General features: G+C 37.4%; 1 protein-coding gene across 2 annotated transcripts; it reads right to left on the reverse strand.

The window, feature by feature from the left end:
- Nucleotides 1-5,685: 5,685 nt before the first annotated feature.
- Nucleotides 5,686-104,261, reverse strand: galnt18b (UDP-N-acetyl-alpha-D-galactosamine:polypeptide N-acetylgalactosaminyltransferase 18b). 2 transcript variants are annotated; one of them, XM_008405288.3, is made up of 11 exons: nt 103,581-104,261; nt 60,339-60,534; nt 53,840-54,006; nt 40,929-41,112; nt 38,147-38,344; nt 37,868-37,982; nt 23,147-23,332; nt 18,553-18,690; nt 15,084-15,179; nt 11,639-11,803; nt 5,686-6,437 (listed from the first exon to the last, which is right to left on the reverse strand). In XM_008405288.3, the coding sequence occupies exons 1-11, from the start codon at nt 103,816-103,818 to the stop codon at nt 6,291-6,293; spliced, it is 1,830 nt and encodes a 609-aa protein (XP_008403510.1). In that variant the 5' UTR covers nt 103,819-104,261; the 3' UTR covers nt 5,686-6,290. The 2 variants fall into 2 exon arrangements, with proteins under 2 accessions (XP_008403510.1, XP_008403512.1); XM_008405290.3 differs by lacking the exons at nt 60,339-60,534; nt 103,581-104,261 and adding an exon at nt 56,429-56,586.
- Between the last annotated feature and the right edge of the window lie 39,918 nt (nt 104,262-144,179).

The raw sequence follows: 144,179 nt of genomic DNA on the forward strand, positions 1-144,179 counted from the left end.
ACATATTTCTCCAAAACTGCATGATTTAAAATGAAAAACAAGATGGTGAAGATTTTTTTTTTGCAATATTTAATGTGAGAATTAAATGATGAGAAGTTGTTTTCTTATTACAGCTGTTTGCTGTTTAGGCAACATGTGAGCAGAAGAGAGTACTGATGGATTAACAGCAGCCAACACCTGGTTTTGTGTTTCTTCGTTATGTTTTAATTTTTGTGAATGCTATCAAGAATTATTTTTGGAGACTATACACAGTCATCTTTATGTTCATAATAATACTTTTCACAAGTGTTCTTATTTCAAAGCAGTTTAGTGTTTATTACTGAATTGTTTTGTCTAGTTTGTTTTGCTTAATTTATTTAAAATGTCTCCCAGAATCAGATCAAAAAGGTAATTCATAATTAATTTTTTTTCTACTTGTTTATGGATTTTTTCCCCACTTTTATTTTCCTGAATTGCATGATTTTTATGTAAGCATATTCTAAACACCTAAAGAGAAATGTGTCAAATATCAACAGTTTAGAAGAAAAGCAACCCAAATATAATGCAATTAAATTAGATTTTTTTTTTCATATGAATGTATTTTTTGAGGTTCTTTAAACCCAAACTGTTTTTTATACTTCTGTTTTGTAAAAGAACAATATGAATCTTTTCAAACACCTGAAAACTTAGAGTTCATCACTATTACATCTGTTTTTTGCTCTGCTGGCTTGTTTGCTTTTTGAGAGTGATTGATATTTTATCCCCAGAGGAATTTCTGCTGAGCAGCCTTTTATAGACCAACATGAGGTTAACTGGGCTTATAAAGCTGTAATAACTTTCTAACAACATCAGAGAGCCATACAGTTTTAGCATTTATTTCCAGAGGAATTCATTGGTATTTTCTGCTGGTATCATATATTTCTGGGCAATCGAGCAAACTGCAAAAACATAAAAAGATTTGAGTTTTTCACAATCCTTAGTGCCCAAGCAATATGTTTTGAATTCAGAGAGCAGCAGCAACTATAAGGTCCCTTTCACTGTGAACATCACGGCAAACAGATTGTTGGGAAAACCTTCACAGTCCGTGTAATAAAGTGGATTATACTGTAATTGTTTTATTTTATTTTCACTATTACATAGATGTTTCTCAAGTTGACGAAATGAAAAAAGGACATACATAAATGCCAACAGGCCTCAAAGCAAAACTGTTTCTGCATAGCAACTGATCTTGGGTGGAATAAAAGTTTGTTTTGAGAGGAACCCCATGAGGTTACCTGCATCAACAAAAAAAAAATCCCATGTGCTTTCATGCACCACAATTATATAAAAAGTCATTAAACATTACAAATATTTCTCACATATATTGTGGGTTTGTAGATAAGTTGGAGAGAAATGAGGATGTAGGCACTTCTTGGAGGAGTTTATTTTTATTTTGTCATAAGATTCAAATAGAAATACCACTAAGGTATTTTATCCAGTACTGTTTTCAACCTCAAACTAAGTGCTGACGGAGCATTGAGTAGCTATGAAATGTGATCTTGCATTAGAAGCTCTGTTTTAATAGGAGTGAATATATTTCCACAAATCTAGGAGTATTTGTGGATTTTGCAGGTTACATTGTGAATTTAATGGAAGATTGAATTGGACCATTGGGACAGAACCAGATGCAGCCCAACACTGCCCTGTTAGTAACCAGCCCATGAATATATTTTCCTGTTTAAGTACTGGTACCTCTAACATCTGCAATAAGAGAAACAGAAGTTGTTTCTATTTATTATTATTTTTTGGACATTTTCATTTTCATTACTGCAAATTTCACAATGTTCCTCTACTTAAAACACAGACTGAAATGCATAGAAATAAACCAATCAGTCAATTCATACATTTTAATAGCTCAAAACACTTGAGTGTAAAAAGTAAAGGGCAAAGATTAAACTGCATGTGAAGGCGATTACCTCCTGTCACATCTTTTCAGCTGATTTGTTCAGCTATACGTTGAGGCCTGGTGTTATCTCTCAAAATTATTTTTGCTCATTTGAACCATGCTAACAACTAAAACTTTATCTTTCAGAAAAAAAAAAAAAAAAAAAAAAAAAAAATATATATATATATATATATATATATATATATATATATATATATATATATATATATATATATATATATATATATATATATATATATATATACCCATGTGTACCTCCTTACAGGGACAAACATAACACCCACGACTGTTCTGGGAAATCTGCTTTTCTCTGCTGGGGAGCCATAGTTTTTAAATGACAAGTCATTTCATCTTTTCAAGGCTTTATGTTTATTTTCAATAGAGAAGCACTAGCTAAAACAATTCCCAGTTTCTGCATCTGTTTTTGATGTCCCATATGCCCTGCAGTACTGACAGCTTCCCCTCAGCTGTCTGTGGCTCTCCTTCATGAGAGACGGCAGAGGAAATTTCCTTCCTGCATCCTAGGAGGGAAACAGATACTCTCGCTTCTGACAGGCTACTTCCCTTTTCCATGTACTATTTAAAACTCAGGTGATTCCCCTGATCACATCACGACTTCTGCCAACGTATTCCTTCATGTTTTATGTTTCTGCGCATCTCGTGCAGAAAATAATGACGAGATGTGGTAGGTTGCCTTTCAGAGTCTGCTTGCTCCCCGAAGAGGCTTAAAGATGAATTATAAATGGAACACAATAAGATATGGGAGACGACTTGTGTTTTATTTTTAAAGGAAAAGGGAATGGTGTGACATATTGGGAAATAAAGTTGTCTTAAAAAAAAAACTAAAATAAATGTCATACCAGTGCTATAGAAAAAGTTTGAAAATTACCACAGAGCTAATACCATTCTAAGTGGTGTGTAATAAGCACTGCAAGCTTTAAAACCAAAATATTTTTATAATGATATGACCTATTGATTTTGGAGGCCATATAATAATTTCCCACCTCACTTCTGTACTATTTTGTATATGAGTTAAATTGTGAATTTAATGGGAGATTGAATTTGGGACAGCATCAGAAGTGATCCTGCACTATTAGTTAATTATAATTTAATTTAGACAATGACTTCACTGCTTTCTCAGTTGCTCTTTTTGACATCTACTGCACTACACCTTCTCAGCTACAGAGAGAGCAAAAGTGTCAGGACAACCCTTATTTTAAATTTAAAATGTGCATATGTTACTCTATGATCACTCTGTGCTCCTTTGGTTCATGCCATGAGTTTTTGCAATCTTTTAAACAAAGTATAATTCTGCAAAAACATAAACGGGTGTAAAACAACTTCTGTCAAAATTTAATTCCACTTTAGATAAGCTAAACATCAGTACTTCTCCACTGAGACAGGCCAAAGACAGTCATTTGGCAAAAATGAGTTCTTAGGGGAGGACAGAGATATTATAACCCTGTTTTGATCAAAATTGGGGCAGCACTTTTCTAAGATATTAGATGTGACTCGTGGGCATGCAGAGACATCTCCACAGCTCCCTAACAGCACGAGCCAGTCGGCTGCAGCCATTTCTTCACATTTCTAGGAACGGCATTATCTTCGGTGGCAGACAATAAGTAAAGAGAAGCACATTTTTAGATCCAGCCTCAGCATTTATCATTTTTAGTACAAGATAACGTGCTGAAGCAGCCAGGGTGAAAAATATGCATTCTATAATGACAATATCAGCGGCACGTATTCCCTGTGCAGCATAGTTCAAAGCTAAAAAGTGCTGTTTGGAAAGCACACCAGCAGGCGAGCGATCAGCCACATGAAGATGTAAGTAAAGTGCATGGGCGTACGCTTTTCTTTCGCTCACAAATTTGCACGTGCAGAGCTGCTCTTATTGCATACGTTAGAACGCATTAGCAGGGTGGTCCTTTTGATGAAAGTGGGTTTCCATGTAAATTTAATACTATGGTTTGCCAAGCTCTACTTGAATGTGGAAGGTAATTAGGACCGGCATGTTGAAAACATGCTGTGCTGCTCGTCTCCACCCCAGGTGCACCAGCAGTTGCAGCAGAAAGCTGTTCCAGTTCGCAGCTTCTCTCCTCTGCGTTTGTCATTAAAAAGAGACATCACCTTCATGACTCCCGCCGAAGGCTGCCTCTGAATGTGTACAAGTTAGCAGTCTGTATATGTTTGATTTGTTAAGCAAAAATAAAGTTACAATCTAGAGAAATTTTCAAGTTCAACATATCTGGAATAAAAGAGATACTCAAGCACATGCAGAGATGACTGTAAAATAATTTATAAATGACAAAATGTTAACGTTTTCAAAGCAACTGAAGAATTACAAAGTCTAATAATGAAACGTCAAGCTCTTAAGACAATGACTTCAATTGTTTTCTGTTTCTTGGATAAGCAGAGGAAGACTATCCCCAAATCGGTGTGCAACAAGTGAGACAAGCAAAGATATGAGACAACACAACTATGTATTTTCAAGTCTTAGAATTACTCCTTAACGTAATATGTACTTTTCTAGACTGTAGGAGGTAATCAAAGTACTTCTAACAAGCCTGGGCATGGACAGAAAGAACACACAGACTACACAGAAAAGCTAGGGCTTAGTGAAATTTGAAACAAAGACCTCACCTTCAGGTGACGGCCGTGAAGAACAGTGTCGAAAGACGACGCAGCCAAGGCTGCAACAAAACATTATGTTGACAATGGCTCTGCTGGTGTTTCAGACGAAGTGGAAACTTGGAGGAGGGCAAAAATAAAACCCAGTTTAAATGGACTTTCCATTTGTTCCATCCATCCACTTTTGGCTCTGTGCAGCGTAACAGAAAGCAGGTGCAGCTCATACACTATTGCATCGCAAACATGCCTCATTTTAACCTGTTAGGTGAGTAGTGTTCATCAGAATAGTTGTATCTAATAAAAAAATAAACATTGTGGAGGCCATGTCAGTCAGTGTTAGAGCAGGTGAGACTATATTATTATGCACTAATAACAAGTTTGATTCCGGGCCCCAAGTTTATTTCCTGCATGCCTTCTCCTTCTTTCTCTGCCCTTCTTCATGTCAAGGTATGAATAATGTCCACTAGTGCCACAAAACCATGAATAATTTCTTGCATACACTCAGTGTTGTAGATATACCCTGACATTTACTTGTAAACACAATTCAGCAAATTACAAATTCAACTCATTGCATTTGGTTGTCTAGACATGGCAAACACAACATGCTGAAGAAGTTCAAACTGAGAAAGATTGAGCACTGTTAAGGAGCCACAGGCAACCTGAAGATTGTTATTGAACATCTCTATCCCTTTAGGACCACATTATGCCCATATGCTGTCAGATGCTTCCAGCAAGATAATGCATCATGTCACAAAGCTCAAAACATCTTAAACAGGCAACGAGTTCATTGTACTCCAGGGGCCTCTGCAATCACCAGATTTCAATCTAATAGAGGATTCTCCTCAAGTGCAGCTGACAAATCTGCAGCAACCGTCAATATAAACCAAAATCTCTGAGGAAGGATGTTTACCACAGCTTGCCGAATCTAAAACGGTGAAGAAGGAAGGCATGTCTGAAGGCAAAAATGGATCCAACCCGCTATTCCACCAAGACTTACCTGAAAAAGTAGCTAGTGAGTATTATCTTAAAGAGAAACATTAAGCTGTACACACATTTTGAAATATGTCACTAGGTAAGTAGGTTAATATACGTAAACAAATGTAATAAATAAAAGGAACAGCAAACTATAGAGATGAATTGTAATTTTGAATACTTTTAATTTCAATAATGGTATCACACACCTTTGGGCAACGAATATAAAAGGCACTTTTACTCAGTAGTTCTCATCATTTTTTTGTTTTTACTGATATACATATAAGAAAACTTTTAACATTTATAAAATATCATGTCCCAATTTATTCCAACATTTCTCACAACTGTACAGCTTCATTGAGTAGTAAATCTACAGACCTGAGACACTAAAATAAAAATAATTACAAAATAATTACAGGTTTCGAAAGCTTGCTACACAGTAGCAAATTTAAACAAAACAAAACAAAAAAGCAGGTCAACAGAAATCTGACTAAAATACATTTACCATAAAATATACTAAATATACCATCTTGTCAAGTATGCAAAATATCTGCAACCTATGGCTGATCTCGTTGGTGAAATAAAATGTTTAACATTTAGGATGAAATGATGGCCGCTCATCAGAGGACATCATGGCTCAAAATGAACTTATCCAACCATGCAGCGCTTTCCTGCTTCTTATCCTTTTCACACAGCGCTGATATGCAGCCAGATACACACAAAACGTGCTCTGAAAAAGACTCCAGTGTTTTCCTTCGGCACACGATCATAGCAAGTTGCTAAACAGCACATTTGTGATGAACCATTTCTGTCCGGAGCATTTCTGCAGAGCCAGTTGGTAGCCAAACTCATTGTCGCTGTTCACCGCAAGCTCTAGGCATCTCTTTGATTTTCTGTTCTGAATAGATCCTCCCTGAAAAAAGATAAAAGCAGGCTAGTTAGAATTGTGCTGGACTCGGGAAGAGCAATTTGAGCAGAACGCAACTTCCCCTCTCTAAACCCACATCGCTGTTAAGGAATATCAATGTAATCTGCAGAAGTGCCTTCCTCGTCGGGCCCAACAGATAATGTCAACATAGTTAAAGGCAAAGAATCAGAAAGAACAGAAAACACACTTTCTCAGATTATTGACAAAATGAAAATATGTAGTAAAGGAAGGAACTGACTTCATGTTTACGTTCAAGGCCAAAATTTCAATATTAGGATCTAACGTATAATACAAAAAATGCTAAAGAAAGATGCAGAATAAAACAGTCTATAAGCTATATGATGGCCAGAGTCTGAACAGAAAGAGCCCATCAGATGGCTAAAAGCCCAACACTGAGTTCTGATAGAATGAAGCAGTAGTTACTCATTACAGTGTCAGGGTTGACCAAAGAGGAGGCCTTTAGCAGTCAATACAGTGTTAAGAGAGTTGTATAGAGAGAGCTCTGCTCTTCACTGAAGGGGATCTGAAAGGTGTGGGAGGAAAAATGCACAAGAATGTGACAGCTTATAAAGACTGTGATATAAATTATTCTTGGTGTTTTTCTACACAAGTTTGGCTTTTCTGTGAAAGCACCAACAATATTTATAATACGTAACAGATTCATAGCAAATGCTGCAATCCTTTATTTATGGACTGTTAAGTGCGGACGGCTTGTGCCAAATCATGAATCATTGCATCCAGAAAACCACAATCTAAGACCTGGACCTGTGGCCATCCTACAAGAGCAGAATACAGACTAACACATTGCACCAATCAATCATAGCGTTTTGGACTCTGACAGGTAAAGTCAATCATGATTATCACTTAAACCTGTCACCTGTTAGGCAGGCTACGTTCACACTGCAGCCTGAAGTGACTCAATTCAGATTTTTGTCAAATTGGACTTTTGGCGAGGTCGTTCCAAATATATGCGACTTGTATGTGATTTCCAGTGTGAACTGTAAACGACCTGAAAGTGTCCTGCATGAGCAGAAGAGGGTGCAATAATGTCACAGATAGAGAGCGTGTTCAGTGTTTGCGGAAGTAAACGTGGATGCTATCGATGGAGCATAGCTTATAATTTTGAAGTTGTTGTCCGGAGCCAAGAAATTAACAGCTTAATCCTTATTATTGTCTGTCATTGTTGCTGTTTTCCTTCTGGCTTGCTTGTATCAGAATGCAGAATAATAACGTTTGTCGAGTATCAATGATGTTCAGGTCAGATGGCCGTTCAGATTCAGGTCATGTTTGAAAAGATCGGATATGTCTCGGCTATCCGAGTGGCCAGAGTTGCATTTGAAAAAATTCCGACCTGTGTTGTTCAGACTGTCATGAAGCGATCAGATACAGGTCGCACTATGGCACAAAAAAATCTGAATTGGGTCACTTTGGGCTGCAGTGTGAACACAGTCTTATTAATGATGTATTAGGCAGTAAGTACTCATTTGGTCTTTAAAGTGGATGCATCAGCAAGTCATGAGAGGGTGTTTTCTGTCTGCAGTGGTCAGAATCTATCAAATGTGCTGCAAGGGAAGGAAGCGAAAGTTGTGAACTGGCAACAGTGTGGGTGGCCAAAGCTCTCTGATGGATGTGGGGAGAAACGTTAAGCCTGAGTGAACAATCGATGGTGGCATATGACTGCTTGTACTGAGCCAGGTTCTGCTGGAGGTTTCTTACTGTTAAAGAGTTTTTCCTCTCCACTATCGCTACATGCATGCTTGGTATGAGGGTTTACTTTAAAGTCAACAACACAACATGACAGTGTTCTGTCATCACAAAATGTTTGTCCAGGAGGAATGAATGCTGAAAGTCAATGACTTGATGTGATCTGTTGGGTTTCCTTAGATGAAAACGTTTTAAACTACTTCAAATAATTAACTGAGTTTAATGTACTGTTTGATAACTAGGAACAACTGGAATTTATGTGACAAAACTGAAATGATTTTTTTTTTGTTAAGTGCCCCAACATTATATTTAATATGAATTGATGCCATATAAATAAACTTATTGAATTGAACTGAATATGAAATACAGTAACTGAAACTACTAAATAAGTTAATCCTGTTTGATATCAGAATACACAGTCCCTCACAGATTGTTGAGTATTGCACTGCATAGGCGTAGATGAATAAAGGTGTCCATAGTGGTTATAATGATGTGCTTTATTGGTGTATCACCACAAAGTTTAAAGGAAGCTTGCTCAGATTTTTATTATACACCTTTATCATACACAAAGAAACTCATCACTTATGCCTACACGCAACCACGACTCACTGACACTCAGCTGCACTCTTTCCTAGTGTCCGTCTGTCCTCCCACTCAACCCACCCACTATACCCCCTACTTCTTGCAGGGTCGACCCTGATAGGACAAAGAGGTATATAAAGGAACAGGCAGTGTTCACCCAAGACAGGTGTCCAGAATTTGAGTTAACAAAAATAACATAAAAACATAAACATGAAATTAGCTTGAATTCTGCTTGGGCTGTAGCTTCTTGAATATTGGCTACATTCACTAACTGATACCCATAAGTTCGTCCAGCAATGACTCATGCTGATGGAGTTGGTGGGAAGGAAAGGTTACGAAAGCTGAAGCAATGACTGTCTGCTTGACACATATGCATAGAAAATATTGTTTTCTGTTTACCGCAGACATCAGCCCTGAATCTGATTATGAAAAGTTGCAAAGATATTTTTGCACGCTTCTTTAAAATATGTTTCTTTTGTTGTAACACACTTTGTTCTCAGTTCTTTGTTACAGACTTTACTTGGCCCTGACAGATGTAACACTGTCTCAGTCAATAATAAAAGCAGAAAATTACCTTTACTGGTTGTTGTGCCTCTTGTGATGTCATCGACAAAATTTACAAAAAACAAAGCTATTTTTTTCTCGATAATGTTTTTTGTCAGGTTATATTTTGCTAAATCATGCAGTGAAATGACACACTTCGTCACTTAGCAGTTTTATTATTATTGTACATCTGTTACTGAAAAAATACACTGCAGTAGTAGTTTCTTTCAGAAAATATTTTTAAAAGTTTATTTTAATTTGTCTTCAGCAACGTATTAGAAACTAAGAAGAGTAAATGCAAAAGTTGCCAAGTGGAAAGTATAATTTTGTTGCACTATGCGGATCACATTTTGAAAGGATGATGATAGCAGGACAGTTGAGTTTTACTTAACATTGACAATGTCATTATTTACAGAAAGATATCAAGTAATGGAAAAAAAAGTAATTCAGAAGGATTTCATTGCACAATTTTCCTATTGTTCACAAATTTAACTTGTCAGCTCTTATTTCAAGAATTGAGAAATAATAAATTTTTCAAACGTGAGGTGCAAGTCCAAAATGAAACTCTGAATGACTCTAAGTCTGTACAATGAAATGCTGAGTTGCAGCTTTGCTCCTTTGTTCGTACAATACAAATCTCCAAATATTTGCTGATCAGTGAACGTGAGAAGATCTAATTTATGCCACAGTCTGTGGGGTTTAAGCTGGATTTTCTGTCTTCCTGGTAGAACAATGGGTATTTATATGTAATGAATAAAAAGGCATTCCTGCAATTCGAACAAGTCTGACTAATCTGTGTGCACATCTATACACATTACATTCATTCTGCAAAGCACAACTTAAAGTCAATCACAATAAGTGGATTTTGTGGTGACTAAAAGAAGTGAAACAATCTTGCAGCTTTAATGGAAAAAGATTAAAATATCTTGAGTCATGAAGGTCTCCTGCAGATTGGTGTGTTATTTGTAGCGAGATCAAATAAACCCTCTTTTATTTGCAGATCCTTCAGTTTCGTAAAGTTGCTTTGGCTGCATCAAAGTGATCTATTTCCGTTTCAGTTCAACACTTTGCACATGTGCAGTCACAACCATGTCAATAATTGATGCCACATTTCGGAGACATGATAAGCTTCAGCCTCGCTGACACGCTCCCACAGCGCTTACTGCATTATGCAGCGTTAACTAAAATAAAGATCAGTGTGAAGATCTGTGACATCCGAGCTCGAGCATGAAAAACCTTTTTGCCGATGATGGTGTAAAACCAGGCAGACAAATGAGCGGTGGCAGTGCAGCGTCGAGAAGGTCAGAAGGATGATGTTTTTGTTCTAAAACAGGCCTAATTTCAGAGCACTTACATGGAATAAGTCACATCTTACTGCTAGAGAAACGGAAGCCTGTGATTACTGCGGCAATGACAGCCCTCAGAGGCCACAAAATGTATGTACCAGCTTAATTGCTATTATCGGGTACGCAGTGAGATGTCCGCTGGTTCTGTTAAAATAGCTTATATTTCCAAAGCTTGAAATATCAAATGTATAGTTTCAGTGATTCACAAAATAAACAGCTCCTTAAAATGCATCCAATATTTTCAAGCACCTGCCACGAAAAAAAAAAAAAGAATACAAAAAACTTTAACCATAGGTGTTTTTAGAGTAAACAGTTTTAAGGATTCTGTGTAGGCCAGGAGAACTGTTGTAGTTCCTAGCAAACCTTTTAAAATCACTAAGTTCTTCTCTTACTACTCTATATTATAGGCAAGTGTCCTTCTGTGTCGAGGCACGGTTACAAAGTAGCATTAGCCCATTCACTTTGCAGTCATCTGTCCTCTCAGTTTTCACTTTCCCTTTTGATCCAGACATAGTATCACAAATGATAATTTAGATCATACCCAATGTCATGGCACTATATTCACTTCACCCGTTTTACATGCACTGTCTGCTTGGTGGCGCAGTAGCCCAAATGAAGCATTATGCAGCTTCTGCTCATGAATGGAGCAATTGGATGGAAAGCTGAAGGGCTTCATGAAGCTTCGTCTTGCAATCACTGCTATGTTGTTTGTTGTATGCCAGCGTACTGCTAATAAGTTTGGTTGTTGCAATGTGAGTGCGCCCTCTTTGGCAGCCATCTTGTGTTGTAGCTAAAAATTATGTCTGCTTCAAAAGAACATGCTTTATAAGGAAGTTTGATTGGTCAACATAAATTATGTATGTGGATATGCATGACAAATGTTGACATCATATTTGTCTAAGTTAACCTTGTTTTTCTTTTTTCTTCTCTGGAAGCCTGACGTGATTGGCCAATTTGAACTGAGGAGGCGAAAGAGTAGCAAAGTTGACAGCATGTTTTAGGAATCGTCACCTGAGTAAAGAGCCAGTGGAGCTTCATACGCTTGGCTGCGGCGTAGCTACACTCAATGAGGCGTGGCCTGCCGTTTACATCCACCAGGCACTTGTTGTCGTCGTCGTCTACGGTGGGACTGAGCAGTCCGACAAGGAACTGCTGGTTACTGGTGTAGTACACATTCTGAAAGAGAGACCACATGCTAAAGTGAAAAAGTGTTTGCTCACCGTTGACATTTAGCTGCTCCCTCACCCAGAGCTCCACATGCCCATAAAGGTGCTTAACTGTGCAGTAAATGAGGCTAGGTCATTAAGGATGAAACAGACATCTAAGGCTAAAAATACCCCGCTCCTGGGTGAATAGAACATAAGAAAGGACCAGGTGATGCAAACAGGCTCTTTATTTATTCAGGATAGGAGAGAAAAATAAGTAATTGCACGCGCTCTGTTGGAATTTTGTTATGATAAGCTGGAAAAAAGCCATAAATTATTTGCAAGAATAATGCAAAACCGTGTAACGTATTTACAAAACCTGCCGTAGTCTGACTTTGTGCTTCAGAGCAATTAACAATAAATTTAGTGCTAAATGAGTCTTTTAATTCGCTCTTGTGTGGAAATTTAAGATCCAGAAGGTCAGTAAAAAAAGAACAGAAAGAGAGTTTGATTTTAAAAAGTCTGGGGTTCATTTTTGTGGTTTAACAAAAAATGTAAAATCAGTCAGTAAAAAGAGAAAATACTCATGGAAGCTTAAAGCAAAAAGTAGTAATTTATGTGGCAGAACTTTATCTTCTTTTTCTCTCTCCCACTCATCATCCAACGACCCCACATATTTAGCAGATGACCTGCTAGAAGGGTGTACCACGCCTACGATGACTGGACCACTGTGTCTAACTGTGCACTGCTGAGAGCCGGTAAAATTAGCTGCCCGCCTCCACCTCAACCAGCAAGAACAGTCAAAGAAAATTAATAATAATGTCACAGGGAACTTTTTCATGCATACTGTGTGCTTCTAATTTACTGTATATTATTGCTCTGCATTGCTCTGAATATCCTAAATATGTCTTTGCTTTTTTTTTGTAAAAAGAGAGATGAAAGCGATGGAAACATTAACATATCGACTGGTTAGTAAATTAAGCATGATATGGAAAATAAGATACTATAGTAAATGTATCATTCACAATATACCCTAAACAATTTAGAGGAGTATTTGCTTATTTTCTTTGGCAGCAAAAAATATGTAGATATTCTTTCACTCTAATCTTATTTATCATTCTTTGCCAAAAGAGCCTCCTTCACACCAGACTTTTGTTTTTAAGAGGCAGCAATGAGCAAGCTGTCTTTCTTGTGGCTTTTGTCTTATGCTGCTCATTTTTGGAGTAGCTCAGGCTGTCGGGCCGAGTATCACGTTTTTGTCTATTGTTTTTGGCTTTAAGACCATGTTTTTTTTTTTTGGTCATACGTCTGCTGACAATCTGCAAGCTTGGCAATACTTTTCCTTCCATGTGTGGCGTTTCTTTCAGAATAATTATCTCCTTTGTTTGCAACCACTACTGAAACACAATATCTGAGGTGTTCTCGAAGCTTGCTCAAGAAATAGCTACTTATAGTGACACATTTATGACATACTACAAAAAAATATCGCAGTCAACAGTGGAGCAAGTGAAATCAATATGGAATCTAATACTTTTTGGTGATGCAACATTAAAACTCAAAGATGATCCAAAGCAGTTCATGGTCTCCTTGTCTCTCTAAAAGAGTTTTTTAAACCAAACTAGCAGCATTGCTACATCAGGACAAGTGTTTTCTTGGAAACAGTCGAATCCCCAGCCGACGACAGGAGGTCCTTTCTGATCCTGAGGTTTGAGAAAATGCAGTGAGTCCCAGTCAAAGCATGAAGCCAAATCTCCCTATTCTCAGTGCAAACTCCCATTGATAGCAGATGCCAAAAAGAGAAAGCAATAGAAAACTTGTTCTTGGTGCAACTTACATTGTTTTGCCTTGGGCAACTCCCTACATGACCCACAGCAAAAGCCTCCACTGGTGGGAGCCGACTGTAGCATGAGCCACTTGGAGCAGAAAACATGTTCAAAGAACCAAGAACCAGCATAAACCTGGCATTTGGCCGTGGTTCGAACTTCTGTTTTGGTTCTCAGTCTAAATTAGTGAGACTTTTTGTCAATGGAACCCAGTATAGGATATAAAAATAAACCAAGACAAGAAAAACATATTCAACATTCAGATAAAGTCAGATTGTCATTGAAATAATAAGGGGTCTCTCTAATCGTCTTTTGTTTGTTGAAATGTTGCCCATCATGCTGAACCCCAATCAGAGAAACTAATAGTGTGTCCGTTAAAATGATAGTTTCAAATTGAATTTATAAACGCAGATTGTGATACTGTTCACACTGTAACTGAAGCTGTTGTTGGTAAACCCTTAAAAATCCAGATCACAAGTTAGATGTAGCGGTTAGCTTTGCAGAAGAAGGTTCACAAATACTGTTACATTTTCATATGCAAATCCTTCATTGTCAGAAATAACCAGATACATTTTGACTACATAGATGAACTGTGAAGCTCCACAGAAACTCAGAATACAACAGAGGGAGGATGAAACATCTACTGGCAAAGATACGTCTTTGTGATATGACATCCGCTGGCAAACCAGCGTTAATCTGTTTTTATTTAAGTGAGGAATCATGTGTAGCAGCACATATAACTCCAAAGATATCTCTCTTTTGTTTCTGATGTGTTCATTTTTAGAACACAACAGAGAAAAGTTTTGTAATCATCAAACGAGGCTGTAAGTTTGAATCAGGTTTTAAATCTGCACCGCTGTGATGTCATCAACACAGGTGCAATAAGTCTGAAAATGTGTCCTGCAGATTCCTCCGACTGAGCAGAACAATGGGAGATCTCTGTCTCTAGGAAAGTTTAACAATGTCTGAGAGCAATCTGTTCAGATGTAATGGGATGGAACAATCAATATGAGCTGGAAGAGGCAGGAGAAAATAAATGATTATCATGCTTTGCTAACACTTAAACTCCTGGTTATTTAGCTGAAATATATCCTGAACAAGCGGTTCAGAGAGTTTAGGACATTGAGTAATGAGAACTGAGAAAAAACCCGCCTCTTATAAACAAGCTGTTATGATCTTCAAAACTATGGGGCTGAAATTTAGTCTAAATGTTTTTACTCTCTTATAATGCTCTACTAAAAAGACATCTTCTGACAGAAAAACTGAAAACAACACAATAATGTTTATAGTAAGTTTTGTTGGGGGGAAAAAAAATGCAATTTCTATTCAGCAAGTCCTGAGAAGTTGATTATAATATTTTGTTAAAAGTTACTGAAAAGCAAGGGAGTGCTTTTTATGAGAGTCTACCGATAGAGGCAGATGAAAAAACAAAAGATGTACCACAGAGGAACAGAGAGAAAGAAAAGGATATGAAGAGAGGGCTCCAACCTGTGGTGTCATCCCATGACACAGATACAGGATGGGGACGTTGTCATTGTCGGGTCCCTGGTCCAAACACAGATCATTCTTCAGAGAGTTTCTCAGCTGACAAAAAAGAAATGTACATAAAAAAAGAACATTGTTTTACAGAGGGATAAAACTGTGACATTGTTTGACCAGATATTTGTAACAAATATTGTAACAAGTAACACATCCACTTCTGACACACTGTCTAATTTTTTGCTCTACATACTGGGTGAAAAGCAGATAAATAGATGTTTATCTTCATAAATCCACCCCTCTCAAGCAAACTGGTTTTTATTTGTGACCTGAAACAACCAATAAAGTCTGACAACAAATAAAGCTATCTAATGGAACACAGTACAAAAAAAGAAATTAACTAACTAGTAAAATACTCTTTTCAGGCAGTAAAACACTTGTTACTTTATTATAAGATATATTTAGAATATAGAAGTTTAAAATAAATAAATAAATAAATAGTTAATTCAACCCTTACGGACCCCAGAATCTGGTAAAACCAGCATAAACAATAATTTGGCCTTAAAATCCTGTGTAAATAAGATATCATCCAACAAACAGGCCCCAGTCCATCTGTTTTATTAAATAAGTCTGAAAAGTCACAATATAATTATTTATTACGTTGTCATCCATAAGTCTGTCAACAAATCACTGAAATGAATAACATAAAAAGAGAAAGAAGTGTCGACCCAGGAAGTTTATTATAGCATGGAGGCTTGGAGATGAAAAAAAAATATGAGTTTGTAACATGTTACTTCAGATCCTGGGTGGGATTTACTTTGTAAATTATCAATGCAACACATGCAGACAGAAGTCGCTTCATCCATAAATTCTCCTAATTCCTGCAGAGCATTATTCCCCATCTGAATTGGAGGGATCGTTAAGTTTTCAGCAGTTTACTTTAGTAATGAAAATGTTTCCAAGAATGTAAAAATGTTTGCAACCACAGAGGGAATGAAAGCTGTTCATGCCTCCCACCTTTACTGTGATTCACATAATATAAAAACCGAATCAAAATTCAAAAGTACAGCAGAAGCTTGAGTGGGTTAGAACATCCAAAATGAGAAACGTTTTCAGAATCTGCTTAAAGTCAATTTTGCGTTATAAAAATGCAAATCAAATGAGATACGCTTCGTGAACATGACTCAGTCTTCCAGACCCAAAGGAAAATTATTCATGCTCGTCATGACAAAGGTCTCCCTGATTGCAAGGTACAAAGTGCACAGTGGGAAGCTGCAGGGATAGTGGTTTTAGAGGAGAGAAAAATAGGCAAACACGGGTGATAATAAAAACACATCTGGGAATGATTTCAGCTCCCAGCTTGCATTGGAGATAAATACTTCTATCTGATAATCAGCAAACCCACAGGTACCTTCACTGTTAGGTAAACAACACAAGACCAGACATTTTGAATGCAGGGGGAAAAAAAAACAGCAAACAAACAGAACTGATTGACACCTGTGAATGCATAGCCACATTTAAAACCCATTTGAGCTCCTGTAATGAATGTTGTATTTCAAAGAAAGGTTTGAATGATGCCTGGTGATAAAAGAGGTTTAAAACAAACCTTCAGATTCAACTTAACTGCTCTGACATCATCAATGCAAAAAAACAAAAAAACAAAAACATGATTGAGCTAAAATGACAACTCATATATTCACCTTCCTGGGACAAGGATTGAGGGTCGGGGTAACCGAAGCCTGGAGATGCACGACTACATGTCAGGTTAATAAAACCCCACAAAACATTATGACTAGAGAGGGTTAAAGTAACTGCTATGGTTGTTCTGGACAATTTGTGTCCTGGGATTCACGTGACCTCTAATCTCCCTGGGAACTCCTGTATTTGCAGGAAAGGCATAATCCATAAAGATGCAACACGATGCATAGGGATCTAAAGATTTATTAATGGCACCCCGTCATTAATTGCTTGAGCTCTTTTGGGAGCAAAAGAAGGTAAATGAGTTGTCATTTGTGGTGGCTGATTGGTTTAGCAATAAAAGACTCAATCCTCAAAACCGAAACAGAAAATAAACGGATTTGTTTATCATTAATAGCTGACATTGTAGGATTTGGAGAAAGTAAAAACTAAATTACTTGTAGGGGGACTTGATTAAAAATTTCAATTGAGTTTATTGCTTGGCCTGTAATGAAGTAATCAGTTATATGGAAAACCACATATCGACAAAATACAATTTTCAATTCAAAAACCCTTTGTGCTGCTAAACTATTGAGCTCAACAATAAAAGTATTTGTTGTTTTATTTTGTTTTTTAAGTTATCCAAACATCGGATTGGAACAAAATACAATAGCGCCTATTCAGCCTCAACTGTTTCAGAAATCCTTTATCATTCATGTAGCTTCATGTAATTTCTCTTGAAAAAAAAAATCCTACCAGATTGTTTTTTTCAAGCAAAACTATTTTTAAAAGTATTTCATTATACGCTTTTTTAAGATATAAATGCAAAATACTTTTAAATAATTTTATGACATCTATTTAACCACATTAACCAAACTAACAATTTACAAAACTGCTTGCATGGTCTTAAATGTTAACCTAGAATAAGGTTAACATTTAAGAGGAGAATGTGTTTCCTTAAACTGGTACTTTTATTTCATTTTGTTTATAGTGCTTCATTTAAAGCTGCAAAATATCCAGAAGAAAAAAAAAACAATGCCTGGCAAAAAGAAAAAAAAAAGTCACATCAAATTAAAATCACAAGACTTTACTTCTGCGGAAATCTTAAATAACAAAACGTCATCATAGATTATAGAAAAAAAAAACAAACAAAAAAACCCTGTTCTCTCTTGCATTAAATGAGGTCAACATTCAGCAGCATGTAACAAATCCTCAAGCCATCCGGACCGACTGCCCATCAAATGCCTGTGACAAATGTAGAATAATGAAGTAAACTCAACTGAACAAATTATTCTAAAGACGCCAGTTTATTCTTCCTCTGTGTAAGTCCACTGCATGTCAGTTTCTAAAATATACAAAAATATCCATAGGACACAAAAAAATCTCTGCTTTAACAGTGCAGTTTGTGTGCCAGTCTGTGTTAGGATGCGTCGTATTGATGCAAGGTGGGAGGACTGTGGAAATAAAGCTATTTGAGAACAACTAGAAATGGGTAAATAGAAGCGCAGCCAGCTTGTCCTGCTGGCTGTCAGTACTTCTGTCAAACGTGGCTGCAAAGCCCTTCAAGGGAATGTATTTCACGTATAAAGCTAGATTTAGTTAATTTATCTCTTTATCAATGCAAAGAACAAAAAAAAAGTCTAATGAAAACAAGCGAGCAAAGCAACATAAAATGTGCAGTAAATTTATGCATCATCAAAGCAGCATGGTGGATTTAAAGGATTTGCTTGGGCACAGCTATAGGCATGTTCTGGTTTATTTTAGACACGGGATTAAAGCTGTGAAGGAAAGGAAAGCTTACAACTCCATATGCGATGGTGTCGCTGTACATCCTCATCTCGGGGTAGATGTTGACCAGGTACCAGCGGAACGTTTTGCACTGCAGTCTCTTCCTCAATGCTTTTCTCTCTGAGATGTTTCCGATATCAATCCCTGAGTCCTGGATTAAAAGAAAAACATTCATACACAAAGACATGGATATACATGTAAAGACAAAACAAAAAACTTCAAAAGGTTTGCCAACAGGTAAATCATGTAACATATTAGTAACAGATATTTTCTACTAACTAAGTTTGTGTTTCTTAAAACCAAAAGCACTTAATTTTTTTTTCTTTTCCTGACATGAAAACAATCTGTTATCCAGCTGCTGAGTCAAATAACCCCAGTCTGATCGCAACATCATGAAAGGAAGTGAGATCATTTGCTTTGGGTGAATATAGATCCCTTCATAGGCTTTAGAGGCAAAATTACCTCTTACTTTCCAGTATTTCTTTCCGGTTAGCTCACACTTTCATTGTCACAAAGAGAAAATGGATGGTTCTGAATGTACAACACATTTGTACTTGTTTGAGCAAGATTTTTTCTGTGTGCGTGTCATTTTTGTTAAAATGATTTATGGAAGGCTGGAGATGTGCTCAGTTAATTTTATGTCCATCCAGCAATGAGAAAAAACAATATGACTCTCTTCCTTGATTGGCTCATGATTTACGCCACTGCAAACTACAAACAGCATCTGAACCACCAAATGGACCGGAGAACATGCACAGTATGGAGGACCGTAATTATGAGTTTAATTGTGAACAACGCCAGGATCATATGTGTCAACCTTTGGAGCACAATGAACTTGATTTCGCAGTCCTGTGAGCACATCTCTCAGATGAATTTGCATGCAATAAAGAAGTAAGAAACTGTGCCGCTCTGGTCAGAGTTTTTTCGGACACCGGAACTACATATTAGTTACGGTGTGACCTGCATTTTGTTCTTTGTTTCCACGAACGTGGATATAGGTGTGCATCTTTTGACACCTAAATCCAAAAGGTTGCCTGTTTAAGAAAGTAAGAATAAAATGCCTCACCAATTATCTACCATTTATCTAAATGATAAATAGATGTGTATGAATAGCCCAATAATCGACTAAACTTTTGTGTTTCAGTATGTTTTTTTTATTCCATTTTCATTTTAAAAAATCTGGGTTTATTTGAGTCCGTTAATATGGGGACAGGATCCTGTCCATATTATTGACTCTAGTGAGGGACAGACAGTAATGGAGATGTTCCAATGTCCTTTGAAATTTTTTGTTTTACAAGTAGGTGCTATGTCAGAGAAACTTTGCTATTTTGCTCATCCTGCAGAAATTACCTACTCCTCACTGAATATAACAATTGATGACTCTTTCAAGGCTCTGTAATTGGAATGAGAACACTTTAATTAGGCTTAGCATATAATTGCCATGTGCTTTTAGTTGAAAGTGGATTTAGCTGTGGCTTTTACTCTTTCTCCTTTTTATTAAAGGATTCATTTTTTATTCTGCAATCGGTTGTTGTTCTGTGTTGAGTCAAACTAAAGTGGGTGTAAATGTTGCTGACAAAGATTTTTGATGCTCTGAGCTGTTCAAATGTTACCTAAGATGGGTGCAAACTTCAGATGAACACCGCAGATATTTGTGCTCTCAATTAACACAGACGAGTTTTGTATGTAGTTAGTCCATGGGACCGTAGCCGGGGCTAAATTTTATGCTTCTTGAGTGGAGCCTCTGTTAAATGCCTTGTTATTGACTGAATGAATTGCCTGCAGATGTTCAATTCGTCTATTTATAAAATAGATTTACATAATCAAACAAATTAGAAAAAAAAGACTCATCCAGCAAACATTTAACTTCCCCTTGAGGGCATACGATATTCAAAACATCGGGAGAATTTTTGCTATGACTAAATCCAGCTTATTATAAAAAAAAACCCCCACTACCTATATATTCTAAAAACATAATAAATAAATAAATATCAAGATGTTGAGCACAACTAAAGCTGGGATAACAAGAATTGTTTTTAAATATGGATTGCTATTGCCACATACAATCTTAAATATTCACTAAATTAAACTTTATGTGATTAAATTAAATTAGGAATATCTCGGTTTATTAAATTAACTTTAGCTTTTGGAAAAATATGAATTAGTTTTCAACTAAGTCACAGCTTTAATCCAGTTTCCTTCCCTTGTTCATCTGTCTACGTTTTATTATCAGCCTCCAGCATAATAATTGATTATTATAATTGACTTGGGCAATGATTTCTTTATTGCCCAAGTTTAGAACATTTCACTGCATCATATTAAGAATCTATCTATTCTGTAGCACAAATCTAATTCAGAGCACTCTGGAAGCGACAGAGAAATCATTTCATGAGGGTCTTTAAGAGGTGTCAGGGGTCTTTTTTAAGAAAACATCTGAAATTGGAAAAGAACTGATAGCTCTCAACCTGTGACCCTCAGAGGATGTGGCAGCAGAAAAGAGTTTGTAACTTATTGCTCCAGTTTAATTGAGCTGTTTTTGGTATTTTACTCAGTATATTCATACATGCGGGTCTATCTTTTAAAATCAAGACTAATTGTTTAAGGTTACAGAAACATAAAATCCAAAAAAGATCAGTAGTTTACAAACTAAACAAGAGCTGTGGCAATATTATTCAATGATGTTTTGTTTTCTGACATTACAGCTCGCACTATAGCCTAGCCACACAATTTGTTGAAGTATTTGACTTTTCAAACCTTTTAGCCAGTTTAGATTTGACGTTTGGAAAAAAAAAAAAGGAATGCATGCACTGGATGATTATGCTGCCCATAAAAACTGTGGAAAGTCATAACAGATGGCTCACAAAGGACATGTGATGAATGCAAAATCTAACACATTCAGGGTTGTTGCTTCTGGTTTTCACAGAAGATAACATTTCTAGCTGAATTTAATAAAATAAACTGATGTAATCCATGTTTTGTCTTTACTGGTGTACTGCCACATTACCACTGCTTTGCATTTATTACCTTGGAGAAATGATAGTTCTGCCTGTGGGGTTTGGGGATGATATTAAAGGCTATATTTAATCTTAAACTTTATATCCTTGTGTGATTGAATTACTTTGTGTGTTTTCTGCAACAGGAACATCACATAATAATACAGGAAATAAGGTAGCCTGCAGTTTTTAAAGAGATAAATCCTACAGTGGCAAAGAGAATCTTACTTAATCATATATATATATATGCGTGTTTGGATGGGTGGGTGAGAATATGGGTTGTGCTTAATTTTTAATTTTGTTTTTCACTTTGACTACATCTTTGTTTAGTAAATAATGACATGATGGAATCTGTGGTGTTTTGTTTAGAAAAGTCATTTCATATATTATAATATTCCTTTAAACAATATAATTGCAGAAAATAATCTTGTGATAATAAAGTTAATCTGGTGGAAACTAGTTTACAAATTTAAACATGCAAATTATTTCAAATAGTACATCCAGATAAATAGGATCAACTAACAAAAAGATTATCACAGGAAGAAAACTTTTGAATTTCAAAACTGAAAATGCATTATGTGTTATTATCCTATTGAAGAGCTAGATGGAGGAAATTTTTTCATCTCGTACCTAAGGTCAAACGTTTGCTTTCTTCTTTAGTTCTTCAGAACACTGGAACCAAATAATTTCTACTCATTTCCAAAATTTCAAAACGAAATCCTTCCAGATTTCCTCATATTTAATCACTTGAAAGTGCAGATAGCTTTGCCCATACCGATGTCAGAGCTTGTCAGTAAGAAACAAACTGTTACTTGGTATATATTCCACTTACATATTTTATTTGTACAAAGTTCACAAGCATCACTTTTCGCCTGCAGATAATTCAAGACAGTTTTGTAAAACATTAGGTTCATCACATTCTTACCCTCATTATGATCTCAAAACTTTTATGTTACACAACCTTGTGAGGTCTCACTCATCTGAATGTTGTACAATGTAACCTTGGAAGGCCGTATATAAAAGTTTTTAAATAGGACTGAGCCTAAATATTTTCATTAATTGGTGATCTCATTTTGTTAAATTTTAAATTCCAATAAAATTTGAAGTAATTCACAATTATTTGTGGATTTAGAGAATTACTTTATTTACTCCCCCAGTAATAAATATTGACTGCTCCAGGTTGAATCCCACCTCCCCAACCAACAAGATGTGGCATTAGAGTAAAATCATTTTATTACTATTCGCATCCAATTTTAGCTGGGAAAATTCACCCAGATTGAGCTGCAGCTACTATTTTGTTTTCACCTTTGCTTGTTTTCTGTTCAACATCTCTTCTTTCTTAGCATTTAATAGACAACACAAACATCCACAGTTCTGATGCAAAGATGGCCATCATTTTAGTAATTTGCAATCTTTTTAGTTTGCAATTTTTCTCGCTATACAATTCAAATATGACTTTTAGTCTTAATTAATGGGAATGAAAACAGTAAAAAATATTTTCTCGCGGAAGGCTCCATGTTCCTGAGGCACTCCTACAATCTGTAGGGACCACAGCTCATATGTTGAAATATCAATAAAATGAAAAATGAAAACTAGGTTAACACAATCACTCACCTCAATGGGGACATTCCAAGCCATGTAGACGTGACTTTTGAACTCATCCATCCAGACCTCGGCTACCCTGAGGGCGTTTCGCCGAACGTGAGACGTCAGATCCTCTGTGTACGGCTTATGAGCGCGTTCGATGTGGGCAATACGAGCACAAGGCAGGACCTCCACACTGCCACCACATTGCCACACCTGGTATGGAAAGATCATATAAAGAAAAGTCAGTGCAGGGAACTTCAGGGTGTTTTTATTTAACCCTAATAAAAACTGAAAATCACTAAGTTTATGCAAGAAAGTTTTAGATTTACTGTTGTTTGTAGAAATATATATACATGTATATATTCAGGAACTAACATCAGACTCAAAACCTGATTGTTGCTGTGATGTAAATGCACTTTAGGGATGTCCTATAACTCCGTATGCCACTCAGTGTCAACAGTGGAAGCATGCCTGGACTGCTTAAAGCACGCACTGGTTGACAAGCAGCTGCCCTTCATCACCTCGGACTCCCGCCACGGCCCTGCCTGTGAAGAGGGAGGCTTTGTGCTGGAGAATGTAAATAATCCCAGTGCAGACGAGGAAAAGCCAATACCACTAACTCTTTACATAATAAATCTCTCTGGGACGTTCAGGAAAAACAGGGAAGAAATCTCTGCAACTTTACACACCTGTGGTGTCTTCAACTAACATTTCTTCCAAAAAGATTTTAAGAAGGTTTTTTTTTTTTTTGCATATTATGTGAATTAATATGCATTTTATTATGCATTCCTATTGTGTGAAAAATGCTCCAAGCACTTTCAATTAATATGCAATCAGACAACAGTTTGGTTGGTTACCTCTTTACAAAAACCCACTTGAAATAGTTACATTCTCTTTGCTTTTTACTACATTGTTACATACTTCAGCAACCCAGTCAAATGCATTTAATCCCTTTCTAGTAAACATTAGAAAACCTTCTTCAAAATATAAATATTATAATTTGGAGGGAGCCAAGTCAGATAATTAATCAGGAGGATCACAAAGCTCTTGATTAGTATTTAAAGAATCTAAATGGTCACTTTAAACGGTTCACAAAGAGCTATGAAGAAGCTTTTAACCCCTTTGATCAGCTCTATCCGGGCTCATCAAGGATGATTTTACTTGTAGAGACGGTAAAGAGTACTCGGAAATCACTTGTGTGTGCTGAGCTCAGCACTCCCCAACGCGACCTCCTATGTTTTAGATGAATACGGTTAATATCATCACTGAGGCTTTTCTGTGTGCAGAAAATTCCTTCCTCTCATTACCATCCAAAACAAAGTAACAAACAGCATTTAGTGCAAATCAGCATCATCAGAGACAAAGAACAAACATCACATGTGAGGTAAACTGTTGGTTTGATTTGGGGATTATTCACGAGACACTGGAAAGCCTTTCAACAGTAAAAATAGTCATGAAAGCCGGTTAAGTAACCAAGATTACTTCTCACACTACCAAGATGATTAATGTGTATTTATGTGTGTACTTGTATTTGTTGGATTAAAGTATAATATCTACCAGCAAGGACAAAAAATACTTTTTTGTTAATATTAGTGTTACTGTATTTTTCATACCTTCTTGAAACAAATAAAACTTAATCACCAAACACAATAAATAAAAATCAAATGATTAGAAATGGGTATTTTTTTTTCAGTTTTCTGAGCGGTTTTAGGTATAAACCAGTGGTAGAACCAAATACAGTATTCATAAAGAAAGAGTATATCTGTTTTTACAGATATTTTAATTACATCTGTTTTAATGAAGCAAACACATTTCTTGATGTTCATGCAACACAGAAGGTTGTGCTGATGTCCGAGTAAATAAAGGCAGAAAATAAAAAGGGAAGCAGCACAGTCTGATCTAATACTGGAGGTAGGAGGCAGTCTCTCTTTGTATATTTGTCCTTTGCTATTTATTTTTTAGTCTATGAATGATTCAGATGGAAAATTTCTGTTTAGAAAGGTATTCATGCAATGCATTATTTTTTTCTCAGGTTGTAGTTTATACACGGCTATGCGGCTGTAGCATTAGGGTTACAAGATTGACTACAACAAAAATGAGTCAAACATTAATAAAAAAAAGGAAAATCTCAAGTGAATGACATGGACGCTGTCTTAAGTCAAAAAGCCTTTGGATAAGACACATTTTAAAACTATGAAAGTCAGATTTATTGGTATTACCAGTATTAGGAATCAGCAACAGATTTCATAACGTTGCATAAGAACATTTTTGAGACGTTCAGTTCAAAAGCTTTATCTAAATAGTTCATTGGCTGATGAATATTACACTGAGCTACCAGAGGTACAAAAATATTGGATTTGAAAAAATCTCAAGAAATCAAATTGCTTGAAAGGCTTATGCGATCTTTCGCCTAGTTTTAATGCAACGTTTTCATATTGAAGTTGGTCATTTGTATCTTTAATGCAATGGTGCAAAAATGATCCTTCTATTGTTCTGAGTCACATTTCATGTCTGCCTAAGAGCTTTTGCTTGACGGATATCCGTAAACTGCCTTCAGTTTTTGTTCCCTAAATTCATTACAATAAACCATTGCTGTCAAGACAGCAAATCTGAGTCTGTCATAATTTTCACTGGCTGCAGTCAAAGCATAGCAGCCTTATATCACCATTCCCAACAGTTGCATTTGAACAATCAAACACACCATCTAATTTGCATCTTGACTCATGCAATCTGTTTTCCTATGTGCTAGTGAGCGAAAAACAATGCTGCAGCAAAACAATTATAGGACACTTTGCCCATACGCAGTCTTCAGTGTGACAATTTTCTCAATTTCCATGCTGTCAAATAGCCGACAAGATGTGTAAACACAATTACAGACACTTGCTTCGTGTCATTTAGGGATGGAAGCATATTTCAGCCGCACTGTGTTCAATGGAACCACCGCTTTCCCTCCTCCAGCGGATGTTTGGGTCTGTTTTGTTTCATTAGGAGTCAGGTCCGTCCTCCGAGTCTCTCCGACTCCACCGCAATTAACCAATCTCAATCACAAGAGCAAAAGCACTTCTTTGTAAAAATGTACATAAAACATGGAGAGACACCGCACCTTCTGTTCCATCTTCAAGCCATTCTCTCACATCCCCTTAAACAAAATGTTTTCCCAAATGTATTTTGGGAAAACATTTCTTCTTTCTTTGCAATGAAAGAAGCAAAACCAGGTGGAGCTGATTCACAAAAATTGACTGTTGGCTCCAATTTTTGCTCATTTTTAGTGCTTGGTATCTGCTCTCCCAAATACTAAGGTAGTCATCTTTTTTTCAGCTAATGTAAATTAGCATTCAGCGACAAGTAAAATGGGCAGAAAAGTTAGAACGAATGAAAAACATTTTCTTGGAAGTTAGCTTAATGTTCCAGTTTAGAGGTTCTTTTATAAACTGGAAAGATAACTTAAATGTGTGATATTACAAGCAATTATAAGTGTACTATCAATCCTAATCAGTTACCTATAGTCCTAGGCTGAGAAATCTCTGGTCATAAAGCAGATCACAAGTCCCTAATATGTCCTTTTAAAAGTCTGTTTATTGCAGTCCTAAACCAGAGAGGAAAAAAGAAAAAGACAACAGACAGCATACAGAATGCAAAGTGCTGGATTTGTCTCCTTTGTTAAAAGGAGTAACAGGGTTTGAATTACAAGACGTGATCCCAAAATACCCCTCCCTTCTCCAGGAGCCGTCTCTAGGATCGGTTACCAATCTGAAGCCCCAAAGCAACAATCTTATCTGTTGAGCAACAGAGTCAGAGACAGTGTGTCATAAACTCTATGTTGTAAATCACTCTCCAGTGACCAAATCACTGGAGAGTGTGAGGTGGGAGATTGTGTTAATCAAACCGATCTAAGTCATTCTGTGACAGGAACAGCATGGTGTGCTAAACAGATTTGTCTAAGCAGCATGATACATAGAGAACATCTGCACTCTTATCACTGAAAAGCAGTTCTTGCTTTTCCCCCCAGCATTTCCTGCACCAACAAATAAAAATTGAACAAGAATGAAATAAAATATTTCCTAATGTTCCAATGTGAATGTCTGTAAAGCAGAGCTGCTGACTGTAAATGATACTGCAATGGTTCCTTCAAAGGGCGTTAACTTTTAATAAACATGTACCAGATTTTTCAATTATTGCATGTAGTTTCCAGGAATATGAGCTGCGCTAATCTGTAAACTGTCAAACCACTTCTTTTTCTTGGCCATCATTGCTTAGTATTGCACTCACTCCATGCTCTTTCCACAGGATAGGGTCTTTCCTTCTCCCCGAAAGCAAAAACTATGCTCAGCACAAGTTCTTATTCAGTGTTAGTTTGGTTATCTTAAATTATTCTGGAGGTCACACACTATCTATTGGCATGTACTATAATTATAAAGTTTGTGCTAAAACAATATTTTAACAATTTGTAGATTTGCAAAATATTGTGCAACAACTCGGGCATCGGTAGAAAGGGTAAACTTTATACTCTGTGACATCCATGTAAAGTTAGCAGTGCAGGTTGCTTTATTAAAACTTGCTGTTTACACTCATGAATTATGAACAACTTTCTGGAGAACAGCCTGCTTGGTGCAAACAGCACAAGCCTTTTGAGAATCGGACACTTATACCCTAGATGATACAAAATATGAACAGATAAATAAAGAGAGATACTCCTATAAAATTATGCCTGATACTTAATTTAAAAATAGCCAAACCATGTTTGCACATACAGAGGCTGATTGCCTAGAAACTTCCAGTGAAGGATTTGTGAATGAAGCTAATGCTGAAGGTTTTTCTTTCTGGTTCTATAGTGAATCCCAAGTGAGCATTGGTTAAATGGCACAAAATAGTAGAAACTTCTGTGCAACACTTACTAAACCCTATTCTTTTTATTTATTTATTTATTAAGAAGAGATCCATCATAAAGCACTGCTCTCACATTTAAAGGACAGCACTATGTATTTTCCAGGCATATGGCGCTGTTTTATACCATGATTAAGTAAATATGTAAATATATAGCATAGAAATGCTATATATATATACAAACCACAATCTAGAGGAAATTTGACTTCGAATTATAGCCATAAGCCTTGAAACTAGTCTCTGTCTCTTTAAGAAGCTTCTATCCTTTCTGTCATTCCCCCTTCAGGATGTCATCACAACAATGGTTCTCCATGCTGCTGCTTACAACCATTCTTAGAAGTGTTTTACTTTTTTTCTGCAGTCTTTTAGCAAATAATTTTCTGCCCCCCGAGAAACTCAAATGTCTTGTGAAAACATCCTAATATTTCTTAATTCACTTGACTTTAAAGTTCTTCAGTAGTAAAATATTTCATTTCAAAGCTAATGTTAGCATTAAAGTCAAAACACTGAATAATATTTTGCTGCCTGATGCACAACTCAAAGCAGTGCAGGCAGCCAGTACTGCCTCAGTCTGACTACACCATCCTTTATCTGAACCAGATAATCATAATTTTCATTATCTGAAGGGAAATTTAATGCCTTTTCCCAGCTAACTCAATTTTGTGAAAGTAAATAGGAAAACATTATCTCCACCATGCATGTATTTCTGTGCCATGATCTATGACGAAATCTCACAAAGCCTTTCATGGGAACAACAGTTTTGTTTAGCTTTATTCAGAAATGCTAACAGGAAAAATAAGCTACTTAAAACATAAGAATGAGGACTTTATTGCATTTAAAGAAAGCTGTTGAATTGTTTCTTATTTGACTATAAACTACTATCACCCATAGAGAGAAGAAAACACTGAGAGCAGTCTGAGAGCACTTGGTTCTCAGACTGTCAGTTCCTACAGTTTCTAAAAGTGGAAGATCTTTTATTCATTCATTCTCATTCACACAGAAAAAAAAATAAAACTAAGCCTAACCCCTAACCCTAAAATGTCAAGACAGCAAATAAACAATAAAGAAATGATAAAGCAGAAACATAAAGGAAAACAAAAGTAGTAAGTCAGGATCATAACACAGAGAAGTAGCAGTCATATAGTTAAGACAAGGCTAAAAAAACATTCCTCTGTGGCTTATGTCATCCTGACTAGTGCAGTTATGTTGCTTTAGGCTGTTGGAGGACAAAACTGACCGTTCCTCACTCTGCCCAACCATTTATTTTATGTTTTCCTTTTTGTTTTCTCTTCATAAAAGCTACATCTGGCCTGGCATGCTGTTCAGCTGTGACATCTTCCTGGAGGGGATCAGGAGGAGCTATTCTGCTAAAAGCCCCATGACCATTACTTTCATCTCACAGTGACAGCCTCCTGTATTACAGTGAGAATATATTGACAATTTAAAGAAATTTGTGAAGTTACACTGTCAAGTTCTCCTCTAAGCAATTATGAAGTACTTTGAAGTCAAATCGAATCTTACTTTATACTTCATAAAAAATCTCTACGGCAGCCAACCCACTACGGCACGCTTCTATCATCGTTTGTCCTCAGAATTTATTGTTTTCGTACAAGTATGTAAAGACTTGATTATGTCAAGACTTGGAAATATCTGCTGGATATTTTGTAAATTGTTCTGCATACCTGATTATCATAATTTCAGGATATTTAAGTATTTAAAAAACCCACTATGTACAACATTCTCCGTAAAAGAACTGGGGTTCCGTTTTCCTAGTATTGATTTGTTAATAATGTAAAACTTTTCAAGACTTCTTATCTAATAAATGAAGACACTAATGAGAAAATGATGAGTGATTCTCAAGTTTCAATAAAGGTTTAGGGAATATAGGTTATCATCCCTCTTACTCGCTTGGGTCCTTAATTAACATAAAAAGATTACCCAAACTTTAAATGGCTTAAAGTTTTCAAAATCCACTTAGTCACAGCACATACTAACCAGGCATCTCCTCTGTAGAGGCTGTCCTTAGTTTCTAAAGTCTTATTTATGTAATAATGGTAATAAAATTCCAACTGAAGTATCTATTTACATATTTATTTGAAAAGTACATTAAAATATTTGCTATGTCAGAATTTGTCAATGTTTGTATAACGTTTCTAGTTTTAATGGTTTCTAGCTTCCACTGAGTCTGTTTTTTACTGAAAATTGTTTAAAGCCGAAATTGTTGCTTTTGATATATAAAAGTAAAGACAAACACAACAAAAATCTAAAATTTGATTCTGGTCCAAATCTTTTGAAATACTTATAACTCCTCTTCACTATTTCATCTCAAACTATAAAGCAGCAGATCAGTAGATGGTAGACAGAAAATAAAGAATTTATAATGTTCAGATTTTTATCAGCTCATATGAAATTTGGGTTAATATGCACCAATAAATCCCAAAAGAGCTTCATTACATGCAGCTAAAGTCACAGAAAACTAACTTCAGAGTCCTACAGCAGATGGTACGGACACTTCTTGGATGACATGGGGAGAAAGTACAGTCTAAATTCACAAGGGTTGTGTGGTAAGATGCTGCCAAGTGTCTTGAAAACTCAATGTGTAAGTGTACTTAGAAAGGCTGCTGCTGTGTGAAAGGCAGGAGGGAAAAACTGCAGCAGAGAAACTGATGTAAAAAACTGAATTAGGCTGGTACAGAATGTGGATCTTATTTTAAATGCCAAACCATGTCTGCATCTTTTTGGGGGTTTTCTTTTTTTCTTGATCCCCACTGGATTTTGAATGCCACCCTTGAAAATAAATAAATTAGAAGAACAAATGAATAAATAAACAAATGTAAATCATGGAAGACAAGGCTGCAGTATTCCATAGGGACAGCAGAGAGAAAATTCACACAGAATTGTTGAATTATGAATAGATCTGTAAATATTGCATTTATCTATCCACATTTTAGAGTACTTTGGAAAAATTTTCTTGATTGGTTTATTTAACATAGTTATTTGGGTTGTGGTAATTATTTTCCAACAACCTTTTTTAGTGTCCAAACACAGGGTTACTGATAATTAAATGCCCCAGAAAACTTTCATGAAGGTATTCAAAACAAAGGTGGTCTAGATCAGACTAAAACACCCTGTTATGATTTGTGTAGAAGGATTTAAACTCCGGAGGGAAATTACTCAATTTATATTCAGATATTGTGAATATTTCTGAGTATGGGAAAATCCCAGGAGATGCTTGGTAAGGTGCATCTTCCAAAAAAAAAAAAAAAAAAAACTTCAAACTGAAATCACGTCTTGCTCAGTTTTGCTGGAAAGAAGCGGCAGAAAAAAAAAATCCCATTTCTGTTTAAATCTTTACTCATTGTTGTACACAAGAATCCTTTAAAGTGAAAAGTTTCACACATTTTACTAGCCTGTCTTCTATTTACATGCTAATCCAGTGACAAACCATCAGGGGCTTCAAAGAATTCAGAGAAGCCCTAGACTGATGCTCGCCTATAATTTAAGAAAATAAAACCTCTTTAAGCATTTCTTCAATGCACATCAGTTTTGAGTCGGAAAATAAATGAATTGATAAAACGAACAAAACCACAGCCAAGCAATTTTTAAATGTGCCGTCTGTAAGTGTTTGAGACAGTGCTGCGTTAGGTGTTTGAGAGACAGTATTCTGGATCGCAGTTAAAATACAATGACCAATTAAACAAAGTGATTGAAAAACATCAGGTGGACAATCTCATCAGCAAACAATATTTTGATTTGTAGCCAGTCTTGAAGATTTGTAGCTGATCATTTGATGGATTCTGTAGGAAATGGTACTACAGAGACCTGCAGCACTAAAAACAGCATTGATATTGCTGTGGATTAACTAAACTATAACCGTACAAATGAAAAAGTCTCCCTAAAAATGCTATGTATTATCAACTCCCTTTTAAACTCAGATTTGTTATCTGTTTGAGGTTACACTGGAGGAACTGAAGGTGTATTTCAGACAAAGCAGGGGAACCAAAGTCACACAAAAATAAGTCTGCTCCTTGTCTTTAGATTTGTGGATTTTCAGAGATTAACATTTGCAGATTGTTTGTTAGTATAAATTAAAACATTTCTGGGTTTATTTTATGTCACATTCTATGAAGCAGTACCTAGAGCTCTTTGCAAAGTCAAATTAAATTTGAAACACTATAAGAAATGTAGAGATGTGGCTTTTTATATTTTATATCTCTTGGTTTCATAAATAAATTCAATAATATAGAAGGTATTATAGCCTATGAAAAAGTCAGTTATGCGAGTTTTGGAGCTGCACCATGTAATCCTTTGAAGGTAATAAAAAAAATTCATAAATCCATTTCGAAACTGAGTAATGGGGCCTATCGAATCCAAGTAGACTGCTGCTTGTTAAAATGTAGATTGCCTGTCAATATTGCAGCAAAAAATAACATTTTAAAATGTCACATAGATAAAAAGGAAACCATAAAAATGAGTATCTTGCTGGCTACTGTGAACTATTTTTATTTCCCAGTACTGAATTATATTTGACTAGTATATTACCAGCAGGAGGCACCTCATGATAGTTTTCATTCTGTACCAGAGTCCCATCACTATTCACATCACCTGTTAGACAAAAGACTTTCTTATTGATTGAGCTGTTGGTCTGAGATTACATAGTGGGAGACGATGGATTTTCTGCAGTCCAGGGGTCATGAAACTCCATCAGTGCTGTTCTACAATTATAGCCTGAGTCTGTGGTCTAACACTTAGTTATTCACCTTTAATGATAACCTAAAGCCTTCTTTCTGTGCTCAAAGGAGAAAGTCAAAACATCAATGCAGAGAAAGGTAAAGATGCCCAGGTTGTTTACTTGAAACTGATTTTCAGTGACAGTAATTATATTTAGGATACTGTAGATGTTAGGTCTGAGTTTTCTATTATGAATACTGAAGTTGAAAACTTGAGACTTAGACATAAGTGGAAATTGCTGTGGTAAAGTGACACTTATTGTATTAACACTGACCAAACTCTGTTTGGTTTTTGTATGAACGATATATTATTTACTACAATTTTTGGAACATGCTTGATTTAGAGCTAATACTAATTGATTGATGAGTTTTCATCAGAAACCTTCAGTGTAAATCATTATGATGATGACAGTTATGGTGTTTTGTTTCCATTTCCATAAGTAATGTTCATAAAGCCTGCTAGATAATAGTTGTTCATAGCTCTCAATGATCCTCATTTTTCAAGAAAACCTCAGAGGGAGATTTGCTTTGCTCTTGTTTTGATGCATTGTCCCAGGCTGTCTTCAAAAGTGCAACATTCAGGATTCACGGGTGTTTGGGGAAATTTCTTTAATTATAATTTCGTTTCGAGGTCCTGAGGTAATTTTAGATGTATTCTCTACAGACTATGTTGCAGGACCACCTCAGATGATCTTGCATGTTTGGTTTGAGGTATGATTACGTTAGGCTTTCAAAGAAAAATTTCAACACATACAGACAGGCAGAACTCAAAGAGACATTTCAGATTTATGTTGTAACCGAAGCACTGCGGTGTGATTCATCCTGGACACCGGTTACATTTACCAGGACTCTATTTCAGGCTATTGTAGCAGGAAGCTATCATCACAATTTTGCTGCATCCACTGGATCAATATGGGTACATATAAGATGTCCATGTCTTTAGTGGAAATGGACATCACCACGCTTCCATTGCCACTGGGTTTCCTGAAAACAGATAATAGCTGAGAGACTTTATTGCTGTGGTCACCTCTAAAAGTCTGAAAGATGCTAAAGGCTACAGTTTTGTGAGTGTATTCGGTTTTGTGCATTTTATCTTAGCTTATTTGTGAGACTCCACATGATGAAAGACAAAGAAAAATTCTTCATTCTAATGTTTGCTTCGTCCATAAATCAACCAACCATTAGCATTCTACAACAAATAAATTATATTTCTGAAAAATACTCTTATATTTGTGAAAAGAATGGTAAGAATAACAAAGTTTAGTTGTTTTGGTCTTACCATGTCTGTATGTGCAGTTTTGTACTAGTTTGTGTATTTGTCAAATGTGTTTTTTTTTCTTTTTCTTTTTGTATTTTTGTCAATAATTGCACAAACATAACAGTTTCCAGTTTCTGCAAATTACCTTTTTCATGGACATGCTGCAGAATGTTTGTCACAAGAATGATTTTAAAACATTTACTTGCTCCATAGAAGAGACTCGTGGGATCAGGGTAACATCAAGCAAACTTCTGTTTTCTGTTAGCATTTTTAAATTACACATCAAAAGTCAACAAAGTGGAACAAAAACCTGCCATGAGCAAGAACCGCAGCTGTGCATTTGCACAGCAATATAAATACACAATATCCAGATGTATGCATGTGTAATCTCAGGAAGTATCAGAAATCTAAATCCCAGGGATGCATAAGTTGGAAGCTTTAAATAAACTCTGACATGGCTGTGAACCCAATCACTGACACTAACTTTCAGTTGTTAATGACACCATTGTTTTGGTTAAATGTGCTGACATGAAGACTTAGTCATGAGAGGCATATTTTTTCTGTTTAAGAAAACTAAACAGACTGCGGATCATAATGGAAAACTAAATGTTCTTAACGGTGAGTGACTGCTGAAAACTGGAAAATTCCTTACAAACATTCACTATTTCTGGCAGAATAAAACTGGCCTTATATTTCCCTTAAACTGAATATAGTTGTAAGCTGTCCAATTGTGCATGCATGTCCACGTTACCATGCACCCTTTGGAAGCTTTAAATCTCAAAGTCCATACAGATCCAGCCTTTGAGGAGGCAGAGGAATGGAGAGAATTGCATATTGCCTCAGAATGATGCTGAAAATCTAGTTCATACCTTTGTTACCTCGAGGCTTGATTAATACAATGCATTATTACCTGGATGTCCCAAAATCTCTCAAAGAAATCTTCAGCTCATCCAAATTGCAGCAGCTGAAATATTGGCAAAAATGAAAAAAAGAGGCAATATTTCTGTGACTCACTGTACAATACAGAAGTAATTTAAAATTCTTCTTCGTACCTAAAAAGCGTACAATAACCAGGCTCCATCTCATCATGAAGATCTTATGATTCCCTTCCATCCAATCAGAGCACTGTGCTCTAAGGCTAAAGGACTACTTGTGGGTCATAGAGTTTCCGCACAGGGCCTGTGGCCGTCAGGAGCCTGCCTGATTCAACAGTCAGATGAGGTCTCTATTTTCAAGGTTTTTCTTTTTCTTTTTAACCACACAAAGCAGTTTGTATGGCTTTTGGTTAGACAAATAATGTCCAGATAAACAAGGACATTGTTTATCTGGTGAAACTATAACTCTACAACTAGATTTATCTCGTCTAGCACGTAAAAGCACCATGAAAGAATCCACAGTATTTCACTAAATACCCCAGAGAATCCAATAAAACTAACAGATAGTGGTGTCACAATATAATGTTTCCACAAAGCAAAAAACATAAAAAGAAAACCATCGCTTATTTTAACCGTTTTACCACTGAACCTCATAAAGTTGTGGCCAAGGACTGTAGCTGCTGGCCTTGTTCAAATGTATCTCTGAGGACACGAAGAGAGCCAGCCCTTTGTTGGCAGCCGGTCTGGGGGCCATGACCAGTATGCTGCAGGCGGGCAAACTCTGCTGGTGCTCCATCGCAGTGGTTCCCAACCCTGAACCTCAGAGCATTTTATCCTGAATGATTTAGATACTGCTCCTCTTTAGTATGCCTGATTAATATAAATATTTATATAACAACCTATTTCAGAACCTTTAGGAGGTAAATCTGTAATTTCACTGTGATATGTGAAATTGCAACACAGAATAGCAGGTGCAAGGTTGTGGACTACTCTTTCTGGGATTTCAAATCTTGGGTCTAAAATATATAGGCCTAACTTTAAATCCATATTTTCCTTAAAGTATGCCTGCTTTTTAACCATTTTTTTTTTTACTGTGACCAATTTTGCAGTGTCTTGTAGTCAGACATGCTGTCGACAAAATGTCATTGCAATGTTAGACAAAGACAATAATTCTACGTACCTACCTAAATAGCAACTCAGTAAAGCAGTTGGGTTAATTATAGTTTGTAAATGTCAGCACAAAATTAATCCTAACAACGGTTTTGAACTAAAGTGATGTTAACACAACATTTGACGAATGTGTTCTGTTTTAAAGCTGTGAACAAAAATCCAAATATGGCAGCTAAATGATTTCTGGGATTAGTCTTCCTTCTGTTCTGCTAATTGGATCTCTGTTATTAGCTAGGATGGATAAATCTACATTTGGCATCCTGCTCTGAAATTCCTTTCCACAGTAGACTTCAGTACGAACAGAAAAAGGCACTCCTCTCTTGCTTTTATTGAAAAGGCTGTTAGCTCATATAATGGTCTTTGTAACTTTGCTGTGAGCTACTATTACCAATCCTTGAGAAGGACAGCTCCTGCTCTGACACTTCTGTGTGTCATACAGCTATAATAAACACACACCGTGTATTTTTGTGGTTCACAGGCAGAGCTGATGGTGTATAACATAATGATATGGTGGAAATTATAGAGAGGGTACATCTGTCTGCTCTGTCCAGCATTATAAAAAGTAACACAGACTTTAATGCTGAAAAGTCTCTACAGACGGATCATCGGGGGGGGGGAGGGGAGGTGATTGTTCAGACTCGGAATCAATCAGTATTGACTTTTTTGTTCTTGCTAAAACTACACAAGTAAGAAGGTATGGGGGCCATACACATGCACAGTAGCTAAAGGATTATTTCTTCTGCTGTGTTGACTATTTTAGAAGTGTTGGGTCAAGTCGTTAAAAAAATGTGATCTGCAAAGTCAAGGTGACTATTTCACTGGTTTCTAACAATCTCCCTGAAGAATCATGAATTACCTTTTAAATAATACCTGGGATGACGTTTACCTTGTTACATTTTACAGGCTGGGGTTTTCTGAAACTGCCCAACCAGCTTTTCTTCTGCAGTAAATATCTATATATGCTAAAATAGATAATAACTAACATAACTCCCCAGCTACATGTGGATAAACTGTTGGAATATTACAGACATGCATAAGCCTGCATGTGTTCATAGCATTTTGAGATCAATTGGAAGGATTCATTCATGGGCTTGCGGTTGCCATGACAGCACTGTAGGCGGAAATAATAGAGCAGTATATTGGGAAAAAAAAGTTTTTTTTGAGTGATATCTGACCATAGATTTGGGAAAGCTTTTTAATTCCTGATGTTCAAAAGTGATAAATGATCAAAAATGTGTATTTCTTTTAAATCTGGTGTTTTTTTAAAAAGAAGTGTGCTACTGCAAATTTGATTCCTTGTCTGTTGTGTCCTTTTTATCACCTTCGCAATGGGGTTTTTATTGTCATTGTTGTGCAGACTCAGCATTGTCACTAAAATCGGGGCTGCATTCAGTTGCAACACAAAGAGGCCTAAAGGATTCTTGCAGGCACGAACAGACGCTGAAATTTATGTCACAGGAGCTTTGCGGATAAGCCAAAGATCAAGCCAGCTGTGGTGTGAATCCCTGCTAAAATTGATTCAGACTCAAAGGCAGACATTTTTTGTGACAAACTAAAGTGCTTTCAACTAGTTTTGGAATTTAGAAATGCCCAGCAATTACAGCACCACTCTGAAAAAAGCACAAATTTCTTTAACATACTGCAACACCACCAAAATACTGCTTTGAATACACATGCCACACACTTAAATCAAATACCATGTATCCAGTACTTCTATGGTTTTATGGAAAAAGGTGAAGCCTGGAGCTTTCCACTTTTACAGCCACTGTAATATTTTCCCCTCACATTTCCTGAATAAACAATGGACTTCATGGCCAGAGGCATTACTCACCCTGATGCCCAGCTCCACATTTTCTCCCCCGTACACCTCCATGCCTTCATCCAGCAGACCAATCTCCTCAAAGTACAGTCTGTCCACCACAAAGCAGCCAATCAGAGCCGGGCTCCTGAAACATTTAGAATGAAGATCAGTTTTGTTCCATGACAGTAAGGACCCCCAATATATATATATGTAATAATGTTAAAGATCACAATCTAGTATTTTTAGATTACTGACATTTACTAATTTAATGTCAAACATATAACTGTGCAGCTGGATTATTTTACTTACTGGATTGGGTCACTTTTGTTGCCCCTGTGCCACCAGGTCTTGGGTGGATTAAGGTAGCGGCACCAGAGTTCCCAGTCAAAGCCCTGGGCGGACAGTGGATACTCTTCAATCTCAAACGTGTCATACTTGATGTTGTCAAACGACGGCGAGATTATGCGTGTTCTGTCCTCTTTAATTCTCAGCAGTATTGGTTCAGCCCTGACAACATGACGAAATATTTTAATGTCATCATTTGCATTTAGTTTGACAACTTTACTCTCCATTGAACATGTTTCAAAAATGATTTCCAATAAAATCTGAAAAAAAAAGATATCTACTTATAAACAAGATAACTTCTGTATGAAAACAAGGGTCACTCTCAGGAGCTACATGAATTCCACTGTCGAACGAGGACAGGATCCCATCTGTGCAAGTTCAATCAAGAAATCTCTTCACAACTAGATAATGTAGCTATGCTAGTATTATAACAAAGAAGATACACTTGGGAATGAAAGCAACACAAAGTGGAGAGACAGAGGGGTCAGCAGATGCAGAGGTAAATAGTGCACAGAGGCCATCAGCTGTCTGCAGAGTCAATAGCTTCAGATTAGTACAGGAACAGTACATGTGTTTCCATGACTGAGCACTTGTATCCAAGTCTTTCATCAACAAGTGCAAGGCAAAGGGTCAGCTGAAGGTATAAAGCGTGCCACCACAGGACTCTATAGCCAGTGAAAACACCAGCTCTGTCTTGCAATTGAATTACAAAGAGGATGGCCTGACCGCATGTTGTAAAAGTGTGAAGTTAGGTGCAGAGCAGACTGTAGTGTGGGACGGTTTTTCCAAGAGTTGAGCTTTTGAATGAGTCGTGAACCATTACCAAGACATTTTGGGTAATTTATGTTATAATTGGTAACGCTGAAATTACCAATTGTAAATTTACAATTGGTAAATTTACAATTTACCAATTGTAAATTGGAACAGTAGATCACTGTAGAAATCCTTTGCCATCCCTTTGCAGTTGAATCTGTTGCAACTGCAAACGGTGGGGAAATGTCATGTTAAAGCCTTTGTACTAAAACTGGGATGTCATTAAAGTTAATGTGAGCGTAAAAGCAAGTCATCCAATACATTTGGCATTATACTATACATTATTCATTTACGGATTGTTATAGTTTGTAGATTTGAAAGAGAAAACAATACGACAGAAAAACATTAGAGAAAATTACAAAATTTGTATTAGTGTGAACAATTTATTTATTAGCCATGCAACACACACAAAGCTAACAACTTTTACAGTGAGCCATTAGTATTAAAGCACTTGAGAAAACAAGCTACCTTTGTCTGCTAATTGTATCGCAGCATAAAGAACTTAAAATAATATTAATGTTGTTCAAAGAATATTATCAATAGATTGACATTTTAGGTAAAATGATTGATTTCTGCCACAGTAATGGGTATAAATCACATTGTGCTGAGTAACATCTTGTTTAAGCAACACTTGTAGGAATTTAGGAACTGTCCAAACCATTTGCAATTTCTCTGATGGTAAAATGTTTTTCTTCTAATTCCCTAATGTCAGATTTCAGCTCCTGAGTAGTTAGGGGTCTCCTATATCTATTAATCACACAAACATTCTCTACGGACGCCACTGTTATAACAGGGTGTTTTTTTTTCAAAGAAATGCAAATGTATTTGATATTGTTATTGTAAATCAAGTAAAACCTCTCCTAAATAAATGTAAAAAAACAAAAAAACAAAACAGGTTCAAAGTAACTTCTGCATATTATAATAGAAGAAACCGAGTTTCGCTTTTCAGAGGAAATGTTCCAGTGCTTTATGAGAAACACTTGAATAACAAATGAGAGGCAGAAAAGTGTATCAGTTCAAACAAGTACAACATCAGGCTGAAACCCATGTTTGTTTTGTGATGGATAAACACGTTGCCTGTATAACAGGTCACACACCTTTGTGTTGTAATGATCAGAAAAAACAGAGTTGGACAGTTTAAATGTGGTTTCAGTTTCCCCGTGTTTGTCTTGAGAAAATGTTATCTGTATGCCAGAATTTTAAAACAGTTTCCACAAATCCAATTCCTTGTCTCAAGCTGACATACAACTTTGAACAAAAATAGTATACATGCATTTTATACATAGCTAAGACCATTGTTTTAAACGCATGTTTACATAGTAAGAACCCATAACTAACAGTGACACTGACCCATAACTGTCAGTGTCATAATCCCTTTTTTATTCAGATTGCTTTAAAAACATGCATATAAATGCAAAGTATGAAGAGTGGATTAACTGCATGGAACTTCACAGCAAACCTATTCTTGATAATTACCAGCTCAAGGGATTCACCTGAATTTTGTTTTATTTTTATAGTTTATGCATCTGGTTGAAGGTTTCAGCATTGCACAAATTGCTTAAGTGTGTGTGTGTGTCATAATAGTGCAAAGTAAACATACATATTTAGAACATTATGGATACTAAGAATTATAGCTAATAGCATACACAGTAATGTAACGAATACAATGTACATACAGACACATTTGAGTTATTGGGTTGCTTGAGAAATTAAAAAGGAGAAATTAAATTTCTCAGTCGTACAATTACTTATCAATTACATTTTATATGCAATGCTAACTTTTTAGCATTACATTAATCTACTCAAGATTTAATGAAACATGATGCATTATTCTAAATTTCCAGAATAAACTGACTTTAAATGACTGAAGAACTTGTGCCAATCTGTTAAACCTAGCTAATATCACTTCACGCTGCACTTGTGAGTGACTCACCAGCCGACATTGAACTCAACGTGGGCATCAAATAGGGCAACAACTGGGGCAGTGGCAGCCCTCCATCCACTCACTCTGGACCGGATCAGCCCCTCCTGCCTTGTGTGCCGCACTATCTTTATAAATCCTGGACGCTGACCGTTTGTTTCTGACACAAAGTCCTGCAGTTTTTCCTTGAGCTCATCTGCAAACAAAGCAAACAGACAGAATGCATTTTGCATCAATATCAGCAGAGCTTTTGAATATTCCCTTCAGGATTAGGTGAGTAAAGTGAGAATTGCCTCAAGCAAACCACCCACAAGACATCATCATGTTCTCCTCCAGTGGGCAGTTTTTCAATGGGCAGAGGCCAAAGGCACTCATGCTTCATTGCTTTGATCAGTGGACCAAATAGGGAGCAGCTTGAGCAGACTGCTGACTTCCATGGGGTTTAACAGCCGTAACAGGGTCTCTGCAATATTGAGTGTCAGCCTGCAATCCTTTTCAACACATGGCAGATGTCCATATTAAAAGTTGATCTTCATTATTACTTGACTCATACACAGTTTGATGAATCATACCCTGCAAGATGAGGTCAGACTGAGTGTTAGTGGAGCAAAATCATAATTTGTGGGTTTTTTCTCTTTTTTTCTTGGAAATGTAATGAACTACAATAGTCGATTAAACTTTCTATTTTATTTGGTATTAATACATATCAGGATTTTTTAAGATATACCATTAGCTGAACATTTGTAGATAATTGAAGGCTGTTTTGATTGAGAGCACAAGCTTTAAAGTGGATCACTAGCACTATTGTATCACATCTGGAAGGTCTTTACATCTATGGATGGTCTTTAAAGGTGGACTTTGCATATGCTCCTCTTGTAACTATGAATTTTCAGCAGTTAATTTTCAGCTTTCCTTCCAGAAACATTTATGTTAGTTGAACTTTAACCCAAAGTTGACTGGATGTTGTTACCATCAAGCTGTTTACTATTGTGCCTATAATGCAAAAAGTATTGAAAATGGCAATTTTGCGTGGCTCTAAATGTTCAGAACAAAGTCAAGTTTGTGGGACATCAACTCCTGTTTCTTCATGTTTTCTGTCTTGGCATTTCAGGCATACCTTATAGAGCAGCTTGCTGCCTTACATAAAACCAATGTCTTAAGACAAATTTTTAATTGAATGATTGACATATTGGTATAACCTACAACTAGTTAGCTTATTTGCATGGATTTGTGGGTGTGTGGATGCATGTTTGTGCCAGTGGAGGGGATGTGTATATGAACTTGTCACCTGAAGTCGCAAAGTTAAGAGTGGTGAGAAGGGCAGGAAGCCTGCAGCACTCATTACCCAAGAGCAGCAAAGAGCAAGTAGCCTTCAGTCATAAATGCGACAGCAGCCCCAGTCAGACACACACCAGGCACCCCCACAGCCTTAAATAGTGATACGTTGGCAGTAAAGCACAGCAATAGCAGCCCTCAGGCAGAAAGAGGCACTGTGAGTGAAGCAGGTCACCGAACTTCCCGACCTAGTCCCCTATGCAAATAAAGCCCGGACCCAGTCATCCGGGTAGCCAGGCATCTGCACAAACCCCCGGCAGCAAGACTGCCCATCACCCACCAAAGAGGAAAGAGACCATCACACTGCAGCTGTGGTAGTGAAGAGAAGGACGTCACAAAGCCATACCTACTTCCTGAGTTAGAACCCAGAGAGGAAGGAGGAGTATGTGCTGCTTTTAATGCCATCCATCCATCCATCCATCCATCCATCCATCCATCCATCCATCCATCCATCCATCCATCCATCCATCCATCCATCCAGCCATCCAGCCAGCCAGCCAGCCGGCCAGCCTGCCAGCCAGCCAGCCAGCCAGCCAGCCAGCCAGCCAGCCAGCCAGCCAGCCAGCTCTCACTGGAACTGCTCCAGTGAGAGCTGCAGATCACGGTCTGATGAAGCCAACAGGACCACATCATCGACAAAAAGCAGAGATGCGATCCTAAGGCCACCAAAACGGATCCCCTCAACACCTCGGACCAGACTCTGACACCGGTCATACAGGGACCTGACAGCCCGTATCAAAGGGCCCCAGTACCCCATCCTTCCGGAGTACCCCCCACAAGGCCTCCCGAGGGACACGGTCGAACGCCTTCTCCAAGTCCATAAAACACATGTAGACTGGTTGGGGTGTAGAGCTGGTCCAGTGTTCCATGACCAGGACGAAAACCACACTGCTCTTCCTGAATCCGAGGTTCAACTATCCGACGGACCCTCCTCTCCAGGACCCTTGAATAGACCTTACCAGGGAGGCTTAAGAGTGTGACCCCCCTGTAATTGGAGCACAACCTCCGGTCCCCCTTTTTAAATAGGGGGACCACCACCCCAGTCTGCCAATCCAGGAGAACTGCCCCCGATGTCCATGCAATATTGCAGAGTCGCGTGAGCCAACACAACCCTGCAACATCTAGAGCCTTAAGGAACTCCGGGTGGATCTTATCCACCCCCGGGGCCTGCCACCGAGGAGCTTTTTGACCACCTCGGCGACCTCGTCCCCAGAGATTGGAGAGCCCAACCCAGAATCCCCCAGGCTCAGCTTCCTCAACAGAAGGCAATGTCCCGAGTTGAGGTCAGCAGCACGCCATCCCCACTATAAACAGTGTTGGTGCTGCACTGCTTTCCCCTCCTGAGACGCCGGATGGTGGGCCAGAATCGCCTCGAAGCCGTATGGAAGTCTTTCTCCATGGCCTCTCCAAACTCCTCCCACGCCCAAGTTTTTGCCTCAGCGACAACCCGAGCTGCATGCCGTTTCGCCCGCCGGTACCCATCAGCTGCTTCTGGAGTCCCACAGGCCAAAAAGGCCCGATAGGACTCCTTCTTCAGCTTGACAGCATTCCTCACCGAAGGTGTCCACCAATGGGTTCGAGGGTTGCCGCCACAACAGGCACCAACAACCTTGCGGCCACTGCTCCGATAGGCCTCCTCGGCAATGGAGGTACGGAACATGGTCCACTCAGACTCAATGTCCCCCACCTCACCCGGGAATAGTATGTGCATATTAGGATCAAGGGTGTAGGATTTAGTGTTCTCCTGTGTACCGCCATAACAAAATTAATTTCTTTTTCAATATTTGAGCATGAACAGACCATCTTAAAATTAATATTTCAATGTTTTATGAATGATTCCACATCATTTGCTCTATTCATAAAAAAGTATGGCACAACTTCGGTTTCATTATCATTTTTTAGGATCCGGCACCCCAAGATGAGACATCTTCATCTCACAATGCACATAATGAAATTACTTTAGTGTTATTCTAGAGTCTCTGCTATGATATTTAAGTTTTACTTGTGTTGATTCTGAAGCACTGATGCATGGATGCCATGCATAAAGGGCAGTAAGTATTCTGCATTACTTTTTTTGTTCTTTAGCAAAGCGCAAAAACATCAATAACAACCAGGCTTATCTGGTGACCTGACTGTATGCTTCAGTGTCAAATAAGTAAGTGTTTCTCAATAGCATCATGTCATCCTGTGCCATTAAAAGAAAGGAATATAGTGTGAGTGCAAGGTTCTCTGATGGTCCTAGTATATTGTCTTCTAATAACTAATGGGATAGACTCTACAGGTGTTGCATTACAATTTTACAAGTTAGAAAACCGATTATGCCTGTGTCTAGACTTAGCTGGGTAAATTAATAAACATGTTTACTGATTTTAAGAAGGAATGATTCATGGATAAATAGCAGAGACATTAGGTTGTTTTTCTCTTTTCTGTGCCTGCTGGTTCTCAGCAGGGGTAGGTATTTTCTCCAACAGACAAAAAGTAACTTGCAGCAGCATATTTTTTACCCTTTCTGTTTTTCTAATGTGCACAGCATGAAACAGGTAGCTATCGTATTTGTTCATTATGGGGTGGTCAGGTCTGTGTTCTCATAGACTTAATCAACCAGCGGTACGCTGTACCAACTCATGTTTTACAACACTTATCAGAAAAATTAGCTTCTGAAGTCATTTACCTTGGTCTTCTAAAATTAGCTGAAGGACGCTGCAGAGACTTGCGTGAAAAGACTGCTGCAACAGATTTAATAACTTTTATTTCATCAATAATTAAGATATCCTAATGCGTTGGGAATTGAAAAAGAAGAGTGATGTGGCGTTATGCCTCATAACAAATCACAATAAAGCACACACCATTACGCCAGCAATGGCTGATGGCTACCGCTCATCAATCTTTCAGGATTGATATCCTGCTGAAGCTCCGCCGGAGTTACACTGAAGTTGCACAAAAAGCAAGCGAGTTTTCAAGCATAGCTGTGCAGTCATGAAATAAATCCAGCAGCTTATGATTGTAAATCTAGCTGAAATGTCATCTCAGAAAATAATGAGCAAAGTTAATGGTGAGTGAAAAAAATGAACATGTTATTTTGGTCAGATTGGTCTAGCCTTAAGTCATACATATCAGAGTAACAAACCACATCAATACTGATTTAGATTCTTGCAAAATATAGAAAGATGGGGATATTTTAATTATAATATCCATGTTTTGTAATATAATTTACAACCATTTTATAATTGTACGATGATGCTCATGGAAGTCTAACCTGAAACATGATTTTTATTTTCATAAAATGAACACTGCATTCATGCATGTTCCTCTGCAAGCATCATCTATCACCATTAGAGCATTTCTTCTCGCACAGCAGATGGCAGATCGGCATGGTTACAGGTCTCACACTTGCTTTTTAGTTTGAGCTGGAACACTTGCTTGGCAGCTTCTCAGTACCTAAGTCCACCACAGCAAAATTTGTGTCTGAAACATCCAGCAGGTACTGGCTCTTCCTCGGCAATCAAACCCACGGCCCACTGGCAGTTTGTTAAAAAACAGCGTGAGTGAAGCTCCAGCCTGAAGATTGGCTTTGCTAGTTTTGGCTGATATCACCCCAGCTTTTTGAACCCTCCAGCTTTCATTAGCTGGTTTGGGAACAACATCGTGTAAGATATCCAACAGTGACTGGAACTTCTCTGCACACCTTAGGCTGCTGAATAAATCCACATTAGATTACTGCTCTCACAGCAAAGCACAATGCTGAAACGGAAAGCGAGTTTCAGGTTCTTCCTGGCAGACAAAACAATGCATTAAGGAAACAAAAAATTTTAACATTTTGAACAGGACTAACATAAAATTAATATTATCACCTATTTCATCACAGATCAGTCTATTTTTAAGTGTGATAAATTGACAAAGTGAAAGTGTTAATTAAGTGCCATCAATCTCACTGTCTCCTTTTTAATTTCTCAAAAAAAAAAAGGCTGATTAAAAAAGCTGAAATAACTTAAAACATGCATTGGAAGCAGTGGCTGCCTTTCAATCTGCTCTGGTCTCTGATCTACCTTATCTGGTGCAGAAACATGGCACTGAAGCAAACAGGAGCCACACCATCTGGAGGTATAAAATTTTAATTCCAATATGATGCAACATGTACTAGTCCTTAAACCTGGTGTGATTCCATTCATATTTTATTGTAATATAAAATAACAATTGAACCTCAATGCTTCAATGAAAGGTGTGAAGTCAGTTACTTGATGCAGTATAGCAAAATTCTAATCTTTAAAAAAAAAACTGATTTTAAACAGTTTAAGTAAAAAAAAATATCCTCAAAAGCATACTTAGAACAATTTAAATATCATAGCACTACATATGGATGTCACATAATGTTTTACTGAGGTTATTCAGTGTGAAAACAAAAATTTAAGTTACTGTTATTATTCAACTTTTTCAACCAATTTCAACCTGATGGCTTGTGAAACAAAATACTACAAAATCTGCTGGTAGTTTTGGTAAGTCAGCATCACATTACATGAAAAGTTCAAGAAAAATTGATAAATCTTTATTTAAAAAAAAAACAAAAAAAACTTTAGGATTTAAAATTAAAAAATTATAATAAATTTAATAATATTTGACAGAAACTGGGTGTAAATCAGAAATTGTTCCCACTATTCAATAAACCTCTGTGGTGTTCCGTCCTGCAACTGTTTCTTCTCTATTAGGGGTCAGGGAAGAACAAATCTCCTGGAGCTGTGAGGATCGCTCACAGCTGAGTCACCAACACTGGCAAGAAACTAAGACATCACTGACTGATCAGAGTGTCTATCCTCATTTACACTCTCAATGTGTACAAAGGTCTTGGTAAATTATAAGATATAAAGTAATTTCACCTCCAACAGTTGATATGTTTATTTTTATTATTTACTCTATATCAGTGTTTCTGAACCTTTTTTGGCCCAGCGCCCCCCTAGCCCTTATTCAGGTCCCTCACCGCCCCCCACCAAAGAATTTGCAGGCTACTTTGCACTGACCATTATTTTATCATTAATATTACTATCACTATTGTAGATGTTTTGATTTGTATGCTTTGTATTTATTATCAAAAATAATTTCCCAGAGAACAAAAAAGTCATGGGAATAGAAATTATTTTCACAGGTGTCTACAAAAAATGCAATGCACATTCAACTTAAAATTGGTAGGCCTAAGCAGCCAATAAGAGTGGAAAACATATTCTTATTCTGTGCCATTTCATAGTTGTTAAATATTCCACAAAATGACCAGATAAAAGATGTTCAACATGCCCGTTTAAACTTTAAACTATTTGCAAAACGACTGAGCTCTGCAACATTAAAACATGGATAGAACTGTAACTACATTAATCATAGCTCTTCTTCTCGTAAGTGTTTGTCAGTTTCTGGTGGTGCAACTCTGTGCTGCCTTCAGGAGAATGGGACATCAGAGTATCATCCATAAAACTTCACCCACTTGGCATTTATTGTGAAAACCAGAGCTTTCAGTGGAAAAACAAAAGTTCCAGGTTCTTTTAATGCCATACAAATATGAGACAGAAACATGGATTATATCTTTATATATACCTGTCTATTGATTCATAGATTAATAGTTTTACTGGACAGAAATTACAAAGAACAAATCTTTCTTTGGGAAGAAAGCATGATGATGAGGCATCATCATGCTTTGGGAAGCATGATGCCATGATGCTTCCCAAAGCATCATGGCTTCCCATGGCTCATGATGAGCCAACATGAATAACACTCATGATGAGCCATGGGAAGCCATGATGCTTTGGGAAGCATCATGGCTCCCCATGATGAGGCATCATGACGATGAGGCATCCCATGATGAGGGAAGCCTCATGACATTAATACTGACATGAAAAATAATATTGAAGAAATAAATATATCAAATCTAATTAAAAACATAAATAAGTGATCAGTTCTTTACTGTTATGTAAGATATATTTATTCTCAGTACTAGATATGGTTTCAACAAACCCATGACATTTCAACAATATTATTTTACCTTTTATCTGGAAATAGTGTCTGTTTATTCTTGCCATACAGTCTCTGTATTAAGTATTGCTCGAAAGGTCTTGCCATACCAGTTTATTCCTCTGTATTTACTTTAGTTTCTTAGTTTATTCTTGCATTTTCTTCTTCATTCATTTCCATTTAGTTTCATTTGATTAGTATTATCCTCTCTTGGTTTATTGCTACATCCACTTAAGTTTCTTTCCTGTTGCTAGATTTATTTTATCGTTTATTGACCATCAGTAATCTACTCATCACCTGCTGCGCCGCCTAATCGTCATGTGTTTCACATCATGTGTTGATTTTTTCACTGTTCAGCGTCGGATTCTCTGTTTTTATGCCATAATTCACATCTAGTTCGTCGCTCCGTTTTATGTCCCGCTTCTCCTCTTTCAGAATTTTGCGGAATGTGCGCGTCTTTTTTGTTTTTAAGCCCCTATGGTGCAGGGTGGTCGGGAAACGTATCGATGGGGAAAAGGCAGACTGACATAAACCTTTTAAAACAACGGAAACAATTTCTGCATTCTGATTATTGAAATTTAAAAGTGCTGTGTTGTTCTATCACCCCCGTTTCATCCCGGACCACTTACAGCACCGATGTTAATGCTATAAAATGAACGCTCTCTATCGTGGTATCACCCGTGGAGGGATTTCTTTTGGGTTCATTTTTCAGAGGGATACACAGTGAGGGTATCGTGATTTTAGCTACCAGTAGCAGGAGAAAGGAGCTGCGCCAAGAAGCTAACAGAAGCTAACAAACACTGAATAGAAGAAGAGCTGCCATCGATACAGTTGCAGCCAAGCATGGTTTAATGTTACACAATACAGTTTTACCAAGTTGCTCAAAGTCTAAACTGGCATTGTTGTGCATTTAAGGTGTAAAGTTTACCTTCGACTATCACCCCCCAAAAGGCATCCCAGCGCCCCCCTTTTGTAAAAATGTCCGCCAGCGCCCCCTGCCGTCCTCTGAACGCCCCCTGGGGGGCGGTACCGCCCACGTTGAGAACCGTTACTCTATATGGTGTAAACATTTAACTCTAAAATTTTCTTTACTCTACTATAGAGCTTACTACTATACTACTACTATACTACTTACTATAAGCCGCACCTAAAAAGGTTAAAAAACACGTACACATATAAGCCGCACCACGCTATAAGCCGCTGGTATCTCCACTGTTCTCAGTTTTTCAATCTACTATTAAGGATGCAGCCCTGCATCTCCAACGCCGAACCATGGATTCGTTCATGCCGAGTTTACCTGCAGTGGCTCTATTTCCCTCCTGTACTGCCAGATCGATAGCCCTCAACTTAAAAGCTGCATCATATTAACTTTTTCGTGTGGTTTCCATGATGAGGGAAAACATTTCTCCGTTGTGCCTGCTGCTAAAATGTGCTTGTTCCAAATAAAAATTAGCACTTTCTTCTTTGATTTCCAATTTTGACTTCCAATGATTCACTTCCTGCTAAAGCGCCCCCTGGTGGTTGAAGAAAAATCCACCAGAAAAGCCGCACCGGGTTACATGGTTCAAAGCGTGGGGAAAAAGTAGCGGCTTATAGTCCAAAAAATACGGTAGTTGACCACTTGAAAGACAACTTGGTAATAAATGTAACAAGCTCAGGTTGTTCTGCATCGCTACAGATTCTGCAGAAACATTTTTCATATTTTTCATTTATTTGAGGAGATTTTCTCTGAGTCTTTTACATGTAACTTTAAAGATGGAATCATTGTCTTCTGTACAAATCATTTAATAGGTGAGCCCCCTTCTTCAGTTTCTTCCAAATTTGACAGGGAGTTCACCAGTCGGGAGTTTTCAAGTCACAGCTTGGGACACTATCCAATTACAAAAGAATCAGCTGGGTCAATTTGCCATTTTCTCCCTTGATGGCTATGTATGTTCTCCTGCATGCTAATGTCTTCTGGAATTGAACTGTGACAACGCCAGGTGACTAATGTGAACAAGCAGGTGGCTGAGAGGTTAGGTGTGAACCCCTTCAAGAATCTCAGCAGAGTCAGGGGTCAACAGCCTGACGACATTTAAAGCTCAGTCTTGGTTGAAATGATAGCACCAGGCCTATCGGACGCAGTGTGACAGAGTGCTCAAACAAACAGAGTGAAATGCCATCAGCAAAATGTCGCAGTGTCACTTGGGACTCTGAAGAAGCTGAAGACGACAACTCTCCAGCTCGCGGTTATGTAATGAAATATGAATGTTCATTGCTCGTGATGTGGTAATCTGTCTGTGCCGGAAACTTTTAGGTTTTCACATTTACATTTTTTAATAGACATCTTAAACTTTCTGGTCAATAATAGCCTGAGGGAGCATGACCATACTTATTCCAGAGTGTTAAATTAACAAAATTGATTTAAATTCAGTTTCAGGAGCCTCCAGGACATGCCACATTTTGGTCGATTGACTTTGGCAAACAGTTTTTCCCACGTTGATAATCTAATTCCTTGTTGAAAGCAGCAGAGCCAATTAAAAGGCATAAAACTTATAAATGACTTTGGCACTCAGTCATTACCGTTTTTAAGATTGGCTTTTTGCCGTTATAATATAGTCCTGTAGAGCAAACTACCAGCTCCACCATCCATATATAACTACAGGTTGATTTTTTTCCCCTATCCATAGTACACCTATAACCTGTCTTCTCAGGATACACTGAGTATGTTTCTAAGTCAACAATCCTTACAAGACATGCAGTGAATGCAGATGAAAGAATTAGGCTTAGAAATGAAGACAAGGCTCATTGCAAACACCTCATCACCTTGCTGGATTGTTGCGTGCCCCTGGGCAAATTTCCTGGCTGTGCAGCTAATTAGTGTTATTCATCCATCGGCTCAACCCAGCGAACACGGCCCCCTAATTAACATTAAGAGAGCCTGGAGACCATCAGAGGAGCAAGGGACATCATAGATTTCTCTAAACATGTAAATGCTGATTTCTGAATTACCAAGGTGTTCCTGAATTTGCATTCTCCCCTCTGGATATTTTACATACATGAATGGTTAATATCAAGTGATTTCAACAGGAAATTTCATTTTTAGATGACAAAATGTATTTTGACTTTGAATATGAGGCTAGTGTCATCTCTTGGGAGACATTCGGACCATCAGCTGCTTGAGAAGTTTTTCCAACTAGAAGCTATCACTTGAGACAATTGAGTCAATGGAAGTACTCCTGCACAAAACTTTTCAGTTATTTATTTTTATATAAAAATGTTTAGTGTATTGAACAAAGGTATTTCATTATGAAAAATAAATCCAAAATATTTGGAGCTGTAATTGCAGCAAAAGTTAGTTCAAACTACCAAAACAGAGGGCAGAATACATTTTAGATTTTTATTGGGTAAACAAAAAGTTGACTACCATTAATCTTTTTTTTTTACAGTTTGAGCTGGACTATCTAAAAAAACACAAATATAAAGTGACGTTTTTAGGTGGAAAGTGACAAAAGTTCAAGGATTCTCTCAATACATTCACAAGATTTTGCATACCTGGTTCAGAGCAGATTTATTGTTTAATGGACATTTGTGCTAAAACATGCCAGTATTTTGACAGAGTGTCACAGGAAGTTCGAGAAAAGTTGGCAAAGAGCACTGCACTATTTTGTTGCCACAATCAAAAATGTGCAAACACAAACTTTTTTTGGTTTAAACTTTGAGACAGCAAGTTGCTCTTTATGTGCTTCAACTTTATAAAGTTTTTTCCAAACTTCTGTGGAGAGCTCACTAGTGTCAGTCATCATAACACCACTGTCATCCTTCAACAGCTCATCTCCTGGGAGATTTCAGAGCGAGACATCAATTACATGTGAGACACATGCTTGTCTTTGTTGGCATCAGGGATTATTGTGAGGAGGGAAGGACTAAGGTGCAGACCCACATCAGAAATTGACAGACTAAACCTAAAAGAACTTCAATGTTGACTTACTCTGCACAACCAGCCAATATCCTCGTAAAAAAACCATAAGCAAGGTAAAAAGAAAATCACCAAATACAAAAAAATATATAATAAACAACACAACCTTACTGTTGCCACTAAATGTTTGTTAATTACTGATTTGACTGTAGATCCTAGTTCAAATATTGTTAACTAAAATCAAAACAAGCAAGCACACACTAAAATACATATCAATTCATGTGTTTCCATCTTGTTTTAACTTAATAATAAAATACAGAAAACGCACTGACCATAAAAAATGTGTTGCAGGTTTCTTTCAAAGTAGCAGAAGATGAGGAATTACAAGAATATTGTCATATATGCATCAAAGTACAGGTCATGAACATGTTTTGATTCTTGTTGAACTCAAATGAAGAGTCACATCCAAACATGTGCTGTTTGTTGATGTGTTTTGCAGACTGAAAAAATAATTTATGACACATTTAAGGATTAGAAACCCAGCCTCATCAGAATTTCCCATCTTTGACGTACTGTTAACCAAACACATTCAGGGAATAGCTGAACTATTTCAATCACTCACCAATTAATCAGTGATTTCTAATCATGTGACAAAGCCAGACATGCACAATATATTGAATCATAATCATCATAGCAAAATCAATATCACCAAGATCAAAAAACTAATGTGCTTTGAATTTCCACACTACATTCCAATATTACATCTGTCAGATTGGGTGCTCTAAAACATCTTTGATTTTCACCATATGAATAGTTTTGAGGTTGAAAGGCAAAATTGTAAATATTAACTATGGAACGGAGACAAAGAAAAAATGTGGAATAGTCATAATTGATATCATCACAAAATTCAGCAACAGTCTCATAACTTCATGTTTTTCTAATACTGTAAAAACTAGCCCAAGATGTCCTTAGTTCCTGTTGTCAAACATTAATCATAGGTACATTTATGATTCAGGTTCTGTTAAGGTCTGTACCATTTTATGTGGTTTATCTTTGTTAAAACTTTTTATGAAAGGTAATAACATGTAACTTTAACAGTAAAGTAAATTAACAATATTTTATTATATCTAATAAAAAAAATTATGGTTCTGAGAGAGATTCTTAGTGTATTGTTAAAGATTTATTGTATTTAAAACAAAACAGTTTTCTTAGCTTAGACTTGCCTATATTTTACTTATTTAAAAAAAAAAGCATTTTAGTCCTTTAAAATGTGTGGCAAACCACTATAATACATTTTTGTGTAGAGTGTATTGGCTTCTTATCACTAAACCCACAGAACTCAAAAGCTTTGAGTCCGAGTGCACAGTGTAAACTTACACAACAGTGAATGCACTGATATGTATGCTATTTATCAGATGTTAATCTCAGTTGCTTTGGAAGTATGTGCAGGTTTAGTAACTGTGTATAAACAGGTTGTTATCATACAGCAGCGTCTAAAAAAACAAGTACTGAAGAATTCAGAGTATCTTCTCTATGACAGAATGGTGCACACTGCTTCCACGTGCTGATAAAGCCGAAGCTGCAAAGTGTCTGTCACACCTGCATTTTCAACTCAGCGAAAGCTTTAAAAAATAACTTTAAAGACGGGGCTTTGCTGTCAGCTGTGAGGTGTTTGGTGGAGTGAGATTTTTTTCTTTACCGTTATTGCTGTTGTCGTCCACTAGGATAATCTCTTTAAGAAGGTGGGAGGGTGTCCTGTTGATGGCAGAGTGGATGGATCGCAGGATGACTGACAAGGCTTCATTCACAAATATGAACACAATGCTCACTTGAGGAAGGTTCAGAGGATAAGTGATGTTTCTGCACCTAAGGAAGACAGATAAAAGTCCTGGTAAGTGAAGCCACAGATACTCAAAGAAACAAAAAAAAAACCCACTTTGTAAATAAAATTATATTATCATGATTTATATCACAGTAAACAAGTTCATTTGGTTAAGGAATTATATTTATTATTTTCTATACAACACAGAATTTGCTAGTAGGAAGCAGTATTTAAAAAAAAAAAATGTCTACGCATATAGTATCATTTTATAGCAAATGTGTGACAGAGGAGCGTGTCACGAGCTGGGACGTAGCCCCACAGTAAAGTCCGTGCCAACATGCAACTACGCGCACACAAATATGCGCACCCGACAGAACTTACTTTTTGGCGTGGTTCGTCGTGGGGGCACACGCTGTGTTCCTGCCACAGTTGCCATACCCACCCTAGCTTGTAATTTTCAGTGTCAAACATTTTACCGGTTCCAATATAAAAGCAAAGCTATTCCGGATTACTGCGCGCCAGGGGAGGGAGTCGCGTGATGACGTAATGGCGTCATCAGGATGTTGTATGCATTGAGTATTGCTGTTGAAGACACGTGGCCCGAATGAGACGCGAAATTCAGATGGAGGTCTGGAAGTGGGTTTTTCCGGTTCAAAACAAAGCAGAATGGATCACAACCAGACCGCTAATGCCATAAATAGGTTGAAACAAACGAGGCATCTCAAAAAAATACGTGTATATTTAGGATATAATCCGTATTATCTCGGTAAAAAATTCTTATCATATAATCTTGAGGATTTACCTGGCATCGAAGTGATCCACATAACTAACAAGATACATCTGGAGCTGCAAAGTTTATATTATACGACGAGCCAGAAGAAAGTTTTCATTAGCCTGGGGAATACAATTATTTAGTTTCAGGTTGGGTGAAATATTTAGGATCAAAAGAAGCATTAAATGGCTGTGGACTTGTTTCTGCTGGGTGAGTAGTGAGTAGTGAGTTGTGCTATTTTAAGTAATTGATCTACAATAACAATGCTAACAACGAACTAACCCATGTTATTTAATGAGCTTGGATCTCCTGGTAAATAATTGATTTATCTTCTGTAAACCCAAATTCATGCTGGACTTGTATGTTAATGTTGAGTCGTCATATGATGCTGGATTCAGGTCCAATGTAGGTCAACCATTCAGCAGCGATCTACAGAAACCCCAAGTTCATGTCTGGTCAATGAGACTCTCAAAGTCAATGATTGAGTCAATGATTTCTCAAACAGGCCTGAAAGAATCAAGGTAACATTCCAGGTATGTTTGTGATGAAGGAATAACATTATTATATCTCAAAGCTCAAAAAATATATTTTGCATAACGCCTCTCCCCTTTAAGCTATTATCATATAACTAATTTAGAATTATGTTAAATAAATGGATCTGTATGGGTAGAAACAAATATTTATACTGAGGTCTGGAGTGAAATCAGCTCTCTTATAAAAATGTATGACAAAGTGTTCATATTTTTTATGTTTTCCATCCATCCATCAATACACTTTTTCATTTTTAATTGGAAATATATACATAATATTTGTGCAAAAACCTTCCTTATAGCTGTAAGCGACAGGAGTAGTAGTATGTTTAAATCCTGTAACAATGTCTTGGGATGAGCTTTTCGTTTAAATGTAGAGAATGAATTGTGTAATTGGGATATCTAATTCATTGCCATCTAGTGTGTTAAATGTCACACTGCTGTTCATGAATCTCCTCTGCTCCCTGTTGGATTCACAGTGTTATGACTGGGGCACTTAAAATGTGAAACAAGGATTCAAACTATGTATGATTAACGTCTCCACCTGCAACAGTTTTGTATGTGCAGAGACAGTATTAATGGGGATAAATGGTCTATGGGGAGTTCAGCACAGTGACGACAATGCCCTGAAGATCCTTGAGCCATGTAAACATCCATATGAGGACATAATGTAACCTGCTCCTGTAAGAGTTGTGGCGAAAACTGGGTCACAGTCACTATGTTGCGGTATCAACAGTTTTTACTTCGTATAAACGTGATGCTTTAAGCCTAGTATTAAATCAAAAGTAAAATTTCAACTGTAGGGACGTTCTTCAGGGATAAGGGAATTCTGCAGAGTCTATTTAATAAAAAACCTTAATTTCCACCAAAGGATAGGGTCTAAACGAAACACCAGGGACTTTAATCCTTTTATAGCTAGAAGCTCCAATAGCTTTTTGTTTTTCTTATTATGGCTGTACTTAAGCCTCCTGTTATATCTCAGGTCAATTTGTAACCATAATGAGCATTAAAATGAGTTATTTTACATAGTTGCAATCCTCCATACATCTATTTAGTACAGAGATGCTGTTTGGGTCAATTTGACCTGGCAGTCAAATTAATGTATAAAAAGGGTCATAAGTGCTTAATACACACAAATGCACACCTTTTCCCTTGTCTCTTTACCTCACTAGTAAATTGCGAGAAGGCAGGTGTTGTGAAGGTTTCTGGTCCCATGGGCAAACTTGATCCATGTTACGTGGAATCTCAGCAGAGGAAAGGGTAAGCACATAAATATTCTCTGCATGCTAGTCCTGCAACATTACACACTGCATGATATAGTAGTTTTCATACTTTCAAGAAAGAACCAGCAGAAATAAAAAGGTGACAGCCCTAGAGGTGCTGGGACTTATCTTCACTCTCATGGCAGTGAGATGCAGAAGGATGTGTCTGAAGTGTGAGCAGCCATCAGCATTGAGGTCAACTCTAAGTCTGATTATTCTGATTATGAAACAAATGATGAAAATATTAGTCATGTTCCTCCAAGCAAAATATCTGTCAAATGGTGAAATGCAGTGGTTTTGACCTCCAAGAGAACTGCAGAAAATATAATAGACAGTATCACTAGTATGGCAGTAACTGTCATGAGGCGGTGGTTTACGGTGAGTGAGATGACGCTTAGGCCCAGGTTGTGATGGAAAATGATGAATTTAATGACAAGGATCAACAACAAGGAACAACGGGGAAACAGCACGAGGAAAACTGGCAGCACGGAGACAGGTGACATCAATGAGCATTCAATTGACAAGGACCCGACGAAGAACACAGACAACAGGGGAGACTAAATACACACGGGGCAATCACGGGAACGAGACACACCTGGGAGACAATCAACGGGGAAAGACGCAGAGACAGGACTAACAGGGAACAGGATCACACAGAAACTCAAAAATAAACACATAGAAACACGGATCATGACAGTACCCCCTCCTCAAGGGGCGACTACCAGGCGCCCAACAAGAAAAGTCCAAAAAACAAAAAACAACCCAACAGGGTGGGCGGAGGAGCGACGGCAGGAGGGCCAGAGTCCAGAAAACCAAACCCAGATCCCAACAGGGTGGGCGGAGGGGCGACGGCAGGAGGGCCAGAGTCCAGAAAACAAAAACCAGATCCAAAACCAAACTAACCCCGCAAAACCCTCCGGGGGCCGACCACGGCACAGGAGGTAGACCTCTCGTGGGAGGTCCGGCGGGTGGCGACGCAGGAGGCGGAGCTTGAGCCGCGGCGGGCGGCGACGCAGGAGGCGGAGCTTGAGCCGCGGCGGGCGGCGACGCAGGAGGCGGAGCTTGAGCCGCGGCGGGCGGCGACGCAGGAGGCGGAGCTTGAGCCGCGGCGGGCGGCGACGCTGGAGGCGGAGCTTGAGCCGCGGCGGGCGGCGACGCTGGAGGCGGAGCTTGAGCCGCGGCGGGCGGCGACGCTGGAGGCGGAGCTTGAGCCGCGGTGGGCCGGTCGGAGCGCCGGCTACTGCAGGCGCTGGAGACTGGGGTTCGGGCGAAGCAGAGGCCGGGGAACCGGCAGGACGGCCGGGCGGAGTCTCGGGCGGAGCAGAGGCTGGGGGACCGGCAGGACGGCCGGGCGGAGTCTCGGGCGGAGCGCCGGCTGCTGCGGGAGCTGGGAGCTCGGGCGGAGCGCCGGCTGCTGCGGGAGCTGGGAGCTCGGGCGGAGCAGAGGCCGGGGAACCGGCAGGACGGCCGGCTGGAGTCTCGGGAGGAGCACCGGGGAGCTGCGCACCGGCAGCGGACTCTGGCGGAGCGCCGGCTGCTGCGGGCGCTGGGAGCTCGGAACGAGCGCCGGCTGCTGCGGGCGCTGGGAGCTCGGAACGAGCGCCGGCTGCTGCGGGCGCTGGGAGCTCGGAACGAGCGCCGGCTGCTGCGGGCGCTGGGGACTCTGGAGGGACACTAGGGGACTCTGGAGGGACACTAGGGGACTCTGGAGGGACACTAGGGGACTCTGGAGGGACACTAGGGGACTCTGGAGGGACACTAGGGGACTCTGGAGGGACACTAGGGGACTCTGGAGGGACACTAGGGGACTCTGGAGGGACACTAGGGGACTCTGGAGGGACACTAGGGGACTCTGGAAGGACACTAGGGGACTCTGGAAGGACACTAGGGGACTCTGGAAGGACACTAGGGGACTCTGGAAGGACACTAGGGGACTCTGGAAGGACACTAGGGGACTCTGGAAGCCGCACGCCGGCAGCGGGCGCAGGAAGCTCGGGGAGCCGCACGCCGGCAGCGGGCGCAGGAAGCTCGGGGAGCCGCACGCCGGCAGCGGGCGCAGGAAGCTCGGGGAGCCGCACGCCGGCAGCGGGCGCAGGAAGCTCGGGGAGCCGGGCTGTGGCGGCCGGAGACGGGCAGGCTGCGGTAATAGGTGGAGCTGGCTTAGGTCTCGCAGCCAGCACAGCCTTTACCGTCTTCAGCTCCAATTCTACCTCCTGGTAAAATTCCACCAAGCCCAACCGAGGAAGGAGCTGGATCCACCTGTCCAGCTGGATCGCCATACGTGTGGCGGCGTTGAGGCGGCTGAACGGTGAATATGGTTTACTTATTTCCTCGTCGTATCTCCTGATCTCCCTCCACAGGGAACGACGGTCTGCTGGGTCCATGATGCGATGCGTTTCTCACCGGTCGTGGTCGGGTCCTTCTGTCATGAGGCGGTGGTTTACGGTGAGTGAGATGACGCTTAGGCCCAGGTTGTGATGGAAAATGATGAATTTAATGACAAGGATCAACAACAAGGAACAACGGGGAAACAGCACGAGGAAAACTGGCAGCACGGAGACAGGTGACATCAATGAGCATTCAATTGACAAGGACCCGACGAAGAACACAGACAACAGGGGAGACTAAATACACACGGGGCAATCACGGGAACGAGACACACCTGGGAGACAATCAACGGGGAAAGACGCAGAGACAGGACTAACAGGGAACAGGATCACACAGAAACTCAAAAATAAACACATAGAAACACGGATCATGACAGTAACTTGCGTTAAAAACATCAACTTTTGAGCTACACTTCCCCAATTCAATGCAAAAAAGTATTTCTTGAAATGACTAAACTTAAAAAAAGGTATGTTTTAAGGAAGAAGTAGAAAAATCTGGATAAAAAGCATCTTGATACATATTTTTGTGGCGGTCCTCATTCTGGCAATATACTCTATGCCTTTCAAACAGCTAAATGTGGCATAAGAATCTGTGCAGCATGTGTTGCAAAGACCAGCTATGAATAGAAAATCTACCTTACAAAGCCAACTTTAGGAGATGCAGAGAAGTATCAATGTACAAGAGTTGCAATTGATATGGCAAATGGTCTCTCACTGGGGGTCCAACATAACATGTGACAATTTCTTCACATTGCCCTAAAAGTGGAAAAAATGTTGCCCTCGTGAGCACTTTGCATTAAAGTCATGAAATCAGTACTTGAAAGGTCCAGAAAGCAAGTATGTACCTTTAGTACTATGGTACCAAAGGGGGGAGTAGTTAGCTTGGACAAGTCATACAGCATCATGTGAATGACTGCACACTCGCAGCAAAAAGATAAAAATATAATTTTCATGTAAAATCTCTGACTTTTCTGTGTAAGTTTTCCTAGTGGACATTAAAAAATTAAAATAGTTGCATTTTTGTGAAAAATTTGTGAATTATCCTCATCCTTTCTTTATATCTTAGAACATTATCGCACTAAATATTGGTTGCAATTGTTAGTAATGAATGTAATGACCAAATACACAAATGTTTCGGGGGAAATTTTTGAATTCTGATCCTACTGCATTTTTTTTTTAAATCCCAGGGTCAAATTGACCCGGTAACATTATTGCTGCACCTCAGAAATTAACATAATAGGAGGATTAACAATCCGTTTCTCTTTTGCACTGTTACAATGGCTAAATATCCAGAGGAAATTTAATGAGTATGAACAACATATGCAAAAAGGATGAGTACAATAGGATCGCTGGTAATAAAGAAAAATGCAACATAATAAACATTGTAGCATCTGTGCGCTACGTAGGAAAAGTACTTAGTTTTACCCATCGGGTCTCAGGTCAGGAATTGGCCTGCTTAAGGACAGACGATCACTGAGGTAGGCGTTATATCCGTAGTACTGGAACATCTTCAGAGCCACCCTCCGGTTGTCCGGACTGAGCTCCTGGCCCCAGTGAGCGAACAGGGATGAGTCAGAGAATGAGGTGTCCTGTAGCCCATCTTCTCCCTTCCCTGGTGTTTCTGGGAGGCAAAAACAGATAAATAGCATGAATATCTGTCTGGCTCACAAGGCGAGGTTGATTTAGCACAAAATGACCTTTAAGCTGGTTGAATAAATAAGTGCTTATAAAAACTGTGATGAATGCTTTAATGCTTGAGCTGTAATCTATGCTGTCAGGTGAAAGGTGGTGTATTATTTAAATATGTAGACTGCTTGTCCTTCAGCATAAATGTGATCTTCTCTTAAGACCAATGAGGATGGGGAGAATTATTTATCTTCTTGAGCAAAGGATATGTTCACTGTCAGCTGTGATTAACTGTACTGAAGATGGCTTTAGGAAACCAACTTCTAAAAATATCTCCACTAAAACACTCTAGTAAAGAACTAGGGTAGTATTAACTAATTTCTGCTCCTCACAGGATTGTAGGAAGTCTTTTTGTTAAAATAAAACCTAAAAATAGACTGAATCAAAACTAACATGAGAAGGAGAGAAATTTGTCAGTTTCCTAAGCTAAACACTATTCATGATCCAAAACTTTGTGGATATCCAGACATTTTAAAACACTGATGACGTCCATTAAATGATCGGTATGGCTTCTAGGTCGCTGATCTAAACCTCCAGAAGAATGCCTGCTCTTAGATGGCAGCTTTAAAAAAAATCAACACATAACGTGAATGAAATCTGAGCAAGAAATAAGAGTAAAAAGTGTGTTTGCATAATTTAAATGTTTATAAAACCTACAAGTAGGCTGAATTTCTTGCAGTTTTGCCATTTATCACATTAATGTGGTTGATTCAATGAGTTGGTGTTCCTGCAGAAAGTAATTATGAGTAAGGTCTGGGGAATAAATAAGTTACTTGCATCTAATTCTGTAAGAGTCTTAGGTCTTTAATAAACTGCCTCAAAAGAGATGCCACAAAACGTGCAGCAATTATTTTTCAATTATTTATATCATTACCACTGCCAAGAGGTCATCCCTAAGAGGAATTACATAAATGTTTGGGAAAAGAGTTTATTTCCTGATGATCTACTTCTGAGTCACAGATAACAATTCCAGAGTTTTAATTCAAATGTCCAAATCATACATAAATTAAATCTAATAAAAAGTAACTCCTGAATCATGCATAAACATTTCATTAAAAGCAGCACATGCAGGCACTATAACAACAAAATTAATGCACATTTCATTGGGGATTTTTAGCATTTCATGTTGTTACTGACAGATTCAGGTTATCAACTAGTATTCGCATTTTATAGCTTTGTTTTCTTTTTTCAGTGAAATGTACCAGAGGAAGAATAAGGATGGTTTCTGTTTATTTTGGCAACATGATAAGGATGAATTAAGAGCTTAGGGTAGTAAATGAGGCTCGAGAGCCATTTTAAAGAGCTGCAGAATAAAAGAAAGAATAATGACAGGACAAAAGCAGGGGGAAAAAAATAGGCTTTAGTTTTTTTTGTGACTGCCTGTAAAACACAAGGTTACCTCAGTGTGTGTGTGTGTGTGTGTGCGTGTGTTTGTATGCAGTGTATGAAGCAGATTGTACTTTAAGCAGATTGGGAGTAGTTAATATTTATGAGCAGACTGTTTTTTATGCAGGACTTACATTTTGTGTCGGCATAGTAAAAAATTAAACAACAAAGAGGAGGCAAGTGTGAAAGGATTACGTTAAGAAGCATGCTTCTTAACGTAAAGACAAAACACGAAGAATTTTCTCCAAAATGGCAGCAGATAACATTAAGAAGCTATACAAGTAACTTTGTTTAAACTCTTAAGTCCATTGAAAATAGAAACGCCCATGTTTGTCTTACTCTGTCGCTTAATGCTGACTTTGTTCAAATGTAATCCAATCCAATTATGCGTTACAGCATGTTGCAGGCCTCTAATGTTGTCCATGCTGACACCTACCTACAATCAGAGCATATGCACTAAAAACGAATGATGCCAGGCCTGATTAATATCGTTTTTAATCTCATGAATGGATGGGTAGGTGATTAATCATTGAAAAAGCCTCTGGGGAAGAATGTAAGCCAGCAGAGGTAGCATGATGCTCACAATACTCAGCCTGGAAACACTGGGTTTCAGCATTTGTGTGAATGTTTTATTTTTGACATATACCACCTACTTAAACAACAACACCTTTGTGACAGCCATGTCTCCTGGCCGGAGTGACTTGAGGAAAGTACCACACTTCAGAACAATATTTGAGAATTCTTCTATGAACTTTTCAAACAGTTCAAAGCATTAATTTGGCTTCCAAATAACCGATATCATAATCTGATGAAACCAGGGGACTTCAAAGCCTTCAAGTTTCTGATGCAAACATATTGGTGCTCAGTAGCAAAGGACACCTTCAGAAGTTTCTGCCTCTATAGACTTTGGGCTAATTTGTTGGGCTAAAACAGAACTTCACAGCATTAGGGAGTTTGAAAGTTATCGTTACCCACTGATCTCTCTATTTGATTGATGAATCACAGTTGGGGTATGCATACCCTGAATCCACCATGTCAAAGTAAAGGTTAACGATATGTAAATTATGCAACCCTCGGGGAACTAAAAGTTCTTATACAGATTCATGGAAAGACTTTAGGTAAAGTGTTTAATTTTATGGTATTAAATGTGTGATGACAGCGAGGGGACTTATTATATTAATTCAACAGTAGAAACTGTAAGGTCACAAAATGCTACTAGCAGCAAGTGTTAAGTTATTTGTTTACCACGCATTAATTCAAGATCATTTTGTAAAGTATTTTGTTTGAGATTAACAGTGTAAAGTTTAAAATTAGATATGTAAAGAAAAAAAAGTTTAATGTTTCTATGTCATTATTTTCATTTTCCCCATGAAAACAATTGCCAAACCATGTAGGGAAAGTTCAGTTTTCCATCTCAGTGTTTAGTGTTGTACACGGCATGTGTAACAGTCACTGATATGATACTGTGTGTAACCACATGGTGGCACCACTTGTCTATTATGATCAGTAGGCTACCCTTTTTACTTTTTTTCGCGTATTCCTTCTGTAACGGACTACTCCTCTGTGTGCACACAGGCTGGTGTGCTCCTGCAGTAACATGTAGTAAAACTGGCACTATACATTTTATATTTGAAATACATGAGTACTTGTGGGAAAGTTACAAGTCGTTGCTCATTCGCTATCCACTTACACACCTTCGCAGCTGGCTTCACATGCGCCTCATGTTACATATGACTATCCTCAAGTCCTGATAAATTATTAAGTAAATTAAACAGGAATAATTTCCTTGCTATACTGAATACTTCAAACATTCAGCATGCTGTAGTGAGGGAATTTTCCTCAGCGCAAACAGAGATCCTACACACTATAGCATAGCACAATATCACATTTGAGTGTTACTGTGACATCTGCATCACACCCGCATACATAGTGCATAGTGCCCATCTGACAAAATTATTTGGCATGTTCAAAATTGTTGGTGGTAACCTAGCTTAGCTGGTTCACATTACATCCGTTTCAGGATCAGATCTGTAGAAAGGTGATGCTGGGACATTACTTAACTTTGTATCTTCATATGTCATAAAAATTCAAGGTAGTTATTCAGTGGTGTAATTGACTAGATGACTATTAGTATCTATCTATCTATCTATCTATCTATCTATCTATCTATCTATCTATCTATCTATCTATCTATCTATCTATCTATCTATCTATCTATCTATCTATCTATCTATCTATCTATCTATCTATCTATCTATCTATCTATCTATCTATCTATCTAATTTTAATTATAATAACTTATCCTAAATCATTTGATCCCAATGCAAAAGTTTGCATTAAAGGGACAATGTTGAAGCTGTGAGTAAATTCCTTGTGTTATTCATCCAGCTCTATGCCATGTTTGGATGTGCGTCTCTATGAGGTACAGGAGTATTTGCAGAAACGTTTTCTCACTGACAAAGCATGTGTTTTAAAAAAAACAACAACACAGTGACACCTCAACAATCAAAAATAAAGAAGAAAGTCAAGTCAACATCCAAGTTGAGTGAACACAGCGAACATATTAGCCTGAGGCAGGATAACTTCTCACATCCAACATGGTTGTTGAAATTTCACAACTGTGAAACAGATGGGAAGACTCCTAGCCCTTGATAAGACAACCCTGTGATTAGACAGGATGAAAGTTCTGCAGGTCTTTCAATCTGGACAAGTATGCCTGAAGACCCACTCGTTAGAATGTTCATGCTGTGATTAATTAGGCCTACTGAGACGGTTCCCTCAACAGAGAATCCCTTAAGCATCAGTGAGAGCACATTGGTGTTGTTTGAACATGGTAAGTTGGCCTTAGTCTTTTCAGATTATGTTCAGAAAGATGGTGTTAGCAATAACAACACATCCTTACAGTAGAAGAGCAATTAAACTACATCAAACAGCAAAGCACACTCTACATTACACGACATGTTTCTATATATGTACTTAAACCTTTCGTTTAAGGGATAGTTTTTTCTAGAAAATCCATTCAGAGAATTAACACTGATGCTTAGAAATGAACTGCAGCTGTTTACCAAACAGACGGATTCATATGCAGAGTCTGAGCTCATAGACAGTAGCACTCCTGGCAGCTGAAGTAAGACATTTGTCAGCATTTGTTGTCTTTACAGCAGAGACACTAAGCCACAGCTGTCTGCTTTCAATGTTCCAGAGAGGGAAAATACATGTAAACATACAAGAGAAAGACTTTGATGGTCATCACCCTAACTGTAAGGAAACAACAGAAAACAGGGAAAACATCTAACAGAGCCAAGAAAATCAGCCGACATAAACACATTATGCTGTGAATATGATCCCACAAAAAATCCCAGACAATGCATTAAGATTTTATCACATCATCTTGTCTCTTTCTTTTCCTGTGCAGCGAGAAGGTTTTAAGTTTCAAAAGATGATGCTGGTTTTTTGTAATGTGAACAGAAAACTTATGCTGCATAGACTCCTGGTAAAAAGTTACTACAGGCCAAAAAAAACGTATTGTGATAACATATTTTCAAGCCTCATTATCTCTTATTTTAAAGGCAATTTTAACTATTACACATACAACAAATTATAGGAAAAACAGACACGTATATAATTAAAGTTGGGAATATTTGATGCCATTCAATAAACACAAGCATATCCTTAATTATGCATGCTATCTGTATAAAAGATGAGCCTTCCTGGTAAGGAGTGTCCCAATGTGGCTTTACTGGCTCACTAATGGATAATTTAAAATTAAACACATGAAGTTGCCAGGTGAAAATTATATACTTAAATTAAAGCTTTAAGACATATAGGAACCTGAGATTTCTCACACCAGGGCTGGTGTTTTTAATTACAAAACTTGATAAAAGAGATGCAGATGCTATTTTGTTTTTCTTTTTACTTATTTCACTGCAGTAATAAATATGAGGTGGACTTAGAGTTTCACAGCATTTATTCAGACTCCTTGCTGTTTAAAACAAATTGTGGTCACTGGCTTTATAGTTATAGGCATGCAGTTCAGTTCTTTTGCAGATTTATTTTCCTTTTGAAGAACTTTTGGATGGTGCATCATTGTACATTTACAACTTATATCCCTGTAAGACATTGCCAGTTACTGTTTATTAATATTCTGAAAACAAATTGTAAATAAAAAATATAAAACCAAATGTTCTTATTGCCAATTTGCTTAACTATCTTAGCATGCCTCAGTTTGACTTGGACCAGAAAAAATTGTGGAAGTAAAATATGGCCGCATTATTAAACTTGCTTGATCTCATGCAACTCTTTGAAAATCCTCTCGAAGATGAAGATTTTAACCCACAGTTTTTTGATTGCAAGACGACTGTTCTCTCCAACGAACCACAATCCCCTATAGTTCCTACTCTTACATGGAGACATTTCCTATTAACACGTTCTATATAACTCATGGGGTTTTATCCATATTGTAAAGTGAAAGCAAGTGATTTTGTCAAAAGGTGACTTTCCCCTTTTTGTTGCTCGTGGACAAGCATTTCAGAATGACTTTCTTTGTTGTTATGATTTTGCTGTGTTTAAGAAACCTCCAATTAAAACAGAGTTTATTCTCTAACTGGGTTGCTTAACAAACAGAATAATGAGCATTGGGTAAGAAGCCAAAACATCAAATGCTTTGTCACTGTCAAAACAAGGACATTAATTGTGACACTGAGAATGAGGAAATAACCTTCAGGAAGTCTGCTAACTGCATGTCTCGTCATTCATTTGAAGGACGCAGAATTTGTTGACAATTTAAAAACACAATCAACTTTAAACTCACTGCATACAACTTTAAGAAGAAAATAAGTGTGTCTGGAGCTCTTAGTTCTAGCTGTATAATTTGGTAAATAAACATTTTATATGCTGTAACATTAAACTTATTGTTCTTATTCAGATTTTAACTGATACATACACACACAGTAGAGCACAATTTAGGACAATTCAAATTTTAAAGGAAAACAATACACTGTTTTAAAGATTTTGGTATGGTGTTCATTTGTATCCAATCCTCTGTGTTAATATATTGCTGAACATTTTGCTACAATTACTGCTGCATGTTTGGACAACTGGAGAAATTTGTGCCCATGTTTCTGTACAGAGTAGTTCCAGCTCAGTGTTCAAAGAGCATCTCAGTATATACATTTTTAAGACTTGCCATATATTCTCGTTTGGTTTTAAAGTCTGTCCTGGTAGAAAATGAATCTTCACTCGTCTGAAATCCTCAGCAGGCTCTCATAGGTTCTTTATCAAGGATTGCCAGGTGTTGGCTGTTCTCGTCAATACTTACCAACTTCTCTGTCAGGGCTGAAGAAAAGCATCTCCACTGGATGATGATGCTTCCACAATTCAATATGGTAATCACATAAACTGTGATTACCACAGTTTAATTAAATGTGGTAATCACGTGTTAAAAACTGTTTTGTTTAGATGGATATTAAGGTGTTAATAATTTTGCAGTGTAGTATCTTTTTGGACAAGTGAAAATTTGGGTTTTCAAACAGTAGAGCAAAGCTTGTAATATTGTTTTACAACCTGACCATGCTATAAACTTCTCCACAACCTTGTCCTTGACATTTCCAGTGTATTTCTGGGCTTTCTCTAATAAACATCGGAGGCCTTCAAATAACAGCCTCCAATATAAAGTACACTGTGATTACTTTATATAAGGTGGACATTATTTTATTATTAGGAGATGTCTGAAGGCAATTGGTTGCATTTGATTTGTTTAGGGCTATCACAATGAGGCTATGAGGCTGGGTTCATACAAATTCACTCCACACTATTCAGATCTTTGTAAAAAAAACAAAAACAAAAATAACTGAATTTTGCAAACCATGTATCATTTTGTTTCTACTCCAGTATTTTAAAGTATGTGTTGCTCTATCAGATCAAATCCCAATGAAGTACATTAAAGTTTGTGACTTCTACAGATATTTGGTATGTTAACTAAAGAGTTTTCATTTCAACACGCAAATATATTTCTAAAGGGATATTTATAGATATTTCTAAAGGGTGCTAGTGTTAAACAATACGTATGACTGAATACCAGTCAAATTATTTCCTACTGATTTTTTTATGACATATCTCAGCAACATTTGTCAGGTGAAAGATTATGATAGCTAAACCTGAGTGACACTGCTCAAAATATGTAGACACTCTAAAAAAATGTTTGTGCTTATGTAAAATTATATTTCCTTTCCATACCTTTTTACTGATGCTGATTATTCTTCCTGAAGTTTTTGGGATGAATGCATATACACGCACACACACACACACACACACACACACACACACACACACACACACACACACACACACACACGCACACACACACACACACACGCACACACGCACGCACGCACACACACACACACACACACACAAAACATCTCTCACTCCAGCAGCTGAGATGCAATGTCTCAGTCAGACGTATCCATCTGATTGCCCGTTTTGGCATGTAAGTGATCACTGTTCAGGTATGCTTGGGTCAATGACACTATATAATATTCCGACGGACACATTTTACGTGACTACTTTATGTTGTTTGCTCAGTGAGAGAGTTGAAGAAATCTGGGGTAGAAAATGATTTTTTTTTTTTATCTGTGCTGACTGTCTTATCTTCATCCTTGTTCTGTTTCCAACAGAAACCCAAATCGTTTCAATATCTAAGAGCCATGATGAAAAGGTTTAGAAAGCAGCACACTTGTTTTCTTGCAACAGCTTGACTTCTTTCACACCTCTTTCCAACGGTTTGGTCTAAATCTGTATTAGCTGAGAATGTCTCGATATTTTCAGGGTAACTTGACACATGAGAAGACGAAGAGACACGTTCAGCCATTTCAGTTCATACTTACTTTAAAGACCGCTCTGCTCTAACAACAAATTAGAGGTCAGTCGTGCCTTCATCTCCTTATAAATTACCTTCTCTGTTCCTGCTGCTGCTGCCAGCTGGAGGTTTTACAAATCAAAGCTGATAGTCATTTAGTAGAGGCTAAATGACACAATAACATCACTTCACTTTTATTACCTTTGGACCCTCTCTCTCTCTCTCTAAGGTTTAAAATGAGTTTAAAGGTTTAATTGATTTTGGCAATGCTTGGTTTAAAACCATTTCAGAAGGCCCAACATGGGTCTTACATCATATAAAATGAACATTATGCTTCCAGTAGTGTAGGTTAATGATGGTCTTGGCTTTTACTGAAATAATTTTAATGCACTAAAATATAAAAGAATGCTTTTAATCGATATTTATATTTTAAAAATGTGGTATTTTAAAGATAACATTCACCGAATTAAGAAAATATTTTTTAAAATCAGATAAAATAGACAGAAAAATGACATTCAATGTGATTATTTTTAACTAAAATAAAGCAAATCAAGTCTCCCTGAAACATGTCAAATTAAATATGCCTTAATAAAAAATGGCGGGATTGCAAAATACAAAACAGGGCAAGCAGTCACATTGATTATGCTTGATAAATCTTGCCAGATAATGTTTAAATTACTTTAAGGTTAATTAAAGAGGCAGGTCCCATGATTTTAGCTGTACATTTCAGCTTTAATGCAATACATTACACTTTGTGTTGAATTGTAACAAAACAAGCTTAAATTAAGCTACAATTACTTCACAGCTTTCCTAAAAATATACAAATTATATGCATTACCCAGAAAAAAGTAACAACATGTGTGAAGATAAATGATAGTCAAAATGTGCCTTGCTTTTAAGTTTTGTTGTCAAGTTTGTTAGACTTGACAACAATAATTTTAAGTAAATGTTTTCTTAATATTCTCTCAAACGAACAAGGAAACAAATCATTAACAGTTAAATATTTTGAATTGTGATTTTGTTTTAAATTGTAATTTATGTTTTGTGTTTTTTAGTAATCTGGTTGCTCGTGCACATTTGTTTCTTTTAGCATTCAGCTCGTTGTCTGTAGAAGATCTGTTTTTTTTTGTCATTTAGTACATACTGCATATCTGTGAAATATTTTTAATTTGGTCCTAAGTCATTTTTGGCTTCTTTTACCTGGTTTACTTGTCATTTCTGTGTTTTACTCTCAGCCACATCAGTCTGTGCTCTCCCAAAACTCCTCCAGGTTCAGTTAATCAGTCTCCCTTGATCCCAATCAACCTCTCAGTATTTATGTTCACTGTTTACATTCACCTCTTGCTGGACTTTCCTGTGTGCTTCCATTTGGGGTTTCTCTGCTAATTTGATTTTGTCAGCTTGCTTCTCATTAAATCATTTATAAAATGATACTGCCTACCCCCTGCCAGCTTGCTTTTGAACCACAAAACATCACAGAATTAGTATGCTCTGACATTTTTATCTAGTCTGAAAACCCCAATAATTAGCTTTGGACATTAGGAACAGTGTAGTAAGACTGTCAGCATGTCAGTGTACATTTTTGTTACCAATCTCTTTGAAAAGGATCAGCTGGGTCTTGGCTGTTTAGTCAACAGTGTCGGGTTTTAAAAGGGCAAAGCTGTCGACAGTCCCACGCAAAAATCTACATAAAAAATTAAAATATAATGCATCTTATAAGTTATTACAATGAAGCAATCAATAGTTACACTGGTTAGTGTTTTGGCAACATCTTAATCTACTTCAACAAAAGGTAACAGCCATAGTGATTTAAAATAAAAAATATTGTATTAAGAAGGAACAGTGAGTAAACAGAAGAGGGAGCATTAAACAGTCACTTTATGCAGGGAAGAAGTTCTTGTCTTCAGCGTGTGCAGTGGCTCTCATACATTACGACCCGCTTTGCAGACGGTTTCACCCTTGCTGCTACAGCTGTACTAACTAGAGATCCTATTTTTTTATCCCTGCAATACAGACACCAAGCATGGTGTCCACTTACTGGGAGGAAGGCTGTGTTCACCACTGTTTGGGTCTCTGTGACTCTCTCATTAGGAGGCATCAGTAGCCGGCACATCACACTGACATTTTCCCCATGAACGAGGAGAAGGGTGTGTGGGTTTTCTTCCCCCTTGTTTATTCCCAAGAGACGATATGCAGCGGCAGAATTTAGGGGGACGGTCGTGTTTATTTGGTGCAGCTTTTGTCATCTCCTACCCTCTTTTGTTCCTTTCTCCTCATTAAAGCGCTGAAATCACTCATGCCCTTCAGAAGGATAGAAAGGCTTTCTTTGTGCTTTTCCATTCTGTAGGAGAAGGGTTCCCCTCCAGAAATTTAATGCCATTAGTGCCTAAAAGTCTGAGCAACTGGCTCCAGTGCGTTCTCTTAATTTGAAGAGCAGCCATTATCATGAAACAATGACACAGAACCCTGGATATTTCTTCAAAGCACACTGCTATGATTGTTTCACAAACAACAAGGTAAGAGTGATGTATTTCTAATACATTCAGTCATCTGAGATGATAACCTGTCAAACCTAGCAGCCCGTGTAAAAAAACCAAACTGATTATACAGTTTATCATCTTTACCTTCCAACTATCATCTGAGCTCTGACTTTAACAGTATTTGACTTTTAAGGAGGTCCTTCCTTGGAGAAGCAATATATAAATCAAAAATATTTTGCAGCATTTTTTATGGCAGAAAAATATACCTGTGTGGCTGTGGGCATGAAAAACACACAGTGAAGAATTCCATTAATCTCTTACATGAGACACCCATCAGTCTGATTCAATCTCAATAATTTACCTGTGATGAAGTTTAAAGTATGACCCAAGACCCACTTTTCCTATACTTTTTCCCCACAAACTGACTTACTGCTTCTCAGTGTGGATTTGATTTTCAAGATGCATTATAACACAATGGGACAAGAACAGAGCTGAGAATGAAGAAAATGAGAAAGTGTTGAAAGGACAAGGGATGTTCAGGATGTCTGGTAGATAAGAGTATCACCATATGGGTTTTTAAATCTAAAAGAGCACCCTGAAAATGATGGGATTATTGAAAATGTCAGCATCCACTGGAACAATAGACTCAGAAGTCAGAATATCAATGGAAACATGTAATGCAGCTGCAGAAAGAAACGTTTTCTGGGGGTTCTGTAGAGGAATGTTCCACTATGCATTTCTGCTATTTGTTTTGCATTGGCTGCATAGCTGTACACCTGGTATTTTCTGATTTCTGTGGTCCCTTTAAGTCAGTTAGTGCTCACTGCCACAAAGCAAAGTGGTCCAGGAATAGCTTAGGTAGCACAACACTAAGTTTAAGGTCTTTTGGACTCAATTTTTGTAATATTTCCATCTGACTGAGCATCTTTGTGATTTGCTTGATGAACAAGTGAACAAGTGTGATCCTTGGAGGTCCTGTCCTCCAACCTACAGGACTGAAAGGTGCTACAGCCAACATTTTGGTGCCATATACCAAGGCATACCTTCTGATGATTACTGGGGCTCAGGTTGTAATGGGTCAAGATTGAGATTGCACAACAAGTGAACGTAAGTGCAAAAATGTTTTAGCTTCACTTAAATTGAGCCAAAAATCTCACAGTGAATAACCAGCCATATATATGAGCTGAAATCTAGTGGAGAAAACTTTTTGAGCAATACTGGTATTTATGGGACAATACAAGATGTATTATTAGAGTGAGACAAAGTAACTACATGAAAAATAGCAAAGGATATGCAGAACATGTTAATCTTGTAATGTGTTTCAGAATGACACCAACCTGTAAAACATAACAGACCTATGCACTCTTTAATGCAAATAACCTCAAAGTTAGCATATGAGAATTTAATAGAAAATTGAAGGCTGTCAAAAAGCTTTTAAACCCAAACTTTCATTCTATTCACCATCAACTTCTCCACATAACATTGCTTAAAAATCCAAACTATCTCATTAAAGCAAACATACGATGCTTGTTCTGCTTATTAAGTTTAAAACATTTTAACCCTCTTATGATTTTTATATATTCCATATAATCTTGCATTCATATTTCTTTACTCACCTAAGTAAGTTAAACCATGGAAAACGTGTCAATATTGCCTATTTTTTCAACCACATCCACCACAAATGTCAATGATATAAACACCTGTATTTATCTTTTCTTGCATTCGAATGTCTCAACCCGAATCAATTTCCCATGTCTTCCCAGGTTGACAACGTCCACATTTAGACTTTTACATGATATTAAAGGCAATAGGCTGTGTAAGTAAATTTCTCATAATTTTCTATGACCCAGTTCGAATTCTTACAGGCTCACGGGAGCCGTTTCTTGCCGTGAACAGATGCAACCATGACTAGTCTGCTCCCAGACAATCTGTGATAAATTTTGAGATCTGATCCAATTTTAAGCCAGGATGATGATTTTCATTAATTTTTATGTGAAATGTAATTCTCCTTTAAAACTGGTTTACTTAGGAAATTAAATAAACCAACTTCCTCTAGGACTTTATGTTCTCACAAGGGAGAACATACAGGACCAGTCACACCAAATATATATATATATATATATATATATATATATATATATATATATATATATATTTTTTTTTAGCAAATAATGACTCCTTACCTGAAGCTACATTCAAGTTTTGGCAGTCAACAATTGCAACTCATTTTTCCATTGGTTGGAGTTTACTTGTTATGGCGGGACAGATGGTTAATTTAATGACCTGCTAAGTATTTCTTTGAAAGTGCCTGCATTTTTCCAAACAGCTTTGGCAGAGGACTTTACAGATTGATTGTTGTGTATAATTACCCATCTGGCACATTGGTTTATGATCCACTCAAACTACACACTGTGGACTTCACAGCAAATGTCCCAGAATTTGGTGAGATATTTTAGCCTGAATGACCCTTAATCAACATCCCTGGAAAGGTGGCGACCGGCTGAATGCGGCTGCTTTGGTACGACACAGAAGCGAAAGCAGAAACTTCAAGTTGTAGTTTTTAGTCTCAATAATTCTAGTTGTAAACAATGTTTCCTTGAACAACGGGTTATGGTTTTTATGCAACTGCTTTATTATCATTATCACTTATTTCAACCTTGTAGAAGGAGTAAAAAAAACTGTGCAGAGGTTTTACAGATTTTCTTTCCTTTTATAATATTAAGTTATTCACAGGATTTCAGGTAATGCAGGCAAATCCAGCCAAACTATAACTGTAAATATAACTGTAAAATTAGTTTCTTAATGAATCCAAGATATACAAATGTCTGTATATGTTTTGATGATTGACAAGTAAGAACAAACCTTTTTTTAAAAGCCTTTTCTTAACCACTGCAGCTGGAAAAATGTTCTGTGTTAATTGTGTTTATGAAGTATGAAAATTATATGGTATTCTGTTTCATATTTTCTTTCTTTTGATAATAGCTGATGGATGGTGAGAACCACTGATCAATTATTCAACAGGAGAACTCCTTGGATTTTCATTGAGAGTACTGAGCAGCAAGAAAATATATATGTAAGGTCTGAGTTAGTTTTGGCTAAAGTGAGTTGCAAACTCCCTCTCCAGAGCTGTGTTAAAAAAAACTCACAAGCACTGCAAAGACAAAAATAATAATAAAAAAAAATCACCACTCATGTTTAATGTTGGTGATTTTGTCCAATGTAAGATTCTATAACTAAAAACTTAGACATTACTGCAGTGTAGCCTTGAGAGACGTATTGGAAATAAAGTCAGAATGACAGTGAAAATCTCAACTAGAAATTAAAACATAAAGGTTTTGGTCAATAAACTGTTTTTGTTTGTTTTTGTGTGTTTTTCTGTACATTATTCACATTGCCAGGAACAGCCATGAAGTCTGTCGCTTAATAGCACCATTAGCCTTCTGATACACCCAAACAGTAAAACGGCAGGACATTTGATTTATGAACATGTACGGTAAAAGGCCTTCTTAGAGGAAATCTAAAGTGCACATAGGAAAAAATAATGGAAATTATTACTATTATTTTTTACCCAACTTCAAGACTCTTTTGTTTAAGTATTCTCTTGTATCTTTGCTGTGTACAAACAAGTTATCCCGCAAAGTGTCATTAAAAAGACAAAATATTTGTCTTCACTCTGAACCAGTTTCCAAATATTCCAGTTCTTTTAAATGTTTTACATCACTTTACAACCACCTTGATAAGAGTCACTGTAGCTTTGAGATTGGCCATACAGTATATTATTCTTTTCCCAACATACTGTGTAAATTTACAGATAAGTAAGTTGAATAAAACTTTTCCCTCTTGCTAAGACCTCAAATGCCCAGTTTACAGTTCAAGGTTTCTAATATTTCTTTTTTTATTAGCTTGTTAAACTTGTCATCTTTGGTCTTTCTGATTCTAATTATTTCTTTTCTACGAACCAAAAAATGTTGTAGAGGCAAGTCAAGCAAAAAAAAGGAATCCACAACAAAAATGTAGACAATGAGAAATCTCACAAGGACTTTCTGCAGATAATAGAAATAATACTGACGGCAAAAAAAAAAAAAAAAAAAAAAAAAAACAGGAATTTTTTTTCTCCAATCAGAAAAATCCAGAAGCATATTGGATGTTTTTCTCTTTTTAGAGAATACATTTCAAATTTCTACTGACATGAAGACCGCAGCATCAGCAACACCCTAAGTAAATGAGGCATACAAAAAAAAGGCAAATTAGTCTAATAATTATAAGTCAAGTGTGTTAAGTATTGTACACGCTTGTATTAAACACTTCATTCGCCTTGCCTGCTGGTGGTGGATAGAGGGCACAGTGGCACTGGTGCATGGTTGCCAGTGTGTGAAAGTGTCTGTTAAGTGGGAGAATGACTGAATCTACGATGAAATGCTTTAATGTCCTCTGGCAGCAAAATTTGGCTTTGCTGCCTAAACCCTGAGCTTCACTGGCATTTTAAATATGTGTGACCTGAAAGAAAAAAAAAACTAATTTTAAATTACAAAACTTGTGTAATATTATGGCTGCAGTAGATATTTCAATTGATGATAAAATATCAAAAATTATTTTTACAGTTGGAAAACTCTAGGGGCAAAAATAATAAATTTTGTAATCATAAAATAAAAAACACCACTCTAAGAAAATTCAATTGTATTCTCACATGCTTAAAACTTTCCCGTTTTGCAGTTCAGCCACGGACAACAAAAATGTTCTGTTTGAGGTTAAGACACATGTATAACTTCTTATAAGTTTTGCACTTAAATCAAAACCAAAAAAATAAATCTTTGAACTACCCTTCAAACATTATGTGGTATGATTTGAAGATTAAAGGCGAGTGAACATACAGATGAGGCAGTGGGATGCCACTCACGCTTCTAAGATATATATATATATATATATATATATATATATATATATATATATATATATATATATATATATATATATATATATATATATATATATATATATATATATACTACATCAAGCTGTACGCCAAGAGCGAGCGAGACATCGACTCACTGATCCACACCACCAGGATCTACAGCACTGACATTGGGATGTCATTCGGACTAGAGAAGTGTGGTCGGATGGTTACAAAGAGAGGGAAGGTCGCCCACACAGAAGGGGTCTCACTCCCAGAAGGAACAATAGCAGACATAGAGCACAGATACAAGTACCTGGAAATACCACAAGCAAATGGCAACCTTGATGAGGTCACAAGGAAAGGAGCCACAGCCAAATACCTCCAACGAATAAGGCAAGTCCTGAGAAGCCAGCTCAATGGCAAGAACAAGATCCGTGCAATAAACAGCTATGCCTTACCAGTAATCAGATACCCTGCCGGAATAATTAGCTGGCCAATGGAAGAGATGAAGGCCACGGATGTTAAGACTAGGAAGCTACTAACCATGCATGGAGGATTCCACCCCAAATCCAGCACCCTGAGACTGTACACGAGCCGTAAGGAAGGAGGCAGAGGACTAGTGAGTGTGAGAGCCACTGTCCAGGATGAAACATCCAAGATCCATAAATACATCAAGGACAAAGCCTCAACGGACGATGTGCTCAGCGAATGTCTCAGGCAATGGGGAACAGAAGACAAGGTGCTGGAAGTACCATCATGGGAGGACAGTGTTGTAGTACAGAACAAGAATATTTTTCCATTCTGATTGGCTGCTGTTAGGCCTACTGGTTTTAAGTTGAATGTCAATTCGTTGCATTTTTCGTAGACACCTGTGAAAATAATTTCTATTCACATCGTTTTTTTTGTTTTTTGGGAAATTATTTTTGATGATAAATACAGAAACAAGCAACTATGATTCATGTTCAAAAGTTATTTTTTTACGTTCCATCTTATAGTAATCACTTAACAAAATTGTTTATTTGACTTCAAAGACTAGAGTCAAGACTGCTTTACATTTAATTCATACGTCAGTGTTGTGGTCAAGACGACCTAACCCGAGACCAAGACAAGACCAAGACCAGAGTGTATCGAGACCGAGACAAGACCAAGACTTTCAGGGTCCGAGACCAAGTCAAGACCAAGACCGAGGGAAGTCGAGACCGAGTCAAGACCAAGACCAGCGCTGCCATGTGAATAGAAATTATTTTCACAGGTGTCTACAAAAAATGCAATGAATGGACATTCAACTTAAAACCGGTAGGCCTAACAGCAGCCAATCAGAATGGAAAAATATTCTTGTTCTGTACTACAACACTGTCATACGTTGAAAATGTGTATAGTAAAATACAATAAATTAGTTGTGATGTACAGAAGATAAACATTAGCAAGCTCAAGAATATGTTTAGCTCTTAATATATAATAGTAAAGGTTAGTTATAAAGACTAGATGTCAATTTATGGTCTTAAATTAAAGTCTGCAAATTGATTGTAGAAAGGTTTCATTTTTACAGCACTTTGCATGAGCTACTTTCGAAGTGTTTTGTGTTATACAACTACATTTCCTGTGGACTTAGAATTTAGGTTTGTTTCAAAATTATGTTAAGAATATATTAACATTATAACAATATATTTTACACTATAATTAATATATGGTACAGAATACAGACTCCAATGGTTTGGAAGACAAAAGTATTTTGAAATGTCCAAGGTTTTTTTTAAAAAAGTTTGTGAATATATCACAAAAGAGTAAAAAGACAGAGAATTTCAGTTTTGGGTTAACAAAATATTGGTAAATATGACATAAAAAACTGTTAAATTATGGAAAATATTTTGATGGGAATTCTGAAAAAAATAAAAAATACAGAAAATGTCCTGGTAATTTTCTGCCAGGATATTTTCTGTTTTTTTACAGAATTTCCAGCAGAATTTTTCTGTAATTTAACAGTTTTTTCCCCCCGTAATTTAACATATACACACTGTTAAATTATGGCCCACCACCACCACCACTTCAGGCGACATTTCCCATATTCTCAAACTCAAAGCTTGACAGGTATGGGGCAACGTGAGAGTTCATCTATTAAACTGAATGAAGATGAAGACATAAACTAAAAGCTGGATCACAGACATTTTTTACAAGCGTATTTGTGAGCCTGCCTCTTTTTATTACGGTAAATTTAAATTAATTTCTTCAGGTTAACTTCGAAAGCAAGCTGTTATTATTACAGGTTAGTTTTCTAAACTACAAAAAAATAACTGTTAGGGAAGCTCAAAAATGAAAAATTGGACTCATATTGATATCACTGCTGTTATGCAAGATTTACCAATACTTTATTTTGTTAAATGTTTTTATACAATTACTCGATTAATTGTAAGAATAATTGATAGATTACTCGATTGAAAAAATATTTGTTTACAATAGCCCTAATTATATAAATAAAATAGCATTTATAGGAGGATCGGGGGGATTAACGTCTCTCCTTCGCCCCCCTCCTACAGCCAGACCTCCTCCCCTTCTTGCAATACACCGTCCGTCCAGCCCCCCCAGCACTGAACGGTATGCTAGACAGGCCCCCGCCCTCTTCGATCCCTCACACTTCTAATGATACACTAGCCCCCCCTCAATGTCTCTCCTTCGCTCCCTCCTTCTTTGCTTCCCCCACCACCCACCCCTCTGACGATACATCAGCCCCTCACCTTCATTCCTTCTTCGAACCCCTTCTAATTATACTCTAGCCCCCATATGTCCCCTAACATGATTACCTGAGGTAATACCACCAGAACAAGGCACTTAAAACCCCCAGCACTCAACGGTACGCTAGACCAGCCCCGCCCTCTTTGACCCCACACATTTCTAATGATACACTAGCCCCCCCTCAATGTCTCTCCTTCGCTCCCTCCTTCTTTGCTACTCCCACCCCTCTAACGATATGTCAGCCCCCCACCTTCTCTCCTTCTTCTTCGAACCCATTCTAATTATACTCTAGCCCCCCAGTCCACAGATTATCGCCTCTCCTTCGCCCCCCTCCTTCTACAGCCAGACCTCCTCCCCCTTCTTGCAATACGCCGTCTGTCTGGCCCCCCCAGCACTCAACGGTACGCAAGACCAGCCCTGCCCTCTTTGACCCCACCTACTTCTAATGATACTCTAGCCCCCCCTCAATGTCTCTCCTTCACTCCCTCCTTCTATGCTACCCCCACGCCCCACCCCCTAACGATATGTCAGCCCCTCACCTTCTCTCCTTCTTCTTCGAACCCCTTCTAATTATATTCTAGCCCCTCAGTCCGCCACCGTTCCCTCGGCCCCCCATTCTGACTCTTCAGCACCCTCTACCCACCTTGATCTGAGCGGATGACTAAAGTTTTCCGGTATTCTCAGATTGAAAACTTGTAAGCACTCTTAAGGCCATAATCATCCACACCTGTAAGTTGTGAAGTTCTGCTGAAGAAACGCATCCAGTTTTGACACTTCTGACAATGTGTCACTCCGTTGGTGAGAAAAAAATCCTGAAAACACCGTAAGGCATGAGGACTCAGAGGCAGGCCCTGATTCGGAGGCTGGTCCTGACTTGGAGGTGGGTCCAGACTCGGAGGCTGGTCCTGTCTCGGAGTAGGGTCCTTTCTCGGAGGCGGGTCCTCACTCGGAGGCGGGTCCTGTCTCGGAGGAGGGTCCTCACTCGGAGGCGGATCCTGTCTCAGAGGCGGATCCTGTCTCAGAGGCGGGCCCTGTCTCGGAGGCGGATCCTGTCTCGGAGGCGGGTCCTGTCTCGGAGGCGGCTCCTGTCTCGGAGGCGGCTCCTGTCTCGGAGGCGGCTCCTGTCTCGGAGGCGGGTCCAGACTCTGAGACGGGTCCAGACTCGGAGGCGGGTCCAGACTCGGAGGTGGGTCCTGACTCGGAGGCGGATCCTGTCTCGGAGGCTGGTGCAGCCTCGGAGGCGGGTACTGTCTCGAAGGCGGGTCCAAACTCGGAGGCGGGTCCTGTCTCGGAGGCTGGTCCTATCTCAGAGGTGGGTCCTGTCTCAAAGACGGGTCCTGTCTCGGAGGCGGGTCCTGTCTCGGAGGCTGGTCCAGACTCGGAGGCGGGTTCTGTCTCAGAGGCGGGTCCTGTCTCGGAGGCTGGTCCAGACACGGAGGCGGGTCCTGTCTCGGAGGCTGGTCCTATCTCAGAGGCGGGTCCTGTCTCGAAGGCGGGTCCTGTCTCATAGGCGGGTCCTGTCTCGGAGGCTGGTCCAGACTCGGAGGCGGGTCCTGTCTCGGAGGCTGGTCCTGTCTCGGAGGCGGGTCCTGACTCGGAGGCGGGTCCTGACTCGGAGGCGGGTCCTGACTCGGAGGCGGGTCCTGACTCGGAGGCGGGTCCTGTCTCGGAGGCGGGTCCTGTCTCGGAGGCTGGTCCTGTCTCGGAGGCTGGTCCAGACTCGGAGGCTGGTCCTGTCTCGGAGGCTGGTCCTGTCTCGGAGGCGGGTCCTGACTCGGAGGCGGGTCCTGACTCGGAGGCGGGTCCTGACTCGGAGGCGGGTCCTGTCTTGGAGGCGGGTCCTGTCTCAGAGGCTGGTCCTGTCTCGGAGGCTGGTCCAGACTCGGAGGCTGGTCCTGTCTCGGAGGCGGGTCCTGTCTCGGAGGCGGGTCCTGTCTCGGAGGCTGGTCCTGGCTCGGAGGCGGGTCCTGTCTCGGTGGCGGGTCCTGTCTCGGAGGCGGGTGCTGTCTTGGAGGCGGGTCCTGTCTCGGAGACCGGCCCTGACTCCTCCGAGTCAGTACCGACCTCTGAGTTGACCAAATTTAGAGGCCCAGCTGAGCGTGGACTAAACACAGCGTTCTGTACACTCTTGGTAGGTTCTTGCCTCTCTTCTTCGTTTGAGTCATCTTCACAAAAAACAGCCTGTTTGATGAGCCCCCATGCCTTTTGAAAAACGGTGTCTCGGAGATTGATTTTTCGTGGTCGTGATAGGGTTCGTCTAAAGCACTCCACAACCTTATAAATAACTATTGGGTTGTCACTTCTGATCATTTTGAAGAGCAGTTCTCTTACTGCATCTTCATTGCCCCAGAGAAGTTGCAAGATGTCTCGGCAGGCTTTTTTCTCCATTTTCTCATAAAAGACGAAATCTATGTCCTTTACTTCTTTCCAGATTTTTGGAGCAAGCTTTCTCTGGACAGGTTCGGTGTGCTTCCTCTTGTAATGCCCATAGGTAGATCTATAACTGGACTTGTAAATCAATCTCCATAGGATGTTTTCCACCATAACTCTCCTTTCATCTTCGGTTCCTCGTCTGAAACCCATCCTGTTTGCGTCCCTCAAAAACTGTTCAGGGTCCATGGCTGCCTGAGTATAATCCTCACTCAGGCAGTTTTCATCTGCGTACAAGTCTTCAGTTGGAAAAAAAGTCGTCCTGAGCTTTCGTTTTGTAGACGCGAACATTTTCTCTTTAGGAACAGGATTCTCCAGGTGCTTTTTGAATTTCTCTACAATAACTTGGTGTCCTTCTGGGTGTTCAACGAGTGCGATTAAATGCAGTCCACTGGCAAAGTGGAATGCATCTCTCGCAAGACTCTGGAAAATCCTTTCTCCTAGCTCTTCTGACACCTCGGAGAGTACGTCCACGTTTAATTCTCCAGTTTTTCTCAAAAGCAAGATCATAATTTTGCTGTGTTGTTCCTGAAAGGTGTGTCTGACAAGGTGCAGAGTTGGTCCATCTGCAGCCTTTTCAATCACTTCCCACAGAAGTTCACTGAGAAAGTTTCTCTTCTTGTAATCTGGGCTTCTTTGTCCAGGATGAACTTTTTTGGACAATGTTTTTTTCACTTTTGTCCAAAAAGAAACGTTAGGCTTTACATCCATTTCCCTCTGTGGGCTTTCGTCGTTCATCTTTATTGTGCTTGGCTAAAACGTCCAAATGAATCTTGTGCTGACTGACTGAACTGATTTGTGTTAACTGATCAGAGAATTAACTGATCAGATGGTGATGTCATGGCCTCTATGACATCATAAAGTCATCCTCAGAAGGGCCTCCTGACACAGACATCATTTGAAGTCATGCTGATGACATCATTGTCAGCAGCATGGCAACTGTTGCTAGGGCTAATAACACGCAGTGAGCATGCGCTATGAAAAAAAAATAGAATCTGTGGGCACTAAATGCATTATTCTCTCAAGTCTGAACTGGCAGTGATCTGCGCAGAGTAACAGGACGGCCAGGGAACCACTGGCCCCTCCACTTTACCGCCCTACCCATTTTTATCTGTTATGTGGGTTCCATCTCCTAACAGGCTGTTGGTGTTCCCACTAAAGCCTGAATAGGAGACCTCTGCGGATTGTGGCACAGAGATGGAAACAAAGCTGAATAAAGTTTGAATTGATACTGGTTAAATTTATTTCAGCTCTTAGTATTTAATAACTATGTGTTTTTATGGGAATGTGGATCTTTCAGATCAATTTGAGAAGTAATTTTGATAGGTAAACTTAATTTTACTGTGTCTAGTAGCGCAGGGTGTTGGTCTTGGTCTTGATTTGGTCTTGGGCTGGGTGATCTAGACTACAACTCTGCTACGTGGCTCCTTAGTTTCACGTCCTCCACTGCCAGTTGGATTTCTTTCAAAATAAAAGCCACTAGTGGCAAAAATAAGTGAAGTTCATGCTATGTTAGGACAGGAGACAAGATGTTTCCATCCCTGAAATTATGATGCATAGAATCACATATCTAAGTTACAAAACTATGTTACAGAGTAAACACAATAAAAACATGCTTTATCTGTGGCATTGTTCATTAAAATGGAACATTTCTGATGTATTAAAATTAAATACGATCGGTACACTTAATGATATTAACAATTAGATATTAATCAGCAAGTACTTTTACTTTTAATACTTAAGTATTTTTAAAAACCAGTTCTTTTTTCACTTTTACTTAAGTAAAATGCTAATGTGGTACTTTTACTTTTACTTGAGTACATTTTTCTCTGTGTATTGTATATATATATATATATATATATATATATATATATATATATATATATATATATATATATATATAACAGCATAAATACAGTGGATGCCTGTAGCCAAAGCACACAGAGTAAAACACCTTACAGTCCGGGAGTATCGGAGGGAACAATCAAAGCACAGATTGGATCTATCGACTTGTTAGCTTGTTTGCTGTCTGTGCTGGTCCAGGAGCTGAAGTAAAATGGAGAACACAGTTTACTGCCCACTTGTACAGATGCTACACTGCTCAACCGGCAGGCAGAACTGAAACCACCAATTTACTGCTGGGAAGACTATGACTGCAGCCAAAAAAAAGAAGAAAAAAGACAATGTAAAAGAGGATAGAGTGTATAATGAATCATTTATCGTTTGGAAAGAATTTGACATTTCAATAATTCTCTCAAGCACATAAAAGCAAAAAAGACAAAACAAAAGAAAGATATTGATGAAGCTATTTTTGTGCATCATAAAAAATAAACTTAAATGTTTTTGCCAGGACTAGTGACCAGCCATTCAGCCTTTACTGTCAGTGCACCTGAGGCTGCAGAATCAAACTGCCAACATGAGGACCACATAGAGAAATAGGATATATAAGCCTATTTGTATTCTGTTTCATGTCTGTAATCGCAGTAGAGCATAAGTGCTCTTGTGTTTTAAAAATCATTTTGAGAAAGGCAGCATGTACTGCCCTGTGCTCGCTATCACCAGTGATGATTTTGTGCAGGCTCGACATTAATTTTAGTAGGAGCATAATGGGATACATAATTAGTAAGAAAACTCGGTGCTTTGTTGCAAGAAGTGAAACAGTCGAGTTCTTATCACCACTGAGCAGACGGCTCACAGAAGGCACATGACAGGGGAGTTTTTGCACAGTTCTGGTTTGCACCTCAGGCCAGGAAGAAGCAAAAAAACGCTTTTGGCTGGTTACTGGTGGCCACTACGGGGCTCTGTGCAGCTACATGTTAACAACATTGTGGTCATGTGGTTTTAGGAAATAAAAATGCTGCAGAGAGCTGTCAGACATAAGAAAAACAATGACAAAAATAATATTTACATTTCAAAATTGAACGGAATGTTTTATTTTTGTATAGTTTAATGTAAAAAACAAAAACACAGCATCAATGTCAAGACAATTATATTCTCTCTGTCTCCCCTCTGTCTGAAGCACTTAAAACTCTTGACACACTTTAATGGCTTTGTCACAGGGCAGCTTGTCAAGCAAAGAAAGAAAAATCTTGGCTACAAGCAAAGTATTCACATAGGCTGCAAGCAACCTTTTCTCTGGGAAGAATAATTTGTTTTTGAGGACTTTTAGCATTGCAGGCTTTCTAAATAAATAAATTGCTGTAACACTTTAGAAGGAAAGGTCAAAAACAAAAAGCTATTATGCAACCTCCAAGATTGCCATTGGCACTTGTCCACAAGATTTAAAAGATGTAATCGGTGATGTTAAGACTCATTAAGTAGAGTTTCAGAATAATGACATTTTGCATTTTGTAATATATTTTGGGTTTATAATGCCCCAATTCTTTGACAGATCCAACCTCTTAAAGAGATTGTATGTTTTAAATGCCAAGAATTTACATTCAAGAGATATTGTGGGATGTCCTCTAATAGTTCCTCTAGCAGCTGGAAAGACTGCTGCAGATCTATGTAATGGTTAAAACAGAAATACGTGTTGCAGCAGATTTACACAGAGTTACAGCAGCAAGTTGTAAAATGACTTCAGATTTTGCTCATTGAGGATTTAGACTTATGGAGGCATTAATTAATTAATTGATTAATTAATAGATTTTTCATGTAATTTCAAACAAAAGTCCTTTGTGTTTTTATTGCATTTTCAAAGCACTGTTGATGTAACACAGAGTGATTTAGTAACCAACTCAAACTGATGGATGTATGCTTTTTACAAGAACGTTTTGTAATTGTTTCATATTTTTATTAATGCACTGTATTGCTTTATGAGTTGTTAAAGCTGTGCTGTGATATGTCAATTATCTAAATGTTTGCATTTGCAAGCCAAAATAAAAGGGAAATTCTCTTGTTTGATAGATTTAAGATGGAATGTTTGATCTCTATAAATTTTGGAAGCTTAAAATACCATTTAATTATTTATTTGTGCAAATCTTCTTTACAAAACCTAAATGTGGTTGTGTTGCAACATTTCAACAAATCTTTTATAAATATTTGGAAGAGCAAATTTAGGAGCCTTGTTACACACTGTGTTAAATATGAGTTGCAATGAAAGAAATAGTTTATCTTCAAATATTTATTCAAAACACTGAAGCAATTTGAAAAATGCTGCCGTTAAATCACTTCAAAAATGGAAGGAATAGTCAACCAACAAGATTTTATCTTTCTGTATCCCATGGAAAGATTTAAAGAAAAGTCCACAGAGTAATAACAGCACTTAAAGACCTTGATCTTCATACAGAACTCGATTTTAATACAAAGTGGAATATTTGTTGAAAATCACTGTATGAACTCAAATACTAGCAAGAAACAATAATTTTTTAAATTGAAAGTCCAAAATGGCTAGAAAAACAATAAAAGCATGATCAGTTTCTTGATCTGTTTTGTGACCCAATATCAATTAGGCAGCTGAAAGAGGCTTGAAAAGGTTTAACCTGCAACGGGGTGTTATGTTTTATAAAGGAATCAGTCCAGTTGTGAAATATAGTGCAAGTGATGTATTATTATTATTATTATTATTATTATTAGAGGATTTATTCCTTTATGCATAAGTTGATTTGGATGGCTTTTTCCTAAATAAATACAATTATTATTTGAATTCTAGTAGTTTTCGGGGGGGGGTTATCTTTGTCTGATGCCCTGCGACAGACTGGCGACCTGTCCAGGGTGACCCCGCCTCTCGCCCGGAACGTTAGCTGGAAATGGGCACCAGCAACCCTCCCGACCCCATTAAGGGACAAGGGTGTAAAGAAAATGGATGGATGGATCTTTGTCTGATTTAAAAATTTAAGGATCTGAAATTCTTGAATGTGACAAAATAAATACACAAATAAATCTGTAAAGGGGTAAAAAATAAATAAATTTTTCCATCGCTCTATGTCATTCAATATGTCCCCTAACATGATTACCTGAGGTAATACCACCAGAACAAGGCACTTAAAAGTGGGAAAAATACACAAAAACAATTAAATTAATGTGTTTTAATTCCACATCCTAACACTGTGGTGACAGAAAAACCCTAGAAAAACACAACAGCTAGTTAAAGGAGCAAAATAATTTTAAAGAAGAGGTGGAAAAAAAAGTACAAAATTTGTAAGAAGTGAAGACCGTGGCAGTGCCATTGGGGATCGAAGCAATCAAGGTTATGACTGCCAAACGAGGGAGAGTAACTCCAATGTGTGCGCGCGCGCGTGTGTGTGTAAAGAGGTAATGAGAAAATGGGGAAAAAGGTAACCAGAGCTGCCAGAGTAACAGCAGAACTGGAAAGGCAGAAAGGGTCAGGGTCAGTGCAGCGCAGATGGTGGAGCTGTATCTGAAATGTCAGGAGAGTTTGTGTAGCGGATAAATAGAAGAATTAATAACTGACTGATTGCAAAACAAATGAACTGTGAGAGCATTAAAATAAAATAAAAGTATTAAAATCCATTCTTGACACAATTCATTAACTCTATTCACTAACAACAGGTTTTAGTGCATATTCAAGTAATCAGGCAAAAAACTATTAATCCTGTTTTCATGCAGCACACATCATTGTCCTTATCTATCAAGCATATGTGGCTTAAATTATAATAAAAACATTTGCAGTTTAAATAAAATGCTTTACACTTCAGTGACTCTGCAAGAAGTAAAACTGACTTTGGAACAAAACACTGATGTAAAAAATGAGTTACATACTTTTCTAAATATGAAATAATAATTCAGTGAAAGAATGTCTGTGCAAAAATATAATGACAACAAAAGAATAAAAAGCTGTCTTTTTAATTATTTCAGTTTTTTTTTGTCATTGCAAGGTAACTGATCTGTGCCTCACTTTGTCACAATAACTGATGTTTTTCCTAAATAGTTACGAATAAAAATCTAAAAACATTTGTTTCTACCTAACCAATAGCTACACAAGACAAATGTAGTTTTTAGGACCAAAATCCAGTCTGACTTTGCAGAACTGGACAAAACAAACTTGTTTAAATGTGATGCACATGAAGAGATCTTTCCTAACCTAGTTCCAGTTTAAATTCCCCGTATCACGCTCTAGGTGAGACGTCGCTGAATTTATTTTAAGTTCTTGTTTCCATGTGAGACTGAGGCTGGAATTGTTTGCCAACTATAGACATTAGTCATGCAGGCAGCACACCCCAATGCGGGTCCACATGGTTCTGGAAGACAATCCGGAGCAGGTGTCAGATGGGTCATGGTCTGTGAACACGGGCAGCACCAGCAGAGGAAATGGTTTCTTCTCAATCAACCTCATTCTGTCAAAAGAGTCTTGAATGACAGGTTTACCAACACAAAGTTGTGCAATGCCCTTTTTATTCTTTTAATCTAAGTTTAATCTTTTTCCAAGAATGTGAAATTTTACATTTTTGAAACTTAATGTCTCTTTTGGTGACGTCACACAAGAGCTGCTTGGTTGACTTAAATTTTTGACCAAACTTGAAAATGGAGCACTTATCCTGTTTGATGAAAATGAATAAGAAAAAACAAACCATCTAGCAACAAAACAAGGAGAAATTTCTCCAAAAACAAACAAAAAAAAAAAATGTTTGCATGGCATGTTATGTGAAAACGTTTTAATCCTGGTTTTGAGTCTGTGTAGCCATAGCAGTACGTTATTGTCTTTTGCTGTTTTTTTCTGTGTTGTTGCACTGTTTAATGAAAAGAGCAACATGCTGCAGAATTCGCTGTCCCACTTACGGCAAGCGGTTTTCAATTTATTAACCAGAGAAGCCACATAGTCATAAATTAGTTCTCCATGGTAAAAATGAACTTTTCAGATATTGAGAACGGGAGTCTTTCTATTTGTAAGGCTAACTTTAACAGCATTCTTTCTAAGACACAAAATTATATCAAATTTCATTCCTTACTATTGGATATGTAAGATGAAACATGATGGTAATGATGAGGTCTTCCTTAAGCTGTCTCAAATCTCTCGCCTCCTTGGATGAAAAGTGTATTAATAAATAAGGTCGACATCATGAGACCATGACAGCAGCTCTTTTAATTATAATGCAGCAGCACAAGCTCCACTTCCACTTCACTTCACCCACTCAACAACCTGCCTCTGTCACTACATCACATACTGGTTTTAAAGGTTAATAGAAACTTTTCCTTAAAAAACAAACTGAGGTATGAAGAGATCTTCTCAAACTAGAGGCTAAAATGTTTTGTGAAAGAGGTCTGGGTGACCATGGGTTCATCATTTCTTGACATATCTGTGAATCTCAGCTGGATGGTAATATAACCACAAATATATTCTTCCCACTTAAAATGAACACTGCCTGGCTGAAATGATCTTTTTTTACAAGCAGAAACTCTCAAATAGATATCTGTAGCTAAAATACAAATTTGAGATAGATATGTTTTTGACTAAAAGCGAAAATGGCTACACGACATTGTCCATAAAGTTTGATTTGCTTTCAAAAGTTACATAAGAAAGTTAAGAAAGAACAAAAAAAGGGGGTTGAAGTTTTTCCAATAGTTAGTGTTGCTCTGCTTCTGCATTCTAGATAAAACGTAAATCATTTAAATCCTTTAGATCTAAAATTGATAAAGCTGTCATTTCAAACAATATACCAGAAATAAGGATTTTTCGCTGCCTTATTTCTTTTTTAAAACCTTCTAAAGCAGCATGACTTTAAAGTCATCCTCATAATAAAAGGCTTCCTTGAATCCGTGAAATCACCCTCAATGGACAGTAGTTGTAGCATCTAGCACTTTTTCTGGTTATCTCACTATATTCAAAGTTCTCTGCAGCAAAGGTCCCATCTTCTAAATCATGAAATGCACATACCTGATGTGTGCACTCCCCCTTCCCCCCCAACATATACAGGATTACTATTGAGCATATAAAATATTATATCATTAAATGTGGAATTAATAAGCAAACAAAGAAGGAATTTAGAGGACTGAATATCTAAATCTGATTTTGGTTCATCTCTTTAACACAAGAAATTTACTTTTATTGTGAAGGTGAATCACACCTACAGTCCCATAAAAACATTGATGTTCAGCACTTTATTTTAAAGTTATCTCTTTCCTCAAAGTTTTATCATGTTGCATCTAATGAGAGAACTACTGTAGGAGTGTGGGATTACTTTCATCTGATTGCTTTAATTCATTCTGACAGGTGTGTCCACACATAGAGCCATACCTACTGAAATAAGCATTTCTTATTGACAGCCTCAACAATAATGCTTATTATAAGCTAGAACCATCCATCCATCCATTTTCTTGACATCCTTGTCCTTTAGTGGGGTCGGGAGGGTTGCTGGTGCCCATCTCCAGCTAACGTTCCGGGCGAGAGGCGGGGTCACCCTGGACAGGTCGCCAGTCTGTCGCAGGGCAACACAGAGACACACAGGACACACAACCATGCACACTCACACATAGGGGCAATTTAGACAGACCAATTAACCTGACAGTCATGTTTTTGGACTGTGGGAGGAAACCGGAGTACCCGGAGAAAACCCACACATGCACAGAGAGAACATGCAAACTCCATGCAGAAAGACCCGGGCCGGGAATTGAACCTAGAACCTTACAAGCTAGAACATTACAGGAAAAAAAACAAACCTTCTTGACTTTGAAATGGAGTACAGAGAGACCGAGTCCCTCTCATCAGAAGAGAGAAAATATTACCCTGAAGTTGATTGTATATGTGACGAAAACAGCTGGTATATAATAGCATATGGGTTTGAGCCAGAGCACACTTTCTAATTTAGTGCCATTAATTATGAAAAAGTGGTGAGGAATAAGAAAAGGCTGATGTAGCAACAAAACACTTTGCTGTTTATTGCTACTTACCTTCACTGAAGATACTAGATACTTTCCAGGATCGAGACGTAAAACTTTTACAAGAGACTGGGAGTAAAAAAAAGTGAAGCTCTCCCTCATTGCAAACATTTTATGACTTTGAAGCATTAAATCTTAAAAAGTATTGTGGTGTCAGGCTTTGTTGTTTCGTCATTGCTTAAGCGTCTATTTTGTTTCTAAGACAGTTCGGGATATAGAGGCGTTTTAATAAGAGAACTTTGAATAGTGGATGCAACAACAAGCAATGCTGATTATCCTGGCGTCTTTCTTAAGTAAACAAATCAAATGCCCCCAAAACTGCTGACTTTACTGCTGGAAATCAATAAAAAAAAAGGTGATTTGATTAGTTTAATTCATTAAGTTGAGGGTGTTTATGGGTTTTTCACAGTGACGCAATGAGTGAACAGCTTGTTATAAAATCAGGTTGTAATATAACCTTCATGCCGTTCTAACCCAGATTTCTGACTCACCAGCAGAAACAATTTCAAAAACTCAATTGGGTAGAAAACTACTCTAAAAAGCTTCTGCAAAAGCCAACTGATGCACTTATAAAGTCTCAAGGGACAATCTTTGATTCAAAGCCCTTGTAAGAGCCTTTTTTCAGTGTAATTTTGTCCATTTATGATGATTTAGCCCTCGGAAGCCAAAATAATTGATTATTCTCATTACAAAACGTTCTCCAGCGGACTGTTCAGCCTGCAACCACAACCCGATTCAATGAAATTATACAATATTGCTCCATTTTACATTCCAGCCCCTCTCCACAAACTCTGCCTCACACCTTCTGCAGATAGACAATATTAGAGAAATCCACAGCAGAGTATGATGCAATGAGCAAATAATGGTGTAGCTATGTCCAATGAAGGCATTTAAGTGTTTCAGTATGGATTTACTCATCTCATTAAATATGTCCAGAGTCATCTTATGCAGCTTTCTGCAGTTATGGGAAAATAATACCAACTTCCCAAAATGGAAAAATTAAAATTTAACATGCCTCTAATTGGCTGTTTTGCCATTTAACAAACTTATCTTGTTTAACTGAATGTAAAACTGTTGTTTCATGCCACATATTTTCAAACCATTGCTGGAAACATTGCCCATTCAATATTTTAAAAGAAAAAAAAACTTAATGAAAAGGTTTGTTGTGAGTCACTTTACTCCCAACACTTATCTTCACATTTAGGATTTGGAGTTTAGTTGTAGCTTTGTCTTGTTTTTACTTTACAGTCACTAACCTTGAATGTCAGTGTTGGTTTTGCTCCAAATGTTTTTCTGCTCTTATTGATTTCTACACTTTTGTAAATTTCATTCAGCCCTGTTATTAACTTTAGATCAATAGGTTCTCTCTGTTCTGGCTTGCAGGCACAAGACCCAGCTAAAAGTGATTACAAGCAGTAGAGAGAAAGATTTCCCACACAATCCGTCAGAGCAATCAAAGTTTACCATGTCATTAGTACCTGACAACATAAATGTGCAGTAGCAAAGAAATATGTTAAAAGAGCATATCCAGCATTTATTCATTAAATCTCCATGTCAAATCAGCACTATTGTGATCCCCTTGCCATATTGTTAGCTTTGGAGTGCCTGGTCCTTAGTGGATACCTGACTGATTTGGCTGCATTTCTTGAAGGAGTGCACAACGGAGCAAGTTCAATCACTCTTGCTGAGATAATGTTCTTTTGTCTTTTAGAAGTAAAATCCCATTTCACTTAGGATGCATTCACAGCAACATCTAGTTTGTTTGGCGAAGTCTGAATATTAATTCAACTATGATGAGGGCCACCTAAAAACCTAGATCTCAGTTTACTTGGTTTAAATTCTGGTGCAGATGTGTAACTGCACCAGAATGTATCTGTATATGTTAATGCCTAGCAGACTGGACACCAATGTAAAAGGAGGAAGCAGACCATAGTGCAGGGCATTATAGGTAAATTCAAGCAAAACAAACATGCATGTCCAGTACCAGCAGGAGAAATAACTAATAGTGATTTGCCAAAGACAGAAAAGAAATCCTACAGCTGCTAAAATCTAGCAACTATACTTTTGTTTACATGTGAAAAAGGAGGTTCAGTGTCTTCTTCTGAGGTTTTTGTGGAGCTGCATACATCTATCTGTCTTACCATACCTCTCCAGTCAGTTCAATACAGCAGTGTCTGCAGTATTGATTACATTCAATGTTGCTGTGTTGATATCAGTGCTTCATTTTCAGTGAATGTGCACACCAAAATGTGTGGGGTTTTTTTCAAACTTTTTCAAGTCTGAAAAAGTTTGTACACGGTTGCTTGGTTGAGATTAAGAAAAGGTGACGTGTAAACTGCTTACAGCTGAATTCCAGCAAAAGTGATACATTGATTATTGCACTGATGAAAAGATTCCTAAAACCTGAAGGCACATTAGTTTCCTAAAGGCACTTTTCCACAAGAGCACCTCTAGCTGGTGTGGTCCCGGTCTGCCACGGTCAGATTTTCCATTAGCAGATTCGGCATGGCTCGACCTGCCTGTTCTCAGATTTTTGTACCTACTTCAGAAGAACCACTAGAAGGACCGAGCCAGGTACGGCACCAAAGAAGTTTGATTCCATTGGTTGATTGGCTCATGAAACTGTGCATAAGCCAATCAGTAGTTCCAGTTCTGTAGGATACCGGAACTACATATTAGCTTTAATTTTTCCTTTGGATTAAAAAAATAAAGTTCATGCGTGTCCATTGGTTTAAATATTTTGACTGCATTACCCAAATCTAAAACGTTGCACATTTAAAAAAACAAAAGTTTTCTTTATAAGTTCACGAATGCAAGCAGAAGTTTAGCACATACTTCACATAGCAGGTGCACCCAAAAAAGTCAGACAATGAGGGTGAAAACCACAGAGAGCAAGAAGAGTTCAAGCAGGTGTTGGCTTAGATTGTATCTCTATGCACTGAGCTGTTTTTTGTTACTGACAGGGGCTGAGTTTGTTCCCCTTTTGGTCTTTTCTCAAATACCTCTGTGTGTAAAAACATGGTTAAATGTGAAGCGTACAAAGGATTGTGTACAACTTCATTTCAGGGCTCCGCTTCTCTGACTTCCAGGGAAAGAGACTTTGAATGCTTTTTCCTTTGAATAGAGCCTTTTGAAAGATTGATCTTTCTCTATTCCAGCAGTTTCTCTCCCCTTTATTAAAGGATTTCCACGACACTGCTAACATCAGCAGAGAGATGACCATAGCTGCTGCACGTTCACGGTCCGCCCACAATAGTAAGGAACAGAGTGTATAATGGAGTAGCTCACTACCTGGAGTGAAACCGGTGAGCGACTTGCCAGTGGAAAAGTGCCTTTAGAACCTCTGAATCTGATCTGAAGAATCTTGGTGTGATTTTTCACAATTTATGTTCCTTGATTTTCATTCCAAGCTCAAAATTGGACATAAGACATTATCTTCAGAAAGACTAAGTGAATAAGCACCGTAACATTTTCACTTAAGGTTCTCCTGCTTTCCTGCCAGTCTAAACCTGTTCCGTCACTAAACATCTTTTTTCTGCACCAGTCCTCAGCTGTTCCTGCTCTCCTCATCATCACCTGCACCACCTGTCCCTTATTAAGACTAATTAGATAGGCAAGTTATGCCCACAAAAATCAGTCATCTTCCTAATGTTTGTCACTCCGCAGAAAAACTCTGGGTAATTAGCAGCATCCGAACAGCACATTAGCAAACTTAATTACAGTCTTTTACTTTTTAACCCTGTAAACTTAAGAGGAAAAATTTAGGCAACAATGCACCAGGTAAAATCACATTTACATATGATAAATGAACGTGAGATCTAAAGAACAGAATGTTAACTTATTCATCATATCAGCAGCATTTATTTAGTTTGGAGCATCAATCTTGTACCTGCTGCAGTAATAAATCCTCAAATGAAACTGCTTAAGAACTGGCATGACGAACTGAAACAGAGAAATCATCTCCAAAAGTAAACGGTTTACTAGACACTCTATGCTCAGAGTGCCTCATAAACTTATTTTGCTTGTTAGGTTTTCCATACATTCATTACATTTATTCATGTATAAAACTCCACCACTCAAAGCTTTTCTAAATTTGGATTTTAAAAGGGGAAAAAGGATGTCATCCTATAAATTTACAGCTTTGTGCTTGTTCTCTAAATGGCCTAGTGAATCATGTGGCGTTGCATACCACAGCCTGTACAAACATGCAAACCATCATGTGGCTCAACAAGCAGCCACCACTGTGTTTCCAAAACTCATTTAAGCCAGCGCTGCACTGATTAGCGCTCTGCTAGAATCCCATCAGATAAATACCCAGATATAACTGTCCTCTAAGCATCAGCAGATTCACCAATTTGTAGAGACTCCCAGTTGACTTGGTGGCAGGACTTATTTGAAGCGATAGCGTCACAGTCATTTTCAGCTATTCGAACATGTATTGATGTTGTCTCACAAGCTTCGTGGCTGCTAAAATATGAAACACACTACATTCACAGTGCACACTTATTCTCACACAGGTAAAATGAACAACAGCTCACATTCTTTCAAACCTAATCTTGCTCAGACATGGCTTTGCTAAAGCTCCACGTCTCCCATTAAATCTGAGGCTGTAGACTAATCAGATGTTTTGAACTAAACCAACCGAGTAGTTTGTGTTTTTTTTTTAGCTTCATATATACACGAGAAGATATTTTACAATATCTTGAGATTCTTCATGGCCTATAATTTTTAGTCATGAGGGTAGTAATTAAAAATAACCATGAAGAAATGGGACATTCCCTCAAGATCCACAGCATTAGTGGTCGCCAATTCTTTGTGTGTAAAGACTTCATGTTTTTGCCTCCAGCTGATCTTATTCTGCGTCTAAGCCAAGACATACCCACATTGCAGAGGTTGAGCATACAGTTAAGCCGCATGTTTTTCATTTTTTCTTTTTTAGATTTATATTTTAAAATACTTTTATTCACCCATTTATCATATAAATAACATTGAACATGTTGAAAGTTATGTATATCTTTCTCAATATTCCGTAGAAAGATCCTGTATTGGCACCGGGAAATAATACAATCAAACCTTTCTTATAATTGCTGACATTTTTTCTGCAAGTTTGTGTATTTTTGATGATGCATCAGACAGAATCAATCAAGTCAATCAAACCAATCACACTGTTTTGTTCCCATGGGAAAATTTGTCTTGGACTCTGGAGCTGATTCAATAACCACCTTGGCAACACAACAAAAGCAGTGAATCTGCATAGCGCTAACCCTCCCAGGCACATGAAGAAACATACATGAATCCCATCATTTAGGGTAAAAAATATTAAAATAAAAAACTAAGAAATAAATAAGACATGTCTTTTCTTAATGTTATTCAACAAGATGAATGAATTTTAAACTGATTCACTTTGCACTCTAAATCTTCTACCAAAAGGTTGTAACTCATACTTGAAAAACAGGATGTGTAAAGGTGAGAACAGATTGTTCATGAAGGCAGTCAAAGGAAGGGTTTCCAGTCATCCCAATCACTTTCATGGCAACTTGTACGAGCCGCAGCAGTTTAGCTTTGGACTGTGCAGGAAGATTGATCATTACCCCACACACCATATCTAATGATGCTCTCCAATACAGCCTGCTAGGACAGGAACACGATTTTCTGATTCACAGCAAACGTTCTAAGTCTGCGTAAACAATAGAACCTTTGCTGTAAGCAAGAACGCGGTGCTTATGTTCGTTCCTGCTAAAGAAGAGATCAATAGCAACACGTCACCTGTAAGAATTGAAGGGGAATTCACAAACAATTTTTTTTTTTAAGTCAACCATCACGCGAAGTCAAAAGTATTTCAGGTACAAGTCCAAAGAAGAGATGCAGGTTATTTCCAAACCATGCAACAAAGTAAGGATTTTTTAAAGAAGTTGCCAGAGTTTCACTTCATGCTTGACTTTAGCCTTAAAGCTAAGAGTCCACAGAACAGGACTCATGGTGGGCATGTGGAAACCTGCTCAGCACAGCTCTCCATTAAGATACTCCACGACTGACGGTGCTTAATCTAAGAGAAAGTGCAGCCACTTTACATTGCTGTCGCCATGTTGCTTTTGTCTTGGTAACAGCCCGCCTAACTTTATCACATCGTGGAATATTTCTGTCTCACACCGAGTGAGAAGCTGACACCAGATACATCTCTGCTGTCAGCAGTGAGTCAGCCTGCAGAGATTGTTCGCTTCCTCACATGCAGCCCTGCAGAGCTCTAACACAAAGTGCATGTGATGGAAAATGTGAGCAAGGACAGATCAGGTGTGGGAGTCACAGTAGTATGAAAATGAAAAGTGTGAGTCAGAATTTACAACTTCTGTACTTGTTTGACATCCCAGCTTTGGAATAAAATGTATTCTTAGGTAGGTAAAATGTTTCTGCCTCTTCACTTTATTTGAGATTCAGTCTCCCACATATAGATCCAGTTCAGAACTTGCATTGGAAGCAAATTAAGTTCCAGTTTGTCTTTCAAAATATTTTCTTTAGAAATAAAAAGCATGGGAACGTGCTGTAATTGTGTTTTGACACTTTTGGTAAAAAACCAAAAATTAAATTCAGGGTTTTAAGATCCTTAAAATTATTTGATCTACAAATCCTTTCATGGGATTATACAGACAGTGGACTGTTTTTCCCAGTCATGTGAAGTGTAAAATGCTCCCCCTTATTGTGAGATGTCAGTCAATGATACGATGTTGGAGTGACAGGAATTCCCTTGGGCATTTCCTTAGCAGAAAAAAATAAGAATATCACCCTTAACTAAGATTTTTTTAAGGTGACAAGCTTTAGCAACAAGCTATGAGTGTCAGAAAGCAATATGCACAACCATTTACAGCAATTACAGAAGAACAAAATGCAGCAACTTAATTACCAAACAGTTTTGTCAGATCCAAGACAATCATCTAGAAAGAGCAAAATAACATACAAGACTTTCTATTTTGGATAACAAGCACATTTAAATTATTTAGCTGGGCTTATTCTGCTTTTTTAATTAATCTTGGTACATTCCAGTCACTTCCTGTTGTAAGAAAATCTAGTACCAAGGTATCCAAACTTGCTCTACAAACATTTGTTAAATAATCGAAAGAACTGGTCGTTTCCAGGAGCTCAATGAGTTTCAGTGTGACGCCGTAATAGGAGCCCGCCTGTGGTATAATTCCAGTCATGAAATTTCCTCAATACTTACAGTATTATCCCACAGCTAACTCTTAGTGGTGTTATACCAAGGGAGAAGTGACTGAAAATGACAGGAGCCACATTAAATCACAGAGCAGACTCAGTGGATGCAGAGGCACAAAGTCAATAGCTGCAGACCTATAGACATCAAGTGGTCTTCAGATCAACTCAATGATGGTACAAAAGCAAAGCATTGGCTGCAGTGGTGTAAAGAATGTATCCTCTCACGTGATTAATTATTCCCTTTCTGCCTATTAATTCAATGTGCAGGGTTGCATCTTAGAAAGATACATTTCATGCTCCCTACTTTGCGTTAACAGTTTTTGAAGATGGTCTTTTTGTATTGCAACATGTCTGGTCACCTGTGAACAAAATAAAGTCAATAAAAAGCATAGATGAACACGTTTGGTATTGAAAAATATGGCTGGCCAGCACAAAGCTCTGACCTGAACTGAATAAAACACCATTGTGATAACTAACGGAGACTGCAAGCAAGGACGTCTCGTCCAAAATTAGTTTCTGATCTTACAATTACTCTTCTGGGCTAATGGTAAAAAAATTTCCATAAACACATTGGCAGATCTCATGACAAGACTTCTGAGAAGACTTGAAGCCACAAATGGTTACCCAACTGAAACTGATTTTAAACACTGTTAACACCCTTATCTGTGTTTTCCTCTCTTTTAACGTGTATCTGTATATCAGTATTAAAATGGATCTAAATAATATAGTAAATATTATTGTAGCTGCTATAACAATAATCAGTCTTGCAACAATATGTAATATTTCTGCTGCAGAGGCAACAGAAGCAGCAATTGTATTTTTAAAATAACAATTTAAACTGCTATGCATTTCGACATTTTGCTACACAGCACTATTTCTTAGAATGGTCTGCTGTCTATGAGCGTAATCTTTGCTTTGTGCATGCTCTTCATTTTAAGCAGGCCTTCAGTTTATGAGCTATAGTAAAAACAACCCTCAAAGCAGCCAATAATGATGTAATTGACTGTGGAATAGTCTGTAAAAAAATTTGTGCACAAGAATTGAAAACAATTTGATTCAGAACATTAAACTAATTGCACTTTGTTTCATCGTTTTATAGTCCTCTGAAAAAACAATCAGGTACACCAGGACACTAGGGGCAATAAGCACCACCGTTCTTTGAAGTCCTCAGAAAGAACATCAGTAGATCATGAAGACCAAGGAACACATCAGACAATTAATACAATTGTGCAAAAGTTTGAAGTAGGATTCGATTAAAAACAATTAGCCAAGCTTTGAAAATATGACAAAGTAGGAAAAGTACGAGAATCTGTTGACAGCCCAAATATCAGTCATGCATTCTATTAAATAAAAAAAAGCCTTTCCTGTAAATTAGCAACAACATATCTATAGTTGAAAGTAACCCATAAAAAGTCCTGAAGCCTTATTTGGAGTTTGCTATAAATCATATAGGGACCCAGCAAGAATGTAGAATAAGGTGTTTGATGCAAGTTTTTGTCTTCATACTGAAAACTGAGATAAACAATAGAAAACTTTTTCGATGCAACTGAAAACTACATTATTACTTGTAGCTGTAATTGAAGAAAATATGTCCCACACTTTTTAGATTTTTAGTTGTACATTTTAAGTGGACTCTGCCTCTCAACCGCAGATTGCTGGAGATGCACTAGCCCCTCTCGCGAAAGGATTTAAAGTGGATGTGCTACTAAAAAAAAAATTCTAATACCATTTCATGAATAATTTTCATAAAGGTTGTAAATACTTTTGCAAGGGACTTATGTTTTTGCGGTAATTTCTTAAAATATGGTTGTATTATAGAACATAAAGTCTAGAAAAACAGAAGAATCATGCCTTTATCCAAAAAATAAACAAAACTGCCACCTACTAGCTGGTATGTTCTTTGGCTTAAATGTGGTAATTTTGGATATAGTCCATTAATTGGTCAGCCTTAGAGGTTATTTTGGACAAAGCACGGCCTGGAAAAAAACAGTTCCTCATTCCTACAGAGACTCTGATCCCTCAGCTATTGAGCAGCAGTTGCTTGTAGGTGTAGACTCTGATAAAAGTTTAAAATTTTACCCGATCACTAACATTTGGCTGTGATATATGCAGTGTGCCAGTTTGATGTTATGAAGCACGTTAGCAATTATGTGTGCTTGAAATAACCATCCCCTGCTGCGAAGAGAGAAGTGCCGAGCCAAACGAGACGGCGGTTAATTTAATTCAATATTTGGAAGCGTGGCTAACACGGACTGAAAGGCCTTGTTCACTGCGTCTGCTGACAATGCTAAAACTGCAGCCAGACTACATTTCTAAATTAGTACGGAAAATCAACGTCCTCGCTCACAACGCCGCCTTTTCGCTGATTGACCCAGTTGAAGAGAAATTTAGCTCAATGGGAGAAATCCCATTGAGCAGGAAGTGGACAGGGAGATGAGAATCAAGCGCAATTATTTTAAGCCCACATAAACAACTCCTGGCTTAGTAATAGCTGGCACAGATATGAGCTGCACCTACACATTACCAATATTTCACAAGTAATAATATTTTTGTAATGGTTATTTACAAGAATACACATTTTTTCAACGCCACAACACTTTTCTCCACTGAAAAAGCAATGCAAGTTGTACATTTTGATAGATAATCGTTTTTCCAGCGTTTTGTTTTAGCTTTAGAAGGTATATATTTCTTACTCAAGGCCAAGCCATTTCAGCTCTATCACATTTATTAGCCCTTCCCTTAGTAAAATACAGAGGGAAGCTCTCCATGTTGGCCTTTCTGAACTAACATGCAGATATTTCAAACACATCATTCAATATGTTCTGTTGCTTAGAAATCTTTTGTTTCATTGTTATTGAGAGATGAAAGTGTTGTAGGTGTTTAATAGGAAAGAATGCAATGTACAGAAATGTCTTTTTTTATGTATCTCAGATGTGTTCAAGACCTCAGAATATACGTTGGAACATTTTGATTTTTGCTAGATGTAAGGGAGAACATTTACTGAGAGCAAGATGCAGATTTTTTGGCATTAATCTAGCATGAAATGCTCTCTTCTGTCAGAGTAATAGAGACTACTGAAACGTGGACTTTAGAGGTATGTCACTGAGGGCACCGCCACAGAGCTCCACCCCACCGATGCCTATTGGTGCCAAGCTAAAATGGAGACCTGCCTCCAGGAGGAATGTTTATCCAAGCTGAGCACAGAGCCTTATTGCTCAAAGAAGCATGAGTGGATTTCTGTTCTGCAGCAGCCCTGTGCCATTTCAGCCAGAGACCTGCACAAAATGAGCCTTCTCTCACCCGTGATGAGAACAGCTCGTTTAAAGAGGCATAGCAGAGATAAATTAACAAGATGTGATGAAGCGTAACATGTGCGCACCAGAAAGAAGGAATTCAAGCACTAAAAAGATCCCTGCATTCCAAAAGGACTGCGGAGGAACAGAAATCAAAAGATGTTAGAAGAGATTACATTTTTTTAAACTTTGAAAAATCATTTCTTGGTGAGCTTACCAGGGGCAAGCAAGAAAAGTTGAAAATGTTATTAAATATTTCTTACATACGCGAGTTTGGTTAGACAACGACTTTAAAAAGAGATATCGGACCAGTTAAGCTTTTTCCTGAAGGACCAATCTCGATCCACACCAAATCCAAATAGAGGTCCAACCAAACTGGTGGAACTATTTAGATGCATTAGCTTAGACTTGAACCAGTGTCCTTACATGGCTCAATGGAAAGAGAAGTGGTCTTTTTACTTAAAAGTTGCTATTTTAATTCCAGCTTGCTCAAGCCATATGTTAATGAGCTCTTGGGCAAGCCAGTTGCTGACTGATCTCCATATTGGCGAATTACTGTGAGAGTAGCAGAGTGGGTGAGACTTGTAGTGTAAAAGTCCATTTAGTGGTTTGAAAGGTAAATGGGCTGAATTTATATAGTGCTTTTCTAGCCACTGACCACTCAAAGTGCTTTACACGAGAGCCATGCGCAGCCAAATGCACTCACATTTAACTTGGGGTTAAGTGTCTTTCCCAGGAGGAAATAAACATGTGACAGGAGAAAGATGTAATTCAACCAACAACTTTCTGATTGCAAGACTACTCCACTCTCTGAGCCACAACTGCTATGACTAGAAAAGAACTATACAAGTTCAACCAATTTATTTTGACTACAATTGGAAAGCCAGACAAAGAGCTCCTAAAAATGAAAAACACCTATCCACTAGCTCAGATATATGGATGACACCTGGATCAAAATGCAGGTCGAATAAATGGAAGCCTTTGATGATCACATCAGCTCAGTGAATCACAACATCAAGTTCAGAATGGAGTATCCCAAAGAAAATAACCTACATTTTTAGACTGCTTTGTGCACAGTGAGAGGGTTGAAAGTCTATTGAAAGTCTATAAACATGGACCAGGCATCTGGTTTTTCAATCACATCACCCACTGAAACATAAAGTGCCAGTCATGAGAGCTCTGCACTTCAAGAAAACACTTCAAACTGGTATCTAAGATTTTATGAAAGTGTTCAACTCTGTGCAATGAGGGACGCAAGAAGAACCTGTGGCTTGGAGTATCCAAGAAACTAAGAATAATTTCCAAACATTATATTCCAACAACACTCTTAGACAGAGACTAGTTCGTCCCAAGGATGAACCACTCAAACACAAGGTCAGTAGTGTGATATGTAGTCTAGGACCGCGAGGACTGTTTAGTTCTCTACACTAAAGAAACTAAACAGCAGCTACACAAATGGACGGCCCAGTGCAGAAGAGAAAACTCATCGGGTCAAGAATCAGTGGTTCACTTGCATCTCAAGAATGTCTTTGTATGGAGCAGTGTGAACATTTTGAACAGGGAAGACAGATTTGAGAGAGGAGAGAAAGACGTCACCCAGATTAAACATGAAAATGCATCAGAGATGGCCTTAGATTTGAGCTTTCTAACACCTACTACAATCCTGACTCTTCTCCCCTGTTTCTCAGCAATAAACACTTTGGGACATGACCAAAATAACACTCATGGCTTCACTAGCGACACGTCCGGTCATCAAGCAACAGTGATGCATACAATGAGCTAAATAATGAGTAGGACTAATGACTCATCTCCTAATTGCTCCATTAGTGACTTCAATAGCGCTATTAGTTTTTGATTGTTCTGAAAACAACTTATATGCCTCTAACTTCCAATCATGTTCACAACTAATGAATCCTTTTGGATGAGAGCTGAAACATATTAAAGAAACAAGAGACAAAGTCCAGTTGCCTTCTACTCAAGGATTGAATTTATTTTAGCTAAACAAGGCTAAAATAAATTATTTCAATCCAACTACTTTAAAATATACTTATTCAAATGTATCTTCTAATTATTTTTTGTGCATTTTACTTTTGTATGTCCAATTTGTTCATGTTAAAAAGAAAGGAGAATAAGAACTTGTGTTGTGATAGTGGCAAAAAAAAGTAAAGAAATGGCAGTAAGCTATTTAAAATCTATTTTAACAAGATTGTGTCTTCTCTGTCTGCTCTGCGGCTAAAGATAAGCCGTTCATTAGCAATGATTGCCTCATTTACAGAAGCTGAATTTCGTAGCCATATGCATTTTAGTATTAATTACATCACTGAACTATAACACGGACTTTTTCAAACCATAAACCTTGTGATTGTTTTAATTGTTTAATCCATTCATGTAAACTGGGAGTTTTAAGGTTAACCTGTTTTATTTATTTATTTTTTGTTCATGTGTTATTAACATTTTTAAATTGTTTGGGTAATGTTTAATACCCCCCAGGATTTCTTCTTGCTGTGCATGAAATCAACAATAATGTCAGACACACTAATACAATTATATATCTGCCTGCTCACAGCTCATGTTTGGTCACTTAACCTTTTGTCTCTGGCAAAACGATGCAGCTTTTCTGTTTTTTTTATATTTTTTATTCCGCCGTCTAAACTGTGTGATTTTCAGAGCTGGAAAAAAAAACGATGTTCTTACTGTCCCCAAAGAGAAAACAAGGAATTACAGGTGCGCGTTCCCTGCAAAACCACGCAGACACCAAAACATTTCCCATTTAGGAAAGTATAAGGCACTTCATTCAAACTTTATCTCGGAGGAAGACAGTTTGCGTTGACCCGCTTTCCCTCAGCTGTAATTTGATATCAGGAATCTTACCCTGGATGTGCTGGTTCACCACGCTCTCCAGCCGATCCAATCGCTCCATTATCCGGAGAGTGTCCCCTTTTTTGTCCCCTTCCAACTTTCCCACTGCTAACGGCATGGGGACCTTGATGTAAATATTGGCGATGTAGTTAGTAACCCATCCGACATAAAGCAGGCAAACAATGTTGGTCATGCCGCTCAGGATCACGCATGTGGACACCAAAGTTTTGGTTCTCCTGGTGCAAGCCATGCCGACATCCCTCCATGCAGCACAGCCTGCAGTCTCCCCTCGGATCGCGGCACGGGGCGACAATTTCCCGCACACGCAGATACACACACACACACACACACACACACAAAGAAAAAAGAAATCCTGTAAGAATAAAGTTATTCCTGGCGAGTGAGCAGCGGTGCAAAACAAAAAAGAAATGCCAAGCACAGAGCGCCTACTTTAAAAGTGCCGCGGGTTTATTTGTTACGTTGCTGAAAGACAGGTAAATGGTACAAAAAACAAATCTACAGGTGAAGGACCCTCCTCTCCTTTTCTCTCTCGCCCTACTGCGAACCTCCGCGCGTACAGTTGCATTTGAGGTTTGAGAAAACAGGAGGGACAGAGTGCATCCTGCTGCAGCCAATGGGAGAGATGGAGAGGACTGACAGCCTCCGAGTCTCCGCTACGCGCTGATTCACTCTGATCCGATCGCATCGTTCTTATCCTGCAATTAAAAAAAAAAAAAAAAAAGAGAATCTATAAACAGCTATTGAAACAACAACATAGTGCACTTTTATATGTCATTCATGGTCTTTGCCCTTTGCAAATAATCCATTCTAAGTATAATGATTTTTTTTCAGTACTGCTCTACATTTTACCAAAGAAAACATTCATCACTCTTAATCTATTTTGTGGTGAATCTGGATCAGCTAGTAGGATGGAGCCAAAGAGACATCAGATGTGAAGGTGTGCAGAGGTCGTGTGCTGTACTCCGGATTCATGGAAGGGGTCGCTGCTGTGGTTAAACCAGCGCTCAGGAGAACACATCAGGGAACATATTGAGCATGACCTTAACCTTTAAGCATCTAGATCGTTGCAGCATTGTGTGCTCCTCTTTCTTCATATCCTCCTGTGTTAGGATGCCCTCTCCCTCCATGCTATCTTATATTCTGTGTCCTTTTGATAATGGTTTCACCACAAGGAAAAAAAAAAAGAGAACTTAAGTTATTGGTGAAGATTTTGCCCATAGTCATATATGTGATATATTGCGACCTCATTCTGATTTGAGAGTTTAATTCAGAACCCTCCTGGCAAGTCCTTTGTTTGGCTGTGTGATTTACTTTTTGACTGTAGATAAACGTATCCAAAGGCAAATTTTAAATAACAAGATTCATATTTGCATATTAACTGCAGAGCTTGAATGAATACAATTATTTTCTCTACATTTTCTTGTTGACAAAAGACTTAATTGTTTTATGACAGCAGTTTCTAGTATCATCTTTGGCAGATGACTATTTTCTAACAGTTTTTATATTCAATCTGCCAGAATGCCACAACACAGCGTGCTGCCAGAGTGAAATTATTAAATCCAGTGTCACAATCATTTCTACCACCAAAGGCATATTGTGACACTTGATTTCCAATATGTTTTCATGAATACGACTCAGCCAATATTTAAGAATTACTGTCAAAGGAAACAGAACTAACACTGGTAAATTTCTGTCTGTGCAGAATTACCCAGCATGCTGACTTCTCTTTGGGCATTTCAAGTGCAGCCGGTCTTTCTATTTTGTAGCACTGGTCTGGACTGCAAAACCGCTGCAGTGCCCCCTTGTGGTTCCTGGTGGACATAAATTACTCAGCAGTAACTTCAACACAAAGCAACAAACTTTTATTTTTAATAAGTAGAGGCAATAACAAAGTCTTGTAAGTTGTAACACTGCTCTAAAGGAAGACATAAAGAAATGTGACACGTGAAAGTGAAAATCCAACCTTTGCTTCGGTTTACGTATGTACAAGCTAACGTTAGCACTGCAGCACAGACAACAGCTACAGGAAGTCGGAAAATAAGCAGCTTAAAAGTGTTTTTTTTTTTTGTGAAACGTAGTGACACTACCCATCTCTTCATGTACCAAATGTTTAATTTAATCCTGGAAACTTTAGTTTGTATGAGAAAAACAAACGGAGTAGGTGATTGTCTAACATATTTTCACTTTGAAAGCTGGACATCTTTACTCTAGCTTTCCCCAATGTTACTTTTTTATTATAATTATTTATATTTTGTGGTTCACTTCTGTTCCTTGGCCACAAAAACGTCTGTCACTAAAGAGTGCCACAGCAAAAATCTATGAATAGTTTTTTTTTTCTTTTTTTGCCAGTCTTATGTAAATTCTAAGTTCATATGAAGTTAACCATGTGCAGTCCATGTCGGGGGAATTTGCTGCCCATTCAAGAACAGGAACTTGTTATTGAAAAGTTTTTTGGTACTTTTGGCAACATTATTTTAATTAAATGTACCAATATCATGTAACATGGAACTGCTTATTAATTTTAATATAATTGCTGTTTAAAGTATGGGGTGTGCCCCCTGCATTAGGGGAAGCAAGTTCATATGTGAACATTTACTCAAAATGTATGTCTTTGTAAAACTTAATAAAGAGAACGTCTTTAGTTATTCACTCACTGAATTCATTTTCAGGTGGCAGAAATGAGTCAGGAGTTGCTTAGCGCCGCTAAACAAAATACTCCCCAAGTTTTTTTTGTTTTGTTTTGTTGACCTTATCAGCGCCTAAGTCAGAAGATAATTATCTTTATTTTGTACGCTGTCATTGAACATCCAAAGACTGCCCTTCTCCTTTGTGTTGTGGCTATATGACTCAGTGCTGGGTGGTGGGTCATTCATCTCAGCTAACAGAGCTGCCAAAGTGCAAAAAGGTCATTTTCTTGAGTTTGCACTGTGTGAAAGGGTTTTCTGTTTGCCAGGAACATGGACGTGATGAAAAAGCATTTTTTTCCCCTCTCTTTTCAGTTGCTCACCACTTTCTTAAGGCATTTGATTCTCTTGAAAATCAATAAATTGTCTAAGGGATCTTGAGCACTGAAGTTGCTCTAAACAGTCCTTGAATTAATGCATGAAGAAAGTGAAACCTCTGGAGTTGTTTGTGCATGCTGTACAAAATTCACAGCACTTATGTGAGGTTAATTTAGTCCCCATTTGATCCCAGGTACATGTGAGGTACTTCTATAATTGATCAAGCCTGAAAAAAGTAACAAGATATAGTCATTCCTGTTCCTTTGTTCTAAAAATGTCATGCTACACAAAGTGCTCACATAGAGACACTGGACATTATATTAGATGACGAGGTTTACAGTATAAACACCTTCCAGGAGTTATGGCTCATCCTCAACATTCTGTCATGTTGGTATTCTTATTAATGCCCCAGGCATGAAGTGCTTGTGTAAAACAATGCGACGTCGGAAGAAAATGAAATAGCTTTTTATTAACAAGTGTATGAATCACAGCTATGCAAACAATGACAATTTTACTCCAGCAGCAAGAACACAAACTGTTGCTTCACCTGAGGAGAGACTTTCAACCTGAAAAATGGTGCCAGAAATGTTTTTGCATTACAGTTTTCTCTCCTCCACTTGCTTTGGGAACAAAATGTATTTGACTTTGCAGCTTGTTGTGATGACAGAGAGGAGAGCTTGAATGGGACTGCTGTTCATTCCGTGATGCAATCTGTCAATCAAATCTCAAATTAAAACTGATCTGTCTTTCTCTGTGACTGCAGCAGCTCAGACTTTGAGTGCATATCGTTTATTTGGATTCATTTATCGAACATATTCCTCCTGGTAATCTTTACACTATCGTGAGAGCAATGAGCATATCAGTGTGTAACATAAGCTGCCTAATTGCTACAACACAAACAAATAGAGCTGAGTTACAAAACGATTCAATGTGATCATTTAATTTAAAAGCAAGATTTTGTCTGTAATACATATGGCAGTACAGGTAATAATAAAGTATATATTTTTTAAGCATAAATCAAGTAATTCAAGAAACTAATGATGCAGATTTTTTTATTCCAACTGAATCTTTTCAGGGTTGTGAAAGAAAAAAGTGTCTGCCTCTTAGAGATCGATAGGCAAGAGTCAGGACATTTCACCAGTTCTTCAAGAACATACACAGATCTACACAAATACGTTGGACTACCAAAAAATACACTTAAACGTGCACATCAAAGAGAAGTTTAGAGTCTCTAAATAAATCACCTAATATGGGCTTGAGATGGACTATCCAGAGCTTAGCCAAAGTTTCAACTAGGATTCAAACCTAGAACATTCTTGTTACAAGTCAAACCTCCTGCATTGTGCAGCCTCTCATCGTACCTGTTTTTTTTAAGCAATTGAATTTCTTTGATTTGTAGCTATTATCTTTGCATTTTTCCGTTGCTGTTTCACAGTTTCTTTTTCTTTTGATTTTGTTTCTCCTCTTTTTCCGATGAAACTAACTCAAATGTATTTTTTGCATTTCAAATTAACTAACAACCTTAAGAAACTGATACTGAAGAGTTGATTGTCGACCATCTGAGAGAGGTTCCCCACCATATTTTGTTGGGATTTGCTGTTATTGTTTTGAGACTCTGGTTTAAAAGGCAATATTGGAAAAATTAGGCTGCCAGATAAGAGCGTTGTCGCGGGGTGTCCTAGTAGCGCCACAGCATTACCATGACAACCTCAAAGTGTGGTGCATTTTTAATTGACAAACCATAAACACCTGCAGGCATTAGATGTGTGACTTCTATCAGTTTCTTTTGAACCAGGGCCAGGCTGGGGGACACTTTGAGGTTGATATGAAGGGCCCTGAAGCTCCTGCTGAGTGATCTCCTCGCCAAGCGACTGTCACATTTAGTCAGAGCAAACGGGCTTCCTCCAGGCTGATTAATTACTGTGTGCAAGAGGTTATCCTATAATAATCACAGTCAAGTTTCAAAGACAAAAAGACTACCGGAGTAAGTTCCTCTATCAGGGGGAGAGAATAATTAATGAGCAAATTAATGAGCATCATTAACAACAGCAACACAAATACAAAATACCAACTGTCTGTCAATATTAGCCGTTGAATCTTCTGATGTGTTTTGCTTTCTACCTCAATCTTTACACATAAATAGAAATATAACCCTCCATACAAAACATGAGTCTGCTTTTAAAAAGTGTAAACCTTAATGCAGCGCATTTACTTTACTTTCATATTGTCTGCTCTTACACACTGTGACACTTTTCATCAACTTTCAGGCAGGACTTAATAAATTTATGACGGTCATGAACTAAAAAAAAAGCCAACGATGATTGACTGAAAGGCCTTCGCAGATCTGAGAAGCTTGTAAAATGTTATGTCGTAGTCTTTGGATATGATTTCCTGATATTTTAAATTAAATGCTAGTGTCAAGCTTGGGTTCAAATCCAGTTATATTACAATAGAAAGAGAGGAAACGAGGAAAAGATCAAAGTGTCAGAGCTGAAAACCAAAAGCAATATTCCCTATGAATGTTAAAAAAATAAAGCAATTAGAAATTGAAATGCACACGTTAAGGAGTCGTTCTTTCTGAAAATATAAATCTAAAGTATTTAATAACTGAATGGAAGAAAACAAGGATTTAGTGGGTTAAAAAGTAGCAAAGAGGAAAGTCGTACATCATAAAAGATTAAAAATACTTCATTCTGTCGAGTATCAGATATGTTCTTCGTTGCATGACCCAGTCCTTCTCTTTATGCTTAAAGTGAAAGATTATTATTTACTCCTCGTCTCTTTGGGTTGCTCACCTGGAACTTACCTGGTACCCAATCATGTGGCCAAATATTGATTTATTTCTCAACTGTAATCCTTACCTGGGAAACTCACTGGGGTCTGGCTGTGGATCAGCGGTTAACGTTTGTCTGGCTGTTGGAAAGCTGCTGGTTTGTCCCCAGAATCTCCCAGAACTTATTCAGGTATCCTTCGTCTACTGATCTCTGTGTCGGTGTATAAATATGTGTGTTTTAGGATTGTTTGAGTGGCACTAAATGTTTAATCCATTAACCACTGACTGAAGTGGTTATTCAGTCAGTGATTATTCAGACATCTTAACCTCAACTGTCTTCTCGTTAAGTCTGGATAACGTTTAATGACAAAGTATAGATTGTATTTTCGATTATATTTTAACAGACAAGCTATCTAGCTATTTCCTTTCAAAGCCAAACATTTTTAGATGCATGAAATAGTAAGCTGTTTATATACATAGACATTATGTGAATAATCCAACAAATTTGAATATCATTGAATTTATTTTATCTGTAACTCAAGACAAGAAGAATAGTACAACACAACTAAAACATATCCTTTTTTGTGTTCATTTCCAGAAATCGCTCGCATGTCGTTAGCGTTCATCTTAGCCTTTTACTAAAGACTTGAAGGGTTTCAGGAGATATCTGTGTTGGCAGGAGCTTAAGGGAGAACATTCAGATCAAAACCGTCTTTTTTTAATTACATGAGTGATTCCATCCACACTTCCCTAATCACAATCTCCCAGTGACAAAGTGAGGTGTTGTAATACATGATGAAACAAGTGAAATGCGAGACGAAAAGCAGAATACATCTAATTATTCTCTAAGAAGTGGACACTATATCACCAGCACCTGCTCCATATAATGCAATGAAATACAACCCAGCAATCTGAGCAGCACTAATAATGTATAATAATGATAGATAATTATAGATGTGCAGGACTTTTTTTTTTCTGTACACTGTTTAACCAACTAAAGGTTTGGTCTGATTTAAACCAAATTTTCCAGTTACGGTACTCCTGCACAAGAATCCATTAAGCTGCAGACATATTGTGTTCATCCCAAGTGCACTCTGTGGCCTGGTCTTATCTGCTGCAGTCAGAGATGGTCAGGGAAAACCTCCATCTTTCCCAGCGCCAGTTTAAAGCCGCATCCAGCTTGTGAAATCTCATTTGAAGTAGAACCTCCTTTCACTAAGCGTAATTTTATAATCTAATTTCTCTGGGCTTTCTTAGGTCAAAAGTTTGAACCCTGTTGACATGCTGTACTCTGTTAACACTGTGCTGTGAAAACTGAGTGCAGAGGGAGCGCGGATAATCTTTTTAAATAAAATCAGCAAAAATGAAAACCTGCTAGTCTTCATGTACTGAGAAAGTCATTAATTTTAGCCTGTATTTGCTGAGTAAATTGACTTGGAAAATGGCAGCAAAAGCAAAGGCAAAACCAAGAGAGTAACCGAGGAGGTAACTAGTTTTAAACTCTCTCAGTTGGGTGGAAAACATCCTCAAAGATGAGGCTGCAGCAGCGTCGCTTTGATGTAGAAAACTTTGGTAATATAACAGAAAGCGATGGCAGAGGGCTTGATGAGAAGCAGAGGCATCCAGATTTTGCAGAATGAAAAAGAAAAAGATGAGAGAATTCACCTCAAACTCGAGGGGAAATGGGGCTGAAAAGCTCAGCAGGTCCCTGAAACAGAAGTCACAGAGATTTTTCTGTGCTACCAGTGATTGAAGTAAGGTTACTGTCAGTGCGTAAAAGAAAAGTCAAGAAGAAGAAAGACTTGGTTAAAGAGACAGCTTTTTGTGTTGTGTTTGCTCACTCATAATCAATGATATGAAGATCTAATAAAGAGTCGACAGATTTAGCCAGGTTTCATAATAAGCCTTTAAGGAAAGTGCTGGACACTTCCCCTCTTCACCATTTTACACGTTTACAGTTCTGGTTATTTTATATCTGAATATATTGTTCTACAATCCATTTATAGTTTATCATTTGTGAATGTGGTTTAAGTACTTAAGAAGCTTAACATGTGCCAATGGGATTTTACCAGTCAGTTATTTCCAAACAAGGATCAGAATTGAAATAAATTTAATTAAGATGTAACACAAAGTTTCTGACAATAATATACAATTAAATCCATTTTTATATAAGATTTGAGCATTTTCCTGACTATTTGTCACCACAAAAATAAAGTATGCAATGGTTTGAGTTTAAAAGGTACAAAGTAGTTTGTTTGACAGTACAAAATGGGAATAAAAGGGGGAAAAAATGATAACATGGAGGCCCAGAATCAACAAATTGACAATGGGAAAAATGGCAATAAAGTTTTTCAGAACACAGTCACTCAAAGGCAGATGGAAATCAAATGATTTGCTGTCATATTCATGGTGTTTAGGTTTTTGCGTCAACTTGTGTTCCGTCATTTTTCTTGTAGGGTATTTATGGTCTTGTAGTAGTTTTTTAATTTCTCTGTTTATTATTGTTTCTAAAGTATTGCCATATTAGTTAGTTTCTCACTTTGACACTTTAATATTGTGCTCTTGTATATATTTGCTTTCTTTTTAGCTTTTTGTCAGGGCTTAATTTCACTTTTTTTTCCATTTTGTCTCAGTTCAACTTTATTAGCGTTCACTGTTTCCATTTCCTTTATGTCCTCTAGTAATCAAGCTCATTCAGCCCACCTGTGTCTGTCACCACATTCACACTGTTCACAAGGTTCACCTGCCATTTAAGTCTTTCCGATTGTGCTATTGTCTGTCAGACTCTTCAGTACAATGTGATAGTTTTGTCAGTCACTGTGTTTCCATTGACCATTGGAGTTATGAAAATAAATGTAATAGAAAATCTCAATTTGGAAAAAAGTCACGTTTTTTTGATAAAAAGTTTTAGCACTAGGATGAGGTGGATTTTTGGCTGTATTGAAAAATGAGTGAATTTTGTAAAATCACAGTGGAATTACTTTTTTGTATCACACAAGTCATGTGATCTTGATGCACCACTGGTGGATGACAACAGAAAGTGGTCTCGCAGGAACAAATTTATTCACGTTATTTGCGTTTCTAATGTAATGGAAACACTGCAATTGCAAAACCATTTTTTTCTACATCAGCAGAATATCATCAAAGTTTTGTGCACATTTGTAAGGTAAATGCAGCTACTTTCTGAGTTTTGAGAAGGTGTGCCAAAGTGGAAGACTACAAAATAAAATGGGAAGAAAACAAAAACTAACAAAACTCAAACCTAAAACAGAATACATAAATGTAAATCTGCAAAACAAAATCTTTGACCGTATTCAGAGCTCTCTGTTAAAGATTAACAACACTGATTCATATTTTTACTTTCAAGATCCTGATTCAAAAAATCTTAAAAATCAAGTACGACTACATTTAGAATGTGTAGAACAGCCAGAAAACTATTACAACGTGCACTCTTTTCATCTTGCGCTGTGAAACCGAGGCAAAGTGGCAAGTTTTTTTTTAACGATGTCTCCTGAAATAGGAATGATGCTCCAAAAGGCCAAGATGTTGATGTTACAGTGAAGCTGTAAGATTCTGTCCAACATTTTTGAGCTTGTTTTTAGATATTTGCTTTTTGCTATTTCTAATTTTTTATCCTAAGAGATTTTCCAAAATGAGTCAGCTGTGCTTTATTAAAAATCAGAGCTTCAAAAATCTGCTTCTCAGGCTGATTTACTTGCTGAATCTTATGCCCAGTATGTCATCTTTTTTACTTGTCCCAATTTGTAGTTTTTACTGTCTTGATTTTTCCAGAATTTGTTTGTTCAAAACAAAATTCAACAAACTTCTGAAAGAAGTGTCTTTATTATGCACCTGATCCAAAGCCAAAGAGAATCCACGAATCCCTGCAGAATGCACTTCTTGTAGAAAAGTAGACACTGTTGCAGCGCCAAGTTCTATAAAAAAAAAAAAAGGAAGTCAATTAAAGCACATTTTTAACATTCAGTCATTTTCAAGTGGATACTCTTCAGATTTAACTTAATAGAGGCATATAATCAACTAATTTGTTTCAGGATGCCATTTTCAAAATGGACGGATTAGATATGTCTTTTTTAAAGATCCATCAGCATCCAGTGCTCTGAAAATATGTTTCTTGTCTATCTTGTAGGAACCCTTAGGTGCTTTAAGTGTAATCCTAATTACATTTGCTTTGTGAGGAAAGAATAATCTGCCTCAAAATCCTTTTGTTTGTTCCTCCTTAAGGCTGATGTTGATTCCCATTTCCTAACAGGCCTCAACATTTAATTCTGAGCCAATGTTTGGCTGAAACAAGTCCTGGAATGTACCAGGCAGAAAATCTACTTAGGTTTTTTTTTTCTCTCTCTCTTTTTTCCCTTGTCTTTAAAAAACGAACCTCATTGCTGTAGAAAAATGAACGAGAAACTAGCAAGCCACAGTCAAAAAACCTTTAAAAGGTGCTGACACAATAGGTGCTTTATGAGTCCATTTCATGTAATAATATGTTTGGCCTGTGAAGGTCAAATCATGGTCACTTTGGATTATATCACCATCTTCTCTGCTGGTCATTTATTGCAAAAATCTGTTGCACTGAACTAAATCTTTAATCCCGAGGCATCGGGTTTGGGGATCTGTTGCCAAATAAAGGCTGCAGATCTTTGCCTATGGCTGTGTGATGACACTTATGATTTTGTCTCGATATGATACAGAGTTAAAAGAGATATAACTCCTCAAAAATAGTAGCTCTGTCACTGCTTCATTAACTTTAGTAAAAAATTGGTTTGCTAAGTGGGTTCCCTCAGGATTTTTTGAATGCATCATTGACCTTATACATTTGGTGAAAAAGAAACACCGCTTATATCTGGTTATACCCTGCATGCCCTCGATGCTGAAAAACCGTCTCTGGTGTGCAGTCAGCACATACATCAGTAGAATCTGATTTACACTTCAAAGGAAGACAGAAAAGGATAAAGGGAGAAGACGGAGAAGAGGAGAAACGGAAATAAAAGTACAAGAGTTAGTGGCCCATGGCTTAGTTTCAATTTGATTTTCATTAAGCAAGAGAACATAAAAGTAAGATAAATTTAAGTGTATCTGCACTCCTCAGTCACTGCAGGTTGCTTTGTTTTCTGTTTGACTGCAAAGAGTTTCTACACTGCTGAAAACAATGCATGGGTTTAATTGGTGCCACGATCTTGAGCTTTGCAGTTATGGCTCCTTCTGCTTCTTTTGTTGCTCAGAGGGAAATGACAGTAAGACCTTGCAGGTGCACAGGAAGACGTTTCCAACAGCGTGAGCTGTGGGTGAGTTTTGCATAAGCAGTTTGAAAAAAAAATATCTTTGCAGCAGCAATTCCCAGTGCAACTAAAACAAATGAAACAATGAAAATTGTGAAAATCACATAAAAAATATCTATTTAATTAGCAACAAATCAATTGTCAGTATTTTCTATCTGTGAGGAAGATTTGCCTATACGTTAACAATAGATTGTTTGGGAGCATAAAATTTCATTGAAGTTATTTCCATTCATCATTTTGTTCATTTTGTTTCTTTATTTTACTCTTTAAAAGAAGAAATATATATATTAGCACAGTTTGCAAAGAAACACATTCGCAATAGAAAACCTTCAGCAGAACAAATGATCCATTCGATTATTTTATTGAAGAAGATTTTTGATCAAGCATCAAGTAATAGTCATGTATTTTTGTTTTGTTTGTTATCCACAGTCATTGTACTAAGTAGCACTTATTTTATAAGCTCTTTTTGGATTTTATTATCCATTGAGATGACTGATGGGATAAAATTAGTTTTCAAAACATTTTAAATGTCATTGATTTGAGATTTGCTTCAAACAGACATTGGTTGATTAAACCCTTAAACAGTCACATCCAATAAATTATAATATTATTAAAAACTTCTTTTAAATAAAAGGAAAAAGATTAACTAACCATAAGACGATGTCTTCAAGCCTTTATTTCTGGTAATTGTGTTGAGTTTTGCTAACTAAAGAAAACTTGACATTTAATATTAAAATATTACATCAGGCCATTCTTCATGTAAAATATGGGCTTAATGAAAAGCATGCTTAATTGTTGTTTTCAAAAGATGCTTTTAATCTTATTTTAATTTACGAAATGTGACTGTATTGCACCATTGATTTTTTTTTATGCAGTTTTCAAGCTTTACTAGTTTAAACTAATCAAAGACTTACACAGAAACCCATGAATTTATTAAAAAATATATATACATTCATAAATCACAGCAACCTTAAAGACAGACGCTTTGCTTTGTAGACGCAGGGAGTCTCTGTTTTTGGATTTGCTAATGGAGAACCAGCCTTTATGATGTTGTGCAGTAAAGTGTTCATCATTGAGAGAAAACATAAATTGCTTAAGTGTTCAATAGACAGCTTTGCACAGATGTTTGCTCTGCAGATGTGAGGTGGAAAAAGGCTCATGCAGATCAAGTCTTAAAGGAGAAAGTGGAGTGTCCAAATTAATCTTTTAATGTCATTAAAAAAGAGAAGGAGAGGCAACATGAAGAAGTCTGTTGTTTCTTCTGTCCTCAAATAACTATGAGCTGCAGGCCTTAGTTTTAAATGAAGGGACTTGAAGTAACCCCACAGGTGCATTAAATCTCACAGCTTGCTTTTCATTTGTCTTAATTATATGGTGCAACAAAAGAAATATATTAATCTTAATTAGTCTGACCTGCTCAGGCATGCATTACTTTAATTCAGTTTTACACCTGTGTCCTGTTTGTCACCCACTGAACCTCAGTGGTATCCCAAGTGATTCAGTCACACCTCTCAACCTAATAAGTAACGCTCAACATCCAGAGTCACAGTAGTAATGCGAAAATGAGCTAAATGAACAATAAAAGTTTAAATAATTTGTCTCTACAAAGGGACATTGTACTTCAAATGCAAATTTTTATTTTACATTTAACTTGTTTTGATATTCAAATTATCTCTTGTTTTATGTAAAACATAAAAATTGAAGTTACTTCAATTGCAACTTGAAAAATACACATCTACTAGTTTGTGCTTTAGACACGACTTTAAGAGATAAACTATACATTTATGTCTGTGTTTAAAAAATGATGTATGTTGTTCACTTGCCTTGTGTTTTTTTTTTCATTCTGAGTGAAGATGTGATAAACAAGGCTGTTAAAAGCTTCAGGTACGAGTTCCCTGCAACATGTTTGAGCTCCCATGACTCTTGCCTTTGTGTTGTGGCAAAGCAGCAACAACAGCAGTGTCAAAACAGACATCCTTCCTTTCTCAGTAACAAATCACAACGGAAGGAGAAAGAGAAGAAATGTTCTTTTTGTTGAAATGTCTGTTGCTCCTTAACAACTAAAATATCTGTCCATGTTCATATTTGACACTGGTGTTAAAACCAGAGCAGTATTGCACGTTGATAGATAATATCTTTTCTAAATCAAGTGTGGAATCAATATGTATTAATATCAAAATAACTTTTGAAAAATGTGGTAATTTCATTGCTTTTATTTCAGGTTTATCTCAACTAACTGCATAACTTGCAGTCAATAAAAACACAAACCTATTAACCAAGTTCGATGTAGTTTGGTCATATTGTTCTACTCCTCCTCAGAGGTTAGTATTTTACAAGATGGTGTGACACATCTCAAGCGCCATACTGATTTGTGTCACGTCAAAAAAAAAAAAAGTACATCAGGAAAAGAACTGCAGCAGACTCCAAAAGGCTGGATTATCCATGGATTCAATTTCCAGATTACATTTTCATTTTCAGATTAGATTTACATTTTCTTCCTGTGCTGATTTCTGGCTCTCTTAAAAAAAAAAAAAAAGGCTCTACTCCTGTTTATTGTTCATGTTTGAACACACAAAGCTAACCATCCTATAGAAAGTAATTTAGCTTATGCTAACAACGGATGGACTAGCAGAACAGCTGTGTTTCGATGAAGAACAAGATCAATAGTGATCATGACTGTGTATATAAATGAGTGAATTAATTAACATTTTGAACACAGCTAAAGAGGCAGAGGCACCACAGAGCAGGTTCTGAATGCAGTACGATTCATTTGGCTCTTTAAGAATCACAGCTTTAAGTTCCCGTTCCTTTGCTTGCAAATTGGATGTAATTGCACCTATCTGGGACACATGCTGTTTATTCTGAATAGTTTCCCTCCTTGAGCTCCCTGCTGATTCACTGCAGGTGTTTCACACGGATCGAGCGCAATTTTGGTCACATCATCGTTGAACGTGGCCAAACCACCAGGCTGGCTCTGTTTAAAAAGTTCAACCTTGTGAGAATCTCTATACCTTGACTCACTTTTATCAAAGTTTTCAGCTAATGACCTCACTGGAAACTTTAAGGTTTTCTCCAAAAATAACTGGAGGGTGAATGATTAACTGTGTATTTGTTACAATAAATGAAGGTGCAACAACTAAGCATGACAGACTGACTTTGATCTCATCTTATATCTTAGGAAATTGTGGTTCATTTTACAAGAATGTTTAAAACAACGTTATTATTGACATGTTTTTGCAAATCTTTAGATTCTGTTGTTAACATGCAGAGAATGAAAGAGGAAACATAGCACCCAGCTTTGTTCTACCATTTCTAAAATTCGGGCTCAATTCTAATCATCCACGTTAGTGATCAAATTAAAAAGAACAGCAACTTTTAAGCTTTTCGATTTTCTATCCGCCCCAGTTCAGCAGGGAGGCAGAAGCTCTAAAATGCTCTAAAATCCATTTAGTACTACCTGCAGAGCACCAAACAACAAACAGACGGGGACCAGCACATAAGAATAGTTTAGCATTTAGATCCTGAATAGCCAGATATTTCCCACAGGAGTTTGTTGAGGGCAAAACATGTACAAAGTGCCTGTTAGCTGCTGTGCAGATACATTACGCACACAACTACTGCTTAAAAAATAAATGATGGTTTCATAGTTCTGTTGTTATTTGAACATGTCTGGCTTATTTGAAAGCACAATAGTTTGTTTTTTCACTGAATATTTATGGGCTGTGTAGGGAGACATGTAAAATATCTGTTTAAATCTGCACATTTAAAGTTATATACTCACTGTTGCTCAGTATCAGCAAAATTGTGTCAAAGTGTTTGAGTTCTCAGATGTAATCGAGGGAGCACAATCATTTTACAGCTACGATTAAGTCGGACGTTGTAAATGTACACAATACATGAATTCTAGAGTTAACTCTGGTTGTTATTATTAGGAATACTGTATGTGAGCCTTATGTTTAGAGACAAAAGCACGACTTTGTTAGTGATTTCACAAGAGATGCTTTACAATATTTTTAGCATGACAAACGGGGACAAAATTAAATGCAAGCAATACAGGATCTCCACAGTTTGGTTTGCGTACAAGTCAATATTAGAGCTGCGGCTCGCTGCTGCAAGATGTTAGAAAAGTTACAGTTTAAAACTCTCATAAGTTATTGCTTTAAGACCTAGATGTGTTTCTGATTAGTTTTCAAGTTGCATCTGCAACAATAAATTTTTATTGTTGGTGTTGCTGAGAACATTGATTTAATCATTCCTCCAGCATTGAATCATGTGCTGCAAGATGGTAAAAAGTGTTGAGAGCTAAAGCATTGATATTCTGATATAAAACAAAGCATTCACATTGTTTCTAAGATTACATAAGATTACACAAAAATCTCTGTAAAAGTGAACAAATGCAACACATTTCTGGTGTAAGGCAATTATGACTCCTGCAACAGATAAAAAACAGGGTAGCAGCATATATACGAGGCAGTAAATGAAGCTAAAACATCACTGACATATATATTCATGCTACCAATTGGCACAGATCACTCTGAAATTGTTGTTTCCCATTTTAAATCATATTTTAAATCCATCCACTGCCACATACCAGCAGCACTGGTCTGTGCCTTGATGAGTAACTCTTATCAACACTGATTAATTCATTACAGCTCCTTCAAGTCACCATAAATCAGTGTGTCACTCTCCAGCTGCTAGCTGATGCAGAGGTCAGCAGACAGTCTATTATGTTCATGTTTGACTTTTAATACAAAACACCATTATGTGGTTAAGGATGAGAGGACCCAGAAGCCTGATGCTGATAAGCAGGATTTTTAGCGACCTTCAGCAACATAATTGTGCTGAGAAGTGATTGTCCATTGATTTACACCGTTAAATCTAATATGAAACACAACGAGCCAACTGGACCATTTTTTTTCTATATTATTAAAAGGTAATTTTTCTTCTTCTTTCCATGTTTGTACTTAGAAAATAAAAGATGTATTGTCATATTTTTTCATACACTGTGATCTATTTCTTCCTTGACATTCATTAGTCATTCCCTCAAAGGAATTTAAAAATTTAAACTGACTCAGGTCTTCAAATTTAGTAGAGAGTTATTTTTTGCTTGTTTGTTTGTTTGTTTTTTAAAGAAAAGGTTCAAACCAGAAGGTGACATGAATGGGACGTTTGGTTTTTATTTATATTTATTTCATACTTAGTCTGGATTATTTGTGTGATAACCTGGCACTGACTAACAATTAATAATTCCTTGTTAATCAATTTTTCACTTTTGAACTTTTAGATGACTTGCAAGCTTCCACTGACGTATATGTCAACAACGCTGGATGAAGGCAAACTACTTCTGATGGCTAATGATCATATTTTTTCATTCACACTTCTGATTCTACATCTTCCTCAAGGTCCCTGACACTCAGATGTGTTTTGCTTTTCATTCAGTCTAATTAATAATTTCTTCTCCTCTGTTTTTTCTAAGCTCAGATTCTCTGACCTCCCAGATTATTGTTGAACAATTTTGCTCCTTTTGATTGCAGCACTAATTGAGGAAACAATTACAAAAAGCTGTTTTGTTTATTTTCCCGTTGCTTTGAGGTTATGAAAACTGACTGTGTGTAAATTATAGGCCTTGGCTACTAATGAGTCTTTGAAATTTTAAAAGGCTTTTTGAAGCAATATTGCTGCCAAATATTATGATGAAGAAACATAAATAAGCAAATAAAAATCTGGCATTACTATTAGTGAACTTTCTGAGACCTCAACTGTGTTTCATATTTTTGTTGGGGTTCATTATATTTGTTGAGTTCTGTGTTTTCTTTTTCACTTATTTGTACAATTTTGTATTTTTAGTTCTATGTGTTCGGTTTTGTTACATTTTTGTAACGTGCTGGGGTTTTAGTTTTTTTTTTCCACACATATCAAAAAACAACATATACATAAATAATAATTAAGCCGTCACTAAAAAGTACACAGTATAAGTTAACCCAAGATGTTAACACGTGGAGCATTTCTGAAAACACCTGAAACTAAACATTTGTGTTTGTACTTGATTAGATAATATCTTGGCATATATATTTGCTAACCTTCTGAAGACAGATGAGTCTAATGGGGACCAAAGTGTGAATGAAGTTTTAGTTAAGTTAGGATTAGTAGGAATAAACTAATAATGGTAGGGTTACAGAAAATGCTAGGCTATGGCATAAATACATCTACTAAAATGAATCGTAGTCAATGTAAAGTCCGAATATGGGCATCAACACAAACTTGGGAAATACAAACATCAGCTTGATGCACAGAGAAATGTATCCTTAATTTTTCCTAACTCCATTATTATGCTATGTCTTTTGTCATTGCTGCTAAAGCAGCAAGGTCTCGTGCTCCCCAAGGGCACCTCATGTGGTATGTCACCACCCAGAAACCTGTGTATGACCAGCAGTGTTTTGTTCAGGTGTGGACCTCTGAGAATGCCAGAGTGTCACTTACCTGTCTGCACATCCACCCACACACCAGCTTTAATCCTCTAAGAGTAGCAAATGAAAGCGCTGCGCATTAACAAAGGCTGTGCTTTAAGCCTCGAGCTGAATGGATGTCCTCAGGATGTGATGGTTTTTTTTTTATGGAAAGGTTTTCAGGAGTCACCCTTTACTTTCAACACTTGGGCAAATAAGACAATAATAGAAAAAAAAAACCAAGATGAAACTCAAGAATTCACCTCTAGGCACTGGCATTACTTACCTATCTATGTCACATGAATACAGCTACTGCTGTTGTTGCTATCTAATGACCTTGCACTTTTCTTCTTATCCTAAATAGCATCTATGCACATTGTAGGTCTTTTAGACTTTCATTTGTCATTTGCTGCTAAGACCTGCAGAGAGAAACCAAATCCTCGCTGACAGCACACTGCACCACATTTTTGTTGTATCATTTTAAGTCTACAGTTGTTTTCTTAATTTTTTGAATTTCCACCATGTGTCTTTAAAGGTCGTCGAAGTTATTGAAAACCTTTTTGGCTCCTGGAGGTTAGGATCAAGACAATCATTTATATAATTAGTAGTCTAATTAGGACTTTTCTTGATTATTTCTAGATGAACTCAAGATTATGAAATGGACAGTAGGCAAAGTTTACACACAAAGTTAGAAAAGATGCAACGTGCAATAATGCTGGTGAAATGTGCAATGCCATGTGACTTGTGAATGATAAACACTTAACTAAACAGTATCTGCCTGCAATAGGTTCCTTGCAAATACTGACCCTTAAATATGCTTAAGTATTTTGTCCAGTTACTGGTCCAACCCACATCTCCACTGAATTTCACTGTACTCTGTTAATTACACCTGGTTTCCTTGTCCCTGCTCACCTCCACAGCAGTCACAAGTCATTTAGTTAGTCAATATCCATAGATTACCTGATGTGCTTCTTTTCCTGTCTTTCCAGACTCCTTTTGTGTTTGTTCAGATTCTTTGTTGTAATCAATGCTCTTAAAGCTATTTTATAAATGATCACAATCATAATAAGACTGCCATTCCTCTGTCTATATCCGTATGTCCAACTCCACTATGAAACATAACATTAACAACAATAAACACAATGTTCAAATAAACTTTGATCTTAAAATTCTTTAAATCTCAAGCTAAAACCACCAAAAAGTGTATGCAAAAAATAAAACGACTAATGTCTATACTATTACTGAAAGCAAAACTAAGCCAAGTCTACATTTACACAGCAGGCAAATGCAACACGAGCTTTGATACAAGCTTCTGATAATACGAAAGATAACATTCAAGCAAAAAAGAGATTACAATCTAAATTAATGTTTTGCCCAGAAATTGCTATTTGTTGACATTTTCTCATACAATACTACGACTATATACTTCCAGCACATTAAGGTGCTTAAAGAAGTTTATAAAGTTTTCCTGTTGTGCAGACAGAAGCTGTTCCCCGCCTAAGTTGCGTGATGTTGGGTTGTTTTGTCATGTTATTTTGGAGCTGTTCTTGTTTGTTCATCCCCTGATGAGACTCTAATGCATAAACCTGCTGCCAGAGCAATATGTAAAAATCACTACTGATTGAGCTTTTTGCATCAAATCAACATTTGAATAATGACTTTGGTGTTTTCAGCAAGGACCTCAAGCAGCAATGTGAAAAACTAAACCACAGGCAGAAACACAGAAAAGTGAAAAACACGAGTAACAATTTGTCTTGTAATGTGTGTTCAGATGCAGCAACTTATAAAAAAAACAATATTGAAAACTCTGGGACTCTTGTCGAATTAACTCAAATTTATTTATTTTAGCAAATGGCATTTTAGCAAACAAAGGACATTGTCTTGATTTGAGTGTTATAACCCACACAATAATTTTGTGTAATTTTATTTTAATAGAAGCTCTGAATGAAAATGTACCGCTTTATCAAATCCAGATTCAGATTTGTTACTTAGGGCCAAGGCTACATTGGGTGACACTGGTTTACTCATCCAGGCCACCAACATTATTGGATTCATAGTGACATTTAAATATAAAAAAAGGGTGAGTATCAGCTTTTTCTCACCAAAGTTCTGAAACAAACTCAAAAAATAATTTTCTTTTACTGTCAAGTACGAAGTAAATCTAACAGATCTGCCAGACAGCTCTGAAACGTTGCTTTGTTTTTTTTTTTAATACAATCTCTAGATAATCTTACTGTTGGAGTTCTGTTATTTTGAGCTCAAATGTGCCGCAAAGCCCTTCACAGTCTCTAAATCTCAGCGTCTTTGGGAATTCTTATAACAGCAGATTCGTGTCATAGATGTGCAGCTGACAAATCTGGAGCCACTTCATGATACTATCATGTCAACACGGACCAGAGGAATGATTTAGATATATTATTTCCAAGCCTCAAATAACTAAAGCAATCCTGAATTCAATAGACCCAATAGACCCTCTGACAAGGTGTATTTAGAAAACTTGCAGATGAGTCCAAGTGTTACTGTGATTAATTATTTAAAACTGCTTGTCTAATTATTAAAATTCTGTCTATGTATTCTACATTTAGACCACCAATTTTTACTATATAGCCTTAGTTTTTCTAAATGTGTTTAATGTGTTTAATAAAGGCAACAATAATAATAAGAAAAAAGTTTTCTCAGAAGCGATTTTTATTTTTGCAAAAGTAAGTTTTATTAAGACAGAAAGATTCTAAGGACAAGCTGTGAGTGATGCCCATTATAATCCGCATTGTTCGGTTGATTCAGCTTGCTTAAGGGTGTGGATGTATAAACAAGGATGTTGTGGAGACCATGAAACATCGGGATGAATACAGGAAACAGATAATAAGTGGAGCTGCACACAAACACTGTCAAAGATACCACAGCAATGAAACAAATAAGTTCTGCCTTGGGGGGCAAACAAGTGTTATTCGCTGGGGACATGGCTGCTTTAGAGGATGGTGGTGTAAAACTATGTAAATGACTGAAAGAGAGGACGTTAAAACAATGGTTGTTGTTGCATACAGAAGGTAAAGCTCAGGGGAGCACACCAGAACCGTCGTCAAAGAGGTGGCAGCGGAAAAGTAATTAGTCCTCTTTCCCTGTGTGCGTTTCATTAATTAAAATTGTTCAAGGGTGTCACTGAGGGTCAAAAGGGAAGGTGAGAAAAAGCTAATTAATAGGAGTAAAATGTAAATATTAAAAAAGTATCAGAGGAAGAGCACTCCTTGTCCAGTCTCTCAACAAAAGTTCGAATGCATTTTTTTGCAAAAACTCAAATGAGTCAAATGAGTCTGATAGTCTGTTGCTGAAGCTTATTTATTTCTACATGATTTATTGATGTTAGATGCTTAAACTTTTGCTCTGGGTTCAAAAATGCTCATGTTCTACACCTTGAATTTTGCCTCAGGCTGTAAATGCATAAATGCATACTCAAGAAGTTAAATAATCAAGAAGTAAATAAAAAACAAACATAAAGCATCCAAAACAATCGTGTACCAAAAAATAAAATAAAATAAAAATTCCGATGATTCCGATGTAAAACAGGCACTCATGGTTGAGGGTAGTTTTATCAAAAGTAAACTTTTAGGTAATGCAGCATTTATTACGCAGATAATTATTATAGGGAGTTAAAGGTTATCCGGTTACCACTAGCTCTCAATCTCTGATACTGGAGAGGTTCAGAGATCTGAAACTTACGTTTTCTTTGTCAAATTACAATTTAAAAGGACACATGTAAACAGAATTTAGACATAGAAAACATTCAATATTAAATTTAATGACTTCTGAATCATTTTAATCCAGCAACAGATGGCTTTCAAATTAACTGAACAACACAACAGCCTGGAAGGTCACAAACACCAGAGCTATTTCAAGAAACCATGTTGATATTTTAAGAAAGCCACTCTGACCACTAAACTAACTTTTTTCAAATCCTAAAATACAGCTAGTCTGCAGAAGTGGAAAGCAGAACAATGAATCTTTGCAGATGAAAAGTCAAAATGCAGAGGGTGGTTTATGCGACACTATTAGTCTGTAAAAAATATTATCAAAGAAAGCAACAGTAAACAACAAGAACCTTTATGCGAGAATAAGGAAAAGGGCAGAAATAACCGGTAATGTAGAAACTCCTCTATAAGAAAATCTGTATGCATCTCACTGTCTGTCTAAAATCATCTTTGCCCATGTAGGCTGAGAGCTGGAAAGAAAAGCACTGAAGTCCAGTAATGTTTCTGCTGCCCTTCATCTGTTTCATCCAATTTATTCCTAATTAGAGGTTTTCTTCCCCTTCTCCCCTCTTTCCTCTGTAATGTCTCCTCTTCAAAATATTTGTCATCTTTTATTTGGGTTTAGTTGGACTTCTGGAAGCTCATTTGTAGCTGTTCCTGTCTACAAACTCATCTGGTTTGGGTGATCATTATAAACATGTCAAAAAGGAGAAATAGCAGCAGAAACAATAAATGCTCTGTAGCCTTGAAATGAGTGCAAAAATGTATCATTCTCTTGTTGAAAATTGTAAGTAGATGCAAAGATAAATATAACATGACCAAGGGTCCTACAGCAAGCTGCCACTATTGCTATGGATACTAAGCAAAGATGAAGCAAGTTCAAAATTTATCCAAGTACTTTGCTGTTTTTGATGTTAATTTCCATTCTGATTCTCACTTTATATCCTAAAAATGAATCATTTCTGACTATTTTGTTTGCAACATTTTTGTATTTTTTAACTAATTTGGACATTTCAAAGTTGAAAAATCCTGTCTCATCCAAAAATGGAGCAAAAATGTGTGATTAAAACATTTAATCACTTAATTTCTAGAAATTGTTCAACTTTGACCAACATCAAGTAAAGCAAGAACTTGAGAGATACTGAAGCATCACCAAAACTGGAGTGCAGAGTTGCTGAGCCATTATGCGATTTCAAAGACTAATAATTTAGAATAATGTATGTGTGCCCTGCACTGGTTCATATAGCCCCATTGCTCATTCCTAGTCTTCAAACTCCTCTCTTTCTTCATCTCAACAATAAAAAAAACCTATTCACAGATAGTTTATTACTGCTTTAAATGTGCTGTGTGTGCATCTACACTACAAACTCATACATATTGCCCATCAGAATACTCATAAATATTGGCTTCCTGGCTTTCCTTCAGGTTATTTTGTTTAGAGCAGAGGATCACATACATTATTTGGTGGAAATAGTAAACTACCGCATGAAGTTTTGAATTTCTTTTTTGCCCCGTCATGAAAACAGATGATCTCAAAAGACCCGTTTGTACTGGTCCAAATCTGATCGCTTTTGCGTAATAGTAATAATATGAAAAGTGAAAGTTGACTTACTTAACAGCGTGAAAAAATTTAAAATCTGTTATTGCCTCTGTCCTAATTTCTTACTCCTGAATGCCATGAAATTCTTCACAAAACGGGGAAGAAAAGAGCCGGGATTGCAGACAAGGAAAAATGAGAGTAGGTGTAATCATATGCAGCTCAGCATGCAATAATTTGTATGTGGATACGTTAGCAGCATAATTGGCTTTGCATTGTTTTTCCTCATATGAGACATATTTGTCTTCCCCCGTTTGCACTGGGTTTGTGATTAAATATGAATATGTATTTGCTGGATGGAGTACAGACGTACTTCTGCATAGAGTCCAATTTCCTGCAAACACTATTATTTTTGTTACCTGTAGCCGCTCTTGAAGTTGTCAAAAACAGTGAAGGATAAGGAATTTGAAGGCAATAATTACACCTGACGCAAAACACATGGAGCCTAATTGCCGTTAGATGTGTGTGGCTGAATCATTTTGCATGCATCGCATTCTGCCTAACGAGGCATTGCTTTCTGATCCAGATTTTGCATGGTAGCGTCACTACTGGGATCCTAATCTAAACAGTGAATTATTGTGATGTTTAGACTTGGGGGAAAAAATACCTCTGAATTTTAATGTGTTATAATTTAAATTAAAGTTGGAGCTCAGTTTTAATTATTTGGACATAGACAACTCTAGAATGTATTTCTGGAGGATTGTGAATATGTTTACTACGAATGAAATCATTTTAACAAATTACGATTAATTACTGCTTCAGCTCCGTCCCGGGAAACGAATATAGAAAAAGTGCCATATGTAATCAGAGACATGGATAATACAATTGATCATCAGATTTGTAAAGACAGGTGATGTTAATTATCATGTTTACAGTAAAAACAGAATCACACCAGATGTCTCCTGAGCTTTAAAAGTGAATTCAATCGATTTATATTTATGCACCACAGAAGAGAGAAAAAAACTGCTGCCTATTTGTGCACGGTAGTTTGGCTGCACAGTATCACAGCTGTTCGTTTTGTTGACTTGCAGCAAGAATTTTCTTGATTCATTTTCTGGTCTGGAGTCTTTCTGTATGGAGTTTATGTTCTCCTTATGCATGTTTGGGTTTTCTCCAGGTACTCTGACCTTCTTACCAAACAAACATGCCTGTTAAGCTAATTGGTCAGTCTAAAGTTGCTGTAGTTTGTGAACGCATTTTTGCTCATACTGCATATCCGTCTTTAATGTCCTGTGATGGACTGGTGACCTATCAAGTGTGTACCACACTGCTAGCCCAATGGCTGCTGGATATGGGACTCCTGTCCAGCCAGGACAGGAAGGTATAGACAGTGGATAGATGTCTAGATTTAGTCTCACAATATTAGATACTGCTATCCTTCAATCCTTACATATATAAACATAGTTTAATGTGCTGATGTTTCTTTTACCCTCCATTACTCTTAATATGAACATTTTGACATTGGATATATTTACATTTAGAAACTAATGAGAACTGATAGTGCTGATTTCTGATGAAGTATTTCTGTTTACAGCAGTACGTCTAACTACTACTTTCCATGAAATTCAAAAGAATATGGTTACTTGTGCTTGTATTCCTGCTTCCTGAACATTATAGTGAGGTAATAAGCGAACAGTTTGAGTGTAGCTTTGTTTCCTGCTCCTTGGTCACGTCTACCTTTGCTTGTGTAATTGTCACATCCGTTTGGTCGTTATCTCCCCAGTGGACCATAGTCCTGGATTTCCTTTGTTCAGTGTCAGATTGTTGTCTGTGTGCTATTGCCTTGCTGGAGCCTTGTCTTCCTTTAGTTTGCTGCTTTTCTGTTTATGTTCATTCCTAGTCTACAACAAAAGAATCTACCATTCAAACAAAAAAAAAGATATGCAACAATATAAAAAAAAGTTAAATCGTACTCTTTGTAGAATGTGAATATAAATAGACAGGTCAAATTATTGAAAAAAATACCGTCTTAATAATACTCATCCATCCTCTTCTTTTTGGTAGCTGCAGTTTTCCACTCTGTTTACATGGTTACTGCGTCTTAGTATTAGCTGGCACGCTTGCAGATTTCTCTCAAGTTGACCTTGCAGAACTTGCAGTCGGTGTCATGTTTGTGAAGTTATGCGGGTAGACAGCGTCTTGTGCTGGTAAGATAAATAAGGTGGCCCAGACATCTTTGACGTGCTCTTTTATTCCAAGCAGATCCTCAACCATGACCTGTCCAGCTGGGACGTTTAATCCCTGCAGTGTGTTGTCCAGCTTCTCCACAGGTAAGTTATCAGCCGATCAAATCTGTCACAGCTCATCGCATCAGAATCTGCTTTTCTAGATTTTAATCATTTAGCTGTGATTGAGAGTTTCTGCAACCATTACCAGGTGATTTAGATGCCTCATCATAATATGCCTGCCTCACCTGGGTGCAAAAACATTGGTTACAAAAAGATAATGAGGCATTCAGGTACAATAGTGGGTGATCTTGCATACTTTACCCCTGCCACTTTTAATTAACAAAATGTAGCAGGTGTTTGAAAGGATTGAAAGACAAACAGGCAGCTGAAAGCTACACAAAGCTACACTTCCACACTGAACAGGACTCACAGACTCAGAGGAGCCTTATGTAAGCAACACCCACACTAATACAGACAGCAAACTGGCAGTGGCTTTAATGATGCTGCCACAGATTGGCTTCCCAACAGTCACTCGCCATAATAATGCTGAGTGCAGAAGAAAAGGCATAGAGAAAGACAGGAGAAGAGGCTGATCAGACAGGGTTATATGAAAATAAAATTGACTGCTTTCTTGTTTGAAGTTTCTTCAGTTTTGAAGACCAACTTAAAGATAGAGCCAAAGAACTTGGCAGGGAAACTCTCTGCTGCTCTCGTGTTTTTATCTTTGTTCTTGAGTCGTAGAAAGAAAACCAAATCTTTTCAAAAGAAGTCCTCGCATTTGATTAATGCAACCCCGAAAGCTTTTTAAAAAAGCCCAGCTAGATATGTTCAATCTAATTAGCATAAGGGTTTCTTCATGCCTAGCAGATCGTTCACTGGACTGCTGGATCCTCTGGCCAGAAACCAAATTCTGCAGTTATTTTCCAATTAAAAGCTTGAGAGAGTGAAAGTGACAGGGACAATCATGATCTGATAACTCAGAGGCTTTCACAGCAAATGACCGAATTAATATTTCAAATTGGCCTAGATTTTACACTGAACATTATGGGAAAAAAAATTAGACCACATTTTTCAGCATGTGCTTTTAGAAACTATGAGACTGACAATATTAAGAGATTTATTTTTTTTACTAATCTGTTCAGTGCTGGTAATAGACCGACACATGCGTAAAATCAGCTCCTCTATGGTCTTCTTTGATCTGTTTGCTGTTGCCGGAAACCTCAATTTTTTTAAAAATCTAACCATCTTCAACTTTGACAGCAGCAGCAGCGTTAATCTTGTGACAGCTGGCCCCCCCTTCTCTCCAGTTGCTTGTGTTGCCACTCTGTTGTCAAAAGAACAATCGAGGCAGAAGATGTAGCTGCTTGCTGTCTGACACCACCTTAAAATAGTTTTCCTTTTTCACATCACACCCTTATAGAACTACCATCACTGCAGTGTTGTTTTTATACTTTATTTATTTATTTTTTTAAATCAAAGTCAAGTTGGCTCAACAACAGATTTCTCATTTTTAGTCAACTTGTTTTTTTCCCCCAATCAAAGTCAAACATCCCTGTGTTGTATTGTATCTGCAGTGCCTGCTTTTTGGCACAAGAATTTGTTACACACAGTCTTGTGCAAATATCTCAAGCTTTTCCTCATTTCTTTGTATTTCGCTTCCACACAGTCCGACTTTCTTGCAGCATAAGTCCACCAAGTTCTCTAATGATCTTTGGAAGTTTTTCTTTGGACAGCTTCTCTGGTCATTTTAAGTTTGATCCTTTTACCCCACCATGACACCAAATTGTTCTGTTGTAAGCTATGACAATCTTTCAACTCATTTAACATGTGAACTCAAAATCTGCGAGCAGACATTTTTCAATACGGAGTTAAAGTGTGTCTCCAGTCTACGTAAATGGACCATTATTTGCTGTGAATGAATTATCTCATGTTCTCCATCTTACGAAAGTAAATACTTTTAAATAGTGAACAAATGAGGACACACCATTGGTATTCAATTTTTTAAAACTATCTAAAATTAAGGTAAGCACCAAAAAACACAATTTTCTTCACCCAGTAAAAAATAAATAAATCTGTATTTTAGATGAGTTAGAAAAGCCTTTCCACTGAGCCACTAGCCATCTACCAGTCTCTGACATCAATTTGAAGACAGTTTTCTTCTCTCCTCAGTTTCAGCTGTGAGGTGTTTGAAAGGTTTCTTGCATGTACAGCAAGTCCCAAGTGGCCTCAGCATCACAATGAGATAAAGATCTTAACTTTGGCCAGGATGTTCCGCTTCTTAGTTCTCAGTCACCCTTTGGTGGATTCTCAGATCAATGTCATGTTATATGGATACGTTCTGCTTCAGATTTATTTTTATTTCAAAAATGGTATCAGAGATTCATCAAACACTCCAACAGACAGTAGCATTCATGGTGGCGTCAGTGACGGTGATTCCACTTAGTCTTGCTGCAGAAAATCCCCAAACCTTCAGCTCTTTCCTTCGCATGCTACATGGGATACTTCCTGTGTTGAATCTGTCTCATTCCAAACATGTCGTATGTTCTGGTGTTTGTCATTCAAAAAGCTCACATTTTTGTCTTTCTGTCAAATTTTTTTCTTGCCTTAATGTTTTTTTTAGAGCAAAGGTTTCCTCAAATTAGACCTCTTATGAAAGTTAAACATGGTCAGTTCCATTCTGGGCAAGAAGTATTTTCATATCAACAGTAGCAAGAGCTTGCTGAGCTGCAAGCATCCTGCAGGCTGCCCTTGTGGTGAACTAGTTGTTTTCAATGTTTTTCTCATTTTCTAAATGGTTAGGTGGCTGATTTTAAATAACTTTGAGACTTCTTCCTTTATTTAACTGAGAAGCTGATACAATCTTCTTTCAGAAGGCCACAGACAGTCCTTTTAATCTTACTGTAGTGTTCACTACCACTTTAACAGTGAGGAGCACGGGGAGCTAAATGTTTAAACAAGGTCAATTTTCCTCAAAGTGCCATGCAACAGTTTGTTTTTATTCCCTGCTCTCCACCATCTAACAATAATCCCACATACATTTCATGCTCTCTGTATTCACATGTGTGAATAAATCCTTTTAACTCGTCTCCCAAGCATGATTCTGCATGTGGTTCAGGAAACAAACCCAAACATGACAATAACAGGATGTCATAACTGAGTGTTTTGAGTGACCTCACAATAGTCATTCATTAACCAATTACATTAAGTTACATTAAAAAAAACTGCTATAAAAGTGTTTTGTGAATTTAAACTGCACCATATTTTGCAATGAACAATTTCAAATTCATGGACAAAGCTCTTGCACAGCAAACCATAATGCACACAGTCTTCAGATGATGAGAATAAAATGAGATAATACTGGAAACTTGCTGAGTGTGTATGGAGGAAGGTACAAGCTTCACAATACGCGGCTCAGTGGGTCGAGACAGCATCCGATGATTAAGAGCTGTAATACGAATAATTTAACAAGCTTACATCTGTACCCCCCTGAAGTCTGAACTCAGGCATTGACAAATCAGTACTGTAGCATACAACGCATTCAAAAGAAGGGCTCAGAAAAGCAGTAACAAACAGGAACTTTTCAATTCACAACAGTAAAACTATAAACCATGTAACTATTTTTCAGTCTGTAAAGAGGAAGACAAATTAATTTCTTATAACAACATTCCAACCCCAAAATCATCAGTCGCTCTTCAAAAAGCTTCAGGAAATAGCTGGAGGACAGATGCATGTATAATTAAACAGAATAATCAGTGTCAGATTGGTAAAGCACTATGGCAACACTGTTGATCAAAATGGCATCTTCACAATTAGGCAGCGGTCAGTCCACACATCACAAAGTAATTTTTATTTTTCTAATGAATTTTCACAGTTTCATATGTGAATGTAATTATAGTGTTTGCCTTGATAACCTTACATAGGCAGTTGATAACAGGAGCAAAGCTGTAAATTATATTGTGTGTACTTTTGCGTACGCCATGTTTTTATTTTCTGTGTGACACCTTTTTCTAATAAAAAATATATATAATTATTTTGAGTATAGATTTCTCAGTGTTTTCAGTTTTTGATCATATGCGCAGATAAAATCGAGGGACTTCAGGAAGACAGTCAGATCATGCTACACAGGACAAAAACTATTTTTTGCACATATTTAATACATGCCAAGAGGTTTGAAAACTTTCTTTGCAGTTTTTTTTTTTCACCAGAAGCTCAATTTGCATTTGGACAAAATGTATAAAGGCAGAGGAAAATGTCTGTTTTTAAATAACTGTGTCAGTGTGATCCATGCCTCATGCTTTACTTAAATATTGTTACACATGGATGTTCTATAAGGCTGTATTTGATTAACTAATATCCCCCTCCAGTGACTGGGAAAACCAGCTGTCACAATAAACAATGGCTTCTTGAGAAACCAACCCACTGACCTTAAATTCAACTTGTTTTCTCAACACAATGTCATCTCTGTTTCTTTAGCAGCTCACAATGGCTCATACTATGCCTTTATTAAACTACCTGAGACACATGAGGTGAGCCTGCAGGATCTGCGAGTGGGTATTGTAATGTGACCCAGATTTGGTTGATCTTTTCACTGTGCTACAGATGTTTTATATCATTATAGGCTGTGTTGTGCTTTTCTACACAAATGTACAAGAAAACATGTTTACTGACACAGTTTAGATAGTCGTTCCATATTTAAACATAAAATAATCCAAAACACTTGATAACCTGACTGTTGGGCAGATTTTCTCATCTTATAAAATACATGAGTGAAAGAGAAAAATAACTGTGTTGGCTTTCAGAGACATGAACAAAGTATTGAAATAATTCATAAGAACCTTTTACCTCAAATGAGCCATGTGTTTTGTTTTTTTTTTCCAAGGAAGTATTTTCATGGCTTATTATAGAATTAAAATGTGACAAAGAATTTATATGCTCTGCTAAAGAACAGTACAGTTGTATTTTTGTTTGGTTCTACTTATAGCATTGCTGTCTGGCCGCATATAAAGTTAATAAATTGGATTTTGATTCCATTAATTAACAGGTAAACAGGGTTGAAAGCACGGTTGTAAATTAGTACTTCCTGTTTAGCCGTTAGTCATCTTATTGACTGGTTCATCTACAGTTCTTCATACTTGGATTTGTTGGGCAATAAAACTAAAAGAAGTACGAGCTTTTGGAGCCAATATGCAGCATATGAGCTATACGTTTAATTAAGGAGATTCAGGACAAGTGTACAATTGAAATCAATGCTTTTGACTGTCAAGTAAAGGCTAAAACTTTAGCAGTTCTTTAATGAAGACTTGGGTCGCTGATATAAATTCTGTAATTTGCAAATCATACTGGTTTAATCATAGCCTTTGGTTTCCACTTTTGGGGTCATTAATAGTATTAAAGTATTTTGTTTTCCCATTTTTGTAATATGTTCCTATAGAAATCTGAGCATGAAAAAGTAGCATATTTGCATAAACTTGTTAAAGACAATATGTCAATAGTAATATTACAACTTTAGAATTCAGAGTCATATTAATTTCCATGTACAAATTTGATAAAAATGTGAAGAACTATGAACTCTGACATCAATGCATAACACAAAGGCCACCCAAGATGAAAGTAGTCAATGAATTCTCACACTCTTCCCTGGGTGAAGATTCATATGGGACTCAGGTGAAACGTTGTCTGAAAACCCAGCAGGAGACCTAGCAAACCGGCATCCTAGATTTAAAAAAATATCAGACAGGTCAAGTTAACTTGCTGCATTTGGGATAAACTGGATGTGACAACTGATAGTTTGCATCCATGAAGCCTCCTTTTCAACCCCTCTGGGATTTGGGTTTGTAGTTCACGTATTATTTGAACTTTTGAGATGCTAATCAGCTGCTCCTTCTTATAAAAAACATTGTTAAAATGCAAGAGAAAAAAAAAATATTTCAGCTGCACAGCACCCAAAGTCAGAGGGAATAAGAAATAAGGAAAAAATAATTAGAAAACGCAATACCTCCACCAAAAAATTAAGAACAAAACTGCACAAAAAAAATAACTAATCAGAATTAAAGTAACAGAGATACTTCAACATGCTGCCAGCAATTCTCAATTATTTTTTGTCCAAATGATTCATGGAGCAAAATGTGTTTGTATCAGGCAAAATGGTGATGTGCATTTGGTTTGTGAGGAGAAATTGACTTTCTTACTTCACCGTATTACTTTTAAGATTTTGACATATTCTTTCTGCACGAAGGATATTTTGGAAAAGCAAGAGGGCTTGCTCCATCATTTTCTGTGCTTCTAATAAGCTGCCTCTCTTTCATCTGACATATTCAATTTTAAAAAACAACTTTTTGGTCAATAAAATCTCTTTCTGTTTACAGCATCAGGTATTCAAAGGACAAGTGTGATTTATTTATGTTTTTTCAAAGCGTTGTACATTTTCTGGTTTTAAAAATGAAGTCTGCTCACTGCACAACACATAGTGGCAGCAATAATTTTTTTCTTAAGCTGATAACATCACTCTTATTGCAGTACAGTTACAACACTAGAAAAGATCAATGAGCTTAATTTTTTCAGCTGTGTCAATCCACTGCACCATTCCAGGAAACCTCTGTGGACTACACACTCTCATATAAAAGTTTCAGGCAAAACGAAATGTGTGAAAACTGCGACTCTAGGAGGTCTTTTATATTTTACTTCACGTTCAGTCTGTTCAATTTTAGTCAAATGCCGCACTGCATGTGCACAATGGTTCTCCCTGCCACTCTCATAAAAATGTCTGAATAAAGCATTATGAAAAGTGACCAATGTCTGTCCCAAGCTGTGCAGTTTCTAAAGAAACCGATGACATTATTGAGACTGCTGTCGGTGCCCACTAGCCACAAAAAATTCAATCTGAATCTATCAGGGAGGGTTAAAATAAGTATGAAAGAATCTTGCCGTGATCAAATTTCCATCAGTGGTGAGTTCTAAGTGTCAGTCGAGGTTATCGTGACAAGATTGAGTGCATCTTTCTAAATGACTCAAACAGAAATACAAAGAAAAATTCTACACTGCTGCCATTAAAACAAACACTAGAGAGATTAGTCTCTGTAAGAAAACAGACATGTTTTCATTCACCTTACAATTTAAATTGTTTCTCAACAACAACAAAAAGAATAAAATAAAAAAGCTTTTAAAGATTAGGTTCTGTCATTCAATTTCAGCAGCCGATTAATCCAGGACAGTTTTACCAAGGGGCTGCTGCCAGAGAGCAAAACACAGGGGAAAATCTTAAAGAGTCGTCAGTCTGTCTGGAAGCTTACAGAAAGAGACAAAATGGTGGACAACCATGCATATAATTCAAAGTAGAGTCAGCAGTTAATCCAATACGTTTGTAATTGGACTGTCGGTGAAAACCAGAGGCTCGGTAAGTCCACCATAGGCAGAGAGAAAATGCAAACAACAAGTATGTCTCTGGTGGGATTTGAATCAAACACCTTCTTGCTCTGAGGAAATAATGCTAACCTCCATTTACTGTGCATTCATTACAGGTTTTGTTGCTTACTGTCATTTATATCTAAACTATGGTGAAGATGGACCAGTTTGTTATTATAAGTTTAAAGCTTAGTAAGTGTAAATCACATGTTAAATAACATTCTGCAGAAGAAAACACGTTATTCTAACATTTTGATTAATTATAGATTGATTATAGATTTAAGGAGTTACGAGAAACAATGCTGGTGAGAAAAATTAAAACCCATTTTTGTTTTGCTATTTTTGTCACAACTTTATTCAGTTACAGATTGACTGGGTTCACAACATGCCTTGAATGCTTTCATAGGGTGAAGACTTTGCTTTATCTATTTTTCCCTACAGTGGACCTTTGGCGTTTCAAAGGTAACGTCACACTTCTGAAACTTTTAGCTGCATTGTTCACTCATTTTTCTGATATGCTTGTTGACATAATCCTTAATAATAATTATATTCAATTGCAGTCATGAAAATTGAATATAAATATTATGAGCTAAAAGTAAAAAAGCTACTGAAAGTAATTGAAAAGGAAAGTTATGATATGCCATAAAACATACAGTAAATAGGGGTAAAAAAAAATAATTTGGTTTTGATTAAAAAGCATTTTTAAAAAGCACCTGTATGATTTGTTATGGCACTAATATGCAAATAGTAACATTGTGTTGTATTTAGTTTAGCACTTTGTTAGCTTATTTATCCCAGTAGTGCTTGTTCTGTATCATGTCAGCATATTTTGATGCTCCTACTTGCTGTGTCTGATGTCAGCCAACAGCAGATCCCCTGTTTAATTTAGCCACTGGGTCAAGAGGAGCACAGATGTCTTCTACATATCAGATTCTTCCACCTTTTCTCCCCAGGTTACTTTAGCAGGTTTCTTCATCGCAGCTTTTAACACTGCCTACAGGCACCCGATAAACTGGAGGCCATACTAAACCAACTCTCAGCTCTGAGTTATCTACAGTATCTTTCCTAAATGACAGATGGCAAACTGTTGCTGTTGGCTGAATAACACAAATTACACTGCACCCACACTGATGCTTCCAGAGTTTTATGCTGCACCCACCATAACCACTGGCACTGAGTCATCTGATCACACTTGTTTAATTTTAACAAATCTTTTCTGGCCTTCGCAACACTTTAGCACATACCTTCGAATGTAACACCAATCCATCTATATCAATATAAAAGAAAAATAGGCTTTATTTTATTGAAAAAAATTCTTATCAAGATTATTTAAGACAATTTTTTTATACAGATTTTGCATTTTGGAGGCTTTTTCATATTCTTTTGTGCTCATAAAACTGTAAGCCAGAGGTCTAAAAAAAAAAAGAGGGGGATTTGATTGGCTGTTTAAAGCTGTCTCCTTTCATGCAGTTTGGTTCCTTTGCTATATCCAATACTGACCTGGAAATGAAAAGCACGGAGCGAGGGCTCAAGAGAAATGACAGAGCTGCGTCCCCATCTTTCTGACAAAGCTGATCTTTAATGCTGCTCGCCTCTCTTCAACTGTCAATCTGCGCTCCCTCCAGCCGATAAGTGGCTGCTCTTGCCCTCTCCTAATTGCATCTCTTAAGCTTAGGTTTGTCAAAACATATTGGTGCATGGCATTGAAGCAGTTATGAGCACGGACAACCTTGACTGCTCTGACAGCTTGGTGCTTCTCAAGTCTATGCGTCAGCTTTCCTGTGGTAATATCTGTCTTTTTTCCTCCTGGATCCTTGCCTATATTTCAGCTCCATATTTAATCTGTGCAGTGGCCAGAGGAGTCAAGTCACCTCCCCCGCGTAACCTGCACTGAAACAGCACATTCAGCTTGGCGTGACGCTCACACAGTTATTGCTATGGTTCCTACTCCTGAAGAATCAGTATTCCCTGTAACACTGTCACGCTAGAGAGACTTAATTACAAGTGAAACGAGAAGAAATAGGTGTCATTAAAGTGCAAATGAAAAAGATGGCAATATCTTGCTCTTTAGAAGGTGGATGGTATGTAAATTTATGTTTTAAAATTGATCCTTCATGGGTCAGGTTGGGTCATATCAGAATTTAAGTTTCATCATTAACTAAGACATAAATAATCTAATTGTCTCATTTACTCTGAGGGACTTATGGGTAAATATACCTCTCTTGAACTGCAAATGTAGAATTAATTAATAGGGCAACCTTTCTGATTGCATGCGTATTACACAACACATCTGTCCAATACCAATTTCTTGAAATATGTGATCAAATCAAGGAAAACTATCAGAGGAGCAAAAGCTTATGACTAATTAAAAGCTAAGAAAATGATAAATTACATTTAAAAAGAAAGTAATTCTGGCATGTTTTTTCATACACCTACTAGTGGAACAAAATATAAATGACATAAGTACAGGGTGAAATAGTTGGGTTTCGGAGGCCATTTGAATACTACAAGCAGCAAAAAATATAATTTCCCTGCATAATGTGACTTTTGTTTTAATCTTCAACAGTGAGCTATCACAACTCGCCGCACAGTCGATATGGGGGGAGAGGGATTTCGCCTCTGAAGCTGAAAGAATAATCAGCAGTATTGGAAATGTTGAACACATCTGAACCTTCTAATACAACACCCTAAGCCTCATGATACTATCTTTAAACTTTAAGAAATACCATAGGCAATGAAGTTTGAGTTCTGTTAACTGTGTGTCTGTCCATGTAGCATGCCAGATAGAAAACCTAATGCATTCCATCAAAAATCCTTCATGTGTTAAATTTATTATGTATTCTTGTGTATTTTTTTTTTTTAATTTTCATTAATATTTTTTTTTATTTCATTGTCTTTCATTTTTATCTTGAAATCATTATTTAAACAAAATTCATGCAATCATTTTGGGAAAGTTTAGTTTTACTTTTTGTTGTGATGTCACTTCCCCCTTCACCAGATCATTCCTGCCTGTCATGGAGGAAGGTGAGTTTCTGCTATATTTTTTAAAAGTTGCTGTAGAGGACAACATGTTTTTCTATTTTTTGATGTGTTTGTAAAACGAAGTCGGGTGGGTGTTTTTCGTGCTGCTGAACTGTCTAATTGCTTACTATACACCAGAAAGTAGTGGGTATGGTATGGGACAACACAGATTGAAGTGGTACAGCTTTGAATTCAGGGACCAGGGGTTTTGCTTTTTAGCAACAACTTACTTAATTTGAAAATTTGTGTCAGCACTGAATAGTTGCTTTGCTCTACAAATGTAGCACGTTAATATGCTGCCTTCATGCATAATCCCCTGCATTTTTGGGATCTCCAGTAAGTTGTCTCTTGTTTACATAAAGGAGTGTATTGCTCTCCATGGGAAGAGCAAATAAGTTTTAACATTTGGTGCTTCCACCACAAAATGTGCTGCTTAAATTTAATGTTAAGTTTGCATACACTATTGTGGTTTGAGTAGTAAGGTTCTGCATCAACAACACCAAGAACCATCCATGTGAGAAACATTGTACACCAGAAAGTGTGGCTTCCACTGAGATTTGCACTTTAAAACTGCACAAAGAGGCAGAATGATTTAAATAAAGAAGCCACTAAAGTAAAACTCTTGAATGAACCAATCTGCAGAATCCCCAAAAGTCATCAAGCAAAAGACAGCTACAAGGATTACTGATACACGTATACATTTGTTGTATAAATTCAATACTAATCAACGGATTAGTGCATTCTTATCGCAGGTTGAAAACTGTCTATTTATCTGGTGCCTGAAGCTGCTGCATTGCAGCATATAGTTTATATAGACTGTTCACTCCCTCCACAGTAATAATAAACCCATTTTTATCATCTGTTATTATTTACAGTTTTAAGCTCAGGAGCCCTAGTTTAATATCTGCTGTGAAGAGAAGAAAAATGTCATTGCTGATATCACTGGTTTTCTACTCTCAGTCTGAAAGTTTATGTAAGAGTTAACTTTCAACACAACTTTGTAGGATTCAGCTATCTGTGTTTATGTGTATGTTATATATGTATATAACATTTATGTATATATGCTTAATTTATGATGAGATGGGAAAGTAAGAGGCACAATTCTACATTTGCTGTCTGTTCACTTTGCATAGTTTTTTTTTTTAAATCAAAAATTCTTTCTTAAGAAGAAAAATAAAATTATTTTCTTTTCCAAAGAGGGCAATACATGATCACTGAATAATGTAATCAATGCAATCAGTGATTAGCTCTGTCAAATCAGTGAAGCAACAATGCACTGCAGTAGTTGTCTTGTCACTAGTTTTACTCTAAATAACATGATTTATTCAATAAGCCCTGTGGTAGACTCATGACAACATTTTCTCTTTAATTGTATTCTATTTTTGGTAAACCAACACGAACCAACAACATACAAACCTCCACTGGTAACCCTAAAGCTGAAACGAGATTCCTAATAAGAATAGTGGTAAAATAAAGTGAAAAGGCACAAAGTGATGGTAAGATCTAGAATGAATAAAAGTACATGCTTACAGTTTTAAAGAAAAGTATAGAGACCCACAGACACTGTGTAAATAAACAATCTGAGCAAATAAATGATATGAATTCCTGCTTTTCCTCCGTCTTGTTGCTTAGCATCAGCAGTGCTGTATGGTCCAACATGTCATAACAGGGACAGTCCGCTTCACTTTTAAAACAGAACTTTGGGGTTTCAGGATGGCAGCATTTTTATTTTCTTAATGATATTTAACAAAGATAGGACCTTCAACTACAGGCTGCTTTATGTTGTGGAGAATAAGGTTGCACTTTCCCCACCTAATGCTGACAACCAACATGCAATCATCACACACTCACACCTCGGATAATTTAGAGCAGCAACATTACCTTGAAATGAAGACATGGTGAAACCATTATCTTCATAAAATAAGTTTTGTTACTTCAAGACAACAAAAGATTAGGCCAAGCATGAGTTAGGACTTTATTGTTTTCTATCTAATGCATCATAAATCAAAATCTTGCTGAACTATCACAATGGAAAAAATAATTGTCCATGTCTACAACAAAGATATGGACTAAATATAGTAAATTTCATAAAAATCTCTGCTGGAGGGATTTTTTTTCCTTCGTGATTTTATGTTGTTTAAAAAGCTAATGCAGGACTTAAAGGTTGACTTTTATCCTTGTAATGTAGGCATGGATTCAGTCATAAAATGTCGATTTTTTTTTTATTGACATTATACCTTTTATCATGCAAAATGTATAGATATTATGATTTTTAATATGTTCAAAATAACAACACAGATAATTAAACAACATTGCTTTTTCCACAAATATTAAGTAAAATCTTTCGTGTTAATTACTACAATGATCTTTGAAATATGTTTGTCAGATCTTTTCTTTTAAGCCTATTTGCTGATGCGTTTTATGCAGTATAATAATAATAAAGATATGCGTTGACTTCCCTCACCTCAGATGTCACATCGAACGATATTCCGTATTCTAAATGCAAGTAAGGTGTGCAGCGATGGCATGTGGTGGAGCATCGTCCTGCATAAAGTTCGAAGCTGTCATGAATGTTGCAGACTTTTCCCTCTGACTAAAGCGCCTTCAAGAGACTCAAAGCAGATCTAAGAGCACAGCTTTAGTCCATCTTTAACCTGAAGACAGTGCAGCTCATACTCACAGAGCTTTTTTTTCCATTAGTTATTCAGAAAGTCTCACTCGAAACTCCATTAAGAGTCGGTCTCATTAAATTTTTATGCAAAACTGTTAAAATATTTCTTCAGGTGTTTCTTGGTCTACTCTCTGTGCTTTAACCTGAACTTCTTTTCAGGGTAAGTTATGATTTTGCCTATTAACTTCTACGTAGCTTGGTTTTATATGCTCGCTCTCTGAAGCAGTGGACCCCTTGTTCTGCAACAATACAGGCCGGTTACTGTCTTTGTATGTCGTGGTGCTGCAGAATAATAGACTCCTTGCAGCTTACAGCTTTCTATTTATTTTTGAAGCATTTTTTACATAAACTTGCACATTTTCTATCACGTTACACTTATTTTCAACTTGTTCGTGTTTTAGTAAAGATTTAATCAACAAAATGTATTTTTTTATTAAATTGAATAATTTACACCATTTTCATTCTCTTAAATCTTTTCAAGATTACAAAAAAAATTCAGCCAATATTTACAATAATTATTTGACTTTTTTTTTTGTTTCAGTTTGGCCAATCCATTTAAATAGACCAGCTTTCATTTCTGTGTATGAATGGGAAGTGGTTTAGGGGAGAAAAGCTGGAAGATCAACTTTGAACAAAAGAATCCCTGAATGCAATTAAACAGGAGAATTAAAAGGCTCTACTGAGAAAAAGTAACGTCCTGCCTCAGCACATCCTTTCATTCATGATAAAGAAAGACCCTTTATGTATTGATAAAAGAAAAACCTTTTATTATTCACTAGAAGTTACTGCTGATGGTAAAAAGTTTCATACCTATTTTCATCTGATGTGCTTGGAAATGATGGTATTCAGAGCAACTTTGATGTTTATGTTTTGAATTTATTTCCTTATTGAGAGTCCAAAGTTTAATACCTGTCTTGTTTATCTTATTCTTTTATCCTATGTTTATTTTTATTCTTCCATATATTTTTTTTCTTCCAGTTGGCTTGATAGAGATCAAGATCCAGAAATTGAATGAAAGCTTGAATGTAAATGCATCTAATTATTTTTTGATGATTTAAGGAAAACCGTTTGGAAAGCCACTGGCAATGTAATGAAATTATTAACCTCTCAGACTTGCAGAGTTAAAAGGAGCGATTTAGGTGGGAGCGAGGAGGAAAATAGCTTGAAATTACCTAGTTTAAAATATAGAAAAGAAGCTGGAAGATGACCAGTGTAAACAGGTTGTAAATTGGCACCGCAATTAGGCTCTGAATCTGTGTAAGGTGGCAAACCTGCTGACACTGCTCATTAGTTTTTCTACATAAAATTCAATGTGAAGCTCTTTACATGATTACAAAACATATTTCCTCCAACAGCTGTGTGGCAGTGACACATAATTGCTGGGTTAAGTATGAAAACAGATTTTATTGTTAAAAACCGAACCTTAAAAAATAAGACATTTGATATTTCAGGCAAAAGAAAAAAACCCTAATCCTCAAAAGATTTTAGTGAGAAGAAAAAAAGAACCCCATCTCATTAGATTTTATTTTTTAATCTTTGGAAATCCCTGCAGCCTATCATCATTAATTCATCTTACTGTCTTTCTCATTTAGCAGATGACACATTTCAAGCAGAGTAGCAGATGTAGTGGCTGATTAATATGATTTGTGAAGCAGAAGCATTCCGTGCTTTCAACGTCACACCACAGAGGGAGTTGGTGTTTTTGGTCTCTTAGGCAGATGTTTGCAAGGGGGAAAAAAAGGATGGATTAACTTTTAAGTGATCTCCTATGGCTTTTGGTAAATTAAAAATAATGTCTATTTAATTTGGGAAGTTTGTTTCATTGTGAGTGCAAATGGTCTTTTAATTTGAATCTGACAGTAGGACAAGTTCAATCCAGAGGCATGAAAATTCATTAAAAAAACATGAGTTACATCATTGTAACAGGAAGAGCTAATACTGTATTTATATTAAAATATTTGCATCGATTTAAATGAACCAAAAAAGGATTTTTGACTTCGATAAAGCTCCTTTTGTAAGCATTTATGGGTGATGAATATGCTTCACTATTTTTATTTTTAAAAACACTATGTGCAGATTCCTATAGTTTTTTTAAGTGTACAACCTAGTTTTTGCACTATTTGTTCATGCAACAAATAGTGCATGAACTTTGTTGTTTCACTTTTTCTAGAGTTAACCTAACCTAATGCAGAGAAATGATTTTTAGTAGAATTTCATATGAAACACTGAATGAAGCTTAAACAAACCAAATAAATTAGTTTTGGCGAATATTTGTCCTGATCTGTGACCAAAAGACATGTTAGAACAAAGGGCCCAGACTTCAAGGCTTCTGAATTGAATATGAGACAGAGTATGTGACATTCCTCTCAATGTATTCCTGTTAAACATCCAAGTGCAGGCTTTAAGGTTGGAGGCAGCAGAGCATACATATGAAAAACAAAACCACAAACCAAGGTTGCTTCAAAGCCAAA

The sequence above is a fragment of the Poecilia reticulata genome, chromosome 3, assembly GCF_904066995.2.
Source record: "Poecilia reticulata chromosome 3, P_reticulata-male-v2, whole genome shotgun sequence".
NCBI lineage: Eukaryota > Metazoa > Chordata > Actinopteri > Cyprinodontiformes > Poeciliidae > Poecilia > Poecilia reticulata.

What these genes read in the sequence shown, in the direction of transcription:
- galnt18b (XM_008405288.3), bottom strand. Translation starts at nt 103,818, where the DNA reads ATGGCTTGCACCAGGAGAACCAAAACTTTGGTGTCCACATGCGTGATC. An exon ending in GGACGACAACAGCAATAACG is followed by an intron (nt 41,113 to 53,839) that starts GTAAAGAAAAAA and finishes CTTTGTTTGCAG; the next exon opens with ATGAGCTCAAGGAAAAACTG. An exon ending in GTCATGGGATGACACCACAG is followed by an intron (nt 11,804 to 15,083) that starts GTTGGAGCCCTC and finishes TCTCTCTTTCAG; the next exon opens with AATGTGTACTACACCAGTAA.